Here is a 144,179-nt window from a genome sequence, read left to right on the forward strand (position 1 = left end):
ACATCCTGCTTAGAATGCGATCAAGTAATTGAGAAAGTACAAGATCAATGAAACTGATATACTTACTACTTTCAATATTATTTCATAAATTATAATTAACACCACAAGATTGCACAATAGTTACATAAAGCATCCTTATGTGTACGTATATTATTTATGGTTTATGGATTTATAAGCAACAGTAAATATAAAGTAAGTAATACGGCTTTTGTTTTTTTTTTATCTATATTTTTCAATGATGGCGAAGTTGAAAAAGTTCAAATGTATTTAAATCCTTCCAATATGATATCTGAATATTCCATTAGAGAACATTTCTGTATATTTGATTTTTTATTTTAATAGTTGTGTAATATTTATTATTAAAATATGAATCAATGAGAAATAACTAATAAAAGCCTTGTTAAAAACAAAATGGCGACGATATGTTGTATCTAATATTTATAAACATATGTAACATCAATATATTGTAAGTTTGATTGAAATTGCATTTATTTCAAATATTACTTGTGTGGTTTGGATCCTTTTTGCAGAATTCTATGCAGAAAAATTAAGTATAAATCCTGTTGTTTCGACAAATTCCTTCAAACAAATTCAAATTTCAATCAAGTTTTGCAAAAAGATCCAGCTCAACAAATTTTGCACTTGTAATAAATAATAATAACAAATGTTATTACACTGTGCTGAATATTCGTCACAATGAAACGTTGAACAGTAATTTTGCTTGTGACTGCGAAAACCATTTTGCTTGTGAGGCGAAATTTAGATCAAAACTACTATAATGATTCACAAAGTTGTTAAAATATCGCTTACGTATGTTGGTTTTTTTTTTGTAAGACTGTATCTAATTACAAATTCCGAACCATTTGCAAAACATATTGTAATGGGTGAGCGGAAGCCGCGCCACTGTAACATTGCACGTAGGTTAAAAAATCGATCGATTCCAATAACAACGAATGGGTTCGCAGTTTTGCAGTTTGGCACTGTACTCACTGTTCGGACATGATGATGAGGATGCTCCGACGAAGAGGAGAGCGTCGTCGTTCACATTTTAAGACCGCAGCCGGGAGGAGTGGAGTCGAGAGGGTCGCATTGTTTAGTGGGGATTCGACGATCGATGGAGATTGGAGATTGGAGAGTGCAACTCGGTTCGTAGCTAGGGGGTGAGTATCGGTTTCGAGTGGGGAGTGGTGTGTGTGTTGTGTGGCGAACAGTGTACACTTGTAGCTGTGTGTGTGTGGCGTGCGTGCGCGCGGGGGGGTCACCACCATTGCCACCCCATTACGAAAATCGATAGCAATCGCCCCTCCCTCCCTTCCCTTCTCTCTATTCTGCCGAGGCTTCCTCCGGCAAGTATTGATTCGCGGCGGCCAATCCCGGGGGCGCATTTATCTTATCGATCGCGGCGCGCGCCGCTGCAGCCGCAATCCCAATCGCAATCGCACTCCCACTCCCCACCCGGCAATCTCTTTTACAGCTGAAGCATCTCATGCGCATCGACCTAGCTCGCATTCTTGAGGAGCTCCGGATCGATGATCTACAGAACATTGGTTCGATTTTCCGATCGGGTTGGATGCCGATATTGATTTTTATCAATATCTTCTTATTCGAAGAATCTCTTTCAGCCATCTTGCTCAAAGATCCAAAATATTGTTTTATTTGTTTATCTTATATTATAACCTTTTTCATTTGTTTATTTTTGTAAATTTCCATTTCTTCTTATATTCTATTTTATAACCGTTTTCCAATATTTTAATATTATAGTTTAATTATGCAATGTGCTATTCGGTCTGCGTGACGAGACAGAATGTTAAACGACAGTGTAAGATCGCCAATTTAGTAGTCGGCGGTCATCAGTGTAAGACAGGGAAGGTATGTTGACCGTATCCCGGTCTAACGAAACACGTGTTGTGTAGTTTGAAAGAGGATCGTTTATTTGCGTTCAATTGGTACAATGGTTATTGTATGTACGAAGAGGTTTCTTCGGAGAAGTGATCTGTTTGAACTCCAGAGGCTCACTCTGCCGGTGGAGGTTGCTGCGTTGCTTTATAAACGTTTTGGGTTGAAGTGTGTCGTGTGCACATCTTTTGTTCTTGGTACTCGCGCTGCCCTAGTTATGTTTTATGGGTTCATACGCCTGGACGTAGTTCGTGGTTTTTATGGGTTCAGTGAGTTCTTCCTTTGTTTCCAAGACACGTGTATAGAAACACGTGTCGACCTTTTGACGAGGCGAGTGTGTGCCATGCGTTAATGACTTTCCTGGATATGTGTCGCAGTGACCTGATGAGATCATTTCAGTTGTACTATATGCCTACAACAGCAAACGCAAATATCGGAAGGCAAAGATCGAAAATCGAATGATCTTAAGTCGAAAGATCGAAAAAAATTGGTGCATGGTAAACGGTACATACTCACTTAATTTGCGCGAGCAGGATACAACAGGAACAAGATGAACAGGCTTTTTCTCCCGTATTAATGTGCGCGCGCAGAATACGGGAGGAAAAGCATGTTCCTCTTGTTCCTGTTGTATCCTGCTTGCGAAAATTAAGTGAGTATGTACCGTTTACTATGCACCATTTTTTTTTGATCTTTCGACTTAAGATCTTTGCCTTCCGATTTGCGTTTTCTGTCGTTTAAAATTCTGTCTCGTCACGAAGACTCATGTGCTGTTTTGTCATGTTATAGATTTTATTCTTTTCTTTTTCATTTATTTATCTTTTTCATTTTTAATTATCTTTGTAAAAATCTGTAATTGGACTCGGATGTTATATATATTATATATTTAATCTTTGTTTTTATACATGTCTAAAACTTGTTGTCTGTTGATTTTTCAATAAATAAAATAAATAAAAAAATATTGGTTAAAGAAGGTGTCAAACTATTTGAGTGCTGACGTATTTTCTGTTGAAAGCTCGCCACGCTGAAAATTTCCAATTAGAATTATTTAGCAATCCAATAGAAAGCAGGTATAAAAATTGGTTCGGTGATTAGGTACTAGTCAAATGTGAACCGGTCACAGGACAACCGGTCGCTCTAGATCGGTCACACGTGATCACCCTTAACACTAAAATTGGTCACATCCGAAAATTAGCTAGATATGAAAGCCGTATAACAAAAGTCTCGAATTGATTTTGAAGCTCCATTTGAAAAAATGCTTGCTAACCCCCACAATACACACCATTGATTACAACTCGATATTTTTTTCGGTTAGCGGATTATTGCACAAATTGCGATCGCGCGCACGACAATCGTAGCGACAAAAATCGCTAATACGGAATATCTGGCACTCAAGTTCTCGATGCGTGAGTTGCTTTCAATTGATGGAGTTTTTGGGTGCCAGATGTTCCGTGATCGAGATTTTAGTGACGTGCGCGACATTGCTTTTTGCGTATGTAATAGTCGCTGAACCGCTTTTTTAGATTCAAACACTAAATTATTTTGAAGAGAATTGTTTTTATTTTTATTTTCATATTGGGTCATAGCGACATTAAATTTCGTCGATGACCAAAAAAAAAAAACAGAAGAATAATAAATGTGTTAAATAACAATATAATACAATGAGGAAAATAAAACAATAGAAAATTCTCAATCTCGACACTTACTGTTGACAAAAAAAATATATGCACTGCTAATATGTTGAGGTTTAGTAGCAATTGATACAGGCTAGTTTGTGAGAATTTCGATCCTGACTCTGATTGACAGGAACTCTTCTATGTACATTGAGACAATGAAACAAACTTTGTTGTTTCTTTACATTGTCGAAAAGCTCAGAGATATGTTATAATAATAGAAGTGGCTTTAGGCGTTATATTGTTGTCAAGTGACGATTGTCCACAGACAATCCTAAATAATTATAGCATCAGTCGTATATGATGCTTGTTGGTCGACGTATGTCGACCAACAAGCATCATATACGTTAAAAATTGCACGATGCATTAAAAAACACACAATAAACAACATGGGATACATTTTTATAAGTAAATTGATCATTTAAGTAACATATTAATTAACATCGTATATGAAAGCATCTTGGCGACATACGCGTACAATATTGCGTAGTTATGGAAACGGTACGCGTGTATTAAAACAAGAAATGTATTCCAAAGGGCGCTTCTATTATTATTACATTTCTCTGATCCAGCTACAAAATTCGCTGTAATAGTGCCAAATTATTGAAAAATTGTCCCAAAGCATAGGTTACCGCCAAATTATAGTTTTTACAAGGTTTATTATTTCACGAAGGAATATATAACTAGTTTTATTGCGCAAATTTTAAATATATAATAACTGTACAAAATCTTATTGATGAAAACTTAAGTTTGATTGGAAAAGAGTTCATTTAAAAGTTAATGTATTTATATAGTTTAAAACATTTTGCCAATCGATCGAGTGAAGTAAAGGTGGGCCTTAATTTTTATTTTTATTTATTTTTTTACATATATACCAGGAAGGCCTTACAGGTAAACCCCAATGCGCCTTCCTGACCAATTACAAATTACAATTACAATGCAGCATTTTTTTTATATAAGTCATTGAATTACGCGACACTGAAAAACTCGCAAATCAATGAGACATCTATAAAATTGTACACAAACTTATTTATTGCACATTAATCAATCACAAATTGATTTATTAATATTAATAAATCATAATAAGCACATTAATCAATCACAAATTTATTTCACATTAATCAATCACAAATTGGTGACGCATTGTATAGGAGGGATTTTAGCCAATTTTTTCCGGGAACCGTTTCAACGATGAAATCAGAGAAAATTGGCAAACTCTGATAGGAAACGATCAACCTGAAGTTACAAATCCAGGTCTGACCAATAGCATACTCTGAAAAATTCATTTTTCACTCGAGGCCCAGCCCAAGGATCGAACCCGGCGCCTGTCGACGCTAAGCAGAAGCTTAACGACCGAGCTATGCTGCTGGCTAATGTAGTTTATGAATGTAGCGATCTTTGCATTTTATATTCATGATGAAGTTTTTATTACATATGTACATACGAGTATATTGCGCCATATTGAAGATTTTATTTTTAAGTTAATTAGTGTGAATCTTAGAAATAGTAATTGATAAGTAATTTTCCATCAAATGTGAGAAGATAAGTCCTCTGAATGTATTCGGGCTTCGCGAAAAACCTGGATTATTTGGACGGGTGACAACCCTATCATTATCCAATTGGTGCCAGCTCACTGGCGTAGTTAGAAATTTTGGACTTAAAAGTCGACACAGACCCGTTCGTTTTCCTTAAATCAAATTCATTAAATATATTATAAAATATGAAACTTTTTTCTATTATAAAATGTGTTATTTTGGAACTTTTTCATTTTGTTTATCATTTGTTCATTTATGAATTAGATCCTTAGGTTACTTTACACTTATGAGTAAGCAATGATATGTAGAAGCCAATAAAAAATTACCCTTGCCAAATATGTACATACCTATATATCGATGCGGTGCAAACGATCGAAAAGCGCCAGACAGACTGAACCACAGATTAACGACACGTGTACCTTATGCGTGCGCACTGCTCGCACTTACACTAAGCGAAATCTACCCGAAGTCCCGACATGCCTACCCTATGTGCTGTGCTTCTGATACTTTAGTTCCGAATTTTTCCTTAACAAATTATTGTTACGTACGCCGCGGATTGAGCGAATTGCACTTAGACCAACGGATATCTGTTATCGGATTAACTAGGTGCATGCACTTACTTCCAAAGATTATATCTGGACTCTAAGTGCATTTAGGCTAAACAATGACCGTTATTAGTTATTTCTCAGAATCGGTACGGGGATACCCAATGTGGTGGAAATACATATCCGAATACGTGACTATACAACAGGTAAACAGATTAGGCGTCCTGAGAGATCTACCTTTTATAAGGCGGTACGTAGGCGATATCATGTCATTCTGGACTGAGCACTGACAGTGCGTATATCTCCTGAATCATCAATAAATGCTGTGAAACGACTGTTGGCCTTTTACTTGGATCCTCCACCCACCCCTACGTAACATTATTAAAAACTCGCCAGAAAGATCCAACTCAATTTTAATAATTACCATTTTAATAATTGCATCTGTGCACATCGAAAGGTTACTCGCCATCTGATGAGCAATTTTTCATTCGTGAAGTCGAGAATTGTGTTTAAAGCATCCATCCAGTTAATCTGTGGTTCAATCTGTCTGGCGCTTTTCGATCGTTTGTAACAAACCCCTATATATACGCCACTGGATTCGATAAGTATCGATCTGTTTAGATTTCTATATAAGCATTTTGTTAGATGTTTGCGCATGATCAGGGTTGCCACACATTAAATGTCTTCAATTGGTTGAAAAAAAGATTAATAACAATATTTATCATATATTATATATTGAGTTTAAATTATTACTTTATCTATGTACATATGTATGTAGTAACAATAGATGAAGTTTTTTTTTTTTTTTTTCAAATTGAAAAGCAAGTCAATTTTTTTCTAAATTATTATAGGTATGTATAAGATATTCTATTTTTTTTGTTGTTTTTTTATTTATTAAATAATTAATATTTGTTTATTTTACTCATTTGGATTATCAAGTTCAAATAATCACACAATGCTTAAGGTCTGACCGCACTATGCGTCTGCGACACGAACGGCAGCGTGCGGCCAAATATTGTTTGTATGAAATTGTATGAGTTATAACTAGAGGTAGGATAGCCAAGTTGTAAATCCTTTGTAAAAAAGGTTCGGCAAACCTTTAACAATGCATTTACAACATTTGAACAATAAACGACACCTTGGCTAACGTACCTCTAGTTATAACTCACTACGCGTCACGCGACAGAGTTGCCTTTTGTATCAACTTTGCCGTGTTGTGTCGTGCTGCAGCAGTCGACGGCCGTATAGTGCGGTCAGACCTTAATGATTACACTGAGCAACAAAAAAATCACGTTTTTGAGTTACCAAAGCGGAGACTAACCAATCTTTACTAAGTTTGACCCACTGAATTCGAATATGATAATGATTTTTGTCGGTTAGTGATCGTTTGTGAGATATGAGCGTTTAAAAAAATGCGCGATTTTTACAGTTTTTTGGCTTTTGCAGTCTCTAACTCAAAACTTCGTATTGTTGTGCTCAAAGTGAGTATTGGAATCAATAGTCGGATGTTTTTTCTATTTATTGTTATTTTTTATTGATTTAAAATACTTAGCCAGCAGCATAGCTCGGTCGTTAAGCTTCTGCTTAGCGTCGAGAGGCACCGGGTTCGATCCCATGAGCTGACCTCGATTGAAAAGCGTTATTCTGAGTATATCTGTAGTGCTGCTGGTCAGACCTGGATATTTGTGACTCCAGGTCGATCGTTTCCTATCAGAGTTTGCCAATTTTCTCTGATTTCATTGTTGACGCGGTTCCCGGTAAAATTGGCTAAATATCCTTCCTACCTACTATGTCACCACTATTTGAGATTGATTAATGTGCAATAAAATTTATGTACAATACATAGATGTCTCGTTAATTTGCGAGTTTTTCAGTGTCTCGTAATTCAGCGACTTGCATAATAAAATAAAATAAAATGTTACAATGATTGTAATTGGCCAGGAAGGCGCATTGGGGTTACCTGTAAGGCCTTACTGGTATATATGTAAAAAATAAATAAATAAATACATTATAATTAATTGTCTGGTACCTCTCCTTATAGGTGTCCTCTTTTTTTTTAAGTTTTTGAATTCGATTATCTCCCAAACCGCTAATCGAATCGGACTGAATATTTTTTACATGTAATAGGAATGATAAATTTTATACCCCAATATTTTTTCCCAAGCCGGGAGTAGTACTTTTACTCTAGATAATCGAGGTTTTTCAATTTTTTTCTCAGAAATCCTTTGGTTTCTTGAACTGAAATTTCGTATCTACTAGTTTAAGCTTAATACCAAGTTATTTTTTATTTTATATACGGCCGCAAGGTCCATTGAACAATAATAATATAGAACATACATAATAATAACATATAAATATAAAATTAATTATGTATAAAATTTGGTAAGCATCCGTCAACCGGAAATGGCAGTTTACTCTTGTTCGATATTTTTAGCAATAAATTCAATTGCAAAGTTTGGAAAAATGCTGGCGGAGAACTATGCAGCTTGAGAATTGGTAGGTATAAAAATAAACACGGCAAATATTTCAATTGTATTTTATTTTCCATATAATTGATATTGAAAAATATATCAAAAGAAAAATTTACACACTAAAACAAAATAATAACATATAAATATAAAACGTGCAATATAAAAAAAACGTTAAGTACACATGAAAAATCATGAGAATGTTTTCCGTATTGATTAATAATATTACAATATACCTCGCTAATTATAGTTAAATTTTCAATTCATCAACTAAACCATACAAATACCTGATTACAAAACTTTTGAAATGAGTCTACGTTTACAGATTTATTAATATTTAATATTTTTAAATTTAATTTTAAACGAAACGCTATTTCATACCACGAGATACTTAACTATAATATATAATATAATATTATGAAAGCACAATGTATTACAAAAGGAACTTGTGCCGAACGAGATTCAAATATAAAGATACACAATCGAACTCAGTTAGACTAAGCATATAAATATTCTCACGATGATTCTACGATACAAACTAATCATCTACAATCATTTTGAACGCTCTGAAGTGTACTCAGCCCATCGGCTATGCTAAAAAATTCAAACAAAAACAACTAAAAGAAATAGTCGTGATTTATTAAGCTTTAATTCGAATCAGAACATTCAGTATATTCTCGATCATTGAGAGAATGTATAAAAGGAATACTTTATTTTAATTTTACATTTCAATTACAAATATATTCATAGCACCCATAAAACGTGATCGTCGTAAAACATGCATTCCATGAAATTGATGTTGAAATTTTAATCCCGAGCAAATACAATTAAATAAAAAAGCTTAACCTAAACAAACCGATTGCCATCGAGTTTGATCAATTATGCAAGTTTAAAAATATACATATTGTATCACACAATTTAATAATATAATAGTTGCCGGAGTTTATATTATCAAACATTAATTCTAAATACACAAATCAACACGCTATTTCATATTTTGCAATTTAAACAAATAAAAAGCTAGCGCTAACAATAAGAATCGAGTAAAATTCGTAGTATTACGACTGTAAAATCAGAAAATTGAGTAAATTCAGTCAGTCGAATAAAAAGTAAATAAAAAAGATTCGACATTGTCTTTTTGACGCTCGTCTTTTGCATTCAAACACATTTGGAATGGAAAACATTTAGAATAATGGACAGTTTAGAATGAAACGTCTGATTTTTTATTTATTTTTAAATCTGCGTATGGAAGACTTTGTAGGCATCTTTAAGTTTGATCGTTGCAAAGAATAAATATAAATAATTACAGTGCCGTGCTTAAGACAATCACTGTAGTCATGCAAAAAGTTTAAGTCTAATGGCAGTGAAGTGGTCTGAAAGTTAAAAAAAAAGAATCATTCAACCATAAAAATCAGTCGTGATAATATAATAAGTCCATGAGTACATTAACATGAGATCTGGGAAAAGTAGTTATCTATACTAAAAACAATCTATACTTTAATGAATTATATATACATGTTTTGTAATGACATAGTCCATTTGTCCTGATGTTAGCCCTTTGCCCGCGGCAATAAATATAGCGAACAAGCCCTGTACGCGGCGGCACCTTTTTCGCAAATTTGGCAATCGAGTTTTCGGCCTTAAATACAGATTTTAATATTTACTCAAGTAACCAGATATGTTAATTAACACATAAAGTATTATTTTAAATAATAAAATACATAATATATCTCGAAGTTTAGGCTTAATTGTCAAATAATCATTCTTCATACGATTGAGATGTTCGTCGCCATTGTTCAATAGACGTGACGTCACATAAACGAGGTTTCAGTATGGTTCCACAAAAAACTAATTTTGACTGGTATATATTAATTTTAAGCAAATTGAATAGATGGCATTCAACTCTCAGTAATATATTCAACCAATTTTGAACCTTAAAACAGTTGAAATAGGCGCATATAAGGCTCAAAATCCCGTGCAAAGTTCAGAAATTCTATGGAAGACAGCCGCGCTACAGACTTGTCGCGCAAAGCTTCCATAAAAGACGGCCGCGGGCAAACGGTTAAGTATAGTATATTTTGATTGAAGATGTATATGAGAATAAAATTATAGTTCAATTGTACATATAAAGGTTTATATAAAACAATTTATATATGTAATATTTAATTCATAAACCAGAGGCATTCGATTGGTTGATTAATACGAGAGAAATTTGAGCTGATCCCGATTGGAGGGACGGATCTGCTAATACATATATGTAGATCACATTTTTAGATTTTTATATATAAAAATAAATATGTAACCGTAGTTTGTGTAAGTTACAAAAACCGATGTGATTTTTTTTAAGGGCTCGATTAAAATTCACCGTCGAATTTTGACTTTAATACGAAAAGATTATTTTATGTACGTAATCGATAAATAGAAAAAAGCACAATACAAATTTTCTTTTTTAATTCAACAGCATTATATTAATATTTAGAAAGTTTTTTTATTTTATTTTAAATATGTAATGTAAAATTTTTAATATCATTTCATTTCTGATATACACACTTATAAGCGAATATAAACATCATACTTTAACAATCTTAGGCATCTAATTTCAATATAAAATTGTTATCTACTATAAAAATGAACCACAGGTATTTTTTTATACATTGTATATTGGAGTACACATACAAGGCAATGAATTATTTTTAATATTTGGATTTTTAGCCGTTTTCATCCGTCGAAATTGTTTAATTAAATTTCACAAAACAAAAAAAAAACCCCCGATACCCAAAGAGTATATTTAAAATTTTTAATAACGCTTATAAATCAATTTTAAAAAACGAAAATTTGTGTACAAGAAATTTTCATCAGATGAACGAAAACAGCCCTAGGCGTGTCACATACAAATAATTGTAAAATGGACAAATTATACATACATACGATCTATCATAGCAGTCATTTGCAATTTACTAAACATTTGATTCAAATAAATTTTAATAAAAAGTCAGTCGTATCAAAATTTGTGCATAGTCATTGTGAAGATTGAGGAATCAGAAACATGAAGAAATCACCAAATACGGTAAATCTTTCAAGTACTCTGTGATATTTTTTTAAACATACGAGAGACGTTCTACACAACACTGGATACTTACATATAATTAGGGATTGCAATTTACCTCCAAATTTCATTAACCGGTAAACGGTAAATAATTTCTCTGATTACCGCTACTAAACTTACTTTTTTATAAAAACGTTAACCTAAATTGAACCATAAATAATTAAAAATAAATTTCAGGTGAATAATGTCATATAAATACATTCGTAATAATTAACCGCTTAGCTGCCCAAAGCGCCTTAAGGCGCAAACAGCCGTATCTATTATACGCTCAGCGCGTCAAAGCGGTTAATAATCATAATTGAAACAACCGTCTGATCGCATTTACGACTTGGTTGATCTGTGTTGCCACTCTCAAGCATGCATCAGTGATGCTACAAGAATACTGTCAAACTGACAGAAGGCTCGCTCTATTCGCTATAAGTCATTACAATGAGTTATTATTACTATGTTACCACTGTACAAAACTTCAAAATAAAACAATAAAAGAGAAATATGATGAGTTTTACTGCCATTCATACCCCCTCCGCTCAAAATTTTATTCATTTTGGACATTTAATACTGAAAATAAACAAATTCCAAACAACAATTCGCCATTCGCATCGATTTTTAATACAATAATATGTCTGTATATGTATTTAATTCACGATTTAATTTAATTCTGACCAAGTTTATCAGTAAATCGGCAATGCAATCCCTACTTATATAATGGTTCGGTGATTACTGGTCACAAAGTCACTAAAATCTCTATAACGGAACATCTGGCAGCCGAAAAGTCCATCATACTAACGATAACTATCATAGTAACGAGAACTTGAGTGCCAAATATTGTGTATTCGCGATTTTCATGGCAAAAATTGTCTTTGTGACCACCCCAATGTGACGAATAGTCCAATTACCTTATATAATACACATCATTGTAAGTGGAAATGAAATTCACATAATGTTAAAAATTTTGTGCCCATAGTTCACTTACGATAAATTCAGAATCAGATTTAAAGTTCCAGCAGCGGAGATGAGATTTCTCAATGTAATTGCGAAGTGAAAATGTTTATGCAACACTAGAAAATGATTCACTAACCCTTTATATTGAGAAATATGACTTAAGTTGGAAAGGCTAATGTGTGGCCTATGGCTGAGAAAGGGTATGTTACGACTGATTGTGAGAAGGGGTAGAGATGTAACGGTTAGTCGCAGTTGGACCTATGCTCCGCACGAATCATCTTAATAAACAACATGACTGAAAATGCACATGTTTGGTCTTCACCTCAACCGCCACATCCCAACCGTGGTCCTGAACAGCGTCACCTGTTAGGATTCTCTACCACATATATAGTACCCAAAAATGAAAGATTGGCCCAAAAGGTATCGGGAGAAACAGTTGAGTTTAGTCTGTAAAAGATTGAGAACAGGTTCCAGTAGTGGATTCTAAGCATATGTTTAAATACGAGTTATATATCTTCAGTATAATGAGCAAACGTCTCTCGTACGTATATGGTAGTAATGTTTCAATCGATGGATATAGAATCAATTGACAGTGAGTTAGAATATTTCGACGCGTTTGAACAACGTTACTAAATATAATCGACTTTGGATATTGTCGCGAGAAATCATAAGGAACTTATCGATTAAAACAAGTCTCTATAGAGTGTGAGATTCATTTCAACTTATATTTAGTGCGAGCGTTGCATTCCAACGCTCACTGAGAAGACAAGGACACTTTCTTTTGATCGTTGACATTGGAGACGGGGCCGTCGAGGCCCTTTGCCGGCTCGATGATGTGCTTTTGCAACATTTCCGCTTTCTCCGACTTGGCCTGGTCGCATATCTTATCGTGGTAGCCGTCCACAAAGGGTATATCTTTATTATCGAAGTGTAAACTGTCGGAAAGTATCGACGCGTCCCGATGTTGATAATTAGAATACGGCGCACGATCGTTCAGCGACAGCGAGCTGAACGAGTCTGCGGGATTGTCCGAGTGCTGTTTCAGATCGGAGCACGCGGTGATGTGATTCAATTCGATTTTACTGTCGTTCGGCGATTGATTATTGTCTTGCGAGTTTATTTTCTGTTTAGAATTGTATCTCGACGGTGTTTGGTGGTTGACGCTTTGCTTTTGCTTGTCGTATTTATGCGGAGTGTGCTCTTTGGGTTCGGAGTTTTTCTCCGATTCTTTGCTCGTCAAGTTTTCTTTCGATTCCTGGTTGGTGTTGGCCGTCGAGGGTTGCGACGTTGAATTGTCCACGTTGTTCGCATACTCCGTCTTTAGTATATTATTATGGTCCGTTCTAGATTGGTTAGTGTTAAGGGTATTGTTGACGTTTTCGCACAATACTTGTGCATCGTTGATGTAATTATTGTCTGATGTCACAGGAGGTATCGGTACGTTTCTAGACGCTTCGTTCACGTGATTGTTGTCGGTGGGGGGTTTCTGTTCGTGCTCTGGACCGTCTATGTGGTATATTTTGTGTGTAACGTCCGGGTTATGCTCTAGGTTCTTTAGCTTTTCCTTTTCCCTGTGAGCTTGTACGGCGTGCCACACGTCTTTCAACTCACCAGCTAAGTCGCGATCCTTTAAAATGGTCGGCTTTTTAGTTAGGAACAGTCCCGGGTTCATCGCTTCCACAAAGTCACACAGAAGACTCACCAGAGCGTCACGTTCCTAAAAAATAACATTAAAATTGTGACAGGATACAAATTACAATTTATAATATTAATCTAAATATATTATACATGTGAATAAAAAATGTGTCGCAAAGTCGAGATCTGGATAAATTGTTTTCTCATATTCGAAAACAGTGCATGGTGCATAGTACAGAGCGTGTACGGGTGGACTGATTGTGTACAACATATTTTGTAACCATAGATGAGACACTTGCCCTAAGACATGCCCATTTGATTTCATTAAAAAATATAATTAGTGTATATTACACAAAAGAGGTGATCAAATAGAACATGCATTTATGGATATACACCAAGAAAATATGTCTTGGTTATATTGATAAATAAAAAAAAAAAGAACAATAATCATTTATCTTTCCAAAGAAAATTTTAACTACCTAATAACAAACCAAAGAAAATGTGTACGTGTTTAATGAAAAAAAAAATGACAAATTGTGAATTTTGAAAAGCAGACAAAATATTTATACTCAATAATGCATAAACGTAATATGTAAAATAAGTGGTTTCAAAATGATCCCGTACACAATGAAGAATTAATAAGAAGATTATTGTGGTGTGTAATAAAAATCATTGTTATATTCGAATTCAATGGCTCAAATTTAATAAAGATTGAATAGTCAACGAGGTGGTCGCCAACGTCCGGATGCAGACCAGGTATTAGGAAGAAGAAGAAAAGTCTTTGCTCTGATACTTAATTTTTTTGCTCAGTGTAATTAAAAAAATAATGAATCTTCAAGTAGAATATACAAATATTTCATCTTGATAATGATCAATAGTCGTTTTAAAAGATGAGTGATCTCACTCAGATCAACAAAAGTATTTCAAGAAAGAGTAAGCAACTTATCAATTCCTGTATTTACAATAATAATAGAATACATTTCACTGAACGTATTCATAATTTACAATACATACGTATATGTTATGATAATATTGCATTAGGCCCGAATGAAGTATTGGTATGAATAATTGAATCCTGTATACCTGAGGATTAGTAGCGTTTTTTCCGTTAATTTTCAATATCTCAGGATTCACCATGACCGCAAAAACGATCAAAGGAGGCCTGTTACAATTTGGCGTACATCCATGTGAAATCTGAAATGTATATTAATTAACCACCGATTATAATCCTTCTATTACGATTTAAATATACTATATAAAAAGTGCAAAATGAAAATACCTGCATTCCCCCGTAGAGAGGAATGAGATCAGCGCATTGTTTAGTGTTGGCGATCTGCTTCCAGCTCATAACGTTGATGTACAACTTCTCCAAGGTGCCCCTGATGGAATCCTGGATGCACATGTGCGGCTGGGGCGGATTCTTGAACGGTTTATATCCGCGGGGCCCGCGCATGCTCTGAGGCGGCCGGTGCACCGACTCCGGATTGTACGACCCTTCCATGTTGAACTACTGGAAACGTCGAATTATCAAATTATTTTTACGTATATTTATTTATTTATTTAATAGTTTTGGACCATTGTGGCATTACAGGAAGAACCTAATGCGCCACAATGGCCTACATTTGAAAAAGATATAAAAACATGATATAAAAACAAGTAAACTGTAAATAAAGGAAAAAAGTAAAAGCAGAAAACATGGTAAAATAAAATAATAATAAAAAAAAAGTAACAAAAGGAAAATAATACATCATTCAGAGAGAAAAAAAAATAGCAAAAGTGTAAAAATTAAAAATAAAATCCATAAATCCCATTCTTTGTTTACACTGAACAAAATTAAAATAGTATATAAAAATATACAAAGGAGAAAGAAAAAGTAAAATAAAATAAAACAAAATATAAATAAAAATAAAATCACAGCGAGGCCCAAATGGAAGAGAGTAGATTAAGATTCCACTCATTCATCACATTCAAATTAAGAAAGTAATGATGAGCGCAGGTTACCAGATAAATATGTTAAAATAATATCCGATAATCTACGCTCCCCACGGTGGAAAATATCACATTCAGGGACAGCAGCAACGATTTCATTGAGAAGTCGAATAGCTCTTGGAATAGGAGCCATTCGAAAAAGAACTGTGCGAGCAGCAGGTACAACCATCAAATGATGATGTCTACCACGCACATAATTATTAGGGACATAAAGTCCCAACTGTTCCAGCAACAACGGGCATGACGTATTACCACGCAATAGCTGGAGAACGAAACGAATTAACGAGAAGTTTCTCCGAAGTTCAAGGGAATTATACCCAAGCATGCCCAAAAGGAAAGGAGTAGGATAGAGATATGGGTAATACCCATACTCTTTCTTATAAAGAAAACGAAGAAATGCTTTTTGCACTTTTTCTATAATAAGAGAGTAGTTTGCTTCATGCGGATTCCACACAATTTAATTATACTCTAGCTTACTTCTAACAAGCGAGTTGAAAAGCAAGCGAGAAGACAAGGGGTTGGAGAATAATCTAGCATATCTCAAGACAAATCCAAGTCGACGAAAGGAAACGTCAGCGATTGTATATACATATATATGTAGGGTCGGAATTGAACGAAAGGCTGACGTATGGGCTATGACCATTGAAGTATAATGTATAGAATAGTCATTCCTAACAAAAGTATCGCTTAAAAGCGAGCCATCGAAGAGAGAGACGGAAAGTCAGAAGAGAGACAAAAGCGTGAGGAAAAAAAATTCGTGGAAGTGATCGTCCCTTACAACAAGTGGACAAAACAGCTGACATCTCCGGGCACACGGATTTTTTGTGGCAACATTTTTAGGGGCTGAGAGCAATTCTATGCATACTACTTCAATGTAGATAAAGTAATGATAACTGTTTTTCAATGAGTGAGGCTGGTCCGAACATCTAGCACGTGCACATACAGATGTTCGGACTTTGTCGTACTAATACTACCACACAATTTCACTAGTAGAGCCTATTCCAAAGAGATCCTACTGCTACATAGCTTAACAAACAACTGAGCAAAACAGCCGAAATCTCCGTCTGCACGGAGTTTTTGTAGCAACATTTTTGGAAGCTGAGAGCGCTTCTACCCATTCTACTTCAATGGCTATGACTGATTGTGGGGTGAGGGATGAAAGGGACAGAGATGTACGATCGAAAAAGTGCAAAAAGCATTTGTTCGTTTTATCTATAAGAAAGAGTTTTGGTGCTGCCCATATCTCTACCCTACTCCTTTCCTTTTGGGCATGCTTGGGTATAATTCCCTTGAACTTGGGAGAAATTTCACATTAATTCGTTTCGTTCTCCAACTACTGCGAGGTAATACGTCATGCCCGTTGTTGCTGGAACAGTTGGGACTTTATGTCCCTAATAACTATGTATGTGTGTGGTAGACATCATCATTTGATGGTTGTACCTCCTGCTCGCACAGTTATTTTTCGAATGGCTCCTATTCCAAGAGCTATTCGACTTCTCAATGAAATCGTTGCTGCCGTGCCCGAATGCGATATTTTCCAACTAAGTGAGCGTAGATTATCGGATATTATTTTAACATATTTATCTGGTAACGTGCGCTCATCATTATTTTCTTAATTTGAATTTGATGTATGTGTGGAATCTTAATCTACTCTCTTCCATTTGGGCCTCGCTGTGTTTTTATTTTATTTTACTATTTCTTTTTCTTTCTCCTTATGTATATTTTAGGTACTATTTTTTTTTGTTCGTTGTAAAACTAAGAATAGGATTCGAGGATTTTATTTATTTGATTTTTACACCTTTGTTTATTTTTCTTTTGTTTTATTTTTTTTTTATTCATCATGTTTTTCTGCCTTTGCATTTTTGCTTTTTATTTTTTCTTTATCAAATGTAGGCCATTGTGGCGTATTAGGTTCTTCCTGTAATGCCACAATGGTCCAAAACTAACTATAAATAAATAAATAAATGTAACCGCCAGTTAAAGAAATGCCTTCGGCGGCATGAAAAAAAGTTTTGTGTTGTCGAAGGTTGTCTATGAAATTGCGCTTAAGAGTCCCGCACTCCTATGTTTGGTCGGTTTTGCTGTACGGATGCGAAACGTGGACGCTGTTAGTGGCATCTATGAACAGGATAGAGTCCTTTGAAATGTGGTGTTACCGGAGGATGCTAATGATCTCGTGGAAGGAGCATGTAAGAAACGAAACGGTCCTCCAGCTTCTTCATAAAAAGAGAGAGCTTCTTGACACGGTGAAGCGCCGTAAGATGGAATACTTTGCCCACATTATTCGCGGCCCCAAATATCGCCTTCTACAAACAATCATAGAAGGGAAAATAGAAGGCAAACGGTGGCTTGGGAGAAAGAAGCTCTCTTGGCTCCGGAACATCAGGTCATGGATGGGACTCAGTCTCGAAAAGTTATTTCGGCTTGCCCATGATAGGGAAGAATTCGCACGGGCCATAAACGATGTCGGCCCATGGTAGTCGCCTACGTCCGAATACGGATTCGGAATTAGAAGAAGAACCGCCAGTAGCAGTTAGACCTATACTCCGAGCAGTCGGTCGTCAAAACACTGCATGTATCATCATCGTTATAAACAACATGACTGAAAACGCACGTGTTTGGTCTTCACCTCGTCTGCCACATCCTAACCGTGGTCCTAAACAGCGTTATCTGCCAGGATTTAAAACATATATATATATACATATATACCAGGAAGGCCTAACAGGTAAACCCCAATGTGTCTTCCTGGCCAATTACAAACATCGATATACAATTTTGTTTCTTTTTTTAGAATAATTTTAACAAAGCATCATAGAAACATCTATACATAGATACATTTTTGATAAGCTTGTATTTTTAGAGCATTTTTTTCTATATATAAATCGTCAAATTTCGAGATTTATGGACAAATTTGTAGCATTTTAATACGAATCAGCGAAATTCGAGATAGTGGAAACTCGAAACTTGTGAGAAAAGGGTAAAGGTTGCCAATTTGTTGGAACCGTTTCAATGAAAATCATATAACTTATCAAACTGTGATAGGAAACGATCGACCTGGAGTCACATATCCAAGGTCTGGCCAGCGACACCGGGCTAGGGACTGAACTTGTGGACAATCAGTTCTATGATTCTAGCCAATGATCTGTAGAGGGAATAATGCAATTATTATTTTTAAACTATGGTGGCCGCTGACTCATATTTGTACATGTTGGGTGCTTACTCACCGCTGATACATATATGATTCATGTTTGCGCAAATATATTTTTCAGTCTTCTGATATATATTTGTATCACGTTTTCGTTTATGACGAAAACGTGATACAAAATTGTATCATCGTCCACAAACGATTTACGCAATCGTGATACAAAATTGTATCATCAACAAAAAACGATTTACGCAAACTTGATACAAAAATGTATCATCGGACTGATATATGTAGTTCGTGCGGTCGTAAATCATATGTGTACCAGCGGCCACTAATCGTTGTGCACCCAACGTGATACAAATATGAGTCAGCGGCAGCCATCGTGTTAAAGCTATGAACTAAAAATCCCGGAGCATTGCCGAGTACCTTTTGTGCTTCTGATTTTTCTTCTGTTCACTACTGGCTGATAGCAACATATTGATTTATCGTCAATTGGCGTTAATGTATAGTTTTAATCCAAGTGGCCAACAACTGTCGAATTTATTTATTATTTACATATTAGCCACAGTGACATTACAGAATATTCTAACGCTGACCAGCAGCAACCAGTGGGACTTGAACCCGTGACCACTATGTTCGAAATTATATATGCTAACCACTAGTCTATGCTGCTGGTTCATTATATGAGAAATCAGTGGAACAATACATATAATAATCCTTAATAATACAAAAGAAATATTGATTTTTCCCAGACAATTATTACAAAGCGACAGTATGGTGCACTGGTAGAGCTATTGTATACCAATAGAGGGCATAGGTTCAAGTTCAAGCCTAATACGCTGCTGGCGAGATCTTGTAGTTACTAAAAAAAACACAGATCGATCATTTCCTGCTAATATTTTACAATTTTTATAGCTAAATTGGTATCCTCCCCCTAAGTTTCTCGAAAATTCGAGTTATTAGCAATTCGAATTTGTTGAATCTCATAAAATGCTACCTACATAATGCATTTCTCGCAAATTTTCAGTGTATCAAAAATTTTGTTGATTGTCCATAGATGTCTCTATTGTTTTCTACATATATCCTGTTTGAAAATTTTTTAGTACTTTAATACAAAAATAATCTAACCATATGTATCGACTTCAGGTAAATCCTGTCATTACACATATGCTGTTTATATGTGTAATAAAATAAAATAAAACAGATATTGCAATCTGAGAAAATTCAACTTCAATCTTCTTCTTCTCATTAAAAAAAGTAATTTTGGTTATTTTTTTCTTGAAAGGTTTATTTAATAATGACCCAGGCATTGATTGAACAAAACACCGATGATTATACGATTCATCTTCATTTGACAGTCAAAATAGTTTGGGATAAATCAGATTCTTCTGCCTACAATTATTTAATTGTATAGCATTCTATAAAATGATCTAAATGTGTATTACACGTTAGCTATACCTATTGAATGTGTGATCATATAATACAATATGAATTTACCCAAACGTCAGTGTGATATATTTTAAATCCATTGTCTGTATTTAAAAATTGAACTCTTTTATGAAAATCAATTGGTGATTAGATGTAGAGAAGTGTTTGCTTTAGAAATGTGTATTTTAGCGAATGACTAAGGTAAATTGATAGTACGGTGATGAACATCGATTTTGTGCAATTGAAAAGTGAGGTTATGTTGATTTAATGTTGTTTGTAGAGTGAGGGGTTTCTCTGCGCGCTTTGTAGTCGCAGTTTGAGTCGTGTGATGGGGGCTCCACGTGAAGGGGGCGCCGTTGAGGGGGCGGAGGGGTAGAGGGGGAAAGTACCGAGAGGGGAGGGGGCGCAGCCCCAGCCGCCGCCGCCGCGCCCGCGACAACACTACAATCACTGCTGCCAACACACTTTTTTCCCCTCTTGTCAATACATTTTTCTTTTCCAAATAAAACGCGATAATCTCTCATTTTAAAATTCGATTGCTATTGCTAAAATGTATGCTAAGCAGTATACATTTATTTAGAAATAAATAAGTGCGTTTATATATTTATTACAAAAATAATAATCACTTGATAATTTTTGTCAAAAGCTCATATGATTCGTTTTATGGCGGCGCCAGACATGTGTTCAAAGATGTGATCAAATAAGTGTTCATATGTGTGGCACGGGCATTTGATACTATTGTCACATATTTGATCACTTAAGTGCGCTTTGCCGTTCCGTGTCGGTTTTTTAGCGCACATCAAAGGGATAAAAGTTCAAATGTTTGTGTGCCTGCCACACTGCGCGAAGCCCAGTTGCGTTTTTTTTTTTAATTTAATAGGGCTGTACAGCCGAAACCTTAATTTTGTTACCGTTCATTTCTTCGATATATATATTGAGTGTATGTATATATTGAGTGAATGCGACAATATATATCAATATATATGTTGAGTGAATGCGACAGTTGCGCTTCGACCAGATAAAACGTATTTTAAATTGACAAAATCGAGGTTTCGTATTCTCCTATTTTCTCCTTCAAAACTGGACCAATTTTAAAAAAAAATTCATCATCGGTATGAGAAAGATACTTTCTGTGCATCTATCGGCGTATTTTTTTTTAAATCGACCGTTAAATAAGCACGCTGGACTCGTTTCGTGCTCCTATAAAAAATAATTAATCAAAAAAATAAGACGATAGATGCACCCCAATGGTGGATATCCATAGCATATTAAATTTTCTGTAATTTAACATTCTGTCTGAAAAATAATTTCTCTAGTGCCATCATTGAGGAAGGGAGAAGTATAGTACGTTTGTATGGACAAGGCGCTGCTGTCCAGCCCTCTTAACGAGCGTAAAAAATTAAACTTTTTGTAATAGTATTTCAAAGTCTTCAAAAGACATTCTGCAAAAATTACTGAAGTAACGCACTGGTCTAGGTCATCATTTCATCAAGCATTTTTTTCATGGAATTGTGGCGGCTCGCTATACGACATGGTCGAGTTTGGTCACCTTCCTGCGAGTGGGGACCAACTCGATTGTGTTCGAAGTTAGCTACTCACTCTGCCTTCGGCTGTCATAAATAAAACACGTGCATTAACATGCTAGTCGTCTCATTCGTTCATCCCTCATATAATCTCTAAAACAAAAACAGTTTTTAAATAGAAAGATTACAGGGAAAACAATAGCTTAAAATTATTCTATATACGGTGACTTAAATATATATTTCCTGATTTATTTTTGTAAGTGTTGCTAGCCGTTAAAATAAAATAAATAAAATTCACTTACCTTGTTCTATTACGATACATTTCACACATCCATTCACGTCTTCGTTTTGGCTGTTTTTGTTTATTTATTTGCACGTGTAATAAATAATTACACGCGCATACATAATATAAGCAAACTGTGTCGACCAAATCGTCGTCCATGTTTTGTGAAGTCTATTTGAAAACTGTGAGCTTAAAGGAGTGATCAAATCTTTGAACACATATCTGGCAGATACAACAATATGTGACCAAATGTGTGAGCAAAGTCTTCAAAGAAGTGATCGCTTCTTTGAACTAATGTCTGGCACCGGCATTAGAAGACGATCGCAGTTTGATGGCGTTACAAATATTGCAATACTATGAAGTGTGTATGCAATAATATAAAACAATTAATAAATTAATAACAGCCAGCTTCTGCCTAGCACCGAGAGGCGCCGGGTTCGATCCCATGAGCTGACCTCGATTGAAAATAATCTGCAGCTTTGTCGTGTGTTACACGCCATTATAAAAAATCGTTTCTTAAACAGCCAATTGTCGACTGTAAATTAATCTAAATATCACACAATGTGTAGGAATTAAATTATAAATATGCCAAACACGCCCATAAACCAGCAGCATAGCTCCGTCGTTAAGCTTCTGCTTAACACCGAGAGGCACCGGGTTTGATCCCATGAGCTGATCTCGATTGAAAATAATACATCTGTAGTGCTGCTAGTCAGACCTGGATATTTATGACTCCAGGTCGATCGTTTCCTATCAGAGTTTGCCAATTTTCTCTGATTTCATTGTTGAAACGGTTCCCGATTAAAAATTGGCTAAAATCCTTCCTACCTACTATATCACCACTATTTGAGTATGGTTAATGTACAATAAAATTTATGTACAATTCATAGATGTCTCGTTAATTTGTGAGTTTTTCAGTATCTCGTAATTCAGCGACTTGTATAATAAAAATGCTGTATTGTTTGCAATTGACCAGAATTGCATTGGGGTTTACCTGTAAGGCCTTCCTGGTATAAAATGTAATAAAAATAAATAAATTGAGGTGTCTTTAGATCTACTCGAAATCTAATCTCATCCAGGGATGGCTTGTGAAAACAGGTGGGGCACGAAGAGACTAAAAATCCACTCCCCCCCTACATATTAAATTAAATATTTCTCGAAATGAAGAAAAGTGGACTTGTACCACTTTCAAATATAACGGCTCATATGTATATTTTTTTGAGAAATCTCTTTTGTTTTTTTATCATTATATTAAATTCGATTATTTTATTTATTAGGGCATTGGATTATTAAAGAATTATTTACAAGCAGAGCTGTGAGTTTGAGTCGTAAAAAATCAACAGACTCCGACTCCTTTTTATTATTTTCTTTAATTAATCGTATTAGAGTATGCGTCAACTTATAATCCACAAATAAATTAAGATTTAATTATTTATTTACAAAAATCATGAATTTAAATAACATTATAAATAAAATCGTTGAATTCCACGTATTTTGATGTGTTGCGGCCAAAAGCGATTGTTTCCTCCGTCTCGTACTTTTTTTTATTATTTTTATAATATACTAGTGATTTTACCCGACTTTGCCCGGTATTTGTAATATAATATAAGCAGCTTAAACATGGCTAATCTAATAGTAAACATTAATTTGTTTTTTTTATTAAATTTATTTGAATCGAAAAAAATAATATTCAACGATATCGATATCGTCGTTATAGAAAAATTTATTTGTTTTCGATGCTCTCAACTAAACCTAACATACATAGTTACATTAAATCTTACATACAAAGTCTCTTTCGAAATTATATATTAGATACCGTTATTAATATTTACATATACTGATACTGGTAATTAATAGTATTTACATTAAAATCTTAGTTGTAGTCACCAGAAATCGGAAATTTCAATGGTTTTTCTTTATATGTAAACAGTTAAACACCCACTTCATAGCTTTTGAACTGAATGAAAAATTAAACATGACAGACGGAACGTATGCGGAAAGATTCGCAAAAATAAAATAACGTTTTATATAATTTTATTCAATTCAATCAAAACATCATTTACCTTTGACATTTCCTTGAAAAGTCCATCGTATTTTTTTATTATTATTACTAACCTCTTCTTAGTTCAGAAACGATTTTGTCGTGTGACGAAGTTTGGGTTCTTATCCGATCGTTTTCATACTTTGCCATTTTGCTCGGTTTGGTCATCAATATAAGTGGAAATGACGATGGTACAAAAATAATCGTAATACACACGTTTGAAAATATTGCATCTTCATTCACGGTGACGTCTATCGTCCACGCTGTTTTAATCGTTTTTTTCCCTTTTCGCCCCCCCTCTTGCTATTGCAGATTGAGCACTTTGTCATACTCATGATCAAAGTTTACGGAGAGAATTGGTGATTTCTCAATTAGGTTTTTTCGATGCGGTGCAAACGATCGACAAGCGCCAGACAGACTGAACCACAGATTAACTTCACGTGTACCTTATGCGTGCGCACTGCTCGCACTTACACTAAGCGAAATCTACCCGAAGTCCCGACATACCTACCCTGTCGATGCGGTGCAAACGATCGAAAAGCGCCAGACAGACTGAACCACAGATTAACTGTACGTGTACCTTATGCGTGCGCACTGCTCGCACTTACACTAAGCGAAATCTACCCGAAGTCCCGACATACCTACCATGTATACGTTCTGTGCTTCTGATACTTTAGTTCCGAATTTTTCCTTATTAAATTATTAAAAACTCGCCAGAAAGATTCAACTCAATTTTAATAAATACCATTTTAATCATTCCATCTGTGCACATCGAAAGGTTACTCGTCATCTGATGTGCAATCTATCATTCGTGAAGTCGACAATTGCGTTTAAAGCAGTCATCCAGTTAATCTGTGGTTCAATCTGTCTGGCGCTTTTCGATCGTTTGCACCAAACCCTTACCCTGTATACGTTCTGTGCTTCTGATACTTTAGTTCCGAATTTTGCCCTATTAAACTCGCCAGAAAGATCCAACTCAATTTTAATAATTACCATTTTAATAATTGCATCTGTGCACATCGAAAGGTTACTCGTCATCTGATGTGCAATCTATCATTCGTGAAGTCGACAATTGCGTTTAAAGCAGCCATCCAGTTAATCTGTGGTTCAGTCTGTCTGGCGCTTGTCGATCGTTTGCACCAAACCCAGTTTTTTTATGGGTCTACGTGACGAGACAGAATGTTAAATTACAGAAAACACAAATATCGGAATGCAAAGATCGAAAATCGAAAGATCTTAAGTCGAAAGATCAAAAAAATTGTGCATGGTAAACGGTACATACTCACTTAATTTGCGCGAGCAGGATACAACAGGAACAAGAGGAACATGCTTTTCCTCCCGTATTCTGCGCGCGCACATTAATACGGGAGGAAAAGCCTGTTCCTCTTGTTCCCGTTGTATCCTGCTCGCGCAAATTAAGTGAGTATGTATCGTTTAACATGCACCATTTTTTTTTGATCTTTCGACTTAAGATCTTTCGATTTTCGATCTTTGCCTTCCGATATTTGCGTTTTCTGTAATTTAACATTCTGTCTCGTCACGGAGACCGTTTTTTTTATATACATTTATTCATTTCATTCCAAAACTAAGTAATTTCATTTCTAAATTAACTAAGCATATTGAAAAAAGTTATGGAAGTAATCAACATTTGAGGCGTCAACATTTCAGAAAAAAAAATGTGTATCAGGATTTTGGAAAAAAAAAAAATCAACATAAACTCATATTAAATGATATTTCTTCAGATGTTTTCATAGACAGATTGCTAGATTTTTTTCTTAATTAGTCTAATTTGCATTAACCTGACGGAGGCTGAAATTGTTACCTTAAATAGCACACATTTTACACTTGAAGTACCTTATCGCGAGTTGTTTACCATCACAATTCGTTCCAGAAGGCTGCGAACCCCAGTTGAACAGCAAGGCCCACTTTTGTAGAACAACTGACGCCCATAACAAACTAACACAACACACACATTAGTATCGTTCCGTCTGTGGCGAGAGGCGGTTCAGACGCTCGCTGTATCCGACCAGTGGTTTTCAACATGTGCAATCAGTGCTTCGACACTCGTGCATGAGTAAAAATGTAGACGCGAACCGGGAAAATCGGGAAAGCGGCGACGAGTGCCATGTGAAACCAGGAGTGTTGTGCAATCGTTGTCGACGTATGGTACAATTTTTAAGCGTTGGAAAATGTGCACCGGTCGTGTCAGGGGGAGGTAATTTTCACCTGCGGAAAATTCAAGTGTTAAAATGTACGTCGCCACCAAGCTGGCTCTCGTCCTGTGCGTTTTCGCCATTTTCGCGAGTGGATTTTGCGACGAGGCCGGCGGGAAAAGCTCGCGCCATGCCGAGGAAAACTCCAAGGATCCTGCGATCAAAGGCGCCACCGGAAGCGATGGAAAATCAACAATCGCCTCTGATGAAGACGTTGCGAATTCGGCCAAAAATAATACCAAATCTGCTATTGTGACTGGTGAGTTACTTGATACATAATTGTTTGTTTTAAAACTAGTATGCAATGACTATTAGCCTAATGGGCAATGTACTTCGCTCGGGTATTGTGCGAATTTTAGCACATCATGTCTCTTGAGAAGGTTGTATTTTCAATGTTTTTTGTATAATGAAGGCACGACGATTTGGTGAATGCGATGAATTTTAAACTGAGTATATTTCACCATAAAATCTTATCAACTAAAAAATATCTGACAATCCGATATACATGTCTAAATTTATAAACAAATGTATTTTGTGCTGTATTTTTAGTTCACAAACTATTCCCGTGGTTCCTTTTAAATATATGCATACTTGTATATTTAATTTAAACATCATGTCAAAAGTCAAAAGTTATTATTCATACACAATGTACATATGTTTGTTATTAGTATATGTCTTTGATGTGGAAAGTTTGGTTTAATTATATTTAAATATTGTTTATTATCAACATTTTTTTTACATTCAAATTTTGTTGTAACTTTTTAATATGAAGGTTTTCCATTGATTACTTAATATTATACATATGTACTAGTGTTTTTACACGGCTTCGCTCGGTATTTGTAATATAAACCGCTTAAACATGGCCAATCTAATTATAAACATTTTATTACATTTATTTGTTCTTTTACTAAATTGAACAAACCAACATAGATACATTCATACAAAGTCTCTTTTGAAATTATATATTAGGTATACATTAATAAAAATTTGTTATTGAATCTATGCATGTATGTATGTATATTTGCAAACTAAATTCAACTACATCTAGGTTACATTATATTATACATATATATATGTACATACATATATGCATGTTTAATAAAATTTCATGGATTTTAAACAATGTCCTGTGCCATCAACCAATCGATTTATCTCGACAAAAATTTCGAAAAAGTAGGTTTTTTTTACATATGTCTTTTTGGAGAATATTTTTGATTTTTTTACTATTTAAAAAATAAATAAAAACTCAATACGCACTTATTGAAGTTTATTTGGGTCGATTATGATAAGTTTTGACTGATAAACGAGAATTCAAAGTCAGCGTTTCGCTAGAGTGAGTGCTTGTAAGGGGGAAGCGGTATTTTCAGAAAATCCTCATGTTTTCGTGATTATTTTGAAAGCAAAAGTTGTTGAGAGTTTCCTTAATTATATACCTTTAATCTGAAATTAATGTTTTTTTTTATATAACGTTCCCTTGATTCGACGAAAGTTTTCCACTAGATAACAATCCAAAATTCATGTTATTGGCTCCGGCCAAATATGTACATATGTGTATTCATAGAGATATTTTTGCCTACTAAAATAATAAAAAAATCATTAATTGGTTTATAAATTGAATAAGAGTAGATTTATGACTCTGTTTAAATATACATACATACTTTTCAAGGGATTATTATACCCATGTACCTGGGTTATCTATGTATTGAAGTGTAGTTGAAGTGTATCTTCCAGTTGTAATATATTTTGACTGGTTGGAATATACATATGTACATATATTGGTCAACATATATTATAACTGAAAATACAGTTGTAAATCGAGTTGGAAATACTAGTAAAATTAGAAAGTAACATTTTTTTAAACAAATTCTTAGAATTGTCGTAATACGGTACTCATTACTTTTATTCGTAATACCTAGCAAATATTAACGTATTATTGAATTCTATAGCATTCATAAAAACACCAGAGCTGTCAAAACTCAACTTTTATAAACATACAATTGACGCACATTGTTGAGAATGTATTTGTGTTTGTATAAATATGATTTATTAGTTGAATTTTATTCGAATATGAATGACCTAAAACGCCAGTTGGAATATCTTATAAATATTACAACTGAGAATACACCTCGACTGTAACATATTATATTTTGATCAATAGAATACATATATGTACATATGTATACATATAAGTAGCTATTAAAATATTAATTTTATCGAAATGGCTAGAACAGTATTTATCAAAATGAAGGTGGCGCTTACAAACAAGCATCTCAATCTTCGTACGCGGTTGAGATTCGCGAAGAGCTACGTTTGGACAGTATTACTACACGGATGTGATACGTGGAGTCTGAAGACCAAGATGATCAGCCGCATCGAAGCTTTTGATATGTGGGTCTACAGGCGTATGCTGAAGATTCCGTGGACCAAAAAGATATCAAACGAAGCTATCCTCGGCATGATGGGGAGAGGCAGGGAACTTGTTTCTGTCATCAAGCGGAGAAAGATGGAGTACCTCGGACACATGATACGGGGCCCAAAATACGAATTTATCCGTTTGATAACCATGGGAAAAATAGAAGGAAAAAAATGGATTGGCAGGAAAACGTTATCTTGGCTTTGAAACATGCGCATGTGGACCGATATGAGCGCCGAAGAGCTGTTCCGAACCGCTGAAGACCGATGCGGATATCTTTAAATAATCGACGAGATGGTCGCTAACTTCCGGATGCAGACAAGGCATTAAGAAGAAGAAGAAGAAAATATTAAAATTTAATCCATTTTTTTAAATTGACTTTCAATAACATAATATAAAAACTTAGATAATACTAGACCAGTGCTACTCAAACTATGGTCCGCGGCCCAGCACTGGTCCGTGTACCGGCGGTAGCCGGTCCGTGCACAAAGAAGTAAATAAAAAATTAAAGCAATAGCTTATTATAACGTATATATTAATTAATTTGGAAGATAAACTAATTGATCTGACTACAAATGAAGAATTAAAAAAGTGTTTTGGAACCACAACTTCACTTGCGTCCTTTTAGATCAAATTGAAAGCAGAATTCTTCCCAGATATTTAAGAATATGCACTGAAACTCTTTCACCTTTACGAGACTGGTTTCTCAACCATTAGTTTAATAAAAACAAAATATCGTAATAGTGTAAATATTTATGATCCATTACGTGTGGAATTAATTGTCTTCGATAAAACCACGACTGGATAAGTTATCTAATAACAAACAAGCTCATGTCTCATTATTTTTTTTTTCATTTTCATTTTTCATCTTTGTCTAAGTACATATATGATATATACATAGATATTGCACTTCTTTGAATTCAACAAAATAAATTTTACTACTTATATTTAATATTATTTTTATTTGTTATATGAACAAATTTTCACTCATATTCATATATAACTTTTTTATTTAAAAATATGATGCTGGTCCGTGAGAATTACTGAAAAATATATGCTGGTCCGCCAACTGAAAACGTTTGAGTAGCACTGTACTAGACACTATTTATTTGTATTGATATTTGTACAATTTATTCATATTATTATTGGCAAATATATACAATATGAAATAAAGATTTTATTCTATTGTATTTTGAATATATTACAGTGAATCATCATTAGAATCTGTTATACAAAAACTTCTAGAATCTGTTATACAAAAAACAGTCTTTGGAATCTGATTCTGGTTTTTCCGATGTCGCTTTTCACTTTTGACTACGACATTAAATTTTCGTTCACTTTATAACATAGCAAGTGTTCACCGAAAGACCATGTGCTTCCTTTTTGATGTTGCGTTGTGAAAGTTGTCGGATAAAGCGAGTTAAATATTGAACCGGCTATCGAAACGGCATTCATAAATACACACCTCACTTTCACGGGCCTAGGAAGTTAATATTTGAGTTGCTTTTACCACGTAACAACACAAGGTGGACTATTTCAAATGTGACAAATCACCAAATCGACAGTAGTTCCTATTCAAATAACTTAAGGCATTGCATGAAAATCTTCGTTGCAACAGTCATCGTTTTCTATTCGACTTTTACGTGGAGACAATATTTGCATAGAGGCAATTTAAATTGTCGGCGATGATCTGGTGTTATAAAATGATTTTTTTCCGAATGATATTATCATAGCGAACGTTCACCGATGCATGCAACATATATAAATTATATATTCACAGCGAAAATAGCGATCTCGTGATGCATGCGTTCGCTCGGAATACTAAACGTATGAAAAGTTTCTTTTGAACGTTGTAATTATAGCTGTCACGTATCGCGTTGCTTTTGCTAAATGATATTTGCTAAATAAATGTACGTTCATAGCACCTCTTTATTGCTAAAATACACACATCGGATGGGTAGGTACGTATATACTAAGCATAGAAGCTTATAAAAGGCTGTCAGCGAATTCCATAGCCCAAGTATCACCTTGCTCTCTGCCCACCATCTCTTTTGTTTGACTAAGGCACGTTTTAGCAACATACAACCTGTTCACAATTATTTGCATTACGTAACTACAACATCCACAAGTGTTCCAAGGTTTCAACTGTGATTCGGAATAGTCGCTGGTACCTAATCTTGATTATGATTTTTTTTCGATAGAATTTGACTTAACATATGTTAGTTTATGATTGAAACAGTAGACAGCCGATATATCGATTCGTATAAATCATAGATATATGGAATGGAAGGACACGAAATGATTCTCGTTTCGTAGAATTTATTCCATGGATAAATAATAAGATTGACGAAGGACAATATTCACTAATAACACTGTTCGACAAATGACGACTTTTAAAATGTTTCAGAGACGGGATATGACTTTTCTTATAGATCTATGCCCAGTGAACACGAATCTGGTAATAAAAAGTGTTGATTGGCTCGAGATTCGGAGATATATGTGTTTTTTAAATCGCGCGATTTTTCTATATCTTGGTGTTGTTCGGTCGATTTTTCAAAATCTGTTAATTTTCTGTTCAAAATGAATATTGGAATCTACAGTCGGGTATTTTATCTTTCATTTGTAGTACTTTTCAGCTTTCAAATCTCTCTAAGTAGTCGTCCAGTTCAAATAAAAATTCAAAAGTACGTATTTTCACTTGGGATTCTTTCCCACTGTTAATACTATATTATATTGAGTATTTTCTATTGAAACATGTTTATTAGGATAGTTTTCTGGCCACACTATTTTTTGATTTCGTTTAAAAGGGTTAATTGGATGTGTGGTGAATTTTAAACCGGTAAAATTGTGAGGAAAAATTTCGTATTAGTAGAGCACAAATTTGTGTTGTGTGCGCTGCATCATTGCACGCTGTATGTAATGTGCGTCATTGTATACAACGATATAGTGGTCACAAACTTTTTTCAATGTGTTTTTAAATAATTTTGTAATGAAATAATTAGAAGGATTTGAATTTAATAATATATTTATTGAATACGAGTATGCATAGCGTAAAAATAAGTATCAGTACATTTTAAGCACCTGAATAAAAATAAAAATAAACATGGAAAATAAAAACATAATGCTTTCGAAACAAAAATATTTTTTAGATTTTTGTCAATTTTAAAAGTCATATCTCGTCTCGTTTTTTTTTCGTTTTTTTCGTGTCGAACAGTGTAATCTGATGGCAATATAAAAATAGTGGATCCGGTGCATCCGGTCTAAAATCGCCAGACGAATTGAACGACAGATTAACGGACGGCTGCTTTAAATGCAATTCTCATCTTCTCGAATGATAGATTGCACATCAGATGACGGGTAACCTTTCGATGTGCACAGATGCAATTATTAAAATGGTTATTATTAAAATTGAGTTGGATCTTTCAGGCGAGTTTAATAAGGCAAGATTCGATAAGTTCCGAATATTGCATTATTAAACTCGCCAGAAAGATCCAACTCAATTTTAATAATTGCATCTGTGCACATCGAAAGGTTACTCGTCATCTGATGTGCAATCTATCATTCGAGAAAACGAGAATTACGTTTAAAACTGCCGTTCTGTTAATCTGGCAATTTTAGAGCGGATGCACCAAACCCAAAAATAGTACTACAAATTGAAAGCTGCGGTTTTAAGAATCACCGCTCATTGAAGTTTCCCTTTCATATAATTTTACATTATTAAAATGCATTCGTTATTGTTTTAGTATGTAGATATATTACAAACCAATTACCATTCAAATACATAAGTAAGTTTGAAGTACAACGGGAGTGTGTTTATAATGTATGTAAATACATAGACGTCAAAAATGACGGAGACTAAATGTATAAATACATAATTCAGTTGATTAAATGTCACATTTCCTTTCTATCTTTAAGGCTCAACAGTCAGTATTTGTTCTCTGTAATGGTATATAAATAGATAATTACACGTAGTATAATTAATAACACAATCAAACACTTACGATGTATTGTTTAGTTCGAATGAATATAATAATAGTCGTTCGAGAAGGGTATTGTATACACATTTATGTACATACATATATTGGGTTTCTATTGAGGAGGATGAGAGTAAAGTAAATATCGTGATTATATTTCTAAAAGTCAGTCAATTTTGTTTTATTATGATCAACCTGTCTTAACAGGTGTTGCTTGGAAAATTCTAGTGGGAGACGATATTTTTATTATCAAGATTTTTATAAATGTATGAGATCATTAAATGAACCTAAACACTTAATGTTCTTATATATTTCATACAAATGTATACTACAAATTGTTGTTTTATTTTATACATTGTATATATGTATGTATGTACTCGTATATACCAAAAAGGGGTCTACGTGACGAGACAGAATGTTAAATTACAGAAAACACAAAAATCGGAAGGCAAAGATCGAAAATCGAAAGATCTTAAGTCGAAAGATCAAAAGAAAATGGTGCATGGTAAACGGTACATACTCACGTACATACTCACTTAATTTGCGCGAGCAGAATACAACAGGAACAAGAGGAACATGCTTTTCCTCCCGTATTCTGCGCGCGCACATTAATACGGGAGGAAAAGCCTGTTCCTCTTGTTCCTGTTGTATCCTGCTCGCGCAAATTAAGTGAGTATGTACCGTTTACCATGCACCATTTTTTTTTGATCTTTTGACTTAAGATCTTTCGATTTTCGATCTTTGCCTTCCGATATTTGCGTTTTCTGTAATTTAACATTCTGTCTCGTCATGGAGACCGACCAAAAAGACCTAACAGGTAAACCCCAATGCGCCTTCCTGGTCAATTATAAACATCGATAAACAATTTATACAGCAATTTTACAAAGCATCATAGATACATCTATGGATAAATTTGTCAAACATTTATGTGGCCATTTATAAATCAGCAAATTCAAGATGTCGAAACCTCGAATTTTACGAGATATAGGACAAGATTGCCGATTTGTTGGAACTGTTTCAATGAAACCAGATAAATTGGCAACTCTGATAGGAAACAATCGACCAGAAGTCACATATCACAGCGGCACCGGGCTAGGGATTGAACTCGTGAATTATCAGTCAAAAGAATCAAATGCTAACCAATAATTTATAGAGAGAATAATGCAATTATTGACCAATTATTATTTTAAAGTTATGAAGTAAAAATCCCGGAGCATTGCTGAGTACCTTTTGTGCTTCTGATGTTTCTTCTGTTCACTACTAGATGATGGCAAAATATTGAATTATTGTCGATTAGCATTAATGTATAGTTTTAATCCAAATGGCCAACAACTATCGAATTTATTTATTATTTACATTTACATATTAGCCACAGTGACATTGCAGAATATTCTAACGCTGGCCAGCAGCAAGTAGGACTCGAACCCGTGACCACTATGTTCGAAAGTATATATTCTAACCACTAGTCTACGCTGCTGGTTCATTATATGAGGAATCAGTGGAACAATACATATAATAATACTTAATAATACATAGTATAATATAATAACCATTAACAACTATCAAATTTATTTATTTCCATATTAGCCACAGTGACATTACAGAACACTCAAACGCGTCACTGTGACCAAACATATAAGCATAATATTATACAAATACTATATATATATATAAGAAAATTAGCGAGATATCTTTGTTGTGGATAATAAATTTTTGAAATCATATTCAAATAGTGGTGACATATTGGTTTTTGCCAATATGGGAGAACTGCTTCAACAATGAAATCAGATAAATTAGCAAATTCTAATAGGAAACGATCGAATGGAAGTCAAAAGTATCCAAGTCTGACTAGCAGCGTTAAAGATTATACTCAAAATAAATACTTTTCAATCGAGGTCAGCTCACGGGATGAAACCCGAAGACCTTTCGGTGCTTAGTATTAACGGAACCACTGAGCCACGCTGCTGGCTAAAATAATATCTTGTAGGTTTCAATACATTGAAATAACTTATACACCTGATAGGAAACGATCGAATAGAAGTCACAAATATCCAAGTCTGACTAGCAGTATTAACGATTAGCGCAGGATCGAACGAGGTAACCTCTAAGTGCTAAACATAAACGCAACCACCGAGGCATACTGCTGGCTTATATACGTACATACATATTTTATATAAGTAAATTATTAAAAAAACATCAATTGAAATCGCTCTATCTATTGAACGTCGATGTATTATTGCGATACACGTAGGTATTTTGCAAATATTGAAATATTTTCAAGGTCGATTAAAGTGAAATATGTCGTGGGTGTCACAGCAGGCAGAAGATGAAAAAATTCGAAATTGATTGGCACCATTGAAGCTATTATTAAGAAATTAAAAGTGCAAGTGGGCGAACCGTAGCGTAGACGCTTCAGTGCCTCACCGTTAAATTTGAGTACGGTTATGAAATATCTGTGCACCAAAAAACTCATTTACGTTTTCGTCTAATAAAATCAATCCGTCGTCGTTATCGAGAGTGGAAATTTCGCAAGATTTTCCGCCAATTTTCCGAGATAATGACGTTTCGCAACGGCGACGACGATCCGCGCAACCGAAGACACCGATTACTATGATTTCATGTACAAATGAGCAACAACAGTGTACACGTAATAAAAAATATACACACATATACATACAATATAGTATACAATACAGGTTTTACTGATTTTAGAATTTTCATAGGGAAAAATCTTTTCGCTCAAATTTGCGGTATGCGGTTTTTGCGCGTCGAATTTGGCGGTCGTTGGTGGTTTTTAATTTCGATGTGTACAAATAATTTGACGAAATGTGTCGTATGTACGTACAATATGCCAGTTTTTCACAATCGGTGTTTCGCCGTGTTACACTATACATATTTCGTCAATTATTTCATTAACAACGCATTGCATTGTTTTCTCACTATTGAAGGGCACTTACACGTAACCATATCGAGAAATCACATTTAAATCGGTTTAATTGTTATATTTGTGTAGACTTTGTCTTTGATTGGCACTTCTTCTAAAACCTGAAAGATATTGTTACGTACGCCGCGGATTAAGCGAATAGAATCCCAGAGACTATGTGACCGTTCAACGGATATCTGTTATCGGATTAACTAAGTGCATGCACTTACTTCCAAGGATTATATCTGGACTCTAAGTGCATTTAGGCTAAACAATGACCGTTATTAGTTATTTCTCAGAATCGGTACGGGGAGACCCAATGTCGTGGAAATACATATCCGAATACGTGACTATACAACAGGTAAACAGATTAGACGTCCTGAGAGATCTACCCTTTATAAGGTGGTACGTAGGCGATATCATGTCATTCTGGACTGAGCACTGACAGTGCGTGTATCTCCTTAATCATCAATAAATGCTGTGAAACGACTGTTGGCCTTTTACTTGGATCCTCCACCCACCCCTACGCAACAATATTTTTCACGGAATTCGTAATAGTTTTCGTATGTGGTTTCAAAAAATGTAGGAAGAATTAAAATTGGAAAGAAATACGGCAATTATAATGTATCGAATGCATGCAAGAATATCGTATTAAATTGAACTTTCAATCGGAATCTGAAAACAAAGACATTTTAACGTGAATATGCAGTTTGATGAAGCAAAATGCAAACAATTTTTTTATTTTAAAGATTACTTATATATTTATTTATTTAAAGTTCGGACCATTGTGGCCCTTCTCCAATTGGACTTAGATGCGCTGTCAAGTTGGTCTGTCGATAATAAATTATTTTTTAGCATTCAAAAATGCGGTGTTCTCAATGTGGCAAGATCTTCAAATCGCTTGATTTATCCATATCGCCTAAGTGGTGTTGAATTAAAGTTTGTGGATGAATATTGTGATTTGGGGGTCTTGTTCTCGAATAATTTTCAATTTAAACGACACATAGACAATATTTGTTTGCGAGCCACAAAAATGCTGGGATTCTTACTAAGAGTTAGCAAACCTTTCCAGAGTACGTTGGTGCTTAAAATTCTTTATGAATCTTTAGTACGTAGTATTCTAGAATTTTCTTCTATTATATGGAATCCTACCCATATAACTCATTCATTGAAGATTGAGAGAATCCAAAAACGGTTTCTCAGATATCTTTATTTGAAACAGTATGGTTATTATCCTTGGCTATATCCTAGTGCATTCCTATTAGGGGCGTTAGGTTTCAACTCATTGGAGTCTCGTCGGAATATGTTACTGGGAAGGCACTTTTTTAAGCTGTTGAATGGGATAATTCACAATCCTCAGGTTCTAAATGAATTTAGGTTTAATGCACCTAGCAAATTCAGGGACTTGAGATATCGTGATTTGTTTGTTCCTCCTGTGGCTCGCACAAATATGTTGACAACGGCTCCTATATCTAGGGCTATATATCTGCTCAACCGGATTTCTGGTGAAATTGACCTCTTCAATATAAAATATACTAATCTGGTTGAGTGGTTGTTGAGGAATGCCAGTGGTTGATTTTGCCTATTAAATATGAATGATTGTTATTACTTTATCTATGTTTTTTTTTTTTATGATTTTATGATTTTAATGATGTTGTGTCAATATTGTTATTTTTATAAGTTATTATTACTGTTATGATGTTATTTTTACTGAATGACCGGCCACAGTGACGCGTTGGAGATCTCTGTAATGTCACTTTGGCTAATATGTTAAATAAATAAATAAATATATATAGATATGTATTAATTGTGGACGATATATTAACTACACAAAAATAAAATACATATTTATAAAAAATAGAGCAGCAAAAGTTCAAGCAATAATAGAAGTAGTCCCAAAAAATATAATAATAGTTAAAATAACAGAGAATGTCTCGTATCAATATGTATTTATTTGTATGTGTGTACAAGAATCAGCTGTGAATACACAACATTCCCGTGAGACCCAAATAGAAGATCAAAATCCACTCATAAATCACCATCTAATTATAAAAATAATGATGAGCGCAGACTAACAGATAAATAGGTTAAAATAATACCTGATAACCTACCGTCACAGGTGGAAAATATCACATTCAGGCACAGCAGCAATGATTTCATTAAGAAGTCGGATAGTTATTTAAATATGAGCCATCCGATAAAGTACTGTGCGGGCAGGAGGTACATAAGTCTACTATGCACATAATTATTAGAGACAGCTGGCATGATTATTATATTACCACATAGAAGCTGAAGAACAAAACTAATTAATGCGAAGTTTCAATTATGTTAGTGAATGCATAGAAAAAAATAGCGAATCAATATATTATTTTGATTGCAATTCAGGTTAGAATTCGCCAACAATGATGTCTGAATTGTCTGAAGATCAATTCTACTCAAAGTTTTATATTTTCTCTGAAATGGTATGGTGATATAGTAGATATTTTACGTACTACAAATACTGTGGAAGCACTGGAAGTGTATAATTCTATTGAAATATTATATATGAAATGTATCAAACTGCGACGACAGCTTCCAAGAAGAGCTCAACAGGTCAAAATAGACCGAAACCCGAAAAAAAGGATATCAAAGGTTCGCCAAATGCATCAAGAGTGACATCACTTTTGGCACACACCACAGATGCTCAAAACCTTGAACGGGAGGAGATTAAAAAAAACGCACAAATTAAATAACTATCGAACAATAGTAGTAAATTCGACCGTGTTCGAGATTCGCGTGCGATACGAAAATATTGCATTGTTAGTATTATTGTTTTTTTTAATATAACTATAATACATATATTTTTTATTGGCTGTATATCAACGTTTCGGTAGAAATGAAATGCTTCAAGTTTGCCTTGACATGCGGCAACGAAATTACGCTCGTATCTCTCCTCTGTCACTTAACCGTGCGAGTTATGACCTTTCGTACCTATGCGAGAAACAATCGCACAAGTGTTTGGGCGTGAGCGTATTATTTATTGCAGGTTTTCCATGTGTCTCATATGTATATGAAAATTTAATAAATGTAAGTATATTCTCGGTCCAAATTCGAATGATTTGGAACCAGGAAGGCGCTATTGTTTTATGTGCAGTGTGCATATTAAGCATTTTTTGCTGATGTGCAAAGTTCGGAATATGTATGTGGAGTGTGCTGGTAGTATAGTAGTATGTATGTATATGTGACGTAGAACTACGTGAAGGTACATACGTATTGTACAAGTGGAGTTTGCAATAAGAAAATATGCCCTTTAGTATCGCTATTAATCCGAAATTGTCTCTCGTCTAGCAATAATACTTCTATTGATAATAATATTTTTTTATTACAAACGATAGAGATAGTGTAGTGCAATCCTTATCGTCCATATAAATAAAATATAGATAATTTTATTTATTTATTTATTTTATTTTTACATACATATATACAAATATACCAGGAAGGCTTAACAGGTAAACCCCAAATGCGCCTTTCTGGTCCACATCATTATTACATAGATACATGTAAATCTAAACAATATCCGACATCTATGGTCAGATATTACAAACATCGTATTAATACGATAAATAACGATGTATAACTTTCATGTAACAATACGAATTTTATATTCGATAAACAACCACAGAGACATCTATGGTGAGCAATATGGCGAAACCTAAGATATAACAATAACTAAAGGTTCGCAACAGAAAATTGGGAAGGAAACGCCAATTTTACAGGAATCGTTTCAATGAAAATCAGAAAAATTGGCAAATTCTGATAAGAAACGATCGACCTTGACCCATCAAGGTCTGGCCAATAGCGAGACTTAGCGGGAATCGAACTCGTAACATCAAGTACGAGATAATTCAACATTCACCACTAGACCACGCTACTGGTTATAATAGAAATGAGTGATAAAATAAATAAATATAATATAATGATAATATTAAATAATAATAATTATTATTTAATCTATTTAAAGTCAATTTCTGGCGGTCGGTGAAGTAGCAGAAATAACACAATTTGACGATGCAAATACACGACGACGTAGGGAGGCCGCTCTCATCCTGAGAATGGCCTCAAAGCGAGGTACTTACATACGTGCTCTTCTACAACCCCTTGTTACGGTAGCAGTTGTTGTATTGCACCTTTATCCTCTTAATGTTTGTATCCATAGTTCTCCAGAACAAAGGCTGGTACAAAAGGACATAAACAATTATTGTCTCTTTAAAGTCAACTTTATTATCAATTATGTCGTTTATTACGAGGTGCCGTTTAATGATGAAATGAAAAGAAGTTTTATATTAATACAAAATAATTAAATGTCCCGGGATCCCGGGAATCCTGGGAACTATCCATGTCTATTTACTAACTCTTTCATTTTTTTTACATTTCAACATGATGGATGGATACACTTTTTGAGGATCATTGGTGTTAGCATATGTTCATATGTATTAAAGTTTTAAGATCTACATACACGAGTATACATTTATTATCAGAGGGTATTTAAAGGTCAATTTAAAAGGTTCTCTCGATTCAAGACGCTACGTTGGATCTTTATTTCGTAAATTTTGACTCGTTTTTTGTAGTGATTGTTTTGTAGTTTGAATCGGATGAAATTTTATGCTTAAATATGCGTTAGATTTTATTCTGATGTGAAACTTGATGTAAAAAATCTTCAGATTTCATTTCCTCAAATTGTAGACAGAACGATTTGACAGATTTAAAAAAGCGGTTCGAATGAAAATTAATATTTGAGCCGTTATAATTGAAAGTGGCGGAAGTCCAGTTTTCAATTCCAAAAACACTTAATTCTGTTTGACTTAATTCGCAAATTGTTATCACTTATTTAAATTCTCGGAAAAATAGATTGAAGGTATTACAGGCCACCAGTATTTTTAAATATTTTTAAACGCAAAACATTATATTTAATATTTCTCGAAATGAAGAAAAGTGGACGTATGCAACTTTCAAATATAACGGCACATTTATACATAGAATGAAAGATTGGTTCGTTTGATAGAAAAACAAAACAAATTGTTGAATATGAGACGCAAAAAAGCAGCACGAAGAATCTGATGCCATATATTTGGAAAACATAAATTAAAATGCATGCGATGTTTAATATCGACAAAATGTGCACATATAAATTAATACGCATTCAACATTTAACCTTTTGTCGACGAACGTTTCGAGGAATTCTTGAAGTTTTCCGACGCAAAAAAAATACCATCGTTTTGGTCGAATCGTGTCAAAACAATATACAAAAACGACGAGCACAAATAATACAGTTGGTAAGACGTAAAAAAAACACTGCAATTTCTCTTTCGCGAGAGCAAATCGACTCGTGCAATAATTTTTCTTCGAAGAAGATAAATCTATCGTGACGTCTTGAACTTTTTTTTTCCATCACAATAAAAACTGAATCCTAGCTTGGATCCATTGCAATTCTACGATGTTCCCACAAATGGCAAAATGTGAAGATGTGACCTTTTGTTTACGAAAGTGCACATTCACTTCACCATTCCTAGTAAACTAAAAATGCCCAAAGGGTATTTTTAATAATATACACATAGGCCATATATTTTAATTATACCCGCCATTCTCACGCCATTTATTCTACATACACATATTAGCATTATTACGAATTTCATTATTGATTAGTTTGAAAACTGTAACGAGTGCAATAAAGTCACGGCAACAAATCTGTAACAGCGCATAAATCAATTAATTTTAATTGTTCATAGCAATATGTGGTATTTACATATTTTTAAAGGTCATAAATGCTTATTATCGAGTTTCTTATTATTCTTAAAAGCTCGATGGCTTGGCTTGTTGATACAGATGGATGAGATTATTATAAATGAAAGATCAAATCGTGACTTACTTGACACTGCAGTTACTTCATTTTGTTATACGTATTTGATATTTAAACTGAACGTAAAATTGTTCACGTGAACGAAGAAGATTCTTTTGTGTTTATTTAATTTTTATTCGTATGATTAAAATAAAATACCGCCAAACTGATTTATTATACGTTTTATATAATGCTTAGATTTTTTTTTTTTTTTTTTGGTACAAGATCGCTTGAAAATAATTACGTTACTCTACTTGGAATAAGTTATTATATTATTATATACATTTAAATAATACGGATTGTGTTCGTGTATTATGCAAAAAACTGTTAATTTTTTTCGGAATAGCCTTCATGTTTGGCGGAATGGAACGCTTTTAAAAATAATAAAATTATTAATTACAATTCACAGCGTAATAATACACGCCGTCTAGCGGAAACATGCCTAAAATTTACTAACGAGAACTGAAGAGCGGGACGTATATTATATGTACATGTGTACATACGTATATGCGTTTTCTAATTGGTGTTTTTAAATTTAAATATTCACACACGGAGATGATCGGTTATTTTTGTCGGATTCTGGTAGCCACTTTCACTTGTCAGTTGAGAACTTCAACCGGATATTGATGGAAACGTGTGCGCGAGCATCGTATGTCAGCCAGAAAGAAAAATACATGGCATATGGCATATGTACACAAGGAAGGCTTTCATATTAAATTTTTTTTTGTAATTTTTATGTTCCGAGTACTATTTATGTATATTTGCACGGTCAATAGGTCACTGGGCACCACTTTCTAACGATAATTGCACATCTGTAAAGTTTAAATCGACTTTATATTACCAGACTTACAATTTAATTTTTATCCATACTCACAATCTGACCTATGTATGTATGCCAGTATAAATTTTCTATTTTCTACCTATTATTGAAATACATGTCATCCAACTTTCATTGCTTTTGTTATAGTATTAACGTACGAACAATTTTAAAATTTTCTATTCCATTTTATTTGAAGAGAATGGCTATTGATTAATGCGTATCTTATTTTATTTATTGAAAAATCAACAGATAACAAGATGTAGACATGCATAAAAACAAAGAGTAAATATATAATATATATAACATCCGAGTTCAATTACAGATTTTTACAAAGATAAACAAATGAAAAAGATAAATACAAGATAAACAAATGAAAAAGAAAAGAATAAAAGCTATAACATGACTAAATAGCACATTTTAAATTATTACACATTAGTTAAATATTGGAAAAAGGATATAAAATAGAATAGAATATGTAGGGGCGGCTTGTGACATTAAAACACGTGGCTAAAGCTCCCCTTAGTACATATGTATATTGATTTTTTTTAAACAAAATAAAGTTGTTAAAATAAATTATTGACTTCTCTCATTATGTGTATTGAAAAAGCAAAAATGTGATTAATAAAATTGTCATATTGACAATTTGAGCATACCTTGCAAAATACAGTTGAAATGTCTAAAAACATTGACAGTGTCGTGTATTTTTCGAATCGTATATAGAATATATGTACATATAATAGTATTCTACACCAAAGAGAAATTTACGTAGCCAACTAAAAGCGACCTTCTGTATACATAGAAATTGATCTTTTTTTCTGTTTCGACTGACTGTATATGTATACATCCTAGACACGGTACAACTTGCAATGCTAGTGTAGCAGGTAAGCTGAAGCTGGCGACCACGGGACCATGGCAGATAAGCGACTGCCCCGAACTGAATTACGAACCGGCTCTGCTCACCACGTGATGAGCGGGATATATAAAAACTTGTTGACTCTTGACGAGACATCAACAATATACGAAATTTATTTTCCTTTTTGGTTAGGAGAAATGTTTGTGGCGCAATGTCTCGGTTGCCTTTAAAGACGAGCCGCCACTGCTGTCAAATGAGCATATTTGTCAATTTTATATTGAAAACGGCAAACGGAAAATTTCGCACTTGGCGATCTTGTACAATCACGACAATCGTTGCTACGAAAATCACGAATACGGAATATCTGGCACTCGAATTCTCCTTAGCGTGAAAGTTTGCGAGGGTGACATTGTGAAGTACCAGATAGTTCATGTTTGAGATTTTCCTGACGTGTGCAAGATCTCCTTATGCAAAATTTGTCACCAAATCATTGAAAACATACTGTAACGGAGGTGATTGGCGTTTGTCGACAACTGATGTTGCGTTCGCGCCAAAAGTCCTCGACGTATGAAAAAGCTGTATATATTAGCCAATAAGGTCTAGAAACACATCGACCAATGACCTCTCTGTGTCGAGTTTACGCGCTGGGATATAAATATTAGGAGGTTTTGATCCGTGCTTCATTAGGAGCTGGCAGGCTGACGGATCAAGAAAAATAAATTACCTCTACGCCTACTGCTGCGTTTTTCACTCCGATCTCAGAAACTCTTCTACACGTCCACGCTACAATACTAAAGGATTTTGATGAATATGGATGAAACTCCCCTTTTTAGTCCAAAAAAGGCAGTTAAAGAAGGACTTGGGGTAAAGTCATGTAGGTAATTAAATTACGACATAAAGATGAATCAATATTAAAAGAGATTGAAAATAATCAAAATAGTTGATGTTACCTAATATTTGGCTACCATTTTGGTTTCAAAATATACGATCCAGTCCAATCTCTTTTTATTACGATTTTGAAATAGATTTGTACGTGATGAAGAATGAATGCAAAACTTATACGCTTAACATAAGATTTTGCATCAAATTTTGATGTACATACATAATAGTGTTCAAAAGCATGACCAAGGTGATGGACTTAGCGGAAAGAGTTAAAAAAACCTGAAATTTCCGTGTTAATTTGGGGTTTGAGTTATACATGAAAAAATCTGAAATATGGTAGATTTAACATAGAATTTTTAGAATTATATAAGACATAAATTTAATACGAAATGCAAAAGACAATTTATGTATATGAAAACAAGGTGGATCGAATGAACGGTGAAGGAAAATATGTGCAAGATGGGTAGGATTGAAAAATACGATTAGGTCAAGCAGTTGATGGTGAAAGGCCGATAATGATGATGAACGTAATTGATCTAGGTATTGCCTATTTCACGGATGGATGAGTATGCATAGACGTACAAGAGACTATAATTTGCATAGTCAATTAAAAGTATTATTTCTGTGTAATTGACGAGTACGCAGATGACGAGCGATGATTTCTTGCTCGTCTCGTGCAAAAAGAGGACAAGACAAGACAAGACGAGGCACGTGTAGGTGCAGATGTTTAAAATTGATTCCCCATTGTTGTCAGCGTGAGATTGCCGTAATGTGAATAAAAAATAATAACGGAATAATTATCTCGAATCGTTTATACAAGCTTATTGATTACTAGCATCCGCCCTCTAGGCGCTCGTTAACTCCATTGATAATAATAATCCTGAGAAAACGACCAAGGTAAACTTAATTACATTCAATGATGAAAAAAACACACATCTACGCGAAACTGCAATCATTTTATTGTATTAAGCTATTAGTGACGTCTTAAGAGGGCTGGACACCAGCGCCTTGTCCATACAAACGTATTAGACTTCTGCCTTCCTCAATTATGGCACTAGAGAAATTATTTTTTTAATTTACTATGGATATCCATCATTGGGATGCATCTATCGTTTTATTTTTTTGATTATTTATTTTTTATAGGAGCTAGGAGCCGCCAAACATCTATAAAATCGCCTCTTTTTTACACACACGAAAAGAGTCCAGCGTGCTTATTTAACGGTCGATTTAAAAAAAAATACGTGCATAGTTGCACAGAAAATATCTTTCTCATACCGATGATGATTTTTTTTTTTAAATTGGTCCAGTTTTGGAGGAGAAAATAGGAGAATACGAAACCTCGATTTTGTCGATTTAAAATACGTATTATCTTGTCGAAGCGCAACTGTCGCATTCACTTAATATATATATATTGATATATATTGTCGCATTCACTCAATATATATATCGAAGAAAGGAACGGCAACAAAATTAAGGTTTCGGGTGTAAAACCCCCTTTAGGTCTGACCGCACTATACGAGAACCGAGCGATCCGACACTTCACAACAGTGTGCGACAATATTAGCTAAACCGCACTTGAACGACAGATTATGTCAATCATTCGTTCGATACCTCGGAGCAAGATGGACGAAATGGACGCTATTATAGTATTTTTGATATGCGAGGAAGAAGAACAATCGAGAAAACCCAAAAGATTATGGCTACATGCTATTTCAAAGTCACAATATGAAGAAGGAGAATAATTGTCGCAAGGCAACCCCCCAATCAACGACACCTTGCGTCAAAGTTGGTCGAAAAGTCAACTTTGACGCAAGGTGTCGTTCTACGTCATGCGACTGTCGTGGAGTGCGTTATGTCTCATACAATTTCATACAAACAATATTTGGTCGCGTACTGTTGTGAAGCGAAGGATCGTTCGGTTGTCGTATAGTACGGTCAGACCTTTAGGGCCGGGCCGCACCGTGCAACTTTGTCGGCCGACTTGTTGCGCGACTCGAAAAAATGTATGGAAATGTGTGCGACAAACAAGTTGACGAGTGTGGGATGTCCCATCTACCTGCATGCATTGGTCTGGTCACCCTCAACCAAGTTGTTCGCGAGTTGAGTGGTGCGGCCCGGCCCTTAGGGAGAGAATCTTGAGTCGACTTCAAAAATGAGCCAACTTGATTAAAAAAAAACATAAAAAAAACAAAATACAACAAAAGTATTTTTAAAAAGATTGTCTAAAATTATATTCATTGTACAAAAAATAAAATTTAATTACGATGTGTTACAAAAAGTCATTAGAATGCTTCAGTTTGCAAAAACTGAAAAAAATTTACTGTATTAGATTTAATTTTAAAAATTTGCATTTCCTCTCACTTCAATTAATGTATAATGTGTATAAATTATTATTGTGATATAAAGAAACGGAAATGAAACATTAATTTAATAACTATGGGTCGATGAATACGTATTTATGTAATGTAATAAAGAAACAAACCGATAAAGACTGTCGAAAAGCGCATTTTTTCAAATTCAAATTTAAATTGAACGATAAATTAATTATATTTTTTTAAACATGATGGAAAATTTTTAATCTAAATATACTTGTTTTATATCGAAAAATAATAAATGTTAAGTTTGAGTTGAGGTGGGCATTCACAAAGGAAAAATTGGCAGACTAGTCATTTTTTATCTAGTGAATTAACATATAAGGTTTTTGTTAACAAAATAAAAACATATACGTTTGTTGTAAGACACAAAATACTTGTGTATTGTCAGACTCGGGCTTATAAGTTCCATACAAGATTAAAGGGGGGGGGGGGGGGGAGTATGTTGCGACCTCCAAATGTTTTTTTTTATAATATTCACTAGCTGAACCCGGCATGCGTTGCAATGCCAGAATAAGGCATGCAATTCCCGTTTCCGTTTCAAGTAATGGCTGGAGCTCAACTGACGTCTCTTCAACGCAGTGTCATCATAAACCAACTGGTAACGTGGTTACCAACGAACATATTTCCTTGACTACACAATGGCGCTTCAAACTTTCGCGTCGGTAAAATTGTAATTACGATTATTATTAAGATGTTTTTTCATGTTTTTTTTTCACAGTAAGCTTCCCGAATATGCATTCAACAAATCCTGAAAGTTCCATCGTAATCGGTTGAGTGGTTTAGGAGCCTATACGAGACAGACAGACATTCAATTTTAAAATTCAGCTCAAAGGTCCAAAATATGATCTTTCTGTAATTCTTTTCCTGTTTTTACAAGGTTTTTATTAGTTTCACTTCATCAATTGGTCTGAAAATTTTCTACACTCTTCCGATCGCTTTGAAACTTTGCCATTTTGCGAAGTTTGTCCGCCATAGGGATTTCGATTGGGTCTAAGTCTAAGTCGATGGTGAAATATAATCGTAATAAACACGTTTAAGAATAAAAAAAAATTGGAGACTGTGACAGCTAATCCATTTCCAAATAGCCTTGATTTTTTGACTTCCCACCCCGCACTGGTTTTGTCAGATTTTAATTGTTTAAACGCCTATAACTTTATCATTTTCACTCTATATCTTATCAAATTTGCATTATAGGCACTCATTATCTCATATATGTTTTTACTTCACTTCAATAACACTATTCGACAAATGACTAAAACCAAAAATTTTTTTTTGGTTCAGAGACGAGATATGACTTTTCTTATAGATATGCCCAGTGAACACGAATCTGGTTGAATCACGATTAATAACAAAAAGTCTATTGATAACTGGCTTGTCTCGATAAAATGAACGAATTTTTGTTATCAATCCACAATAATAGTCGAAATATGATTTTTCCAAGTGGAATTTTATTTAATTCTCATAAAATTTATTTAATTTTTAATTTTTATTCAATTCTTTAAAATTCATCACACTTCCAATAAACCCTTTTAAACGAAAAAAAAATAGTATGGCCAATAAACATGTTTCAATAGAAAATATTCAATATAAAATAGTATTATCAGTGGGAAAAAATCCCAAGTGGAAATACATACTTTTGACTTTTGATTTAAACTGGACGACTACTTAGAGAGATTTGAAAGCTGAAAAGTAATACAAATGAAAGATAAAATACCTGACTATAGATTCCAATATTCATTTTGAACAGGAAATTGACAGATTTTGAGACATAGACCGAACAACACCAAGATATAGAAAAATAGCGCGATTTAAAAAACACATATATCTCTGAATCTCGAGCCAATCAACATTTTTTATTACCAGATTTGTATTTACTGAGCATAGATCTATAAGAAAAGTCATATAGCGTCTTAGAACCATTTTTCGTGTCGCACAGTGTAATATTGGTTTTTCGTCATTGTCAGATCTGGCTAAGCGAAGCTGACATTCATACATCTTGGTCTGACTGATTGTATGAAATAAGGGACGTGAGGACATTCTTACAATAGTACACAATTATTGTCTTTCCCCCACTATAATTACTATCAATGATGACTCTTTCATTGACTTGAATATTATAAAGAAATATTAAGAGGTCGCAACAACTCGTTTGCAAAAAAATCACCCTACATATGTCCCCCTAAAATGGAAAAATTAAATGATTTTTTTTTAATTATGAATTAATCATGATAATATTCAGATCATTCTATTATTATAAATAGTATATTGAAAAAAAAACTGTATTCCGATGTTTGGATTAGTTTGATCGATAGATATCTATAGCCGCTTGTACACAATGAGCTTTTTATCATTCCAAAACGATGTTCTAAGCCTGATACTACGCAACATTGCGAAAATAGCATTTCGAGAATTATGCAACGTGGCTATTTTCAACCTATTAGTATCGGTGATGGATGTTTCTAACCATCGCATTGTGTACTAACCTATCGATACGCAACACTCACTTAGAATTCCGATCAGAACGGTATGGTATACCGCGATGGCGTCTTTTGAATTTAAATTCGTCCAAATGTCAAATCAGAGAGTGATATTCTTTTTTGCAAACATCTTGCTGAAATTTCGATCAGGCTCGGATTAGAACGAGTCGGCGTTTCAAATATTCCAGTGTCGTAACGCGAACACTCACTTCCTTGTTTACTATTTATTTATACCTACTCGAATGTGATGACACCGCAATGATTCACTATATTAATTAATTAAATGTTACGCTCTATGATATCGCATTACACACAAACAAAAAAAAGTGAAATCTGGCAATGGAATTAATTTTTTTTTAATACCGTGTGCTTTTCCGGCCGTCAGTCTAGCTTAAATAACGTTGTATTTTATGAATATATGTACATACATAGATATTTACAATTTTATAACTATATAATTGTGTATACAATGCTTTATTTGTAGGGAAATGAATCGCGCGTATAATGCTATTATTTACGCCGCACCTACGTAGTATAAATTAGTACGCGATGCGGCACAATAAACTGACGACTTTAATATATGTAATAAATTCATTTAATTAAATTTTTTACTGTTAAAACAATTTTGCAACAAACAATTGCATACTAACTAGTTAGTTATACTGCTAAAATGTTGCACAAAAAATACAATGAGAAAAATACATATATTAGTAAAAAATTTCATACATATTTTTCAAATTTATTAATCATTACATTATGAATTACGTACATCGGAAATTTACATACATTTACTCATACTTCTGAAATTTTACATTCTGTATATTATACGAAACTATACTTTAACTACCCGTGTGATTCTGTTTGAAATTTTTACTATACATATTTACATATGTACATATGTACGTACATATATATATATAGGTAAAAGTGAAAACCCTCGATAGGGCGAATACCGCTAGTTTGGAAGGGAGGCTCGGTCGAATCGCTCCATCCTGTGATTGGCTATTCCTCACGATGCCAATAGTATTGCCGCGCCCTGAATTAACTCGACTTTTACGTGATGAAATACTCAGACATATATAGCTCGTGCAACGAAAGCTGGCACGTACCAATACAAACACGTATATTGTATCCGTGAAGATATGAATAAGATTTTTTGTATCTGTTTTCTAGGACAATCAGTTGGTCCCTTTCATACGCACCCACTTTCCGAGCATGACAGAAACAACAATTATTTTTTGTATTGCTCGGTGATTTTTGCTCAGTGATCAAGTGTGCACTACAAGGTGATTTTTTCCAGTTTCACTGGTCAGTCACCGATCAACCCCCACAAACTGACGTAACGCGTTCTTATATTGTTTGCTAATTGGTTAATTGGAGTTAGTTCATTAGAATTAGTGGATATATGATAATAAAATGCTTTGTAATAAAATTGGATCTGGGAAAACACTAACGGGACAATCTCGCGAAATTGTGTATAATGTTTTCAACTATTTCATGGATTGTGTATTGAATAGTGAAACTGACGAAAGAAATAGTTTTATGAAAAATTTATATGCTTCAACTGCGGAAGCGACTGGTGTTTCTAAAAGAAGTGTTCAGCGAATTGTTTGTGAAGTACGAAATCAATTTGTGGTGGCTAATAAACCGCCAACATCGCAACCTTCAATATCGGAGCCATCAACGACACAACCTATATCCTATAATAAAAAACAATAAACAAAATCATCAAGAGTTTGTACTTGATAAAATCTTGGAAGCTCACAAAATCTTGGAAACATGAAGAAAAATTTATTGAACTGGAACCAAAACTCGATAATTTAACGGACAATTTCATTGAAATTATAAAAGTAGAATATTCTGATAGCGAATATATGGATTCTTCAAGTGATGGAGAATTAAGTGGCGTAGAAGAATTATGATACGACATTGTATAGAAACAGAAGACTATCCAAAACGAGCAAAGAAGTAACGAATTAAAGAAAATCAGAAAAGGTTAGTAAAACTAGAAGTACGTTTAGTAGTAGAGTAGTAAAAGTAAAGTCTTATAATAGAAAAGTTTGAAATTGAAATTCAAAAATAAGATTATAAAATGAACAATGTATTTATTTAGATTAGAAACACTTCCGGTTCGGGTAGACTTTCTGGGTGTAAATGTACTGCGGCATTATCCAAAGATCGCCGCAATATTTTTTTTGTAAGTTTATTTTATTATTATTTATGACAAGTTCTGACTTAGCTACAAAATTCTGAAGCCGACAAACAATTCTATGCAAAATAATGAAAAAATATTTTGATGGTCTAGGCACCCAACAGTAAACAAATTTGAAGTGAGCAAATAAACAACAAAGTGTAGCGCTTTCTTTGCGAATTTATTTTATAATCTTTGTAACGGTCGGGACTTAATACTAGCCGACAAAGAAGAATGTCTATACATAATAATGAAAAGGACTGCATTATTATCAAAATTCGAACACTTTTAAAATCACTTATTTCCTGTTTAATATAATTTATATTTTATATTTTTTTCTCATTTTTTAATTCGTATTAATTTTTGCATACGTACGTTTGTTTTACTTATAATTTAAAAAAATGCTATTTATCATTTTATTCGTGGTACGTATTAAAATATTAAATAAATATGCCACCCAAATTATATCATAGATCTTAAAAACATTACACGATCGGTTGAAATAAAATATATAAATAACAGCCTGTATATGAAAAATGCATTTGTATGAGTACTGTACACGCGCCTTCTGTAGCTAATAGACCTGTACTGCCTGGTTCACATATAATTTCGGACGGTTGGGCAGCGTACGGAAATATTCCACATGCTGCGAATGGAATATACACGCATTCGTTTGTGGTTCAATACAGATGTATCTAAATATGAATCAAAACGGGCACGCGAATTCCGATAAATGTGGTTCACCAGGATAATTTCGTGGATCCAAATGATAGTGATACCACATCAAGATAATCGCTGACGTTTCCTTTCGTCGAATTGGATTTGTCTTGAGATATGCTAGATTATTCTCCAACCCCTTGTCTTCTCGCTTGCTTTTTAACTCGCTTGTTAGAAGTAAGCTAGAGTATAATGCGATTGTGTGGAATCCGCATTAAGCAAACTACTCTCTTATTATAGAAAAAGTGCAAAAAGCATTTCTTCGTATTCTTTATAAGAAAGAGTATGGGTACTACCCATATCTCTATCCTACTCCTTTCCTTTTGGGCATGCTTGGGTATAATTCCCTTGAACTTCGGAGAAACTTCTCGTTAATTCGTTTCGTTCTCCAGCTATTGCGTGGTAATACGTCATGCCCGTTGTTGCTGGAACAGTTGGGACTTTATGTCCCTAATAATTATGTGCGTGGTAGACATCATCATTTGATGGTTGTACCTGCTGCTTGCACAGTTCTTTTTCGAATGGCTCCTATTCCAAGAGCTATTCGACTTCTCAATGAAATCGTTGCTGCTGTCCCTGAATGTGCTATTTTCCACCTTGGGGAGCGTAGATTATCGGATATTATTTTAACATATTTATCTGGTAACCTGCGCTCATCATTACTTTCTTAATTTGAATGTGATGAATGAGTGGAATCTTTATCTACTCTCTTCCATTTGGGCTTCACTGTGATTTTATTTTTATTTATATTTTGTTTTATTTTATTTTACTTTTTCTTTCTCCTTTGTATATACTATTTTAATTTTGTTCAGTGTAAACAAAGAATGGGATTTATGGATTTTATTTTTAATTTTTACACTTTTGTTATTTTTTTTCTCTCTGAATGATGTATTATTTTCCTTTTGTTACTTTTTTTATTATTTTATTTTACCATGTTTTCTGCTTTTACTTTTTTTCTTTATTTACAGTCTACTTGTTTTTATATCTTTTTCAAATGTAGGCCATTGTGGCGCATTAGGTTCTTCCTGTAATGCCACAATGGTCCAAAACTATTAAATAAATAAATAGTGAAATACATACGCAAAATGTGGAAAATATGTGGATGCGTGTGAAAAGAAAGATAAAGCGTCAATTTGGCACAATTTGTGGCCGTTTTGATTGCTAAATCACTTGAGCCAACCGATATTTTTTATTACCAGATTCGTGTTCATTGGGCATATATTTATAAGAAAAGTCATATCTCGTTTTTGAACCAAAAAAAAGTAGTCATTTGTCGAACAGTGTATTTGGGCCACTTTCGGCAATACCGGTATCAATACTATCGGTATTGCAATACCTACATATATGTTTTCATATACCTATACAAAAAAACATGAAGACACATTTGCCAGTTGATTGTTCCGTATATTGTATGAAAATTTTGACCGCTCGTCATTTTCCGAGTCCGGTCGACGACCGGAAGTCGAATACAGTTACCGGATGGGTGCAGTCGATTCGTCGGGAAATGGGTCAAGTCTATGTAGAACCGGTTTCGCCGACGTCAACCCACCCATTGGCTACCCATACATATATACGTTTAAAATGCACAAGTCTCACGAGATGATAATTTACGCAGCACGGTGAATTGACGAATCGTGCAAAACCAAAGCGTTTCAATTAGCGTTTATTTGTATATGTATGTGCGAATTTTGATTTTCTCCGACTTTCACTGTTCGAAGAAAAGAAAATGGATGCAACCATCGCGGCGGTTATGAAATTTCTTTTATTAAAACGAGCCGAACCGCAAATCGAAATCCCGAAAGGTGGAAGTCTCTCCGAGCGTGGAATATTTTATCGTTTTGATGTTCGCTCGTGGTGAAACTTTTCCATAAGAAAGTACATTATTACGTTTCACTTTGAAGCGTATTTATTTCCTTTTAGCATAATAAATGTTAAATCGTCAAAAAGCTTTGAAAATTTCTTGCCGTAATTGGTCAAATTGCAATTGCATATTACATTCGAAAATGTTTGCGAGTTTTGATATTGACGAAAGTAATTACACACGACAACCTCAAAAGTACATTTAAAATCTACGCATTTCGTAAATCAAATAAGGAAAATGTGTGTCCAAATTTGTCTTAATTTTATTTGATGTTTATAATGTGAAAAATATAAATACCATATATTTTATCACGTGTACATATGTATATTTGCTTTAACAAGACATTATCCATTAAATATTATTTGATGAACAAAAATATAAATAAAGTGTGTCATTTTAAAATATATAAATGCCTTATTTGTCATTGTGAAAAACTCATACAATCTTTGTTTAAAATACATGTAGTAAAGAGGGCTGGACAGCAGCGCCTTGTCCATACATACGTACTATACTTCTATGGACAAATTTGCAGAATTTATACAAATCAGCAAAATTCCAGATGTTCAAAAACTCGACATGGGTAAGGTTGCCAATTTGTTGGTACCGTTTCAATGAAAATCAGACAAATTAGCAAACTCTGATAGAAAACGATCAACCTGGAGTCACATATCCAAGGTTTGGCCAGTAGCAACCGGTGGGATTGAACCCGTGACCACTTTGTTCGAAAGCATTATTTCCTAACTGCTGCTGCTGCTGGTATATCAAATATGAGGTCTTATATTTGAGTCCAATTTTCAGATTCAAAAACACTATTTCAGTTTTACTCGATTCAGAAATTTTTTTCACTACTTTTAATTCGACATGTCCAGAATCTCCGAAAAGAAGAATGAACTAATAACAAACCAACAGTATTTTTAAATATTTTAAAACAAAAAACATTATATTTAATGTTTTGGAGATATGTATTTGAAATGAAGTAAAGTGGACTTGCGTCACTTGCAAATATTTATTTAACATTTTGGTTCATTGTGGCATTACAGGAAGAATCTAATGCAGCACAATGGCTTACATAATAAAATAAAATAAGAGGGAGAAAACAAAAAATAAAAAAATTAATAACAAAAAGCAAAAGCGAAAAATTAAGATATAAAAGATTACAAAAACAAAAAAAAGAAAAGTAAAATAATATACAGCATATATGTAACACGGGTCTACGTGATGAGACAGAATGTTAAATTACAGAAAACACAAATATCGGAAGGCAAAGATCGAAAATCGAAAGATCTTAAGTCGAAAGATATACAAAACATCCCTGCGAGGCCCAAATGGAAGAGAGTGGATTAAGATTCCACACATACATCACATTCAAATTAAGAAAATAATGATGAGCGTAGGTTACCAGATAAATATGTTAAAATAATATCAGATAATCTACGCTCACTTACATAGGTGGAAAATATCGCATTTAGGCACGGCAGCAACGATTTCATTAAGAAGTCGAATAGCTCTTGGAATAGGAGGCATTCGAAAAAGAACTGTACAAGCAGGAGGTATATACAACCATCAAATGATGATGTCTACCACGCACATAGTTATTAGGGACATAAAGTCCCAACTGTTCAAGCAACAGCAGGCATGACGTATTACCACGCAGTAGCTGGAGAACGAAATGAATTAATGAGAAGTTTCTCCGAAGTTCAAGGGAATTATTTCCAAGCATGCCCAAAAGGAAAGGAGTGGGGTAGAGATATGGGTAATTTGAGTATAAGAGAGTAATTTGCTTCATGCGGATTCCACACAATCGCAATATACTCAAGCTTACTTCTAACAAGCGAGACGACAAGGGGTTGGAGAATAACCGAGCATATCTCAAGACATATCCGATTTGACGAAAGGAAACGTCAGCGACTGTCTTGATGTGGTTGTGAAAGGTGAATTGAGGATCAAATATACGGGCTCATATGTAGTTCTAAGCGACAACTAAAATTGACGTTCAAAATCACTATTTAATATTCAATATAACATAATTTAATCAATTTTCCAATATTGTCATATCATTTGAATTTATAAAAATTGGTTAATTTTTCTTGCAACACTACTGGTACAACATCGAGTCTACATATTGTATATGTAAATCACTCATTTTATATTAAAAAACATGGAAAAGCCTTGTAAAAATACGTGACATTTATTGAAGTCATTCTTGGCTTGAGTTTGAAATGTAAAAATTTCCGAAATTATCAATATTTTGAATTGTTGTAATGAAATTTCACATTAAAGTGCAGACGTCAAAACTATGACTTTCAACTTTGTTCTCATTGCATAACTTATTAATTTATATTATTACATGCGTTACGTCAAAATGAGACGTCATTATTTTTACAAAAATGTTACATTCGGCATTTCAAATCCGTCATTTAATCATGATATAATGATCAGGTGGGTTCAAATTACGAACTTTCCATTCATATCACGAGCCGGGTATAACCACACGTTCACGTGCACAAACATTTTCACCGTATAAGCAAAAGTTTCGTGTGTTGACTTATGTCTATAATGTGAATACCGTTCGACGTGGTTCAATGACATCCAACAAAATTGTTGACGAACGTCACATTATTGCATTGCATATAATCACGGACTCTAAATACAATTAGCTTCTGTCAGTTTAATAGTAAGAGCGATACTTTCAGTCTCATATTATATTTTATCACGTTTAAGTACCTTCAAGTACCGTAAAAATCAAAATGGTTAAAGATAGCATGATAATTATACTATTTCGAATACCGTTAATGTCGTTGAATTAAATATATTGTGTAGATTGTGTGACCAATTAGATCCGAGTGTTATAAATGTAATATATTCAATTTTAATTGGTCAGTATTATACCGTGAGTGATATATCATTTTTAGCATTTTTTTCATAAGGTTTGAAACTGTGAATTTTAATTGAATTAGTTGCTAAATGTGTACTCGTTTTAAAAGTGACTTTCTATTTGGAAAATCTTTGCGAAATTCCGAGGAAATTATATCCGGTCGGAAATAAATAAATAATCATATTTTTTATATAATTATATGGGCATTTTTATATTACGTGTAATTTAAAAGTATTAGTCAAGCAAAACTTTGGTTAATATTAAATAGCTGAATACATATATGAGACGTTATATTAGAAAGTGGCGGTAGTCCAATTTTCAGTTCCAAAAACACTATTTTTTTTTTACTTAATTCATAATCGATTCTTTAAATTCAATTAAATTAAATTCGATATGTTCAGAATCTTGTTAATCAGAATAAACGTATTACAGGCCACCAGTATTTTTAAATATTATTAAACACAAAACATTATATTTAATGTTTTGAGAAATATTTCTCGAAATGAAGCGAACTTATACCACTATCAAATATAGCGGCTCATATTTATGTATAATATTATACATATTTAAGTACGATAAATAGCAAAAGTTTCATAATTAATTAATTTTAGAAAATTATTATTGATTTATGTATTTATATGTATATAAAAATATGTTTAACTAACTAATAAAATTTGAATATCATTTAAATTTGGACATTATACGATTTTAAAGGATATTAAAAACTTTCCTTTTTAACATTTCAAAAAACTATATCCATGTGAAAAATATGTAGTAAAAATTGTACGTTTACACATTTCGAAGGTAACAGACTTATTAAATATTTGCTCTTTAAGTTGTACAGTGAAGTTGCATTAGGAAAGTTTTTTCAGTGGTTTCCTGTTTTGCCTTGTGGATTGAAAATAATGAAAATGGTAATAGATTTTGATTTCAGAAGGTAGGATGGATTTTTGATGATGCTATGAAATCAGCCCAGAAATTATGGTGTCAAAACAAATTTCCAAATTCTAATATACGATATAGATTTTCGAAACATACTGAAAATCATGAACAAAATAGAATAAATAATTCGGTTTCGGTCAAATACAAAATAAACACATTTATTTAAATTCTCTCTGTGCAATGTATCACTTATTTAACATCTACAAATTTTGTCAAAACCTGATTAATTTGATTTACAGTCTTCACTTTGTAAAATACATAAAAAAAGAAGGTCCGCTTTAAAACGCTCATATACAAAGAAAATTTTCAAGTTGACCCAACTTATGTCAAATTATGCTCCACAATGAAATGCGGAACGGAACTGCAAGTGTGACCTTTCAATCCAACCGGTCAACGGGATTAGCCGATTCGGCATCCGACCGGTTTTCACTCCGGTTTCGCTTTTGTTGGCAATTCGTAGACCGTTGACTCGGTCTTCCGCGAACCGGTTGCACCACTTTCTTCTCGTTTGATATTCGCGACATTTCGCCGGACACGATGACCCCTTACCCACCAACCTGATAAATACTTTTCAACACTATGAACAATATTTACAGTGACTTTGAGATTGTTGTTTCAATCGAATTCATAAAAAAATTGTACCTTCTACATATACATATGTACGAGTATCTCAAGGTTAATATTAATCTTATTAAAGAGACGTACGAAATTAGGATGGAGTGCATTTGGAGGAATAAATGCCGCATTCAAATCTAAAATGGCAAAAGAAAAAGATCTTCGATCAATGTGTCTTACCAGTGATAGGGTTGTCAGATTTCATGCAAGTCAAACCGGGACACCCCCCCCCAAAATCAGATCTTTAAATTTTTTATAGATATATTTTCAATCGAAGTGATAATATTTAGAATATCTATAATTGATTTTTTTCCCTTTTATTTTTAATATATGTAAATGAAAAGTGCTACAATTACAATGAAGAAACCAAAGATAGACTTCACTGAGAGGATTAGTGAAAAAATCTTTTGTGTTTTTTCTTCAGCTAAAAAAAGCTTTTAACGTTTCAGTTCTGTTGCAAGCTACAGTGATAGCCACCAATTGTAGAATGTGAGAATAGATTTTTATATTCAATATTAGCAAAATCACAGAAATCTTTTAGTATTTCTGTTCTGATGGTGTCTATTACGCGTCTGCGTGTGATGAATCATTCTGAGTGTGAGAAAATTATCGATTCAAGATATAAATTGATTGATGCCTGATACACATTTTTTGTCTCCCTTCTACACATAGTTTTCCAGAAAGTATAACACAGAGACAAATAGTTCATTGTTGCATATTGCTGCAGTTTTTACCAGACTGTCTGGTCCAGACATCGACATTTTGTTTATATTTTATGTTAATTTTGAGTTAAAACTTTTGAAAGAATTTAAAAAGCAGTAAACCGGGACATTTGGGCGTCCCGAGAGGTTTGTTCGGGACACCGGGACACGAGACTTAAAACTGGTGACAATCCTGATTAATCGGACGCCTGACAACCTTAACCAGTGATGACGTATGAATGTGAAACTTGAACATTGAATACCGCATAAAGTCCAGAGCAATCAAAGAAGTATGAAACTCTGTATGATTGGCATAACGAGAAGAGATAGAAAACGGAATACGCCGGCTAGAAATATGATAAAGGGGGTTGTTATGATGATGAGAGTAAAGATATGGAAATGCTATAGGTCGGTCACGTAACTACATAGAAGAACGGACGATAGATGGACGAAAGGAGTGCTCGAATGGTATCTAAAATAATTTGAAACGGGGCATTAAAGACCCTAGGATAATATATATATATATATATATATATATATATGGATGAAAGTTGCATAGCATAATGCATATACATACATATATAAGAACAAAAACGAATGGAAGCGTATTGGAGAAGTCATCTAGCTTTGAATGATGATAAATCGTGTTTTTTGAGGTATTTCCTTAACAACGATATAATCGAAACGAGTCAAGTTTAGATCAACGTAACTACCTAAATTCATTTGATATATTATGTACAAGCTAAAAACAACCACTTAAGTTTTGATTATTCTGAACAATAAATTGTACGAGTTATCTTAATATTATATAACAAAAGTTCATAAAAAGATTTTCACACCTAATCATGTCGTAAAGGTTCTTTTTGAAGCACTTTGCTTAAATTATTAGAAGGACAAGGTTCATTGAACTAGAGAGACTAGGCTAGTCCCCTGATATTCTGATTTGTGCCTATCAAACATTATTCTGAACATTTCTTTTTCATTAAAAAGACACATATTTATACATAACTTAAGTACAAATATGTACATATGTCAAGGGACTCGAAATGAGCACACAAAGCACACGAAATGATTCCCTCAGAACAAACCAGTGCGGAAACAAATAACGAGGCCTTGAAATGTTACATTCTCGATGGATTGTTCGACAAATCATTCAGAAGATTAAGTTTGGAAGACAAAAAATATGTTATTAAGAAAGTTAGTCTACTTGGAATATTTTTGTTAGAACAAAAATGAAAAATTATACTCATCACTTCAAGACAGATTATTATAATTCAAAAATTGAAATTATATTATTTTTAACAATACTTAGTCCCCTGTTTTAAAAGTCACGGCAAACGCCACTGGTACATACATATATGTATTATTAAGATAATATTTCATTGAATCTACAAATTCATTATAATTGATTGATTTCACTTGACGAAGAAAAACAAGCCAAAAAATTATGACCAATAAGAATCACGCATTTAGAGTTTGCTCACTGCAAAGTTAGTTGAAATTGAAAGTGCAAGTATGTATATACATATGTATGCATGTATGTAGCTAGTTTAGAATGTTCAAGAGTAAGAATAACATATACATATGTACATACAACATATGTACATAGTATTCTGTATAGTTTTCCAATGACTGACAATGTGTAGGGACGAAGAGGCTTCCTAAAGAAAGGAAGTTGTTCTGTTTTTGAATTATATTAGGCCTGTCAAAAATAATCACATTTTATAGCCACATTTCTCAATCATATGTATAGAAAAAGACGATCTAATAAGAGTCGACAGTAGACAGCATTCAGTTAGTTCGTCTGATTATGTACGAAAAACTATACAATGCTTACTTGCGGAAACGTATAGGAAACGCTGGCTTCACGATAATAACAAACAAATAATACAGCGTGGAGAATTCAAAAATATCAAAATACGCACGTATGTATGTACATACATACATATATAATAAATACAAAAAAAATTACCCAAGAATTTTACAAGGTAATGATGATCGTTAGATATTAATTGAAATTCGTGCCGTAAACTTTTAATTAGACAATTTTCGCATAATGTCTGGTCCGATGCGCGGTTTGTTTTTGTTTTTGTTTTCGTCCGATTACATTGTGCTCGGTTGATCGATTTCGGAATCGGGTCAAGTTTTTCGAGATGCACCTTTCACGGTAGTTAATCACACGAAGAAAACACTGTGAAGTGTACCGTTACGCTTCATCGCTGTCGAAGTGTTTCATACGCCGTAAACGAATTTAACGCTTGATTTATTCCCATATCATTATAAAAGCGTATAATAAAACCCATATATATGTGCATCTACAATATAATAATCATATATAAAAAATAAAAAAAATGGCGTAACATGCGATGCTTAAGCGTTAACACAACCACCATTGAAAGAAAACATTGATACATCAGCTTCTGATTGTCATATTTTATTTTCAATCGAACATGTACACTCGCGACGAGTGTACTAATACAGATGCAATACAATGATATGTACAATTAATGCAAGCATTTCATACAATGCGGATTCATACAAACATCATCCACAGTGACATCTATGGAGAAATTTTTGAATACGTTGAATAATTTGATATTTGCAGATTATATCGAGAGATTTAACAGGTATTTGGTTCACATAGGAATATAAATCGCGCCGTGATATGATTCAACAGTTGGCTCACTTCGTAAGCAGATATGATTTAATCTCGTGTGACATTTAAATCGATGAACATAAGCGTGAAAATCAAGTATGTAGAGGTCATTAGAATTTCTGATAGTTGTGACACTATTCTCGACTTATTGTTTGTTTATAATAATTATTGCTAATTAAAATGGCTTATTATATTATTTATTTACTTTACATATACGGCCGCAAGGACCATTCAACAATAATATTATAAATAGAACAATAAAACAACAACAAAAAAACACAATATTAATATGGGTTTGGTGCATCCGCTCTAAAATCGCCAGATAAACGAACGACAGATTAACAGAACGGCAGCTTTAAACGTAATTCTCGTTTTCTCGAATGATAGATTGCACATCAGATGACGAGTAACCTTTCGATGTGCACAGATGCAATTATTAAAATGGTAATTATTAAAATTGAGTTGGATCTTTCTGGCGAGTTTAATAAGGCAAGATTCGATAAGTTCCGAATCTTGCCTTATTAGACTCGCCAGAAAGATCCAACTCAATTTTAATAATTGCATCTGTGCACATCGAAAGGTTACTCGTCATCTGATGTGCAACCTATCATTCGAGAAGACGAGAATTGCATGTAAAGCAGCCGTCCGTTAATCTATCGTTCAATTTGTCTGGCGATTTTAGAGCGGATGCACCGCATCCCAATTTACAGGAACCGTTTCAATTATAATCAGAAAAATTGGAAAACTCTGATAGGAAACGATCGATCTGGGGTCATAAACCAAGGTCTGACCAACAGCTACTACTAGTGGAAATCGAACCGTGACCACTCTGCTTGAAAACATAATATGCTAATCACTAGTTCACGCTGCTGGTTGATGTGTATTATTTTAAGTTCAAGTGTATTTGTATAACATCATGAATTTAGAAACATGTAATTACATGTTTCTAAATTCTAAATAAGTACAGGATATATTATATTATAATTATGCACGGTTAAAGTCACGTATGACGACTGCTATTTCTATAGTGAATACTCAAAAGACTTGAACAATAATAGCAAATCGTTGGTGCCGGTACGAGTCCAAACCGAGACGATGAGTGGCTTAGAACGTGATACAATGCAAAGAGGAGGAGGTGACCATCGTTGTCAATGGACAGGTGGGACAAACGAACCCACAGGTTTGATATTTGATTTAACGACACGCCTAGGTAAAAACCAGAAACGGTACAGTCGAAACGAAACGTGCGCATTTTGCTAATAGAGATCGGGTATTGTTCTTAACACGAAGAAAATGACGCGACTTCCTTAAGAAGGGATTCACTTGTGTATATTAAAAGAAACACTTCGATACGATCATTTACAGAACTTCATACATTTTTTGCATCTTTATTTAGTTTGACTTCTTCTTCTTGTTAATGCCTTGTCCGCATCCGGACGTTGGCGACCACCTCGTCGATTATTTGAAGATATCCGCATCGGTCTTCAGCGGCTCGGAACAACTCTTCGGCGTTCATATCGGTCCACATGGGCATGTTTCGAAGCCAAGATAACTTTTTCCTGCCAATCCATTTTTTTCCTTCTATTTTCCCCAAGGTTATCAAACGGAGAAATTCTTATTTTGGACCCCGTATCATGTGTCCGAGGTACTCCATCTTTCTCCGCTTGATGACAGAAACAAGTTCCTTGCCTCTCCCCATCATGCTGAGGACAGCTTCGTTTGATATCTTTTTGGTTCACGGAATCTTCAGCATACGCCTATAGACCCACATCTCAAAAGCTTCGATGTGGCTAATCATCTTGGTCTTCAGAGTCCACGTCTCACATCCGTGTAGTAATACTGTCCAGACGTAGCTCTTCGCGAATCTCAACCGCGTATGAAGATTGAGATCCTTGTTTGTAAGCGCCGCCTTCATTTTGTCTAACAGTTTGACTAACTGAATTCAAATATGACAATGATTTTTGTTGGCGTGCTCTCGTTTAACCCTCCCTCACCGAAGTGGGGTATGCAAGTGCCCCAAATGTTTACGTTTTTCGTAATAACTATGTGGATTTCTCAGTTACATATACACCCTACATTTCTTGTATTCTTAGAATGAACTACAAAAAATTTATTTTAATAGATTTTGTATGATTTAGAAAAGGGGTACATCGTAAAAAAATACATTTATAAGTTCCAAAGTATGATTTAAAGGCGGTGGCGATAAGTCATGTTTTTGACTGTTGGCTGCATATTCTTGTTGATCGATGAATCAATGCGAGAGAAAGAGACGGCTATATTTTCGTCAGCTATTGTTTTCGTCGCTTTTGGCGCGTGGCTATTGAGTCATGCAGTCGCCTGTTGGCCTTACCTATGTGCATTTGCGTGTTGATGCTTGTCATTATTTTTTAATACAAAAATTGTCAAAAACATGCTATAGGACTAAAACTTTTTTGTGTTGATGTATAAAATGATTAATAATTAAAATAAGATACATATTGAACCCATTTGTATTGAGAAAAGCTGTATTTTGATTAAAAAATACTGGGATCTTACTCGACCCCGGTTTGGGACACTCGTTCGATCTCAATGCTCCGTCCTTCAAAGGTTAAGAAATGAGCGTTTAAAAACAATGGGCGATTTTTACAGATTTTTTTACTTTTGCAGTCTTTAATTCAAAATCTAATATTGCTGTGCCAAAAGTGAGTATTGGAATCAATAGTCAGAAATTTTCTTCTATTGATTGTGATTTTTATTCCTTCAAAATACTTATAAATAATTATTTAGCGAATTTTAAAAGTCAAAAATATACTTTTTTTCTTATAATTTTTTTCCCGTAATATTATGAGCTTATTTTGCTAGTTTTTCAGTTTAGCACGTTAATAAGGATTGGTTGCTTATGTCAATATTTTTATTTTATCGAAACATAATAATTCGGGTGTTAAATTATTTTAAATTGAGTAAAAAATGCTGTTATATGGGATAATTGCAAGAGAGAGTTGAAGAATGGAGGGCGCATCATTCCATCTCTCTCGCTCAAAGATGAGCGCCCTAGAGTATTTCATATTGAAATTCAAAATCTTTTCCCGCTCGAATTGAGAAAAAAATAATGAGATTGAAAACCAACCCTGATAAACGTGGTTAATTGAAAAATGAGGAAAATTAGCTCATAACATTCCGGAAAAAAATACATTTTTGACTTTTAAAATTCGTTGGATACTTATTTATACATATTTTAAAATAATAAAAATCACAATCAATAGAAAAAATATTTGATTATTGATTCCAATACTCACTTTTGGCACAGCAATACTAGATTTTGGATTTAAGTCTGCAATAGCCAAAAATCGGTAAAAATTGCACATTTTATTAAACGAGAGCAAGCCAACAAAAAATACTGTCATATTTAAATTCAGTGGGTCAAACTTAGTAAAGATTGATTAGTCTCCACTCCGGTAAGAACATAAAAGACGTGATATTCTAGCGCTAATATAAACTCTCAAAAATATACGTACATTGCGAAATAATAAATAAATGAAATTTCGACTGCATTATAAATATATTATTTCGATTGCTACATAAAATATATCTTTATTTTTTATAACTGGTGAATACGAAATGGTTTTGCAATGTGTTAAAGGAGGCTGCGCCATTCTGTACCTTCTCCATACAATAATTCATAAATACAGGTAAACTTGAGGTATGTAGAAATTATTCGAATTGGTATCGAGCACTGAAACGATACATTTAGACGTATGTTACGCCTTAAAAAAATACACACATAGTATACGTAACATGTCGTAATAGCGATATTTCGTTATGGAACGTGATCCAAAGTGGAGATTGCTTTGTATTATATTTTCACGTGGATGCGTTTACTCTGTGAGACGTTCACTTTAATTGCTAATATCGGACACTAAGCCTTTACAGAGTTGGAATTTTGGAGACATTTTTATTGCCATTCTCACACACAATCGCATTGTCAAATATGGAGTGAAAGTAAATGCAGCTTCCACTATTATTCTTATTCTTATTATTGAGAGACGTGAAAGTATGCATGATGGTCGTTTTCGTCTGTGACAATAATGTGACAGATGTTGAACGAAATCTCGAATCTACATACATATATATGTACGGCTCGACACTGTACGGATGTAGTTCTGCCTGATGGAATCAACCCACATTGAAAATTTTGCAATAAATAGCGAAGTTGTAAGATTTAGCGACATTAGCCACAAACGACAACAATATGTAATTTCAGCTTACATATATTAATCATATCGAAACATATCAACAGGGGAGGGGGTACGCGAGAGGCTGTCTAGGAATATGTGTAAAAAATCATTTACAAATATAAAAATAAACATTTTTGACATTCCCACCCAAACATCATTATTTAATTTCGTTTCTTTTCCCAAAAATTTTAATTTTCATTCAATGGTATATTGAACAAGTTTGATACCGTCTATTGAATGCACACGACGTAAGGCAGAGGTGACCACGCGGGCTATTTTGTTCTTGAATCTTTATTTTCGACTAATAAAAGACTTCACAATGAAAACTTTGCTGCCGGAATGTGATACATATTTTACACCTCAGTGATCGTAAGTTATCGGAGATTATTTTAACATATTTGTCTGGTAGCCTGCGCTCATCATTATTTTCATTATTGAATGTGAGTATGAGTGAAATTTTGATCTCTTTTCCATTTGGGCATCATAGGGATGTTTTCGTATTTGCGACTGGTTCTTATACATATGTATATTGGTGCTGGCTAGAGGTGCAAGATATACCCTATTTTGTATCTTATTATTTGATATTTTTACTCTATCTGCTATTATTATAATGCAACTAGTGTTGTACCCGATGACATGTCATCGCATGGGTGTTGGCATATTAAGTTATTGAATAAATAAAAATAAAAGTAATGTGTCGGTCATGTGTTCGATCCGCACGCGGTCGAATTTTTTTCAAATACTTTTTAAATATATTTAATTTAATATTTATATTTAATTGTTTAATATGAAAAAAAAATGGTAAAAATTATGTATCTACCTACCTACACATAAACGATATAAAATACCGATTGAAAAATGAATGAATTAATTAAATAAATTTTTAATAGATGGCGGTAAATTCTCAGAGATTTAGCGCCGTCTATTTGCCTAGGGGAAACATTGGTATCTAACAGTATTCATAGAAGTTTTTTCTTTGTATACGTTTTGGCAGTGGTTTAACTGCGACGTACACATGCACATACATACATATGTCGAATCGAAACGACCATTATAGTACGGCGAGCGTTATCTCAGACAGACATACAGAATAGCGATATTATATATATGATTGTTTTTTTATGATTATGTATAAATTTATTTTATTTTATTTTTATTTTATTTTTTATTTCTACATACATATTTTCACATAAATATATACAAATATACCAGGAAGGCTTAACAGGTAAACCCCAAATGCGCCTTCCTGGTCCACATAATTATTACATAGATACGTGTAAATCTAAATATCTGACATCTATGGTCAGTATACATATATTACAAACATCGTATTAATACGATAAATAACGATGAATAACTTTCATGTAACAATACGAATTTTATATTCGATAAACATCCACAGAGACATCTATGGTGAGCAATATAGCGAAACCTAAGATATAACAATAACTAAAGGTTCGCAACAGAAAATTGGGAAGGAAACGCCAATTTTACAGGAATCGTTTCAATGAAAATCAGAAAAATTGGCAAATTCTGATAAGAAACGATCGACCTCGACAAACCAAGGTCTGGCCAACGGGGAGACTTAGCGGGAATCGAACTCGTAACATCAAGTACGAAATAATTCAACATTCCCCACTAGACCACGCTGCTGGTTATGTATTTTTGTCTGGGTATATATGTCTATATTTTTGTTTTTGTCATCTCTCTGTATTTTTTCGACCGTTGCGGCGCACTAGGGACTCCTGTAATGCTACAATGGTCCAAACATAAATAAATAAATAATAATTGTAGAAATCGATGTGAAAAATGTATTGAAAAATGGTTTCAATGTCGTATCGAAATACTTCAATTAAATAGACATTTTTAAAAATTAATCTCAACCATTCTTTTCCATCCATTGTAGTAAGTAGAACTAACCATTGAAAAAATGTTTTTTAAAAACTAACCTCTTCTATATATTGTTTATAAAATTAAGACAATATATAAAATACCTAATTAAGAAATCACCAATTATTTCCGTAAACTTTGATCATGAGTATGGCAAAGTACTCAATCTGCCATAGCAAGAGGGGGGCGAAAAGGGAAAAAACGATCAGAACAGTGTGGACAAATGGGACAGTATGGACGATAGACGTCACCGTGAACGAAGATGCAGTATTTTCAAACGTGTCTATTACGATTATTTTTCACCGTGATAATGGCGGACGTCATTTCCACTTATTTTTATGACCAAACCGAGCAAAATGGCAAAGTTTGAAAACGGTCGAATAAAAACCCAAACTTTGACAGACGACAAAATCGATATCAACTAAGAAGAGGTTAGTAATAATAACACTGTTCGACACGAAAAATGGTTCAGAGACGAGATATGACTTTTCTTATAGATCTATGCCCAGTAAATACGAATCTGGTAATAAAAAATGTTGATTGGCTCGAGATTCAGAGATATATGTGTTTTTTAAATCGCGCGATTTTTCTATATCTTGGTGTTGTTCGGTCGATATCTCAAAATCTGTCAATTTTCTGTTCAAAATGAATATTGGAATCTATAGTCGGGTTTATCTTCCATTTGTAGTACTTTTCAGCTTTCAAATCTCTCTAAGTAGTTATCCAGTTCAAATCAAAAGTCAAAAGTACGTATTTTCACTTAGGATTTTTTACCACTGTTAATACTATATTATATTGAGTAGTTTTTATTGAAACATGTTTATTAAGATAGTGTTCTAGCTACACTATTTTTTTTTTTCGTTTAAAAGGGTTAATTGGATGTGTGCTGAATTTTAAATCTGTAAATTTACGAGCAAAAAATTCGTATTAGTAGAGTTCTTAGTTATTGGTCACGTCACGATCGCCCAAAAGATAATTTTTGCGATGAAAACCGCGAATACGGAATATTTGGCACCCGAGCTCTCGTTAGTATAATAGTTCTTATTAGTATGATGGAATTTTCGGCTGCCAGATGATCCGTTACAGAGATTCTGGTAACTTTTGGGCAAGCGCTTTGTAACCAATAATCACCGAACCCGAAAAAATATTCAATTTTGTATCGGAAAGTACGTATAACTCGGCTTCTTTCGTCATCTGATGTCGGACTCGTAGCGATGCAGTAGTGCGAAAAAACCCGCCTATGATTGTTTATATCTATGATTTGCTTACGCATTGTCGTATCAGTTGTGAAAGGCGAGCGACCTGTTGCAAAAACAGTTTTTCCAGCCAGCTCGTGTTTGTGTATGCAAAGAAAACGAAACAATTGTGTGGGTGCAGTAACACTGCATAATTGATCAGGTGTAGTGCATCGGTGCGTGAACTCATCGTACTACATATGTTGTATGTGCTAACGCCTTGCTCAAATTGAATAAATCTATTGTGTAGCCTCCACTCGACTTTATCACCGATAATATAACTGGGCGATTCTGTATCGATATGCTCGATGTACATATAAATAGACCTGTGAACTTTTTGAATGGTCAAAACGCATACATCATTAAAGAAAAACGTTATGTCATATTCAAATGTGATTATGTGTCATTTTTAAATTTTGATTTTGACAAATTAATAAACGTTGCATGTATCCGGACAAATGAAATGTACATAATAACTTTCTAATAAGAGTGTTTAGTTTTTTTTTACATTTGACACACATTGTTGATGCGTAGATTCACTTTTACTTTTAGAAAAATTGTGAGTTTTTAATTTTTTTACGTCAATGATGAAATGGGTTGAGCAGAATTTTAAAATTCGTTAGGTAAAAAAGTGCAATAAAAACATTTTACATGGTTTTCAAATTTTTTCAAAAAAAAATTATACTTTTTCAAAGTACTACATAGCAGAGCCATGTATGTAGTCGGTTAAAAATGTATAGACTTTTTTTATGATTCAACTCCGACTCCGACTTGAACTATGTATGTATGTAAGATAGACTTTTCTTGCAAACGTATACAATTATTAGTATTAAAAGCGATTTTCAAAATCTAAGAAATTGAGGGAATTAAAAAAATCACTAATAATTGATATGTAACCTAATTTATTGAATTATTGGTAATGAAATAAAAAGTAAGTACATTCATAGTATATGTATGTATAAATTTCATATACATTCATAAATATGTACATATGTATATGCAAATCAATATAAAAAAGTAAAAATGAGACTAAAAAATAAAAGATGGATAAAACAATCGGTTTTGGCATACATCAAAATTTATGCAAGTCAACGATTTTATATATAATATAGTTTAAATTCACAATTTTTATAAATAAATTATTAAATTTCAATTTAAAAGTGGATTTAATTTAATGAAATTGGAGACTAGTATACCATACCATACCATAATACCTACTATTAATGTAAAAAAAAGGAGTCAGAGTTGTTTGATTTTTCACGACTCCACATGACTCTCTTTTCGTGACGGAGTTGGTTGACTTTTCACGACTCCACACTCTGAATAAAAAAAAATCATACAAGGCCTTCAAATTCGTAGAATTATTGCATTGTAAATCATAGTGACATTATATGTACATAGATATACTCCAGGATGACCCTATGGCTTAATATAATACTAATAAGTACACTTGAATAAAATACAATAAGTAGAAAGAAAATAAACAAAACATTGTATCGTCAGAATTCCGGACCGATTTTGTAGGGAATAACGAATTTGTGGGGAATTCCGGGTCTGTTTTGACTACTACATGTCCCAACACTCGGCTACCTGCTTTTAAACACATTTCCATATCTGATTGAACTCTATCTAAACCAGATAAGCATATTTTAAGTTAATAGCAGCAATTTGGTTGAGCAGCTACATAGATGCCTTTGCGACCGATGATGCAACTATTAAGTTGAGCAGCTACATAGATGCCTTTGCAACGGATGATGCAACTATTAAGTTGGTACGTGCCACAGGAGAAGAGAACAAACTGCGGCATCTTTTGTACCTGGATTGGCTGGGAGCATTGAAACTCAATTTTGCAAGAATTTGAAGATTGCTCGCCAAACCAACCAGCAGTTTGTAGAAATGTTTTAATGTAGAAATGTACATTTGTATGTATGTATGTACATATGTATGTGCACCCAGTATTAGGATAGAGCCAAGGATAGCGACCATAAATTGTCATACGGGTATATTATATCTGAGAAACCTCCTATGCACTCTCTCAATTTTCAAATATGACATTATTGCATTAGTTAATCGCCGATTATATGAAACGAATTACGCAATTATATATACATACATACATAATTCGATATACCTACGTCAAAATCTACATATTTGTATGTATAAAAACCGGTAACCAAATTAAAAAGTTCGGTTTTGTACATGATTTTTGATGGGTTATGAAGACCACTTTTTTAAATAGATACTTCATATGAACAACAATTGAGTTCATATGATTGTAATATCAATAGTTATAAATTATAGACCTAAATAAGTCTGAAAAACCTTTCCATCGGAAAACGAAACTGTCTGGCTGTATTATATAATCTCTCATATCTACAATTTCATCTACGAATTTACATTATATATTCAGATTACGATTGCTCAACATTTAACATGAAAATTTTCCGGTTTTTCCACACGAGCGTTCGATTATTCAATACCTGGAAAAATTCAATTGAAATTTTACTTCGAAACACAGTACATATTTGCTCTACAATTTCGCAACTACCCAGCAAACTGATATAGAATAGCTCGGATATCATTATCTATCAGCCGTACCGATTTGAAATGACTATATTTTTGTCTGATGCAACGATCTACAAATTTTCACCGCCATATTTTTCCTCGCCAACACTTTAGTGATGGTTTTCCACGACTGTGTCATTAGCAACAACGCACACATGTCGATGTCGAATAGCGATTGTTCACGTACCGAGAGTGGGCTTCTACACACATACCTACACCATCAATACACGGCAAAAGAGAAAGTCTCGGATATTACGAGCTCGCTCTCGGTATATCCAAACCCGGGTCCGATTATACAGTCACATCTTCGACTCCTTTGTGCGTTCGAATGCTCGCCAAAGTCAATAGAGAGCGTGCCCCGTCAGATTTGGAGTAAAATCTTCCGAGTATGGAAGTAAGTGTGTGCTCGGCCTTCGTCATATTCGTCGTGGTGAATGAGATACTTACACACTACATGTGTACATGAAAAATGTGAAACTTTACATGAAAGGTGCCAGAGTACAGCCTTGCGGCGTCACGGTGTGCTAACAAGAAGATCAGGGTTCGAATTCATCATGAGTTGATTTTTTATTTGTTGATACAATTTGTTTAGCACTTAATTAACACCGTAACGATTTCCTACACGTCGTTAATGCTTTCAATCTAAATTATTGATTTTCCATGTCAATTTTACGGCACTTAGTAAAGATATTTTTGCTTGAAATATCTGAAGTTGTGTGTGGATACTAGGGTTTCTGACCCGGGTCAGCCCGGGACAAACATTCCCGGGAATTCACGGAATTTTTGTTGTCCCGTGTCCCGGGAATTCTTATCTCGAATCCCGGGAATTGGATTTAAAAAAATCTTGAAAATATACAAAATTTTCAAGACTGCACGAAGGGAAATAATAAATCAAATACAAAAAGAATCGTTAAATATTCTCAACTTCGACTGAAACTGAAAGAGTTTTTTCCATTGCTGGAAATTTTTATACCAAATCTAGAAATAGGCTTTCGGATTCTCATTTAAATATTTTAGTATTCTTAAGAAGCTACTTTAAATAAATTTACTTTTATAATTAAACTTTTTCCAGTTAATAGATATATGTACATAATATGTACTGTTTACTTTTTTTATATTTTGTAAATAGATATTTTTTTTTTATTAATAAAAAATGTTTTTTTACACGTGTCCCGGTATCCCGGGAACCCCGGGAACGATCCCAGGTTCCGTCCCGTGTCCCGGGAATTGAAATAGTCCGGGAATACAGAGACCCTAGTGGATACATCATCTAAGAAGTTCGATATGGGATAATCTGTAGATACTTTTGGTTAAGTATTTTATCTTTTTGTATCAGATTTACCCCTACAAGCTATTTTTTATTTATTTAACGTTTTCAAATTAATGTATACAGTGTACTCTCGATTATCCGTGCTTAAAATAAATTCAATTTTAAGCAGAAAGGAGCATGGATGGATGGAAAGATCTTTGAAGATTGGTCCAAGGCTAAATGGGTTTCTGAAGTGAGAGATTTGTCACTTAAAGCAATATTGTTAATAGATAATGTTTATTCTCATCCAAATGAAACTATAATATGTATGTATATTAAAAAAATAAATAGTCTTATGATAGCTGAATTTTTATGAAGTTACAAGCTGAATTTTACAAGTCTAATTCAACCCATGTGGAACAATGTGTCATATCATCAATGAAATGGCTTTACCGTGCTGGTATTATGAACTATTTCTTAGGAAGATGATGACTCCGGCAATTTCTGAAAAAAAAAATAATACATTGGATGCTATACACGAAATAGCAAAATCTTGGTCCAAAGTAAATTCAATAATACTGTTTCGATCATGGAAATAGATTTATCGGATTGTGAAGAGATCGAGGCTAGCGATATATATGTACATATATACATGCATACATATGTATGTATCAAAAAAATTAACCACTAAATTTTTTAAACTAAATATCTGTACTGTCTATATTCCTCCTGGTAATTCTCACCAAACTCTATTAGTTACCCATTTAAATAAAGTATCTGATCTAATAACCAATTATCCAGAGGATCGATTCATTTTACTCGGTGATTACAATCTTCCCACTATTGATTGGACAAAATACGACTCAAATCTGCATCTATTTCCTTCCAATTGTATTAATTTTTCTTCCCTTTCCTTTACTCAATTCTTATCTTATAATAAACTTTATCAATACAATTATTTGTCAAATACTAATAATCGTATTCTTGACCTAGCTATTAGTAGTTTCCCCTTATATATTTCTCGTGCTGACTCTACGCTAATCCATGAAGATTCTCATCATTTATCCTTTTGCATCTCAATAATTTACAACAAATCTTCACCCTTGAATTATAATTATAATAAAACTTTCCTCTTTAGAAAAGCTGACTATGCTACAATTATTCCAATTTTAAGCGATATCAATTGGAATTCACTTTTGTCCAATTTAAATATTGATTTAGCTTGTAAAAAATTTTACGATACCTTACAAAATATTATTGAATGCCACGTCCCTTTTACTCTTAAATCTAAACGTACCAAATATCCCCCTTGGTTTACATCGTCTCTTATTAAAATAATAAAAGAAAAAAACAAATTCCATAAAAAATTTAAAATTTATTCAAATCCCTTAGATTATCAAAGTTTTTCACTATTAAGAGCTCGAATTAAAAAATATTCTTTAATCTGCTTTAGAAATTATATTTCTCTTATTCAAAATAATATTAAAACTAATCCCAAATCATTTTGGTCATATATAAATTCAAAAAAAAATACCTCCTCTTCATATCCTTCCGTAATGTATTATGGAAATAAGTCGGCTTCACATGGTTCTGAAATCTGTACCATTTTTGCTGACTATTTTGACTCCACTTTCAATAGTGATTCTACCATTAACCTTTCTATCTCTAATACAGATACTTCTTCTTGTAACTTATCTACTTTTCATTTTGACTTATCTACTGTACTCAGTCACATCAACTCTCTCAATGTTAATCTTGGTGCGGGTTGTGATGGTTTGCCTTCTTTTTTCCTTGTTAAATGTGCTGTCCCATTATCTCTTCCCATAACAATCCTTTTCAATCTTTCTATGTCGAACGGTAAATTTCCTGACTATTGGAAATTATCTTACATCACCCCTATTTTTAAAAAAGGTGATAAGAATCTTATTGAGAATTACCGTCCTATATCTAAACTATCTGTCATTAGTAAAATCTTTGAAAAAATTATCTATAATTTCCTTTTCTCCAATTTCAAAAACTACATTATACCTGAACAACATGGTTTTTTTAAGGGGAGATCGGTAGAGACTAACCTGCTTAATTTCACTAGTACTCTCACATCTTATATGGACAAACGAATCCAAATAGACGTCGTTTGTACGGATTTCTCTAAAGCTTTTGATAAAATCAATCACAACCTTTTACTCAATAAACTTTGGTCCCTCGGAATCCGAGGAAATTTATTTCGTTGGATCTCTTCGTATATACTAAATCGTCACCAAATCATAATTCTCAATGGTTTTAGATCATCACTTAGACATATTCCTTCCGGTGTCCCACAAGGGTCGCATTTAGGTCCCTTATTCTTTTTACTCTATATTAATGATATCTCATACATCTTCAAACATTCCTTTATACTTCTTTACGCTGATGATTTAAAAATTTACAAACCTATATACACCATAGACGATTGTCATAAGATACAAGAAGATCTAGATAGATTCTCTATATATTGTTTAAATAATGATCTTTTTATTAATCTAGAAAAATGCTCTATTTTAAATTTCACTAGAAATAAGTCAATTATTACTAATCAATATCAATTAAATCATTCAATCCTTAACACGTCATCTTCTATTAAGGATCTTGGTGTAATACTCAATGATAAACTAGATTTCTCTGAACATATTTCTTTTATTACCAACAAAGCATTTAAATCTCTTGGATTCCTACTCCGCTCAACAAAACCCTTTAATGATCCTTACGTACTAAAATTACTTTATTTTTCCTTTGTAAGGTCTCACCTTGAATTTGCCTCAATTATCTGGTCACCTTTTTATTTATCCCATATTAATTGTATTGAGAAAGTTCAACTTAAATTTATTAAATCCTTACGCTACCTTTTTCCTACCTATACCCATTCTACTGTTTCCGACATTTTAAAAATCCTTTCTTTTAACAATCTTTCTGTCAGGCGACGACATTCTGATGCTATATTCTTCTTTAAGCTCATAAATGGTTTCCTTGATTGTTCTGATTTACTGAATAAGGTTAATTTCAGAATCCCAGTTCGATACCCTAGACGCGTTGCACTCTTTTCACTTGATCCTTTCAATACTAATTCCCAAAAATATTTTTATCTGCAGCGCGTTTATCGTATGTTTAACGGAGAGCTGAATGAGGTTGATCTGTTTGGTATTTCCCTACATCAATTCAGGTCTAACATCAAGAGAATCTTGACCGATTGATTCATTTTTTCTTCTATTCTATTTTTCCAATATTTCCATTATTTTTATATTTTAGTTTAGTTATGTAATGTGCTATTTAATCATATTATAGCTTTCATTCCTTTCCATTTCATTTGTTTATTTTGTATTTACCTTTTTCATTTGTTTTTTATATTTGTAAATTTCAATTTCTTCTTATATTCTATCTTATAACCTTTTCCAATTATTTTAATACTATAGTTTAATTATGCAATGTACTACATATTTTGTCATGCCTTTATTCTTTACTTTTTAATTTGTTTTCCTTATATTTATCTTTTTCATTTTTGTAAAAATCTATTATTGGACTCGGGTGTTACATATATTATTTATTTACTTTTTGTGTTTTTTATACCTATCTCTGTACATCCTGTCTGTTGATTTTTCAATTAATAAAATAAATAAAATAAAATAAAAAAAACCTCTTTATGTTCAATGACAACACTCATCTTAGAGGTCACTCTCTCAAACTCCTAAAAGAAAAATCGAACAAATTGATTAGAGATTCCTTCTTTTCAAACAGATTGGAAGTTAAGGATTGGAATTGTCTAACCAACAATATAGTAATTTCTGAAAACGTTAGTATAAAACAAGCTAGATGTCTTAAAAAAATTTTTATAATTCTTCTTTACCTACATATATCTTCATTTCTTTCTATATTTTCGTTTTCTTTTAGTTATCATTTAACTGTTCTATTTTGTTATCTCTTTGTATTTTATTTTTATTGTTTACTTTTTCATCTTTTAATATAATTTATTTGTTACCTTATATGTTTTTTTTCTCATTACATTTATATATACTACATATGTAAAGGCAAACCCTTTGGATCTGTCGGCTTTACCGCCTCTCTAGATAAGTTAAATAAATAAATAAATATTACGTAAATCGGTCTAAATTCAATTATGCTTGTAATAAATATTTCCAACGAATTTTATAATTGCATAGTTAAAATATTATATAAATGTCAATATTTCATTCATACGAGTTCGACACTATGTATGTATGTATATTGATATTCTTAAATGATTGCAGTAGATTGTAGAACATTGACATTGAAACTGACGTAATATTATCAATTATTCATATGTATTATACAACGTATTTAAACATTTTATACTTTATTATAAATATATCTACATACATATTAGGAATTTTCATATGAAATTTCTTTACATAAATTATATTATGAATATTCAGTCGATGCATATTATGTATGTATGTATATAAACTCCATAAACCACTCACGCAATTGACTTTTTGAATACAATTTTGGGAAATTCCATTTTTGGTAAGCCTTGTAACAGTTGAAAAACACCCATTCTGCATATTCATACGTGATCAATTAAAATTTTAATCGTTCCAGAATAAAACAGTAAATGCCAATTATATAAGACAAAGCATGACGAGTATTATATAAATGAACCGCATCGTGAAAATTTAATACCGCATTGTTAATTAGTTAACTTGACCCATAATGATCGAATAACAACAATACTCCAAAAATAACTTCATTGTACGTACTTTTAGCGCCATATTGTGCGTGTGAAACACTCACACATTGTTCGCGAGCAAAAAATGAATTTTCGACAAAATAACAACAGTTTTCCTTTTCAACCGAACGCGAAAAGCATTGAACGAGCATAATAATAAATATAACCCATGGCCGTCGTTTTTAACTTAATTACATTAAATATAACGTACAATATCTGTCCGAATTTCTATTATGATTTATGCTCGCGTGCAGTTTCATCGCATGCGACAAAAACTCGAAGCGATTATTTAACCTCGATACGTTCGACCTGCACTTTTAAAACTGCGATGCGGGTTCAAATCTATGCACAATGACGAGCAGCAGGCTTTTGAGGTTTTTCCTTCAGATTTTAGGATTGTTTTGGAATTGGTCATGCATCAGTCACAGTTTTGTGTGAGCATCCGATTAGTGCCGTGTTTGCTCAACCTCATATCCGTTTCCTCTCGAGTGCGGAAAGAGAAACGAATTTGCTCGATGGCTTCAATGTGCACGTCAATTCAATAAATAATGTTTCGTTTTATTTATGGTTTGACTGGTAAATATACAAAAAAAAAATCCCTCTTGCAACCTTGCACGTCAAATATAACTCTATTTTCAGTAATTGTATGACTGAAGACTTCATTTAAGCGTACGTGACTAGCGTTAAATTGTGTTTTTTTTATGTTACATACACATTATTATTATTTGATAAGCACGATTCTATTACTTTTGTATATGCATAATGATAAAAAGTCAATCAATGATTGAAAAAACAAGACGGCGTGATTTTATTAAAATTAAATTTCCTTGTATCGTGTTCTAACCGCGCGTTAAGGTCTTCAACGAAAAATGTTTTGGTATTTCATTTTTGGATTTAGTACTTATTAAAAAACACACAGCAATTAATATTATTTAATATTTTCTAACAATTTTAAGTACCAAGTCTCGCCCAGGAGATATAATTGAAATGTTTCAATCCTCTTTTAATAAAATTACATAGTCAAGTTGCTAAAATAAAAAAAAGCTGTGGAAATACAGTTATAAAAAGTCAATCTTTCATATGTATATAGAAAAAAATATACAAATACTTAAATTAAACTAAAAAAACAAAGCAGAATCTTCATAATTTTGTGCTGCATCTGGATTTTGTATGTATGTATGTACATATTTACCTATACCTACATATGTACATCAGGGTACATCGAAAATAAAATGAAATACCTCCAGTTGAAAAAAATGTTCTGTATCATGGGGCATCTGTAAATAATAATATAAAAATTCTAAAAAATATATTTGTACCGCCGCCAGCCTATTCAAGTTTGTGAAAATCTTAAGATGCATCGATTTTCAAAGGTTTTTTTTAAATTTAAGTTCCTCGTTAGTAGTTTATTTTTACTTTATCTATGTACGTAGTAACAATAGATGAAGTTTTGTGATCATGCGAAAATTCGAAGTCGAGATTTTTTTCAATTAACCTCATCATATAAATGGAATAATTTTACAATGGGATGTTTCTTCACATTGCAAAGGTAAGAAAAAAATATAAAGAACACACAATGTGTAGAAATTAAATTATAAATATGCCAAACACGTCCATAAGCCAGCAGCATAGCTCGATCGTTAAGCTTCTGCTTAACACCGAGAGGCGCCGGGGTTCGATCCCATGAGCTGACCTCGATTGAAAAGAATGCATCTGTAGTGCTGCATGCAAACTTGGATATTTGTGACTCCAGGTCGATCGTTTCCTATCAGAGTTTTCCAATTTTCTCTGATTTAATTTTTGAAACGGTCCCCGATTAAAATTGGCTAAAATCCTTCCTACCTACAACGTCACCACTATTTGAGTATGATTAATGTACAATAAAATGTCTCGTTAATTTGCGAGATTTTCAGTGTCTCGTAATTGAACGACTTGTAATAAAAATGCTGCATTGTTTGTAATTGGCCAGTAAAGGCGCATTGGGGTTTACCTGTAAGGCCTTCCTGGTATAAAATGTAATAAAATAAATAAATAAATAAATTGAGGTGTCTTCAGATCTAATCTAAATCTAATCTCATCCAGGGTTGGCTTGTGACTTTAAAAACAGGTGGGGCACGAAGAGGCTAAAAAGCCACCTACATATTAAATTAAATATTTCTCGAAATGAAGAAAAGTGGACTTGTACCACTTTCAAATATAACAGCGCATATACATTTTGTTTGAGCAATGTGGCGCAATAAGATTTCCTGTAACGCCACAATGGGATTTACCTGTAAGGCCTTCCTGGTATATATGTAAAAAAAAAAAAAGATTTCGAAACTAAGAATTACATATTTAGGGTTTGGTGCATCCGCTCTAAAATCGCCAGATTAACAGAACGGCAGCTTTAAACATAATTCTCGTTTTCTCGAATGATAGATTGCATATCAGATGACGAGTAACCTTTCAATGTGCACAGATGCAATTATTAAAATTGAGTTGGATCTTTCTGGCGAGTCTAATAAGGCAAAATTCGGAACTTATCGAATCTTGCCTTATTAAACTCGCCTGAAAGATCCAACACAAATTTTAATAATCACCATTTTAATAATTGCATCTGTGCACATGGAAAGGTTATCCGTCATCTTATGTGCAATCTATCATTCGAGAAGACGAGAATTGTATTTAAAGCAGCCGTCCGTTAATCTGTCGTTCAATTTGTCTGGCGATTTTAGAGCGGATGCACCGCATCCACATATTTTATGTTATAATTCAGGAAAGTTTACACCAAGCACGTGTAATTTATTCTTCGTTACCAAGGCTTCCAGTAATGCCACTGTTCACGTATTAAACATACAATTAATACAAATTATATATTAATTTACCGAATCGAAGAAGGTCGCATTATCGACCTATGTACCAGTAACTCACGCAACCGTGTAATATTACAAGAAACAACAAAAATTTCAACCTTGTACGTACAAAAACATTACACGGTGAATCTACGTTATTTCAATGTGCACGTTATACTACCTATTTATATAACGTATACATAAATGGCTAATAACTAAACCACGACACCACTTTGAGACGTCGAACGAACGCTCCGAGATATTATATTATGAACACAACAAAAAAGGAGCTTTGTGTAAACAGAGCGATGTTTCTCAACCTTGAGGCGATCCATAAGCAGAATGCCCATCTACATCCGTCATCTCACAAATAGTGGGAACCGTGAGGAAAAACTACGAACAATAATGACCCACTCATTATTTAACATTAAGCACACGGTGGGCCCGAAACGCTATTTAGGATGCACGTATTATATAACACAATACGTGTATTAAGACTAAGTAGATTTTCCGGATTTTGACCAAATACAACGCGTTCTCTCTATATACATATGTACATATACCTAAGACTGTTAAAAATCAATCTTAAACTCACGATCTGCTAGTTTCAGACATTGCAAAATAGTATGCGGTATTGCATTTACGAAAAACTTCTCGATTCATGACCAATTAATTCGGCCTGCGAAGGAGTCGTGACGATGCGAAAACGGCAACCGTTTGAAATTTTGATCGAATCGTCATATTTTTTTTCGTTTACGCAACATTTTTGCGGACCCGATAATTGCGGTGACCAATAGTTCCTGTTTGACAGGGATTAATCGTTTTAGATCTGTGTGTGACTTTTATTAGACGGAAAATACGCCACGAAACGTTGCACGATTTTATATTAAGATATAATTTTAAATATCAATTTTATATAAGATGAAAAAATATTTCGAAAGGATATAATACTAATAATTGTATTGAGGTAACAAAAACACCACATTAGATTATATAATACGGCAAGCAAAAAATTGCCGCAAAGTATGTGTCAGCAGGGTGAATGTTTCAATGAATGACTAAATTATTTTTTTATTTAAGAATACTTGGGAAAGACCATATATAGGCGAAGCATAGTCGATGAACCCAAAGTGTTTACAATTAAGAGGGCTTGACACCAGCGCCTTGTCCATACAAACGTATTAGACTTCTCCTTTCCTCAATTATGGCACTAGAGAAATTATTTTTTAATATGCTATAGATATCCACCATTGGGTTGCATCTATCGTTTTATTTTTTTGATTAGTTATTTTTTATAGGAGTTAGGAGCCACCAAACATCAATAAAATCGCCTCTTTTTTACACCCACGAAAAGAGTCCATCGTGCTTATTTAACGGTCGATGTAAAAAAAAATACGCGCATAGTTGCACAGAAAATATCTTTCTCATACCGATGATGAATTTTTTTTAAAAATTGGTCCAGTTTCGGAGGAGAAAATAAGAGAATACGAAACCTCGATTTTGTCAATTTAAAATACGTTTTATCTGGTCGAAGCGCAACTGTCGCATTCATTCAATATATATATTGATACATATTGTCGCATTCACTCAATATATATATCGAAGAAAGGAACGGCAACAAAATTGAGGTTTCGGGTGTACAGCCCTCTTAATACATAAAGATACAAGAATACAAATATTAAATAAGATTAAAAAAAATCAAATACAAAGACAACCGAAAAGAAATATAAAGAACTCGAATTACTTAAAATAAACAATTAAAAAAATACAAAAGATGAACTACATATAAAAAGAGAGAACTACCTATACAAAAACCTATTTATTTTAAGGAAATCATCGAGTTTATTTATTAAAAGTTTTAAATTACTAGAAGTTACTTATTCATTGGATGGACTATACCAAATTTAAGCCGCTCTTATTGAAAGAAGAATTCTCTAACTATTTTGAATTAAATATCTTTTTTGGAGTTTAAGAGTATGAACTCTCAGATGAGTGTTATTGTTAAGCGTAAGCGGAGGTTCATCAACAATTGTAATGGTTATTTATAATTTTACATATGTACATATGTACTTCAATTAGATCAATCGTCTCTAAAATGGGAAGATTCAATTTTTACAAGGCTATTCTATGTTTCACTTCGCAAATGATTCATTTCAATCCCTAATCATACGAAAGTGATTTAATTTCGGAAGGAACTCTTCGTTAGACCTTTTCTAAACACATTCTATTATACAACTTCCTTTTTCAAATGAAGGTCCCAAATAGTATAAACAAATTCTAGTTTTGGTTTAATATACTAATATACAATTTTGTCCAAAAACTTGGCATTGAGACAATTAAAAACACGTTTGATAACATACAGAAAATAATAACAAATTTGAATGATTAAAAATTGTAATTGATTGATTTTTTTATATTAATTTAATTTTAATCTCAATAGAGAAAGACCTGGGTATTTAATTTCAATATATATCTTACTCACGATGTACATATGTAAGTATAATATATAGCAACAGTGATCGGAATCAAGTAAGCGTTTCAAAGTACGTACATATATTATGATTCAAGTCAATTTTATCTATAATTCTCGATTTCTCATTGTAAAAATCTCGCCACCATACCGATAAGCAGACAAATCATCGACTGACTCAAGGCGACCACACCCACATTTGCAATTGCATGTGCACATGCGAAAATCAGTCGTGCGCAAAGGATCGGCATTCAACGCTATCTTTCTGCTCGCTGGCGAAAAACCGTTTTTCCGACGAAGGGTATAATTTGCGGTGTCATCTTTACTGTTATTTACACGACGGCGGCTGTTGTTTTTCTATTTGGTTAGGTATATCATTTACGTGTCTCTATTTGAGAATCCCTGACATATTCAACGGTTTACCTTTCGCCAATGTTGCAACCTGCTGCCACAACCTGCCAATGTTTGACCCGTTGACTGGTGTGTCTCAACGCGAGACCATCTTTCGTTAGTGCAAAACAAATGGCAAAATAGATCGAATGCCATTTCAACAATACTACATACATACATACCCTACTATGCATACAAACAATGAACTAAATCTTGGGGTTCTAAATATTTCAACTATTTTTATACCATTCGGCGCAATGTCACAATAACGCATGCAATTCCCGTTCTCGTTCCCATTGTCATATTGGGGTGACCTGTAAAGACACTGTGGTATACTTGAATATTAAAATAAATAAATAAATTTGTCGGAAAAACGCAGGCAGCGAACACATATGAAATTATTGCGTTGCAAAGACACTCATTCCCGTTTTTGGGGTATTTTTTTTTACAGAAACTATCACGGACATGCACACAATAACTCTTGTAAGTTTTATCGCAATCGGTTGAATGGTATAGGAACGCAAACAGACAAACTGATAAACATTGATTTGTATATATGTATATATATATATATATATATATATATATATAGATTTTTTTATTTTTAACATATTAGCCACAGTGACATTACAGAGAGCTCCAACGCGTCACTGTGGCCAGTAATTCAATAATAATAACATGATAACAATAATAATAGCTTATAATAATAACAATACTAACACAACATCATTAAAATCATAAAAAATAACAATCATTCATATTTATAATAGGCAAAATCAACCACTGGCATTCCTCAACAACCACTCAACCAGATTATCATATTTTATATTGAAGAGGTCAATTTCACCAGAAATCCGGTTGAGCAGATATATCGCCCTAAATATAGGAGCCGTTGCCAACATATTTGTGCGAGCCACAGGAGGAACAAACAAATCACGATTCCTCAACTCCCTGAATTTACTCGGTGTATAAAACCTAAATTCATTAAAAACCTGAGGATTGTGTATTATCCCATTCAACAGCTTAAAAAAGTGTCTTCCCAGTAACATATTCCGACGAGACTCCAATGAGTTGAAACCTAACGCCCCTAATAGGAATGCACTAGGATATAGCCAAGGATAATAACCATACTGTTTCATATAAAGATATCTGAAAAACCGTTTTTGGATTCTCTCAATCTTCAATGAATGTGTTATATGGGTAGGATTCCATATAATGGAAGAAAATTCTAGAATGCTACGTTCTAAAGATTCGTAAAGAATTTTAAGCACCAACGCACTCTGGAAAGGTTTACTAACTCGTAAATAATACAAGTAGGTATACATAATTAGGTATTATTAATTATATATACAAGTATACGCCCATTTATTAACATTGAGCATGAAATATGTACATATGTACATATATGGTCAAAAATTCTAAGTATTATACAAATACAAACATTGATTAACATCCACAGAGACATCTAAACAAATTAGCGAAAATCGAGATGCTGAATAACCCGAATTTTTGCAAGAGATAGGACACGGTTGCCGATTTGTAGGAACCGTTTCATTGAAATCAAATAAATTAACAAACTCGGATAGGAAAACTTGGAGTCACATATCCAGTAGCACACACCAGGAATAAAATGTTTTTGGGCGATATTTTTTCACAGTAATCTTCCCGGACATGCATATAAAAAATCCTGAAAGTTCCATCGTAATCGGTTCAGTGGTTTAGGAAACACACAGACAGACACACATTCATTTTTATATATGTACATATATTGTTGACTAATATATAAAAACTTCGATTAAAGCGTGGAGCAATTTCTAAATGGTTATTTTAGGTGGGGTTAATCTTTATACAGCACTGATTTTAAAACGGGGAACGATTGAATAATGTTTTCGTGACTCTATCAAAGTGCATTTTGCGGAAGAGGATTGAAATATTTTCGCGTGACGTTATACAAACATTTTATGTCAAAATGTTGTGTTTAATTGAAATAAAATGAACAAGAATAGCATAATAAGAGCCCGGAATGAGAATGATACGAATCTGAAATGAGATGATCTGAGCTAGATAATGGAAGGCATGTTTCTCAAACTTTGATAAACTTACTTCAACACTTTTATTAAATCTCGGAAATTTTACTCCTTCAAATTATCAAAATAGAAACAGATCTATCGTGAATTCATCTAATCATTTAAAGAAAATAGTCCAACGTCAGTGAATATTTTTATGTAAGTTGATGTCAGATGGATATACATTTAGTAAAAAGTATTTGCATTTTCAATAGAAGAGGCATGATGATTTCTGCATTTCTTTTAGTTCTATTGGTTCAAAAAGCTAACATAGTGTTAGCTTAATTATTTGTATTTTGTAGCTTGTATCTTCTGATTAATAGCACTGAGCGCTAAAAAAATGACCGGAGCAGAATCTGATATATGTATATTTAGTGAGTTTGATCCACTCAATTTGAATATAACAATGATTTTTGTGGTTTTCTTCTCGATTATGAAATACGACTGTTTAAAAAAAATGCGCAATTTTTACACTTCTTTGGCTTTAACAGTCTTTAACTCTAAATCTAATGTTACTGTGCCAAAAGTGAGTATTGGAATCAAATCACGTATTTTTTCTATTGATTTAAATTTTTATTGCTTTAAAATACTTACAATTAATTATTTAGCGAATTTTAAGTCAAAAATTTATCTATTGAGTCGGTTTTATATTTCACTTGGTTTCCAAAATTCGAGTGGTAAATGATTTTCACGAATTTAAATTTAAATATTTCAAATTTCAAGCAATAAAATATCACAATCAATAGAAAAAACATCTGACTATTGATCTCATCACTCACCTTTGACCCAGCAATACTAGATTTTGAATTAAAAACTGCAAAAGCCAAAATTCTGTAAAAATTGCGTATTTTTTTGAACGTTCATCTAATATATATTTTGAAAAAGACTTTGTATGTTTGATTGGTTCGTAAAATCCGCCATCAAACAAATTCAATTAAATTTAATAAAATGTTTACCATTAGATTAGCCATGTTTACGCGGTTTATTTTACAAATACCGAACAAAGCCGGGTAAAAGTAGTATCTCATAAACAAGAGGAAGCCAACAAAAATCATTTTCACATTAGAATTCAGTGGGTCAAATTTAGTAAAGATTCATTAGTCTCCACTCCAGTAAGTAAAAAACTTGATTTCTACTTGTTTCTCAGTATACTTACATAAATAATATCTACATGCATATAATATTCGCTCAGAATCTTGGAAAATTGAACCATTCATACAAAACTGATGCATATCAATCAAAACAATTATCAAGGAGGGTGTTTATAATATCATCAGTGACGTAGCGTGAATTCCTGGTGCCCCCCCGCAAAATTTTTTATGGCGCCCCCCCCCCATATATTTATATTATTTACTTACAGCAAAATAACTTTCCAAATTAATAATTTATACCTTTTTTACGTATCGGTATATGTACCTATATATCGAAGTGCATTAATAGTTTAATCTGGACGACCAACAAGCAGTGCACAATCTAACTAAAGTAACTGATGATGAATTTTCCTTAAAAACTTCCCACCTGGTGACAGCGAAAAATTAATAAATTTTATTGGTTTTGTTTTATTGTTTACACATTGAAAAAATATATACAAGAATAAGAGAGAATTCTCAGCAACTAGGTTGAAAAGTGGCACTGACGTTCAAAAGATGAAAAAAGACGACAGTCTTCTAGCCCTATTGGAATAGATCAATTACACAATGAGGATGAATTCAAAATATGTATAATAATGTATGTACGAACATACATTATTATACATATTTTGTACGTATATAATATCATATATATAAAGACGGTAATCTGTGTGTGTGTGGGTGTGTGTGTGTGTGTGTGTCCTAACTCTCGCCGAACATAATGAACGAATCGATAAAAATCGATTAATTCATTTTTCGACGAGACGACTTTGTCGCGACTCGAACCGATCACCCCAAATAGCCTGAATATGGGTCTAAATTGAGCTAATGGTCTCGGACATCACGCCAAATCCAATTTTTCATTTCGCCTTATTTTTTTAAACATTAATTGAAATATTCCTTCTCGCCATATAAAAATACGTAATTTTAATAATTTCATTTAGCGAGGTTTTGAACCATTTTTTTATGTATTTATTTTCAATTAAATTATAATTATAATTTAAATTATTTATATTTTGACGATATTCGAGAAAAAAAATTGATTTCATTCACCGCGGGCGCCGGGAACCGAACCTCGGACCCTCCGATCCAAACGCAATGGCCCTCACGAGCTCGCGTCGCATGCCATATCTTCGCCCAGAATACGTGTTGTAAATACACATCATATGTATATGCACGTAATTTGTTATGTGTAATAATAATATTCAACGTTACGAGGTTAATGACCGTTTGTGTATAATCGGAAAATATTACATTTTGTTAACGTTAACTTTAAGAATTGAAAATTATTACAAATAAAGAATTGAAAACTATCTATGAGAGTCTACGAAAATAACGGTTCCGGTTCCAGATTTTTTTTTTAGTTTTATACGGGTATATAATAATTTTATACCCATGCGATAATATTTCATCGGGCTATTTACTAGTAATATAATAATGTACGTACCTATTTGTACGTACATTATTATACATATTAATATGTATAATAATGTACGTACAAATAGGTTGAAAAATAAGAGAAGTTTTAAGTTTAAGTTTTTAAACAAATTAAAAAATCAGAGAAAAAGGCGAGCTTCGTGGCGCCCCCCAGGTCTCGGCGCCCCCCAGGTCTCGGCGCCCCCCAGGTCTCGGCGCCCCCCCGCATTGCAGGGTCTGCGGGCGCGGTAGCTACGCCACTGAATATCATTTGATATTGAACCACAATATCGAAATTAAAAATATACATACATATATAGTATTATTAAAAGGAAAAGTAAGTATTTAATATGCAAGTATAACATTTTCCTTGAACTATAACTCGCTTAAGTTTAATGTATGCATCGATTGTATCGAAAACACAAGGATATTACACCTCTTCTATTATGTTGTATGAGCGATCTGTGATGAGCAAAGCTTAGAACTTTTACCGAGATGACTGGTATCATCATTGTCATGGCGAAAACTTCTAGAAACACCGCTTTAGAGAACCGAGCGTTTTTCAGTGTGATTTTTACAATAGTATTCGCCCTAGGTGCGGTACCGCGAGATGTGCAGAGGTCGTGAGAAACACAACAGTTCGACAATAATGGCCGCAGACAATCACCCGAGGGCAACAATAGTCGGATCTCAGATTTTAGAAAGTGTGGCATACCGACGAGGCTATCTAAACTTTAATTTGTATGCCAAAAAAGCAAAACCCAGAATCAATAACAAGTAATAGCAATAAAACAATGCCAAAACCGTCCGAAAGGACAATCGAAGAATTATACGCACCTACGTACGAAACCGTTTCAAAGCATTTCATAAACCTGACGAAAGACACGCTCTGCAGGTGTTGTAATACGATGCTTCAATTACGGACCTTCGATGAGTTGATTTTGTTAATGATTTTAATATTGGTTGCCCAAGTAATGACTAACGTGATACGCCGCATATGTAATCGATTGCTTCTTTACGGTACTAAAAGCTGGGTAATTTGAATTTAATTTTTATTTTTTTCGTGAATTATCTAATCTAAATTGACGTAAGTGTGATACGTGAGTGCTGAAACCATCGAGTGCTTACACAAAATCGTGTTAAACTTGCACAAGTTGTATTGCGTGAGTGTAATAAACAGCATTAAGAAGATACACAATGGTGTGATTAAAAATACTAGTTTCAACTATCGGCAATTTTTTGTCAATTTATATTGTTTTTAGTTGGAACAAAATAGGACAGGTACATCAATTAATACTAAACGACACATTATATTATTACATCTTGCTTAATTGAATACAAAACTCTTTAATGAACGTATCAAATGTATATAAATTACATTTTGAATAATAATTCACATATAATTCAACAATTTTCCGGTGTATTCATAAATTTTCATACACCGGGGCGATTTAACAATTGCAACTATTTATTCCACATCAAAAATTATGCCACTAGTTATAACAAAAATTCAACGTTACCCAGACTTCATAAACTGGGAAACGAATTTAGCCAATTTGATTTTTTTAATATTAGTAAACATATGTAGTTTAAAAAAATTGTTGCATCATAATTTTTCTGATTTATACAAAAGCTAAATGCATTTTATTTTATTGTTTTCATCAATTCAATTAGTTTTAAAACTCATATATTTTCTTTTCTTTTCTTACATATATTAATAGGATGCGGTGCATCCGCTCTAAAATCGCCAGACAAATTGAACGACAGATTAACGGACGGCTGCTTTAAATGAAATTCTCGTCTTCTCGAATGATAGATTGCACATCAGATGACGGATAACATTTCGATGTGCACAGAAGCAATTATTAAAATTGAGTTGGATCTTACTGGCGAGTTTAATAAGGCAAGATTCGATAAGTTCCGAATCGTGCCTTATACAACTCGCCTGAAAGATCCAACTCAATTTTAATAATTACCATTTTAATAATTGCATCTGTGCACATTGAAAGGTTACTCGTCATCTGATGTGCAATCTATCATTCGAGAAAACGAGAAATACGTTTAAAGGCAAGATTCGATAGGTTCCGAATCTTGCCTTATAAAACTCACCAGAAAGATCCAACTCAATTTTAATAATTACCATTTTTATAATTGCATCTGTGCACATCGAAAGGTTACTCGTCATCTGATGTGCAATCTATCATTCGAGAAAACGAGAAATACGTTTAAAGGCAAGATTTGATAGGTTCCGAATCTTGCCTTATTAAACTCGCCAGAAAGATCCAACTCAATTTTAATAATTACCATTTTAATAATTGCATCTGTGCACATCGAAAGGTTACTCGTCATCTGATGTGCAATCTATCATTCGAGAAAACGAGAATTACGTTTAAAGGCAAGATTTGATAAGTTCCGAATCTTGCCTTATTAAACTCGCCAGAAAGATCCAACTCAATTTTAATAATTGCATCTGTGCACATCGAAAGGTTACTCGTCATCTGATGTGCAATTTATCATTCGAGAAAACGAGAATTACGTTTAAAGCTGCCGTTCTGTTAATCTGTCGTTCGTTTATCTGGCGATTTTAGAGCGGATGCACCAAACCCATATTAATATTGTGTTTTTTTGTTGTTGTTTTATTGTTCTATTTATACTATTATTGTTGAATGGTCCTTGCAACCGTATATATAAAGTAAATAAATAATAAATAAATAATATAATGAGCCATTTTAATTAGCAATAATTATTATAAACAAACAATAAGTCGAGAATAGTGTCACAACTATCAGAAATTCTAATGACCTCTACATACTTGATTTTCACGCTTATGTTCATCGATTTAAATGTCACACGAGATTAAATCATATCTGCTTACGAAGTGAGCCAACTGTTGAATCATATCACGGCGCGATTTATATTCCTATGTGAACCAAATACCTGTTAAATCTCTCGATATAATCTGCGACTAATAGATATACAAGTCTCGGCTATATACGGGTTGAAAACGATTTTTCCGTCAGTTGAATTGTTATTTAAATTTTATTCATTATGTCAATTAATCGATAGAACGGTAGGACCGCGCCCTGCATCGGATATATCAAATGGTCCAACAATGAAATAAAACCAGTCGTTTTCACGGTCGTTACGTTCACGTTGTGATTCAATTATTATTTATGTATATATAGGTATGAGCTTATAAATATATTTATGCATGTATATAGACATCGAGCCGAGTATTCAAATCATACCTATTTTATAATGCGAGGCCCTAATCGTTTGTGTTCACTTTCGATTCGAATTTAAATATGCAGCCTTGATTCTTACGCTCCGTTATAATACATATAATACGATTATATGTATGTATGCGTTTTGCTGTTCGTTGAAAGACCGCTTTCCATATGTATTTGGAAAAAATACTACTAAATATATCACGTATACTAATTTTGATTTATATGTATTATTCGTAGGGTTGTATTATTTTATTTTAAATAGCTTATTTTATTTCAATTAATCATGCACACTCGTCTTAACGCATTTCTCCCAAGTGACGAGTGTGATATACAGATTAAGAATTATTAATTAATTTATTTATTTTTTACATATATACCAGGAAGGCCTTACAGGTAAACCCCAATGCACCTTCCTGGCTCAATTTCAAATTACAATTACAATGCAGCATTTTTATTACAAGTCGATGAATTACGAGGCACAGAAAAACTCGCAAATTAACGAGACATCTATGAATTGTGCATAAATTTTATTGTACATTAATCAAATAGTGGTGACATAGTAGGTAGGAAGGATTTTTAGCCAATTTTTAAACGGGAACCGTTTCAACAATGAAATCAGAGAAAATTGTCAAACTCTAATAGGAAACGATCGATCTGGAGTCACAAATATCCAAGTCTGACCAGCAGCATTACAGATGTATTCTTTTCAATCGAGGTCAGCTCATGGGATCGAACCCGGCGCCTCTCGACGCTAAGCAGAAGCTTAACGACCGAGCTATGCTGCTGGCTATTATATTATATATACAGGTCATGTACATGGTCAAACAATATATAGAAGTATTGTAACTATTATACAAGGCAAATACAATCATCGATTACATATTAAAAATCGATCGATGGAGACATCTATGGACAAATTTGCAGAATTTATACAAAACAGCAAAATTTGAGATACTGAAAAACTCGAAATTCAGCGAGAAAATGAGAAAAGGTTGCCAATTTGTTGGAACCGTTTCAAATGAAAATTTGATAAATTTAATTGAAAATAAACTGTGATAGGAAACGATCGACCTGGAGGCACAAATCCAATGTCTAGCCAGCGGCAATCGGTGGGATTGAACCCGTGACCACTTTTTTAGAAAGCATTACATGCATACCACTAGTCTATGCTGCTGGAATGCTGGTAATTTGAATTGAAAATAAACTCTAATAGGTAACGATCGACCTGGAGTCACAAATCCAATGTCTGGCCAGCGGCAATCGGTGGGATTGAACCCGTGACCACATTTTTAGATAGCATTACATGCTTACCACTAGTATATGCTGCTGGAATGCTGGTATTATATTTGAAAATGGCGGAATTTTATTTTTTATTATTTTTGATTGTGGTCAAATTTTCAGTTCCAAAAACACTATTTCAGTTTGACTAAATTCAAAGATTGTTGTCATTATTTTAATTAAATATGTATGTTCAAGATTTGGGAAAATCCAAAGGTATTTTTAAATATTTTCAAACGCAATACATTATATTTAATGTTAGTTTTATAGACATTACATTTAATTTATTTTTCATCATCTTGAATTTGCTGATTAATAAAAATGCAAAAGTTTATCCATTGATGTCTTTATGATGCTCTATAATTTTTTTATCGATGTTTATAATTGACAATATATGTATGTATAAAATAAAGTATGAAATTATTTGTATGAACTTGGATATTTGATATTTTTATTTTCAAATGAAACGCAATGAGTAATAAAATAAGCATTCATTCCTTTTCTACAGATATTAATCAGTTTCTTGCGCAAACACTTTATCTAATTTTTTATACTTAAAACAATTCAAAGTTGCTAATGTGATGTATTTTTTGCATAATAAAATTAAACTACATTGGTTTAAACAGGCCAAAATTTTATCAAAAACAATTCATTCTTTTTTATATGCACCTATAAAAATGGGTTTAATCGTTGAAATCACACCGCATTCAACAAATATATATACTGTAAGTCGATAAATCATTTTTTTTTATTCACATCGACCTATTATTTCAATATTTAAAAACATATAATACAGAAACGATTGTTTTTTTTACTGCGTCTAAACGAAAATAGTGTCATAATAAGTACGTAAATATATTATTATAACAATTCTATTTAAATTGGTTTTTTGGCGTGAAACAATGCCATTCTAAAATTAAACAAAAATGTACATTATAAAGAAGGCTGCGAATAAATTAAAGCTTTCTGTATATCAAAAAAAATTACACCCGAATGTAACCAACCCACAACTTTATCTATGTATTTGAGGAATATCAGAAGTATTAAAAGCAAATTTTGGTAATGAAACACACATACAGGCTATGAAAGCATTTACGATATGAATTGAGCGCAAATGTAGTGAAATTTACACAATAAAATAGTTCAAATTCCTTTCAAAGTTTATTTCATTACTTAAAATCACTATAAGACAAAATATCAATAAAGTAGAAATAATTTAAAAGGTCAAAATAAAATAATGAAATATTGTTTTAAAAAAATTAACACTTCCGGTTTACGAATTCTAGACACAACCTTATCAACTCGAAGTTAGTACATAAAGAATACAAATATAAATTTTCAGTTTGATACGTTCAGTGGCGTGGAAAAAATCGCGTGGTCACATAATTTTTGACTTTTTTGTGTAAGAGGATAAAATGCCACTTTATTAAATTTAATGATTTATTTTTATTTTTATCGCAATTTTTGATTTTTAAATGCTTTTTATTATTACGAAATTATTTTCACAATACATCTTATATCTTTTTTAATAGCTACTGATCTACTGATCATTTTCTTTTTTACAATTTGATTTAATTTGGTTAGTAATCATAGTATTATATTCTTCTAATGTTAATCGACAGCATAATAGGAAAAAGAGCTCAAAAACCTATTTACAATTCTTATAAATGCTCATAATACATCTAATACATAATATTAATTAAAGACACTCTAAAGTCGATGACCTAAAGCAGATTGTGATTAGGTATTTTGTGTATACATATACCTGAAGGGTATTGACATTTTGTTGTAATCACCGAGACTCTTCACAAGTGTGTTAGTATGATTATTAGTGATTCTGTCATAGAATCTACTAGTTAGTTTGTTAGTAATGTCTGTAACAAACGGAATATTATATGTATATGGCATGCAGTATTTTCAAGTTAGTATATATGGGTGTATTATAAATTATTTTTAGGGATTTATCTCATCGATACAAAGATTACACTTGACTTTTTTCGTCAAGACCACTCATATTTAAACGACCAAAATAAAAACAGACGAAGAAAAATCTAAAAAATAAACTGATGTCAAAAGTCGTATGCAATAGTAAATTACTATGAATTCCCAAAAACTCTTGTATACATAATTAGAACACGTAACCCAAAACAATTCATTACAACAATACCCACAATAATTATTGCGCATTCGCAAGCAAATTTTCTAAAAATTTCCATAGAAAGCTTCCGACTTCGCAACGATTAATGTCAGTTTAAATCGATCTGCGAACCTTACGGAGCATTTAATTAATCACCGCACACGCCAGGCTACACAAAATTATACACAGACGAACAATGGACGAAAGTCATCGTCGGTAGAATTATTACATAGAGATTTCCGCAACCTGACGCTATCCAGATCGAAAATTATCACCCGAGACTGGCCGAGATCAGATGCTGATTATTGCGCACGATGCACGTATCGGTCACGGCTCGAACAAGAATGGATCGTTACATTCCAAACTGCAACGTAAACATACATACATTCATATAATAAAAAAACACTAGTGAGAAAATTAAAACAATACCTACCTTATTTTCGAAAGGTTGCTTATCTCAATACGATAATATAATTCCAGTATAATTATTAGTAATATACCTTATCATGATTTGTTTGAAATTTTAGATATGTGCAATGATGGATATTGTATATTTACTTAAAACAAGGGGGCGGCTTGATTTTATTTATTTTTTGCTCGCTTATTTCATTTCGTTAGTTATATTAGTTCATAGAAATCAACTTCCAAATGAGTTTTCTCAACGTAGAGACTTTGCTTAATCGCTTATTGGTTAAAAAAGGGTAATTCGATTCTATCTCAGGACCGTTTTTAAAACCAAATTGACAAACATAATAATCGCTTGTTTAAAAATATATATAGGATAAGTGAGAAAATGAAAACAATGCTAGATTTCCGAAAGCTTGCTTTTCTCAAAATAATAATTAAAGTAAATAATAAAATTATAGTATAATTATTAATAATATCTAATCATTATTTGGTTGAATATTTAGGTATTGAATTTATACTTTCTATATATGTATATATAGAAAGGATATCTTTTGTAAGTTTTTCAATTGAATTTATTAAACATATACCAATAATTCTAAAAATGATTTAAACAATTCGACTATAGATTTAATATAAATTTCAAAATAATGTGGAATATTTACTTGTTTATTATTTGACCCAAGTCAAGTTAATAATTAAAATTGAAGGAATAATATATGCATTTCAAGCTCAGGAATGGAATCAATGGTTTCTTCATGATCCAAACTTATCAATTGATAACACTGAGCAGTAAGAAAATTTAACATTTTTAACTTAACAGAGCGGGGAATCAATCTTTACTAAGTTATACCAATTTAATTTTGATTATGACAATAATTTTTGATTCTTTATGAGATATGAGCGTTTAAAAAAATGCTCAATTTTCACAGATTTTTGGCTTTTGCAGTCTTTAACTCAAAATCGAATATTGCTGTGCCAAAAGTGAGTATTGGAATCAATAGTCAGATACTTTTTTAATTTATTGTGATTTTTATTGCTTTAAAATACTTATAATTAATTATCTAACGAATTTTAAAGTCACAAATATATATTTTCTTACACATTACTTACTTGTTTACTTTCTTTTTGTCAAAGTTTGATTTCCAAATATATATATACATTTATAAATCTGATTGCAGTCTGTCAAAATATATGTATGTGTATATAAATTACATTGTTTCAATTCAAATACCACACACTGTCATAAAAGAAAGGGAAATGAAAGCATCGAATTTGCCATACAACTTTTTTTTAGCGCTAATTACACCATAAATTAGCGTGTGCACGACAAAAAAACTATCTCATAATTATAAAGTAAGATTAAAGAGCTTCGTTTTCATTATATGTAAATTAAAATGAGATTTTTTTGTCCACAGTGCAAATGTTTCATACATGCAATAGTATGTAGGCTTAGAAACGTTCGAATCGATTGCGTCGATTTTATTTTAAGCCGTCATAAAATCCAATAAAAATATTAAATATTTTCATAAGATAACTACACGGTATTGTATGTGACTTACGTCATTGTTTTGTCTTTTTGTAAATAAGTCTTGTGTACCTGCACGGAGCCCAGTCACGAACCTGCGTGCATATTTGTGTGGGCATTCGAAATATTGTGCAGATTTTCACGGTCGTTGATTATACAGTATTCCAATGATCGGTCGATCAAGTCATAAGTTATATGTATCAGCTGCTAAATATAATGGTGTGCAATTCACGATAACGGTCATATCTCTAAATGACAACATGATTGTACGTATTATATTTCCTGTTGTGGTTAAATGTCTGTCCGGTCACCGAGAATATCTTAATATACTATGAAATAAATCTATACACGCTACCTGTATTTCGCGCTTGAACTGTTGAATATAAAGATATGGGTATTGCTCATATCTCTACCCTACTCTTTTCCTTTTGGGCATGCTCGGGTATAATAATAATTCCCTTGAACTTCGAAGAAGCTTCTCATTGATTCGATTTGTTCTCCAGCTTCTAGGTGAAACAGTTGAGACTCTATGTACCTAATAATTAGGTGCGTGGTAGACATCGTCATCTGACGGTTATACCTCCGCCCGCACAGTGCTTAATCGGATGGCTTTTATTCCAAAAGCTATTCGAATTCTTAATGAAATCGTTGCTGCTGCGCCCGAATGTAATATTTTCCACCTCAGCGAGGGTAGATTGTTAGCAAAGATCATCGTTGGAACCATGTTTTTTTACTTTCTTCCTTTGTACAGTAATGGAGTGTTCTATTGTTATTTTAAAGGCACCAAGCTCATCTCCTTACTGACATTATTATTTGAAGGTTGTACCATCTGCTTGTACAATTCTTTATCGGATGGCTCCTATTCCAAGTTTGTTATCTTCTCCTGGGGCACGCACCAACTTTATCAAGCTCCTCAGGCAGATTTCCGTTAAATTGGATTTTTAAAGATTGTTTAGTTTGAGATCGTAAATGTGTTCTGATATTTAATTTAATTTTTTCTATCATTTTTGAAATTATTCTTAATGAAATTTTTGATCCTGTGACTGAATGTGATAATTTCCACCTCAGTGAGTAGATTATCAGAAATTATTATTACTAATTCGTCTTTCATAATTGCATATGATGTACGATTAAATTTTGATCTTATTTCTTATATTTGGGCGTCACGGGAATGTTTTGTATTCACGGCTAATTCTGAACAGATAATTGCTTGTTTTTTATCATTACTATATTCATTTACATCTAATTTACAAGAATCCAATAGATTTTTCTCAAATTTTCCGTATTTTATTTGCCTGTTTACGCTTTGAACAATATTTTTTCCTCATTGTACATATGTAATACCGATCCATACCAAGACTCTATGAATTCACAAACGCATTTTAATACACAAGAATATTTCCTATCTAATGTTTATTCACTTTAAAAATCCATACAAAATATACGAGTACTATAATTACTGCTTGAGTGAGTTACGAGAGATTTTTGGACCCCACAACTTCAAAAACGCAATTTCAGATCAGAGCCAGAATATACGAATTGATAAGAGATCGACCCAATTGCGATTGTTTAGCAACGTGATTAATTAACGTTTCATTGAAAAAGAGCGCGTTGCCACATTTCCCAAAGCATTTTCTTCCGGCCGAAAATTATGATCGGCGGCCATATTTGTTACAATGGCGGCGGAGCGGGAATTTCTTTCACACCTTTGAATTTCGAACCCATTAGCCGTTGTTCCTATTTCTGATGATATAGGTACCCGGCATGCGAGTATCGTATGATATATTTATGCGTGTATTTGTACACAAAGGATGTGAGCATTTCGCAAAACGTCTAACAGACACACTAATTTAACAACACTATCGGCTTGTCTAGCCTCATTTTAACCATATATGTATGTATGCGTACTTATCTTTGGTCGATCGCAGGCTTTAGCCGGAAAATCATGACCGCGGATTGCAATCTTTGAAAAGTGTGTCTAGTGCTTGAAACTATTTTAATTAAAGTTTGTCTGAATGGATAAGAATTTGGCGTGCAATGTCCACACATTCGAGTTGTTCGATACAACGTGATTAATGGTGATTCATTCGAATGAAAATATATATGTATATGATATGTACGGTGTAAATTTATTAAAATACAATAGATGAATAAATAAAATAAAATCGGAATGCTAATGTTCAAATATAAAATCGTGTCTCATCGAATTTTTATATTGAAACAAGCTAAGAAGAGGTATGTAAAAAAGGCTTCCTACGCGCGATAAAACATTGACTAATGTTTTCAGGTCCAAAAGTGGACCCGAAAGTCCATTGACAATTTTATAGTAATTTTGACCCGATTCAATGTTTGCCGTTGATCTTGATATCTAATATTTAATTTGGAAAGAGACTTTGTATATATGTATGTATGAAATTCGTGACGTCATCGAACAAATAATTCGCTTTTTTCCGATTCAAAGGATTCCATGTTCCCGGGGGCGTAGGCGCCGAGGGGAAGCCCTAGGGGGCGGAGCCCTAGGGCTCCGCAAATACGGAACGAAGCCGGGTAATACAGCTAGTATGTTATAAAAGTAAACTCATTTTAATACATTAGCAATAATGAAAGTTAAGACTACATAAGATCAATAAATAACCAACAGCATAGATCAACGGTTAACATGTAATGCTTTCAATTGTGTGGTCACGGATTGTATCCCTGGTGTGTGCTGCTGGATATGTGACTCCAAGATCGCTTTCCTATCCGAGTTTGTCAATTTATCTGATTTCAATGAAACGGTTCCTACAAATCGGCAACCCTGTCCTATCTCTTCCGAAAATACGAGTTATTCAGCATCTCGATTTTCGCTAATTTGTTTAGATGTCTCTGTGGATGTTAATCAATGTTTGTATTTGCCTTGTATAATACTTAAAATGTTTGACCATATATGAACATATGTATAGGTATGTACATATTTCATGTTCAATGTTAATAAATATATATAATTAATAATTCCTAATTATGTATACCTACTTGTATATATCTATATATATAAAAATCTATTTTTGTCTGTTTGTCTGTCACGTATGCGTTCCTATACCATTCAACCGACTGCAATGAAACTTACATGAGTTATTGTGTGCATGTCCGTGATAGTTTCTGTAAAAAAAAATCCCCCAAAAACGGGAACGGAAACGGGAAAAATGGGAATGAGTGGCATTGCATGGCAAATAATTTCAAATCAGTTCACAGCCTACGATGTTAGGGTAAAATAAACAAACAATTGAATAATTGAAAGTGTTCGCCGCCTTCTTATTTTTAGTTAAATCAAGTCAAGTTCGCCGCCTGCGTTTTTTCGACAAATGGGAACGGGAATTGCATGCGTTATTGTGGCATTGCAACGCATGCCAGGTTCAGCTAGTAATTAATTATTCTTAATCTCTATAACACACTCTTTGCGTTGGAGCAATTTATTAGACGAACGCGCATGATTGATTTAATAAAATAAAAATAATAACTATATGTATGTATGTATGCACACACCTAAATATTTATATTAATTTTTTTATTTTAATTTTTTAATTTTTTATATTTATATTAATTTTAGATTTTTTAAATAAAAGAAGGAATTTTAAATATGACTATAAATAAGGTTAAAAAAAATTCTATTACTTTTGATCTTGGTTACGCATACGAAACGTGGATAATTAAGCAAGGAAAAAATAGGAAACAATACCGGATACTTATTTGAATATAAAATTAGATTAATAAATAAAAAAAAATTAATTTAAAAATAAATTATAATATCTAGAAATTTAACTAAAACATTGTGTATACACACACAAATATTGATATTTGAAGATATTTATTATATTGATATTTTATCTTGATTTGATCTAATTTTATTTTAAAATTAATAAATATGCAAATTTTTTAAAAAATAATTTTTTAACAACGATATACAAATTTTAAAATTTTAATTAAGTTTACTTAATCGTGGAATATCAATTATAAGGAAATCTTGTAGTTGATTTTCTTACATATGCAATACTTTTTTTACAGTATTTCATCATTATTTTTTTAAATTCTCATACATTGAATTCCGCGCTTTTTTCTAAATTCCAATTCTCAACATCTCTTCAGCTTTCATTACATTTTTTATGTCTTTATGCAATACATATAGTGTACATAGACTAGAGGCTAGCATATGACGCTTTGGATCAAAGTGGTCACAGGTTCGATCCCACTGGTTGCTGCTGACCATTTCATGGATATGTGACTCCAGGTCAATCGTTTTCTATCAGAGTTTGCAAATTTATCTGATTTATATTGAAACGGTTCCTACAAATTGGCATATCTCTTCTCTCTCGCGAACAATCGAGCTATTCAGCATCTCGATTTTTCAAATTCAAGTTGATCGTATTTGCCTTGTATAATTCTTTCAATGCTCTATATAATGTTTAACCATAGATGTCATGTTTAATGTAAAATATATAATAATTATGTATTTATAATTGATATTTCTTTTTTTGTATAAGACGCGTTTGAAGTTTGCAAATATGAAATCTGGGTGACGTATATGTAGTCTTTAGTTTTATACATAGATGGCGGTAGTAAAATAAAATTATTGGTATTTTTATTCAAAATAATAATTTATATATCTAAATATTATATAAAGAGGTTTGTTTCTAAAAAACTTTTTTTTTATAAGGCTATTTTTATGCACATTTAATGTTGTCGCTTTCCGTGCATACTGAATTCTACGTATATGTATGTAATATCATTGCGTTCAAATTTATAATACGAGTATACATATTATTAATTTCTTTTCTTTTTCCTAGCATTCGGTCTGTGTAAGGTCATACATGTAATTCAATAGAAAAACTATTCAACCGAATGATAAAATGAATTTTATACCGAGTCTTGATTGACTTAGACTATGCATACAAATGAAATGCACTCAATTCAGTTTCCCACACGTTACTTTTGTACAATAAAATTCACGAATTATTTTTAATTCTTACGAAAAAAGGTATATTAGGGTTTTGCCTTATCGTATTGGGCACACGTGGAGCCGTTGTTAATTGGGAAAAATGTTTTGTTTGTGGAACGGCGGCGGCAGAGTTTCGCAAACGCTTTTTAATCAAACGGGCTTCCATTGTTTGCGATTGGCACGCTTTCATTTTATACACACTTATGCATGTATATGTATGTGTATGTATACATATCCATATATATGTATTTGTAACGCGAGAAAAATCGAGAGAAAACGCACAAACCAAGAAACACACTCTCATACTCATTTCACGACTCATTTCTCATCGCACTTTTACACTCGATTGTTGCCGTCACATCTATGCCTATTAATATTGTGTTCTAATTGTCCTCGTTTCCAATCAAATAGAGTAAAATGAGAGCGAGACAGATGCGTTAATGTCGGATAACACTGCTGATTATTTACAGGAAAATCAAAATTTGAGGAAATTATTTTTCGACAATACATACATATACTTGAACACTTTTAAATTTCTACAACAGATTCATATGTATATATGTATAAGAGCTTTTCTGGCAAGTTTTTTTAATGCATGGTTGATTCCATGTATAACGGATTTAACCACGTGGAAAATTCGTATAATTTTCCAAATAATGTAGTTTTTTTGGGAAAGATTTTAATATCCTGTAGTTTTCCGTTTCTCTTTTTGAAACAAAAAATATGTAAAGTCAGAAAGGAATGTGATTTTTTTATTTAAATTTATTATTTATTTATTTTTTACATATATACCAGGAAGGCCTTACAGGTGCAACCCCAATGCACCTTCCTGGCCAATTACAAACATTGCAGCATTTTTTTTTATTATACAAGTCACTGAATTGCGAGACACTGAAAAACTCGCAAATTAACGAGACATCTATGAATTGTATGTACATACATTTTATTGTACATTAATCATATTAAAATAGTGGTGACATAGTAGATAGGAAGGATCTTAGCCAATTTTTAATCGGGGACCGTTTCAATAATGAAATCAGAGAAAATTGGCAAACTCTGATAGGAAACGATCGACCTGGAGTCACAAATATCCAGGTCTGACCAGCAGCACTACAGATATATTCTTTTCAATCGAGGTCAGCTCATGGGATCGAACCCGGCGCCTCTTGACGCTAAGCAGAAGCTTTGCTACTGGCTATGTAGGTAAGAATTTTCGGTGAAGAGTCTCAATAATTTTTGTCAAATAAATCTGGGACACATTGATAGAATACCGTCGATCTCGATTTCATAATCATTTCCCAAAGAATAATCAAATTTGTAGTATGAATTTAAGGCGACGATGAACTGAACAATGTATAACTGTTCCAAGATATTAATCTCTATCATGGTCTTATTTCCAAAAGAATGACTATTAAAGGTCAACTATTATAAAAACTGATCTTGAGAAGCGTTAGAAGTACATATCTTAATTAGAAAGTAATATGTATGTAAATATTTATTAGAACGTAAGAAGAGGAAACTATTATATTTGCTGATAATTTTGGCAATAAATTTAGATAAAAACCATGCAAATATTTAAAAATCATCGAAATAACCGACTTAATTTTTTGAATTTAAAGTGTTTTTACTTTAAATCAGAGCTGTGGGAGTCGGATCAAAATCGACCGACTCCGACTCTGACTTTATTTTATTATGCGTCTCCTATTTGAACGATTTTAGTAAGACGGACTTTTCTTGCCTACGTATAAAATTATTAGTAATAAAATAATAGCGATTTTCAAAATATAAAAAATTAAAGGAATTATAAAAACCACTAAAAATTAACATGTAACCCAATTTATTGAATTATTGGTTTAAATAAAACGTAAGAACAATCATAGTATACGTTTATAAATTTCGTACACAAACAAATCAATTTATTTAAAAAAAAATTATGAGACGGAGGAAGCATTTGTTTTGGCCACAACAAATCAAAATATGTGCACGATTTTATTTATTATATTGTAATATAATTTAATTTAAATTTATGATTTTTATACAGAAATGATTAAATTTCAATTTATTAGTCGACTTACTTCAGTATAATTAGAGACGCACATCGTTATACTATTAATTAAAAAATAATCATCAGAAGGAGTCACATTCGGTTAATTTTTTACGGCTCCAACTCCATGACTTCGACTCCATAGCCCGGCTTTTAATCCAAAAGTGAAAGAAAGTCAAAAAGTCACTACAAATGTAAGATAAAGATGACTGATTTGCATTGAATTCAATGGAACAGCAAATTTCAAAACCAATTCTCACAATTATTTTTTAAAAATATCCACGGCTTTTTCGAATTTGAAAAAAAGTGTCAGTTATACAAGTAGAACAGGTCAAAAGTTACGGACGAGCCAAACATTTCCATCACTTACATTTATTTACCCACGCCGTATATATGTACAATGTATGTTCATATAATAACAGAAGATTCGCCCATAGACTTGGACGCAATGTGCAACTTTTATTTTTAAATGCAAATTCGAGTGTTGGGCAATTATTATGCGTCGACTCTGCAAGTCGTGTGGCGTAGCTCAAAAAGCGCGGCAGAATTTTCGCAACCCTGAAACGTTCAGTTCGCATACCAAAACGAGCCGTTGCGGAATGTAGGGCACTCGAGAGATACAAAACGCTCTCAAAAATTGTTTTACCTGTCGCGAACTCACCTGTCGCAAGCCAAGCAAGCACATACATATGTACATTGACAACGCGTAACGATTACAATATTACTAGACATGTACGAATTGTTACATCACTAAGATTAGGTGTGATTTTTGTAAACATTTCATCATTATAAATGCAATCGGGGTTATCGATTATGAATCATTTGAATTAAACGACATTTTTTTATTGTTATTTCAGGTGCACAGAGACGTCCTATGGGAAATAGCTTACCAAAAAGGGACTCTCAACTGTTATCTCTATTGGCAGCACGAAGAAGACAACTATTAGCAGATCGTGTCGGTACACATCTCGCCACTATAGCTACTTTCGCCAACAAACCCGACAAGTAATATACATATATAACTGTTATAAACCGTGCCCCGAAATAGCTTTGACTATATTTTTCCATTTATACAAATTTTGCATAAAATTTTCAGACACAACATAACGAACGCCCACCTGGAGATACGCGATTCGAACAACACCGTGATAAAAAGAATAATAGTGCCAGACAATAACAAGTCGTCATCGGCGGAAAATCGACCATCGGACGTTAGAGGACACGCTTCCAGACCGTTGCTCAGACCGGAATCTACCATTGCGAAATTGACACCGGAAGCCAGATCCCAAGAGACGAAATCGACGCTAAACGCCAAAGCATTGCAAGAAGCCAAAGTCATAAGAGCTGGAGTATTGAATCAAAGGCGAAAGCCAGCCTCTGAGGTAGTGAGATTCGGACCTGGAACTAGGAAACCTCTCATAGACTTGTCCGTAGTCAGTCACGAGACTTTAGGAATACCAGAAAACAGGACGCCCAATCCAGACAGTGCTTCCGATGAAAAAGACGACGTAGACGTCATTTTAGATCCAGACGAAGAGTTCCAAGTGGACGAATCCAACCATGGAATCTATCTGTACAATTACACAACGAACGCCACGTCTCCTTACAATTCAAACGATACAGTTTCGACACCCATCAGTAGTGTAAATTCATTGAACATTACGCTAACAACGAATCCATCATTAGTAGAATCAACCATGTCTAATGAAACGCTCGCAGAATCCATAGCGAACGTTACAAATACAGAAGGAGTAGCATTGAGTAATAAAACGGAACCAACTACCACTACAAAACCGAGCAAAATAGAACCAAAAGAGAACGAAAACAATACTCTATTCCTTACTGATGAATTGTACAATCATTTCAGACCTTTAGAATCTGAACTTCCAGTCGAAGACATGGCCCCTTTTATATACTTCGGACAGAAGATTACTTTGAGTGCTCCCAAAGATAACGTAACCCAACTTCAGTTTAGTCCCACAAAGCCGACACATTATATTAGAACTGTGGATAAAAAACGAGGAACTTACAGGCCGGTAGTCACTGAAAAGAATGTTAGCGAAGAGAATGAGGAAGAAGTCAATGAAAATATGGACGTTTCCGTGGTGAAGAACGTCATTGAAAAGAACAAAATTAGAAACACCATTAAAATGCAAGCACCATCTAGGCATACAAATCTCGTCAGCGCCTATAGAAAGCAGCAAATTCAAAACAGTACTGCTACGATTAGTTCTACTACTCCCATGACTACTTCGACAAGTACTGTAGCGTCTACGACTTCTGCTGTTTCTACTACGATGACTAGTACCAGTACAACAACAACTACTACTAGTACTACGACTACTACAACTACTACTAGTACGACTACTCCTGCACCAATAATCACAACAGTTCAAAGTGATGTCCAAACTTCAACGGAAAGTCCGAAAATCCAATTGAAGGATGATATCAATACAACGTCTCCTTTTAATTTGAGAAGTGGTAATAGAACTTATTATAATTTTAGAAGAAAGCCGATAAAAGTGGCTCAACTTAACAATGCTACTACCGAGAAAGAAATTTTACCTATTTTAACAACTACCACTCCTCCATCTACTGTTGTTTATACTGCTGTTGTCACTTCAGTGTCTATAACATCGTCAGTGAAGGCTCAAAACAAAACTGAAAACAGAAATGAAACCGAACTCGTAGATCCAAAATTAGTCATCAATGCGACTCGAGTTCAAAATGACAATGCAACGAGCATCGAAGATTTAACGACAGTTGAGAGTGTCAACGCAGCATCTTCACGATTTAATATAACAACGAACGAACTGAATAACGATAGCAGACGAAAAAACGAAACGCTTTTGAATAAGTATAAGAAAAAATCCGATTTGCGTCAAAGAATATCGACTTCTAGACCCAGAGTTAGATTCACGACACACAGCAGACTAACTTCAGATGTTTCTAATCAACCGTCTCCTACTCCTTTCATAATATATTCAAACAAAACATCTCTGAAAGAATTCGACAGATCGACTAGATTGCCACACTTACCACCTAGATACAGATCTTCAACGTCGACAACAGAAAAAACTACGTCTACGACCACAGAAGCAATCGAAACTTCTGACAAAGTTCCAGTCATTGTTTCGACGTCTAATAGTTCTAAACCATGTAACGATTCATTTGGATGTGGTTCTGAAAGCGTCAAAGTTTTCAAAGAAGAAAATCCAGCAACTAAAACATTCAAAGTGAACGACTTCAGCGAAACCATTGCGTCCATCTTCAACAAATCCGACAGCAATAACAGTTACCTATACATTAGCGATACGTTTACTGCCTCTGTAAATACGACAGTTAAACCTGAAATACCTTCAACCGAAATCACAAATATCATCAATAATACACTCAATTTAAACACAACTCTATTCGAAGATAAAGATTTGAAAGAAGTGCTCGAGAGGCGAAACAATGAAGTACTGATCGAAATGGAAAAGAGCAATATGACAACTTACATACTGGCAGGGCTAGGATTTCTACCGTTGACTCTTATTGTGATGTTCGTCTTGAGGCACATCTTCCTGAAGAAGACCAAAGATATCGACACTGATTACGAAGGATACTTTCAAGATAGTGACATAAAGAAGGAATCGCAAATAACAACAGTGGCGAGACCACCAATCCCACCACCATTAAAGAAACCCGACGAAAAATGGGAGTTTCCTAGGAGCAAACTAAGATTACAAACTTTAATAGGACAAGGCAATTTTGGTCAGGTAACTCATCTTCTTTTCACTTTATAGAAATTTAGTTTCCAATTCAGATCCACCAAAATTAGCGTACTTTAACATCCCATGGTACTTTAACTCAGATGGTTGAAAACATTTTTTTTCAACTTTAACCCGTTTTAAATTTAAAATTGATCTATTTAAATTTGTAAATTAGGTTTGGAAAGCTGAAGCTGACGATTTAACTGGTCATGACGGTTTGACACGACTGGTGGCCGTGAAAACGATCAAAGAAACCGCAAGCCAAAAAGAAAAGCAGGAATTGCTGCACGAAATTTGCATAATGCAAAAAATCGGAAACCATCCCAATGTGGTGACGTTACTAGCTTGCTGTACTGAACAGGGTATATAAAAGTGTTCGAGTTTATTCAATATGAAATATAAAATGCATTTATTAAATTATTTTCGACTATTACTTTTCAGAGCCATACTTACTTATTATGGAGTACGTTATGTGCGGAAAATTACTAACTTATTTAAGAGATAGAAGATCTCGTGTGGATAGGTTTCAAATGCCCAGAGGAGGGCTAACTTCAAGGGATCTCACTGTGTTTGCCTACTGCGTCGCTAGAGGAATGGATTATTTAGCAAGCAAAGGGGTAAGATATAAGATTAAGTTTGAGATAATCTGGATGAGGTATCGGCAATCTACATATGACCTGCGGATCACTAAGTGACTCATTTGACAATACCAAGTGACTCATTTGAGTTAACTGGTTAAGAGTACAGTCTTTTTTCGTATAATAAGTACCAAAATGTATATATTTTTAAATATTTTATTTAAAAATATACGTCAGGTCAAAAATTATAATTAAAATTTTATAAAAATATAATTAGCATTGCATTAAGAAAATTTATTTGAACAAGCATCTTCACACGCAACAAATTCAGGATGTAATTAAAAAAGTTATTAAGACCGTAAACAAAATTGTACGCTCTGAATTACTACACTGACGCTTCAAAGCATTTTTGGAAGGAATTGCATTTAAATATGAAGATTTGCTATTACTTGCTGAAATACGATGGTTAAGTCGATGCAAAGTTCTTAATAGATTTCTTGACATACATACATATATATTTCTTAACAAAATCGATAAAGATGATCTCGAACTCAATGATAAACGAAGGTTTTAAGACTTTTGTTCTTAACAGATATAATGAACCATTACATAATATAATGATTTAAACGAACTCCTAGGAAATAGCTACACAATTTTGAAAATGAATCGAAGAGTTTTTGTGTCTTAATAAAATTTATATTATTATTCACGAAATACTTTTAAAACAAAAGTACCCATTGACCAGAAACATCTTCTTAATAGTCACATTTTGGTTGATTTTGACCAGCAGCCAAAAAAGGGTACCGACGCCTGATCTAGATGCCTTTTTATGTAATTTTTAAAGTAAGAAATTTAGAAGCAATACGATCTCTAAAATGTAATTTATTAAAATCAGACAAATCGTTTATATGTATAATATTTCATTATCTTTCAAATACAGAAAAAATCTTTATACTTGAAGATTTTGATTTTTAAATGCTTTTTATTATTACGAAATTATGTTCACAATACATCTTATATCTATTTTGATAGCTACTGATCTACTGATCATTTTCTATTTTACAATTTTAATTTAATTTTGTTAGTAATCATAGTATTATATTATTCTAATGTTAATGTATAGCATAATAGGAAAAAGAGCTCAAAAACCTATTTACAATTCTTATAAATGCTCATAATACATCTCATACATAATATTAATTAAAGACTCTCTAAAGTCGATGACCTAAAGCAGATTGTGTTTAGGTAATCTGTGTGTTATACCTGAAGGGTATAGATAGACATTTAGTTGTAATCACCGAGACTCTTCACAAGTGTGTTAGTATGGTTATTAGTGATTCTGTCATAGAATCTATGTACATCTGTCATAGTATTGAAGAAAGAAATGGTTTTTAGATTGAAACTGAATAAAATATCGAAATTAATTTGTCATGTCTGTACTTTGCTAAGCATTCTATAATTGAATTGGTAAATTTTCTGGCATTTAAGAGCTCTCTTATTTCAATAAAACAATACTTTGTCCACGTAGTATGTATAATATAAAGTAAGAAAATGTGCTAGAAAAAAGTTTCGGCCTAAAGAAATTTATGTATGTATTTATTTTTTAAATTGATATAAAGTTCATTTATTTTGTTTTGAAAGTAAACTTTTATTTGTGCCTTTTTATATGAAAAACATTTGAAAATCGGTCGATAGATGTCAATAAAAAATAAAATAATTATTTTAAATATTTTTTCAGATTGTACACAGAGACTTGGCAGCTCGGAACGTCTTAGTTGATCACAATAAATTGTGTAAAATTGCCGATTTTGGAATGTCGAAAGAAATTTCATCGTCAGACGACAAAGGAGGCAAACCGCAGAGGAATGCCTTACCAGTGAGATGGATGGCACCAGAAGCCCTCTTATACAGTGTTTACAGCCATGAAACCGACGTTTGGGCATACGGAGTTTTGCTGTGGGAGATCGTCACACTAGGCATGCTAAAATTCAACACGGTAACCAACTCTAAACCATGACAATGCTAAAATTATTTAAACATTTTCAGGATCAACTCCGTACGCCACCATGTCTGGCCGTGAAGTCCTTCACATGGTCACAGAGGGCTATCGTCTGGAGAGACCAGCTCATTGCAAACCGCACTTGTACCAGACGATGCACGCCTGCTGGCACTCGGATCCTAGCCAAAGACCACCATTTTCCGAAATCAAGACGCAACTGTCCGAACTTTTGGAAAACGAGCCCACCGAAGGCAACTACGTCGATTTGGAAAGCTTCTATCAAGATTCATCCGTTTATAGTGATCCGTCAGCCATCATAGAGAACGACGGGGGTATATCGATCGAGTATTCAGACGAATTGAGTTCCAAATTGAGAAAAGACGAGATACCGAGGAGGAGTTTCCATATTCCAAACGCGACGAGCCTACAGAGGAACTATTCAAATGGAAATTCGGGATCTAGGAATTCAAAGTTCAGAGGAGAGGCTTTCAACACCGTCCGAGCTGGAAACCACACGACTGTCGGAGGTTTCGGAATAATGGACGGTGGCTTTTCGGGTCGCGATGGCAATTTTTGCGAGAGGAATCCAATGGAGAAGCTATCCGGCGCCAGTTTCCACAGAGAGAGAGACAACAGCATATCCAGAGAGAACGGTCATCCTGGAAACAGCCTGATAAGCAGGAATAGTTTCAACGGAATAAGCAACCAAAATACGTGGAGTGTGCCCGGTGGAAAGCCGTTCTTCACGAAGTCAGGAAGCAGTAGGAGTAAAAGGATATCAGAATTCGAATGTAACATATGATGTGGATTAGGTTTTTGTTGTATCGCGTTTTTGATATCTGTTCTAAGATATTATAATAGATTTATCATTTGCAAAATGTGCACAAAAATGTCATCCGTAGTGAATAATTTTATCTGTTATAATTTGCATACTTGTACATATATAATCGCAAATCTTTGTATGATTGTGTGACGACGTGTGAATTTTGAAGCAAGCTGTACCTAGTACATATAAATCAGTATTTTTATATTTGATTAAAAAAACAGTACGTTAAACAATATGTTGTAAATATATATATTTTCATGTATTCTTAATTTTTCTAGTCTTTCCTAAATTCACTCTAATAATAATATTGTAATTTATTAGTGCGTATATTAATAATTTAATTGATTTGTGATATAAACAACTTACTCATCCAAAATATTGTTATGTTATATCAATATTTTTTCACCTCTCAGCGTTACCGTTTACGTGTGTATAATTTATATAAATGCTTTACATATCAAAAAGAGTATAAAATTATTGTTTTCTTATTAAATTAATGTAAATAAATACATATGTATATTACGATAAATTTATTGAAACATTCCAAAATTAAATCACGAAATTATTTTATTTTATATTTCTGTTAAATAAACAATAGTTTTATGTATAAAAATAGTGTTAAGGTGGTATTATTATTCTGTATGCTTATTATTGTGAGTTTATTAAAAAAAATACTGTTAAATTTAAAATTCCCGTGTTTTTATTATATAATAAAAACCCATCGACGGTAAAAATATCTCGGTATCATAAAATATAGAATTGACCCAAATGTTAAGCTACCTGAATGCATTGAAAAATTGCATAATTCGATAATCAGTATATTGCGTTTTTATTCACAAATACCCATTATACATACATACTGTGATCATCTCGAGTGTTTAATATTGATACCGTGTCCGTTAGCCGATTAACCCAGTTTTCTACTTAACTCTGTGCAGCTGAAAGTATCGTTTCCAGCCACCCACCTACCTACGATTGTCCGTCATCATAATACATATGTAGTCTGCCTTTTTAATGGCATGATGATTTTCAATGATCACATTTCAGAATGACGTGTCGAAAAATTCGTATACTGGTTCAATAACGGTATCTATACATACATACATACATTGAAACCCGACACAATACTATACATTGTATAAATTTATAGTGAATATTAAATCGATAAATGTCTTTTGAAACTGAGGTTTCGATTAATTTCATTGATCAGTGTTTAAAAATGAGGATAGAATCGACTTTCGATTGCTTGTATTGAACTACCTTAACAATTTAATATATTGTATGATACATATCAAAAGCCGTTTTTGATTGAGAGAAAATATCAATTTACAAAGCGATTAGAATTTAAAGGTTAGTATTCATATTAAAATATTTACGAAATACGACTATTTTACTAAATAGCAGATTTTAAATAGTACATAAGGATTTGAGAAACGTACATTTCATATCAAAAGTATTGTTGCGTAGGGGTGGGTGGAGGACCCAAGTAAAAGGCCTTAGTCGTTTCACAGCATTTATTGATGATTAAGGAGATACACGCACTGGCAGTGCTCAGTCCAGAATGACATGATATCGCCTAAGTATCGCCTTATAAGGGATAGATCTCTCAGGACATCTTCGACGCCTAATTTGTTTACCTATTGTTATGATCACGTACGGATATGTCTTCCCACGACGTTCGGTCCCACGGTAAAGGTCAATTCTGAGAAAGGATTAATAACGGTCATTGTTTAGCCTATATGCACTTAGATATAATCCTGGAAGTAAGTGCAAGCACTTAGTTAATCCGTTAACAGATATCCGTTGATCCTAAGTGCAAGCATTTAGTTAATCCGTTAACAGATAATCCTTGAACGGTCACACAGTCTCTGGGATTCTATTCGCTTAATCCGCGGCGTAGGTAACAGTATTCTTAAATATACTAGTGTTTTTACCCGGCATCGCTCGGTATTTTTTAATATAAACCGCTTAAACATGGTCAATGTAATAGTAAACATTTTTTTTATTTATTTGAATTGTTTTATTTTATTTGAATATATTTGAATATTCATTTGTTCGATGACGTCACGGATTTACGAACCAACATTACATATTTTCTTACATACTTACAAAGTCTCTTTCGAAATTATATATTAGATACATACATATATCCTAACCTATTTTAAGGATGAGATACCTGTCGATTGTATCACATCCTTAAAATAATGTTTATAACTGCTATTTTTTTAATACACGAATACATTCACAAACGAATAAAGGAATTATCAAATTTTATGAAATCATATTATACACATATGTATAATACAAAATTATAAATTATGATTAGACAAAAATACTTGAATGATACAAAGTTTTATTTGTCTTATTCATCAAAATACTTTTAAATCAAACAAATAGCAAACAACATAAAAGTATTTGATATTCTAATTAGAATAAAGAGAAAAAATTAAAAATAATTTTAAAAAATCAGTGAAAACATAATGATAAAATATTAAATAATGATTTTAATTTATTAAATAATAATATTAAATTATTAAATACTGATATTACAACATATTAGTGTAAGTATTGCACTGGTGGCCAGGCGGGCTTGTTTTGGGCGTACTTAATTTTTCCAGTATTATCCTATTTTTCCCATTTTTTTTTTCTATAGATGCAATTGACAGGGGTTTACATTATAAAATATAATATGTACGTATTTTAATAAAATAAATAAACAAGTACTATGTATTGTAATAAAACAAATCAATAAAAATGTAAATATTTTCTTGTTTCCTTTTTCTTTTTGTCCAGGAGGTTTATACCTACTTTTGTATTTAGGCTTGCATTTAAATATATGTACATACATATGTACATTTAACGACCTCGGTCCGTCCATCCGTAATAGAGATTATTATTTCCTGTTTTTAACAATCCTTTGAGAGTATTATTTTTAAATACAATGCACATCCTGCTGACAGCCAAATAATGTCTCGCTTAGAGAAAAAAGTATTTAGCTAGCAGTAATTTCATACAAAAATAGTCTCAATGATCGGGCATAGCAGGTATTACAATTAGTATTCATTGCAGTCATATCCTTTCAAAAGATGCGAGGATAATATAAATTTCTTGACTGCTATTCGTCCTTTATTAGTCGAATAAAAAGTTTCACGCCCAAAATAACCACTGCCTTATTTCGCGTGTGTAGAAGCACCACTGGACTGTATTGAAATAAATAGATAGATCAAATCAAACATAAATCCAATCGATATGATTCAATTAGAATAACTAATCTAACTATTTTATTACCGACTAGCTTTATTACCCGGCTTCGCTCGGTATTTGTAATATAAACCGCTTAAACATGACTAATCTAATAGTAAACAATTTATTGAATTTATTTGAATAGTTTTATTTTATAAAAAATTATTTGAATACTCATTTTTTTTTTTTTATTAAATTGACTGTCACGAACAAACAAATATATATAGTAAATCTCTTATAAAAAATTATATGTACACCCCCGGGGTCTGCGCCCCCTAGGGCTCCGCCCTCGGTGTCTGCGCCCCCTGGGCCACGAAGCCCCAGGGTTTCGCCTGCGGTGCCTACGCCCCCGGGAACTTTGAATCCTTTGAATCGGAAAAAAGCGAATTATTTGTTCGATGTCGTCAGAACAATAGACTGTTGACGAAAAATTCGTAGGTACATAAATACATACATACGAATAAACTTTAGTGTTTTATATAGCAGATATATCCAGGGTCTACGAGAGAGGAGGGCGGGAGCCAAGGTAAAGTTCCAGGGGCCCTGACTATTCGAGGGGCCCCGCGTTGGAAATCAGACCTGTTATTTATTAATTTATATATAATTTTAGCTTTTAGCTAATTTACAAAAAAAAAATACATCTCAATAACTTAAATCTAAAATTCTATATTTAACTTATATGTACTGTCCCTTACAGAGGTGTCTCTTTGCTCCTCGCAAGAATGCATCCATGGTCTTAGAAGACCTGATGCACTCAGGGAGGGCGTTATACATGAGTACACCCCTGTGAAAGACACCCCCAGCTGTTTTTCTTTTTCTTACTCCACCTACAACAACTAAATTATTCTTATTTCTAGTGTAATGATTATGAATATCTCTATTTCTTATTCTATAATCTTTAAAATAATCGGATAATAACTCATGATCTAACTTATAAACAAACGATAATGTGCTTAGCTTTAAACTATTACTAATACTCAACCATCCCAATTCATCTAACATATGTACTTCTAATACTTATTAATCTACCAACATTCAAAATACCTCTCATAGCTTTATTTTGTAATTATTGTATTTTCCCTATATCTTGGCCACTAAACAAGCTAAGCACAGTGGCACAATACACTACGTGTGGAAAGACAATTGTATTATAGACTTAAACTTTGCTTTTTTTTACTTTATATGTTATAATCATTCAATTCTAAAATATTTTTTTTTAGTTTGTCATAGGGCCAGAAATTAATTTTTTTAGGGCCCGGGGTCGACCTGTTCTCAGCGGCCCTGTATATCTACATATATCGTCGATATACTGCCAGAAAGTTTCAAGGCAAAAATCTTCGTTTTGAGAAAATCGATTCTTTCGAAAATCAAGAGGTTTGAAGCTCTCTATTTTGTGACCCAAATCATTATTCATTTTTTAACTTAACAAATTCAAAACATCACATTTTTGACTTAGCATTTTTTGCCAGTATACCGACGATCGGTCTCCGTGACGAGCCAGAATGTTAAATTACAGAAAACGCAAATATCGGAAGGCAAAGATCGAAAATCGAAAGATCTTAAGTCGAAAGATCAAAAAAAAAGGGTGCATGGTAAACGGTACATACTCACGTACATACTCACTTAATTTGCGCGAGCAGGGTACAACAGGAACAAGAGGAACAGGCTTTCCCTCCCGTATTCTGCGCGCGCACATTAATACGGGAGGAAAAGCCTGTTCCTCTTGTTCCTGTTGTATCCTGCTCGCGCAAATTAAGTGAGTATGTACCGTTTACCATGCACCATTTTTTTTTTATCTTTCGACTTAATTTCTTTCGATTTTCGATCTTTGCCTTCCGATATTTGTGTTTTCTATAATTTAACATTCTGGCTCGTCACATAGACCCACCGACGATATATATATATATATATATATATATATATATATATATATATATATATATATATCCCATATAAGAAAACTCCATTGTCTTAAATGATTTTCTATGAGTTGTCGACGATTTGACGGAAACTCATGAGTTCTCAGCAACAACAGCAACGAAGCTCATGCAGTCGAAGTTGTTTCTATACAAACAAAAAAAACTACTATATATATATATATATATATATATATATATATATATATATATATATATATATATATATATATATATATATATATATATATATATATATATATATATATATATATATATATAGGATCCGGATGTGAAGGATTCCAAGTGAAACGCGCAGATTAAGTCAGAACTATTTATTGTACACGCTCTTCGGGCTTGTCCTCCAACAAGTGACCATAACAACACGCATCCGGTCTTTCCCAGGCATACCACACACACTCTATCTCGGCTCGTTTAAAAATCAATTCTACATTCGGTCATTCCTGACTGTCATTCGCCCTCGGATGACATTCTTCGTCTTTTATATTTTTACAGCATTTCATCTCACATTCTTTTACATTTCATCTTCTACTCTATACAATGTATCATCTTACATTCTTTTAAAACATTTCCTCTATCATCCTCAACAATGTTTCATCTCACATTCTTTTACATTTCATTTTCCACTCTATACAATGTATCATCTTACATTCTTTTAAAACATTTCCTCTATCATCCTCAACAATGTTTAATCTTCCATTCCATAAAATCATCTTATATTCTCCTAAACATGCTTTCAATTGTCACAATTACAATTTAAATCACAATTACAATCATCATCACAATTACAATCATCATCACAACTACATTTCAATACACTTATACATCAATCATTTCACAATTTACATAACAATTACAATTATAACAAATTAATCGTTACACATTTCACTACAAATCAATTTTTTCATTTCAACACAATTCAATCTTCAATAAAGTTACACATAACAACTAAAGTTACACATAAATCATCACAATTACAATTTAAAATTATGTCAAGCAATACAAAACATTAAAATCAATACCTTTACAATGACAAGTTAAATCTTTACATCGGAAACAATCACATTTTATAACATTACTAGAATTAGCAATAAAACATTAAAATCAATACCTTTACAATGACAGGTTAAATCTTTACACCGGAAACAATCACATTTTAAAACATTACTAGAATTAGCAATAAACATTAAAATCAATACCTTTACTATGACAGGTTAAATCTTTACATCGGAAACAATCACATTTCAAAACATTACTAGAATTAGCAATAAAACATTAAAATCAATACCTTTACAATGACAGGTTAAATCTTTACATCGGAAACAATCACATTTTAAAACATTACTAGAATTAGCAATAAACATTAAAATCAATACCTTTACTATGACAGGTTAAATCTTTACATCGGAAACAATCACATTTCAAAACATTACTAGAATTAGCAATAAAACATTAAAATCAATACCTTTACAATGACAGGTTAAATCTTTACATCGGAAACAATCACATTTTAAAACATTACTAGAATTACATTTCAATACAGTTATCTTATATTCTTCTAAGCATGTAACCAAATTAAAACATGATTCAATATACAAAGCACTTCCCAAAAATACTAGAATAAGCAATAAAACATTACACTTTTCAATCATCAAATTACAAGTAAGGCTTAACTAAAAACCCTCCAGGCATTTCACTTATTCTCTAATTCACAAACGCACACTTCACTTCCATCGGTGCAACTTAAATTCTATCCAATGCCCTCGGCGATTCTCTGTGACTGTCCGAGGAATCTGCCGTCACCCCACAGATATTCTGCTAGTAATTTACCATAAATGAAGTCAACACATATTGGTTCTAGCTCACTGATACATCCAGTAAGTCTTTTCTCAATCCATGGTTCTATTTTCTTTTCCATTGAATTAACATCAATCCGACTACGACCAAGCTTGAAAGTGAATACAGTGTCCTTCGGTGTTGAAATTTTGACTGGGTCTCTTAATCCTTCTTGTGATTTAGCCATATCTTTCTCTTTGTCTTTATGTTTCTCCTCTTCTTTATTCTCATCTTCAGAATTCTTCAAATGACTATAATCCTTAGATCCTTTTCTAAATTGATCATCGGGTGGTTGATCTGTATTTGAAGACGGTATGTCTCCGTAGTCCCAAAGTCTTCCTCTTTGCAAACCATCACCGTCCATACTTCCATCAGCCAGGTTCACACCTCCATCAGCCATGTTCGCATCGTCCTCTTCATCATTGGAAACAATGAGTTTTTGAGCAGACATCTCTCGTGAAGCCCGTTGCTGCAAAGGTCTTTTTCTGTGCAAACCATCACTGTTCACACTTACATCAGCCATGTTTACATCTCCATCAGCCATGTTCGCATCGTCCTCTTCATTATTGGAAACAATGAGTTCTCTTTGAGCAGACATCTCTCGTGAAGCCCGTTGCTGCAAAGGTCTTTTTCTGTGCAAACCATCACTGTTCACACTTACATCGGCCATGTTTACATCTCCATCAGCCATGTTCGCCTCGTCCTCTTGTGTTAGAATACTGACTGGTTCTCTTATTTCTTCTTGTATTGGAATACTGACTGGTTCTCTTATTTCTTCTTGTATTGTCAAGACAGTCTTTGTTTTGGTGCTGTTACATTGAGCTGATATGTGCCCAAACTCGTTACAATTGAAACAACGAGTTCCTCTCGTCTTAAACCTACAGTCGGCTGCTAAATGACCACGTCCACCACAATTGTAGCATCGTGAACTCAGTCTTTCTCGGTTTTCACGGTTTCTCACGGATCCCGTCACCCTGGGTTCGTCGTCTGGTGTTTCACCGGCCCCACTTGAATCGGAGTCAATGGGCCCTGCTTGTGCAAGCATTTCTCGTTCTTCAAAGACGAGCTCTTCGTCATCCCACTGGAACTCTTCTATCAGTTTCTGCTTAAGGATAGTCCATGATGTAATTATCCCTTCTGAATCCAGGAACATTCTCGCTGTTCCTACGCAATATATTCTCCCGTAGACCAGTTGCTCCAGGGGCGTCCAGTGGAAGAACTTCGCAAATTCTTCCATGCGCACAATCCACTGGCTGATTGGCACACCGCCGATCCCCTTAAACCGTGGCGCGTATGTCTCGAATTTGTCTCTGTCAAAATATGGCACTTCGTCTTCTTCTTCCTCTTCATCGTCGTCGTCATCATCTTCGTCTAAGTCCGCGAACCTCTGCATCTCCACGACAGTTAACCGACGTAAAACTGACGCTGACATTGGCGCTATCGTCTTGGATATCATCATCGTCGTGTGGCGTGTTCGCTAACGTGACGTCACCGACGTCACGGGCTTCCGCATTCTCGTCATCGCGCGCGCGTCCTAACCTCAACTGTCAAAACTCCGCGTCGTCGTCTGACCGCTTCTGGCTGTCACTCGAAATGTCTTCAGGCATCCCGGACAAAGCCCCCAAATATAGGATCCGGATGTGAAGGATTCCAAGTGAAACGCGCAGATTAAGTCAGAACTATTTATTGTACACGCTCTTCGGGCTTGTCCTCCAACAAGTGACCATAACAACACGCATCCGGTCTTTCCCAGGCATACCACACACACTCTATCTCGGCTCGTTTAAAAATCAATTCTACATATATATATATATATGCATTTATAGGTATATAAGAAAAAAACACTAATCACATCATATATACATGAAAAAATCAACAAAACCACCATGATAGAAATCCCACCTACATTCATATATGAAAGAAACGTTTCGACTTTGACACAAATTCTCGGTTTTCTCGACGTATTTTCATTGTAGGGTAAGTCGATTAAGCTTTTTCGCGCGAACCGCACAAATATCGCATTCCACACACGATCGAAAATTAATTCGAAACGAATAATTGACGCAACTGTATTGTAATATTTCGGCGTCGGAGGTGTAAAGAATCTCGTGACTCGCGAACGCATTCACCGATTTGAACTTTTCTCTTGCGACCGCAAGTCATCATCATCCGTCCGCTGATGATGGATCGAAAAAGTTCTCCCTCGACGAGGAGAGCTTCGCAAACTTTCAATTGTCAATTGTGAAAGTGCGAGTGAGCGAACACGACTCGAGAGTGCTAAGATGGCCATCTCAACAACAGCGGCATATTGCTAACGCCGCAAATCCATCGTACGAAAGTCGACAAATCATTGCCACCACACACACAACCCCGAGACCGATTTTGACGATCGACGTTGAAAGCGACGTGATGAGCAATTTAAATAACCGAAAAGAAAGCGAAATTAAATATAGATAGTGTGATTAAACTGAAACGCATTATGAATACTGATGGATGCTTTGTAATAGGAAATTAAACTTTCTTTATTATTTCATACGCATCATATTTTATGCGCTGATGACTCCACTTAAACCGGGGTCAATAACATTTTTTTTGTAATTATGTATAACGGTTTGCTGAAGTCAACAGTGCTTAAACAATGTCTATGTACACCTGTTGTGCTCCTTATTATACCTAGTTTGTTTCATGGAAGAAAGCACTTGCAAACATTTGATACAATTCTGCTAAATTCGACAGATTTTAAATGTACTGTTAGTATAATATAATATTATATTCAGTTATAAGTTTTATAAATTAAATGAAAATTATAATATTTAGTTCATATGATATGTGACTTTTAAAACTATTTCAAAATATAATAAATTTTGATATCATCTTAATTTTATTCATTTTCAATACATAAGATTATGTTTTAATGAGATTAGTATTTATTTATTCGTGTATACCGTTACCCTTCTACGTTTGGGTAAGCATGTCATTCAAGTGATTACAGTGGTTCCGAAACTTTTTAAATTATGACGCAAAGTCTAAGTTTACTTAAAATCTAACAATTACGTTAATTATATTAATCTCGACATTAGGCAATATTTTTTCCTTTCAAGCTATAAAGTTTTTATTACAATCTTTTTATTTTAAAATATATATGGATTTAATTTAGGTTTTTTGTACCATTCTTTATTAATTAAATCAGTTTGGTACATTTGTTGGTTTGAGCCTTTTTATTTATTTATTTAATAGCAAATTGCTAATTAAAACATATAACCAAAGTTAAAAAATATTACCAACTAAAATTAATAACTATAATATAATATATCGTACATATACATTTTAACTAATATACTTACATCTTCAACAGAGGTATTCGTTAACACCTTTCAAGAAGGCATTAATTAACCTAATAAACCTCTAATGTTTTCAGGAAGGGCATTATAGAATTTAACACCTCTGTGGAAAACACCTCCTGTAGTTCTTGCTTTCTTTAATCTACCTATAATTAATTTATTCCTATTTCTTATATATGTACATATGTAGATATGTATATATTATTCTACATATATTCTATTATCAATCGCCAGTTATTTCGGATGTATACTGATCTCTTGAGTTTGGTGCATCCGCTCTAAAATCGCCAGATTAACAGAACGGCAGCTTTAAACGTAATTCTAATTTTCTCGAATGATAGATTGCACATCAGATGACGAGTAACCTTTCGATGTGCACAGATGCAATTATTAAAATTGAATTGGATCTTTCTGGCGAGTTTAATAAGGCAAGATTCGGAACATATCGAATCTTGCCTTATACAACTCGCCTGAAAGATCCAACTCAATTTTAATAATTACAATTTTAATAATTGCATCTGTGCACATCGAAAGGTTACCGGTCATCTGATGTGCAATCTATCATTCGAGAAGATGAGAATTGCATTTAAAGCAGCCGTCCGTTAATCTGTCGTTCAATTTGTCTGGCGATTTTAGAGCGGATGCACCGCATCCTGATCTCTTAAGTGGACTGTGAGGTTCTTCTTGAGATTTCTGCCTTAACGGTTTCCATTTTCAAGTTCTTTTTAATTTCTTCGTTTACAACAAACCAGGAGGCGTTTACCAGCATTTTTAAATTTTTGGACAGCAATCATTTTTATGATTTCTAAGTTTGAGATTGATGCAGTACCCCATATTTGTAGTCCATATATCTATATTGGCTTCAGTACTGTATTATATATAGATATGTTGTTTTAATTTATTGACATTTTTAAGCAGTAACCAATTACACAGAATAATTTGCGTAGTTGGATTCCGAGCTGTTTTCTTTTGTTCTACGTGTGTAAATATGTTGTTTCCATCTCAACCTTCGGTCAAAGTGAATCTCTAGATATTTAATCGATTACTTTTGTGAGTTTGTTTTTTATTCAGCTCTACTCCCGGACAAGTTCCTTTTCTTAAAGTAAAGGTCAAATGTGTGGATTTGTTTCCATTGGCTGAATAAATGGTGAATAAGAATTCGCCATTTATTCAGCCATTCTTGCAATTTATTGAGGAATGAATTTGATTGAATATTTTCTTAATTTGCAGATACACCTGGCGTCGCCCAAGTATATACTAATATACTGTTAAGATCAATTAATATGTAAAACAAGTACCACTATAACAACGAATATTCAAAAAATCTGTCTTAATAATGGTTGGTATATAATGTACATATATATATACATAGCTATATAAAAACATTTTAATGTATTTTTTTTTTTATTTGGTAGTATTAGCAGGACTACATATTCTGATTGTCATGTATTACGGATTACATTACGTATCGAACAACCATTTAAAATCATTTTTTCCTAATAAAGGAAAAGTTTCTACGTGATATGTAAGTATTTTTATTTGAATTTACTTTAGTTTCGGTTGGTTTTAAAAATTTTATTTATCAAATTTTTTCCATGAAAGCTTTTACTCAAAACTCTCTACGATTAGTCAAAGTAATTTCAATGACACATTGATTAAACATTTTCCATTGAAAGTTCGATCGATCGATCAATTACAAGGATGACATCCTTTAACGCTCGCCCGAGGCGAAAAGAAGCCGGTGAAAGCCATTCACATTATTCTCGCAGATTCAAGCATGCAAAATAATAAAATAAAAACAGTTATCCATTGGAAGCGGCAGTGAGCAATAAAAAATGTAATGGAAACGGAACGTTTGAGTTCGCTAGATCGGGGTGACGACGACCGACCGACGCGACGCAACGGAATAAATTTGAAAAATTTGCAAATAATCCACAACAATAATAAGCAGAATACGATGTGGTCCATCCCTACCAATCGGAAAATTATTCGAAGCGGCCAAAAGATGATGCGGCCCGAGATGTTCAACAGTCGAGTGCGCGACGCGGCCCGGGTTCGACATACATATTGTACACCGACACCGATATGACGTTCCGTATCACACACGAGCAGAAATCTGCACTCATAAAACTGTCATAACATCAATAGAACCCATGGTACTTATGTTACTTATAGAAAAATAAAAATAAATGAAATACCGCCAAATGTTTACAATAAAACTTCAAATGTAAAATATTTACTTATACTGTAGATGTAACGTAAATGAAAGCTGTAGTATTTTTATAATTTTTTAAGTGTAAATGATAAAAGCGAGTGTGTAAAGTGTCACGCGGAAGTACATGCATACATATAACGAAAACTCGTTTGTGCATAGCTCGTCGGTCTCCGTGCACGTTTTACTGTTACAGATATAAAATACAAAACAAGTTGGCCTGGTATTCCGTTCCGAATACCGTCACAAGGTCTCTGTCAGTGAATCTTCAAAGTTTGTCACCGAAAAAGTAACATACATACATAAGGTCTGAAAGGGGCGCGGGTTTCACGCTGGGCCGCTCGATCATCTCTCTGTCCGAAATGTTTTCGCAAAAGTTCTTCCTCCTATCGGTACTGTTATTGAGTGTCGAATCGTCCTTGTCTCAGAATGCAGAAGATGTGACACCAACGTCACCGTCACCGAACCTTCAAAATCATCGACAGATTGCGGACGAATCGATTCCGACCAAGGACGACAAAATACACAACATCGACCCGAACGTCATCACGAATTCCCATCGACCTCAATACTACGACAGCAAAATCGAAGAGTTCCCTTCGAAGAACAGAGACACCCTCGATAAAATCGACATTGTAGTACCGGACGCGAAGCACGAAGCGATTGAAAACAACGAAAGCTTCGACGAGAGCGTAGACGTTGAAGATAACAGCGCGGACGACGAAGAAGAATACAAACCGACCAATCACTTCAGGAACAAGCAGAACCTGATCAAATCGGTCCTTGTGAAAGTATTCGAAAGGAACGACCAGAAGAGAATGTTCGCTGAAGTTCTGCCAATTCTGAAAATGTTAACCCCGGCCCAGAGGTTGGTGATGTCGTCTTTAGTGACGAGACAAGTGACGGCAGATGCCAGAAATCCTGCATTAACTTTGCCACAGGTTAGTTGTATTCAACTCCGTTTATTTTATCAACTTTCCAATCGAACGTGTATTTAGTACCGTTATTATTAAGTAGCCACGTGCGATATGTATACCATCGATTTCATTTTAAAATTAATCAAACAAATGATACGGTTATTTGGAATTCAGGTTTTTTCACCAGATGTAATGCAGAGCAAGTCGTTCAAGGTTGCGCAGTGAACCGATTTCTTCGGTCAAGAAACTCGCTAATTATCTTTTTCCTCATTTCTTTGGTTTAATTTGCATAATAGCAGTTCACATGATAATTATCTCCGACGTGACTCGGTTGCCGATCTGAAAAACACAATCAATGAACTTTTGTTGTATTTTTTAATGCTGTGATTTAATTCCAATATATTATACATGTATAGATACATATATTATAATATAATGGAATTTATTGAGTAACATTTGGAGTTAAAAGGCGCTAAATTATTCATACGATCAATTGAAACATTTTACATTTCAATTATTTAAAAATGAAAAACTTTTATAAGATCATTAGGTTTTAAATCAACAGATTATACCTAATGTATGCATTGAATATTTTATGAAAATATGATACAAATTAATTAAATTTCTAAAAGCTATTATACATTTAAAATTTGATTGGAAATGAAATCAATTACATTTCTTTTATATTCAATCTACTCACTTAAAAATAATTGTGTAATATTCAGACGTGCCCTACGAACAAATTAGCATAATTGAGATGTTGAAAGTGATTAATTTGAATCAATTAAAATGCAATTCGGATTGTAAAGCTTTTGGAAAATCACTTTGGCCTCATTCTAAAATAGTGTAAATGATGATAAGCTCATGTGATATTGATCTTAACATATTTATGTAGATACATTTTTGTTGTTACAATTACAAACCAATTACATATTTTGTTGTTACAATTTACGTTTTATTATTTTAAGTCACACGTTTTTGTTTGTGGGAAGAGGGTAAATCGAAAATAACGAATTTTGGAATTTGAAAACAGCTTGATTTGGAAAAGACGTTTTGTGTCATGAAGAATCCGTTTATTTATAATATAAAAATCCGGAATTGATAATATAAAAATCCTAAAAAAATATTTGTACTGCCGCAAGCCCATACAAGTTTGTAAATATCGTAAATTTTACCGATTTTTTTCAAAATCGATCAAAAAAAAAAAAAATTAAGTAAATAGAAGACGTTGGATGGAGAGGTGCTAGAAATAGTCAAAAGATTTAAATACCTGGGTACTTGGTTAAATGAGGAGATGGACCCAGATGAAGATTTGAGAATCCGCATCGATATGTCTAGAACAGCGTTTATCAAAATTAAGGCGGCGCTTACAAACAAGTATTTCAATCTTCGTACGCGTTTGAGATTCGCGTAGAGCTACGCCTGGACAGTGTTGCTGCATGGATGTGAAACGTGGACTCTGAAGACCAGGATGATCAGCCGCATCGAAGATTTTTATATTTGGGTCTACAGGCGTATGCTGAAGATCCCATGGAGCAAAAAAGTCACAAATGAAGCTGTCCTCAGCATGATAGGGAGTGGCGGAGAACTCGTTTCTGTCATCAAGCGGAGAAAGATGAAGTACCTTGGACACATGACACGGGGTCCAAAATACGAATTTCTCCGTTTGATAACCATGGGAAAAATAGACGGCAGAAAAGGGATCGGCAGGAAGAAGTTGTTTTGGCTTCGAAACGATATGAGCGCCGAAGAGTTATTCCGAGCAGCTGAAGACCGATGTGAATATCTGAAAATAAGCGACGAGGTGGTTGCCAACGTCCGGATGTGGACAAGGCATTAATAAGAAGAAAATAGAAGACGTGAAAAATGCAATGCGGTGCAAACGATCGAAAAACGCCAGACAGACTGAACCACAGATTAACGACACGTGTACCTGATGCGTGCGCACTGCTCGCACTTACACTATGCAAAATCTACCCGAAGTCCCGAAATACCTACCCTGTATACGTTCTGTGCTTCTGATACTTTGGTTCCGAATTTTTCCTTATTAAATTATTAAAACGTCGCCAGAAAGATCCAACTCAATTTTAATGATTGCATCTGTGCACATCGAAAGGTTACTCGTCATCCGATGTGCAATTTTTCATTCGTGAAGTCGAGAATTGCGTTTAAAGCAGCCATCCAGTTAATCTGTCTGGCGCTTTTCGATCGTTTGCACCAAACCCGAAAAATGATGTGTTAGGAACATTGATAATGGACTAAATGGATAAAGACGTACTAATACTGGCGATTATGGTACGCTATATGAAATTTCAAGTGTTTTTCGTGCTTTAGCAATGCGAAGAAGCATCTCATGTGAGGTTTTAAAATGTAAAATTGTTGTATTGATATGATGAATTAAAAAAAGAAACTGGTAAACGGAACTTGAATTTAAAAAATACCCTCTGAAAATCGGCAAAATTTACAATTTTCACAGTGCAAATACATATATATATATATATATATTTTTTAAATTTTTAAATGACACAGAACGACTTTTCTGAATTGAGCTGTTTCCGAATTCCAAAATTCGCTGTTTTCGATGTACCCCATTGAGACAACCAACCCCATCACGTACATATGTATAACAACCAACCAAGAGCCATACTTACAAATTGCCACATGTGCAATATATTTTTAAAACGATTGATTTGAATAGTTATAATCATTTTATAAATCACATATTTATATACGTAGATAGATATAGATCCAATCTGCAATTTCCAAAATAAAATCTAAATTATTATAAAGAGGTAAAAACACAAAACTAAAAAGTATAACCATCAAGCTTCAATTTTATGCGTTTTATTATATTAAAAAAAATAATGTGTCAAAAAAATTGAAACCTCTTTCCATATTTTAAAATAACTTTAAATAATTAGCAAAAAAAAAACAAATACATATTTCCCTGCAAGATCAAGATTAAAACGTATACATGTCACGCAAATTACGCCAATTAAAAGCGCACAATAAAACGCAAATTAATGCCACCTGAGTTGCAAAAACGATATTAACCTTATTCGGCGACAATCAGCACTTTTGTGCGGTCGATCGCATAATTGAATAGGGTCATATGAAAATGTGCGAAAATCGAACCGGAAACCCGAGATATATGAAAGTGCACAACTCTTAAGTGTGACATTCGGTCGTTTGTTTACCAACAATGGTTTGATGAGACATCGCGAGAGTACACATACATACATACATACATACATATGTGTTATATGTGCCGCGAAATTGAACGTGATCAATGGAATGTTGATTGGTGGGTTTGAAACTCCTGCCCACGAGGAAAATGGGACACGTAAATGGCGTTCTAGAGAGCCATTTATAAGGTTGATTCGATGAAAGTCGATGTGTAAAGCTGGAAGCGATTGTGGGTCACGACGGAGACCCAAGTCTAGAAGTGCTGGTACCCATGGTTCGTCATTACCTCGACCATACTAAGATATTGGTTCGATCGATTTATTGTTTTCTATTGAAGAGTGATTTGATTGGATTTTCACTATGTGTATGAAACGGGTTATTTCGCTTCCAATACTTTTCTCCTTTCCTTCGAAAACTTTGTTATAATTAAACTTTCCTCGGTCATGAGAGTTACTGTTATGATCGTAAATTTATATACATAGTAGGTATTGAATTTGCAGCGTAATTGATATCAGATATTATAATTATATCACGAAGTATCAATATCAATGATGGCCTTGCTCTTTTATGAATAATTTTCAGATAAATTATATTGAGATATTCAATGAAAAATAATATTCTAAAAAAACTGCAGAAAGAAAATTTGAATTGAGAAGAATGGAGACTATACAGCAAAAATATCCATATAGAACAGTTTTAAGATGCTGTCAATATAAATTAGATATACATATTAAGTATATTCATATGGAAAGTGAACGTGGAGTAAATTACATTTTAGTAACAATATTGTATCAATATTTATATATTTATTTAATATTTTATTTAATATTTTCCATCCTATCAATAGTGAGTCGGATTGCTTAAAATTACAATCCGACATTGATATAATATCTGAATGGTGTAATGTAAACCTTATGCATCTCAATATTTCTAAATGCTTCTCAATAGAATAAATTGTAATATCTAGAAATTTTATTAAAACATTGTATATATATATATATATACCTATAAATATTGATATTTGAAGAATATTTGAATACAAAATTAGATTAATTAAATAAAAAAAATAATTTAAGAATAAATTGTAATATCTAGAAATTTTGACACTTTCCAGAAATCGTAACCTAATTGACTTTACTTACAATATTAATAACGTAGATCTTACAGCAAAAAATTGTGCCAGAGACTTAGGTATACTTATAGATTCCAAACTATCATTTAATGAACATATTAATCATATTGTTACTAAATCTTATAAACTATTGGGATTTATTTGCCGAGTTGCGAAGCCCTTTAAGAATCCCCATACTCTGATTCTACTCTATTACAGTTTAGTTCGTAGTAATATGGAGTATGCCTCAATCATATGGTCTCCCTATTACCAAACTCACATTGAGCACTTAGAAACAATCCAGAAGCGTTTTTTGCGCCATTTATCCTATAAGACTTGTCCTATAAAACTGTTACCATCTTATAATGACAGACTTTCTTTTTTCCATATTGCAAGTTTGTCTCAGCGTAGAAGGGTTTCTGATTTGTTAATTTTATATAAGATTGCTAATGGTATTCTTGACACGTCTGTTTTAAGCGAGATTAATTTTAACGTTAATGCCCGATTCACCAGATGCACAAATCTTTTTTATCCACCTATTTGTCAAAGCAACACCTCTTTCAATAGTGCAATCGTTCGTATATGCCGTATTTACGATAGCTTAGATGATTGTCCTGACCTCTTTAGAGACTCTTTTAGTATTTTTAGGACAAAGGTGAAGAAAATAATATGTGGTTGATTTGCTTCTTCACCCTTATAGTCTTTCTTTTTCTTTTTTACTTTATCTGTATCTTTTTCTTTATCTGTTTCTTTTCTTTTTTTTTAAATTTTGATGTTTTTGTAATTTTACTTTTTTATATCACCATGTGGTGCTCACTGTAAATGGAATATTATATTTTTATTTATGTTTATTATTATTTTTTGTCTCATTATACAACTTTCTTTTTATATTTTATTCTGTATGTGTGCCTATTTAAATAAAATAAAATAAAATAAATAAAATAAATAAAATAAATAAAATAAATAAAATAAATAAAATAAATAAAATAAATAAAATAAATAAAATAAATAAAATAAATAAAATAAAAAAATAAATAAAATAAATAAAATAAATAAAATAAATAAAATAAATAAAATAAATAAAATAAATAAAATAAATAAAATAAATAAAATAAATAAAATAAATAAAATAAATAAAATAAATAAAATAAATAAATAAATCAATGTTATATTCTTATATAATCTATTACGTGTGGTTTTAATTAAAATTGCACTATAATTATAAAATAAATGCTTTTAAATATGATATTCGATATTAAATTAAGTTTTTATGATATTGTTTCAATATTTTGGTGAATAGAATTTTTTGATTAAAAGGTTTATACTGATTTTTCTTTTTATTTACGCGTTATGCTAAGTTAATGAAACTTAGCATAACTTTTAAAATATCATAAATTTATTTTTGAGCTAAAACAATATTTTAATGCTATCTTTTGGAACTAAATCTATATTCCAAATCCAACTACACGTAAAAAACAAAGCAAGTAATAAAGTTTAAAATATTTAGTACAACATACAATTTTAATTAAAATATATTCGGAATATTTGCAACAAAGACATATGCCTTATATCGAGTGTGACGCAAAATTTGACGATATTTTTGAAAACATTAAACAAACAGCACACACTCATCTAGAGTGTACAAAATTTGCATATTTTATTACAGTAAAAATAAAGATATTTTCTTAAATTTTCCGTTAAATATACGATCATCGGATATATCTGAATATCATCAGGCTGGGCGTCAAAGAATGAGGACACGCATGAATAAAAAAAAAATGAAATTTAACTATTTGTAACAACAGTTTGAAAGAATCAACAACCGATTGCCGGATTTAATCGTATCCGTATTATACAAAAATGTGTAATTACTCTGCCCACCATCACATGGACATATTTTGATGACGAACCGACGAGATTTTCCTTCTAGCCTCATTTTATTTATAGTTTGCGAATCTATGTTAAAAACGCTTTTACACGCTAATGCGGTTTTGAAAATGTAGGTTTAGAGCTAAAGACTAATGACTCGAGGAAATACATAGAATAAAATAACCATTACCGTTTTGCGCATTCGTAGACGTTTATTTTATCTTGAACATTGTTCGAAATAAAGACATTTTCAAATTAGAAATCATACGCTGTGTACTTAGCTTAACCTTGCCGAGTGATTGTCACATAGCATCACGTTCGGTGAAGATGTTTTTTGTAATTGAATTTCATATGAAAATAACAAATAGGTATATAATACGCGCACACGCTATTAATTGGAAAGCATTCTCGTTGTAAAATGTACCCATGTCTATGTGAAATTGCACGCTCAAGGATGCTGTGACATTTTAGTTTTGAATTAAACGTGAAAATAATGACAAATTGCAAAAAAAACCAGGCTCAACGTCAACGTGTGTGAATTAGGAAAATATTTGCATAATTATAAGAATATGCCTATACGTATTTTGGTTGCAAAATTATAAACCATTGTGCTATAAAATATTCTCACATGGTAAAAGTTATGCGCGTGAATTTAAATGCATTTGAATATTGTGTACATAAAGAAAACTCAACCATTATTAAAAACAATAACAAAAAACGGGTTCACAATGCATTTAGGTCTTAAATTTATTCAGATTATCTAATAATATGAAATAAACAAAGAGCTTGTAAAAATTATCGGGGCCAAAGTAAATTCGTCTGTTCTGTTTATATTTAGAACTATGAACGTTCTCTCTAGCTGAGGGATTTCTTGCGGAAATATAAATATTATACTCGAGTTACTGTTTTACAGATCGAATTCATCATTATCAACATTGTCTTGTAGATTTTATTTGTAAAAATCATCTTAAATAACGTTATTTTGACAAACTTATTATTAGCTTCACTCTGCTAGTTCAGTGACATTCAAAAAATTGTGATCTGATTTTGAACCACTTCCACTCTTCATGCTGCTTTGGTATCTTACTAATGTCTTCAGCATGAAGCTAGAGGAGTTTAATCATTAATGAACTCATTCAATACGCATCTGAATCTTGTGTCAGATCGGAGCGATGACAGCTAGCTATCCAAACACGGCGTTCTACCGCTGGTTCACAACTTACTAAAGAGTTAAACATTTATAACAGTTACTTCTTTCACCTTCATTTACTTTCATCGCATATATTCTTAATAATTCAAGCTTTGAAACATTCTCACATACGTTTTCAATTCACTAATAGATTAAATAAAGTAATATATTGGTGAGCTATTAAAGTATTTAGACTTGAAATATAACCTATACGTAGCTGTTACTTGTCGCAGAGAGTGATGGAGAGAGATATTCTTCAGCGTCCACACTCATTGGAAGACCAATAAATGTCGCGATCCTCAGGAATGAGGATATCGACAAGAATATATTTAGGATCAAGACTCTTTGCTGCCGAGCAATCCTACAGTAACATTAGAATCGTGAAATTACTATATTTACTGCGCATTAAAGAATTAAACATAAAATTTTGGAACTATAAAGCATTAAATAAAATAATTAAATATGGTGAAAAAACCTTTAAAAATCAAGCTTTCTTTCTACTTATGCTAAATAAAAAATAGCATAATAGTACAAAAATGCAATTTGTTAAATGAAATAACAATACAAAAATGTAAATAAAACGTGAATTAGTCTTAGAAGAACTTATTTATATTACCAAATATAAAAGATCGAGGAAAAGGGACATGATTTAAAGGTAGTATAATATGAATGGTTCCCAGAAAGATGCACTAAATTGCATTGATTAGTAGCGCAGGTTTGAAAAGTCATAATTTTCAAAGGCGCTCAAAAAGAACTTACGCAATAGAATTCCACAAAAAAAGATTAGCACCCTCGGATAACTTACAAATACCCCCTGACGCTTTTTTGTGGAATTATATTGCGTTAGTTGTCTGTGAACATCTTTGAAAGTTTGGATATCTCAAGTGCATTTTTCCGGTCACCAATATGAACACCCCATATTTGGTCATATAAAGCAGTGCTACTCAAACTTTTTCAGGTGGCGGACCAGTATTTTTTTATCAGTAATTCTCACGGACCAGCATCATATTTTAAAATAAAAAAGTTATATATGTATGTACACATATGGTTGAAAACTTAAACTTGTAAACAAATAAAATCTAAGTAGTAAAATTTATTTTATTAAATTCAAAGAATTACAATATGTATATACTTAAACAAAGATAAAAAATGAAAATACAAAAAAACACTAATGATACATACATATGAGCTTGTTTGTTATTAGATAACTTATCCAGTCGTGGTTTAATCGAAGACAATGCCACACGCAATGGATCATAAATATTCAAACTTTTACGATGTTTTGTTTTAATTATACTCATGGTTGAGAAACCAGTCTCGCAAAGGTAAGTTGATTCAAATGGTAAAAGAGTTTTCACTGCAAGTTCATAAATATATGGGAATTCTACTTTTAATTTTATCCAAAAGCCTGCAAGTGAAGTTGTGGTTTCAAAACATTTTTTTTTAAATTCTTGATTTGCAGTCAGATCAATTAGTTTATCTTCCAAATTAGGTGATATATCATAATTCCATGGCAAAAATGGATTTCGTATCCATCCATTTCCCTTTCGTGGATCGTCATCCGGTGGAAAATAGAAATCGAATCGCTCTGATAAATTTGTCAAATGACAACTGATTATATCGCGCAAATAATAATATCAGCCAAATTGTGAAACATGTCATACCATCCTTTGGAACGCGAATCTTCCATGTTTTTAGTTTTCGTTTCAACCCATCTATATTGTCTGCCATTGTGAAATAAGATGACATTCTTCCTTGCATGGATAAGTTAAGATCATTCAAAATGCAAAAAATATCTGTCAAATAAGCTAGCTTGGCTATCCAGTCTATATTTTGAAATAGTTCTGACATAAGCTATTGTTTTATTATTTAATTACGTCTTTCTCCGCGGACCGGCTACCACCGGTCCACGGACCAGTAATGGGCCGCGGACCATAGTTTGAGTAGCACTGATATAAAAAATTTCTTCTAAGACTAATTTACATGTTTGTACTGTTATCTTATTGTATATTACGCTAATTTATAGGACATTTTCATATAGTTTTAACAAAATTTATATAATTTATATAACAAAATTTCATATAGTTTTCTTACAACTTTGATGCAATATTGCAAACTGACTATAGGCATAAATCACCAGGCCAATTATTATTTTTCAAAAAGTATAGTTCTCGCTCTACATACATATTTAACGATATAACTACTATCGCCAATTTTTGGATTTATAAAAGTGATATATTGTCGTGTCGCAACTACCATTAATATATACATTTATATCCTCACGAATAGACTTACATAAATACATATAAATATGTATCTACATCAAGTATCACACGAAATTTTATAACATACATTGACATATGAATGTACATATTGAGGCAGATCCGAACCGTTGCGAAATAATCTGTTTACTAATTTCAGGTAAAAGCAATGTTTGGAAACAACGCCAACGTAACGTCAGATCTCATGTTGCCCATCATGTTGGATATTGCCAATATGTTTCGCGATGCCAAAGATCACCATCGAGCCGAACAGTTGAACATGGCACCTCAAGCGCAACTTCTCAGACGATCATTCTCCGATGACGACGAAGCAGAACCGAGAGCCGAGCATTTGAAAACAGTGCCGGAAGCCGCTGAAGCAACACCTCGAGATTTACCCACGGCCAAGAGCATGAAAATCGCAGCCAAGATACCTTCCATAATTAAAAACAGCAACGTGAGAATCGGAAGCAATCTGAAAGTGGTCGTCGGAAACGAAGAAGACGTCGACGATGAAGACGACGACGACGACGATGTCGAAGAAGATGACGGCGCCGAAGTTATAAAGGGCAACGTTACAGTTTCAAAACCTGAACAATTGACCGTGATTTATCCGACGAGCGTGTCGAACCAGACGACAGAAGATTTAGATGCACTCCGGCCGGAAAATTCAACGGAATTATTATCAGAGGACTTACCCGTAGCTGAGAAGTTGAGAGCTTTGAACAGATTCATTGATAGGAATGGTATATTTCATTATATTTCAAAATAAATTGATTCGAATTATAACAAATTACATGATTAACATTTTTTGTTTCTGTTTTAAGGAAATTTGATTTCAATGCAGAGACCGATGTGGAATCAAGAAGCGCTGAAGTTCAATCTGAACAGGAAAAATCTCAACGAGCTTTTGGCTCAGCGAAGAAGAGCACAGTTGCCCAATAGACAAATATTGCTCGAGATGGCCAAACACAAATGCGATTTGTTCACCAACACTCTGTGCTTAGAAAGCATCGATTATCCAGCGTTAGTTTCTATTAAATGTTTAACGTAACACATAATTAGAAATGAAAATTAAAATCAGATCGTTAAAATGCAATAAACCGAAATGTCTCATAACTAAGAGTAACTAGAAAATTTAATTGAAAGAATACAAAAGTACAATAAAATTCAGTGAAAGATTGGATTTCGGTCGTCAAATGAATTTCCTATAATTTAATTTTATTGCGTTGCTCATAAATGTTGCACACAATTAGCTGAATATGAACGAATTATATATTTGAAAAGTACATACATACATAATATCTAGTTACTATATATTGGCTTTCAATATCAATTATATTGCAAATTGTTCAATTAAATCCATTTTATGATGCACAATTTACTAAATGTGTTTTCTAGCTTCGTTTCTATAATTTGAAATAGATTTTTACTAATTATTTATTCAATTTTATATACATACATATTAAAATGAAATTTAAAAGTTTGAAACTATAGCCATTATATAATCTATCCACCAGAATTTCAATATTTACAACACAATTTCAGTGACGCCATAGCAGCAAGCATTCGCAGGAATCAAGGAGCGATGGGAGCTTTGCTTGCAGACTTTCCTGAAATATCAGCAGATACAGCAGTAGACGGAATTTCAGCCAAGCAAGAAAACAGATACACACCTGAACACTACATAAACAGCATCAACAGGTACAATCAGAGACATCTAACCTTAACAGCACTAACGAATAAACCACACAACGAACAATCATACTTCAGATGGCGCTCATTTCAAACTTCAAATTTATGTATAATCCATCGAATAATTTCAGACGAGAAGATGGTCAGATGCCCGGAAGTGCTTCAGGATTCATGTGCCCCAGCACCATCAAATATGCACGTCCGCAGAAAGCAAGAGCTACCTCTGGTCAATGGAAATACATCGTCAATACCGGAGAGCACACACAGACGCTTAGATTAGAAAAGTGTTTGTAAGTTTCCGAAATATTCAAATTCGTAAACGTGTCAAATGATTTTACAGTACTAATAGTATTTATAATACTCATTTACAGACGAGCACGTGAGCCTTGCACTTACTTAACGGACAATTTCAAATCAAAGTGCGTACAAGTGTACAATTACCATCGTTTGCTCACATGGGATCAACAGAACGGTCTACATATGGATATTTTCAAGGTAAAATTCAACGCACTTTTACAAAGCTAGTACATATATGACATACATAATAAGTAAAGGTTCATACAATTTTTATTATCAAATGCTTTCATCCTCAAAATATTTTACAATTAATATACATATTTACATAATGTAATTAAGATGAAAAGTCATGTATACATACATATGTAGATTAATTAGAAATCGAATTAGAAAAATACACACAAAAATTTCAATATGCTTACGTACTATCGATCATTTTTCTTAATTGAATTAATTTAAAATTGCGGTTTTTTAAATCAATTATGTATCTATGAAAAACGTGAATATGCTGGATAATTTGTTTTCGTTTAGAAAAATAACGTCTTGACAGACTTTCGACAGCTCTTTCGATAATTACCCAAAGAGCTTGCATAAAAAATTTAGTCTTCCAACCAATTAATTTCACTGAGCAACAAAAAAAATACTGGATTGGAAACTTATCAATCTTTACTATGATTGACCGATTAAAATCGAATATGACATTTATTTTTGTTGGATTTCTCTCGTTTAAGGCACATGGGCATTTTAAAAAAAAGTATATATTTTTATAGATTTTTGGTTTTTGCAGTCTTTAATTCAAAATCTAGTATTGCTGTGCCAAAAGTGAGTATTGGAATCATTTGACATTGGAAATTTTTTCTATCGACTTTTATTTTTATTGCTTAGAAATTCTTATGTATAAGTTATTATCTAACGAATTTTAAAAGTCAAAAATATGATTTTTTAAACAAATTTTTTCCGTAATATTATTTAAATGATAAATAAATTGATATATTATAAAGATAAATGACAGATTAAAAAAATCCTTACAAACATTATAAATAAATTTGTCATGTGTATAAGGATTGGCGTTTATGTCAATACATTTTTTATCGAAACGTACTAATTTTACACTTAAAAAGAAAATCCCATATTGTAATATAAATTTGTATTATTATATTTAGCAGTAAATCTTATATTATTATAATATAACATTTACTGCTCGAATTAGTAGGTTCAGATAAGATTGAAAACAAATCCTTATAAACGTGGTAATGTGAAAAAAGTATATTTTTGACATTTAAAATTCGCTAGATAATTAATTATACGTATTTCAAAGCAGTAAAAAATCACAATCAATAGAAAAAATAGCCTACTATTGATTCTAATACTTTTGGCACAGTAATACTAGATTTTGAATTTAAGACTACAAGAGCCGAAAATATGTAAAAATTATACATATTTTTAAACGCTCATATCTTTTAAATGAGTCTAAGCCAACAAAAAACATTGTCCTATTCGAATTCAGTGGGTCAAACTCAGTAAAGATTGATTAGTCTCCACTCCGGTAAGTAAAAAACTTGATTATTTGCTGCTCAGTGTAATTAGATAAGTAAGTTTCCGATTGTAAACCTATATACAAGATTCTCAACGTGGAAAATTTACATTTTCTACAATTTTTTACTTATATATTTTCATATTACACTAAATTTAGTGCAGTGTAATCTCAAAAACATCAAGATTAAAACTGAGAAATTAAAAAAAAATATACGTTACATTTCAGGTACCAACTTGTTGCTCCTGTCACATCGAAGGCTACAGCGTGGCTTTTCCACCACACATGAACAAACCATCGGAAACTCCCGCAGAACATTTCCCAGGAGAAGACCTTTCACACGACGCTGAAGTGAATCCATTCGAAGAGGTCCAATCATCGATACGTCATTCGACCCACACGAACTTCCCCATACCTTCACCACTAGACAACTACGCAACGTTGGGAGAGAACCACAACCTGATTCCAGGCTCGTCGCTTCACAATCCGACATTTTCAGAAGACAGTCCGATGTTTCACGACCTGAAACACTACCCAGTCCCGAACCAGTTCGAGTCAATCAACAACAACTTCCACACAGACATATTTCAACACCAAATAACAAACGTGAGGAACATTAAAAAGCCTCCACGCATTCCCACCAACACAGTCGGCCTACCCAGTTTCCTAGAGCCGCCTTCGAAGCCGATACTTCCGACACACAACCCCTTCAAATCGCCAGACTCCCCAACTAAACACAAGCCCTTCAACAATCTACACTTCAAACGAGGCGCTCAGAACGGTCAAAACGCTAAACGACCCAGCAGACGACCGATTCGGAAGAAGAATTCTAACGTAGCAGAAGATCAGCTCATAGCTGGGACTGGATCTCACGAAACGCCAAGTATCATCAACATTAACTCGTTCGAAGACATCAACCAATCCGCCGATAAATATGAAAGACCACCACTTAGATCGACCCCCATGCCTCATAGAGCCACAACACCTAAAACTGGACAGTCCTCGTCGAAGATTACGATTAAGAACGTGGCTGCCACGGCGACCGAAAGGTATCGTCCCAAATTTAAGACCACAACTGAAAGACCGACGACGCTTCCACCTCACAGGAGAGTGAATTATAACTATCATCCGATCATCGATTTCTTCGAAGAAACATCTAATAAAGAAGCGGCTGCCGATAGAAGGATGGATTCTGACACCGTTTATCTATCGGCAGAAGACGATTGGCGACCCATGGCAAATCCCATAGCTATGCCATTGAATTCAGATCCTAAATCAAACAATTCGGGATGATTTATATTGTATATTGAATTTATATATAGATTGATAAAGCAGTACAACGCCAATTATTTATATGTAAATCTAAGAAGAATCGTTATTTATACATAATACGGCAATGTTGATAAATTTAGAATTGATTCCTTTTCGGAATTGTTAGTCATATATAGCAGCGATCTTGCCCGACTATGATACTTGCCCAAAAAGTGAACTATTTATTAATTTATTAAATGACTTTGTAAATATGATTAGATTGAATTATTACTATTTATATGTGTGTACATTGTATGATGTTGTATGTGTGTATTTTTTATTGTAATTTATTTTTTTAATAGATATTTAATAAAATTTAAAAATATCTACCTCTTTCAATGTGACACAATTTGACTGCAATTCTATTATATGTGTATATATTCGTAAAAAAATAATAACGATTATTTTGTGCAATATCAAGATAAAAGAATAGTAGAGCAATAGCAAACTGGCGACTATTTGTTATTAGATTCGATTGCGTTATACACAAATTACATTCAAAAGTGATTTCGATCTAATACCCTATCTGATTCAATGTATAATGGTAATTCATTATATTATAATATAAACCAATTCATATAAAACGTATTGCATTCGAATTTAAATACTGATGTAAAATTGCCAGTAATAATTGCAGTGAATTTTCAAATTTATGAACTGGTATTTAATTTTTCTTTCACAACTTTTAACCAACATTAATATTCTGATATATCACATGTACATATTTATGATGGGCAAGCAAAAGTTGCACATTTCAATCAGTTCAAGTGTTAAGAATTCGAAATCATTACAGCTTTCTACAATATTGATCTAATTGATAATATCCAATAAAACTAAATAAACTCAAAATATTCTAATTTAACTTTTATGAACTTTGAAAACGATGATTGTTCGAGTGTGAGCTTTAGTGGAGTTTTCGTACAGTCTCGAGAACACGTTGTTGAGTAAGAGGCAACTAATATAATTGTGGTAAACGTTGTAGGACTGTGTAACTGTCATGTAACGAATCGAACAGTGCCGTAATATCGATTCTGTCACATTCTCTTTAAAAGAAAGTGTGACAGAATCGTAACAATCTCCACGGGAAAGAAGAAAAAATGTTCTTAACATTTGCGGCCATGCAAATTGTCGATTTTATAGAAGCTGCGGTCGCTTTTCCGCAATCAAATTTCACAAAAACTAGCAATGAAAATTTTAATCAAATTTACTTTCCGATGCACGGCAAAAAGTGTGTGGTTCAAATATTTATCATTCGCATAAAAAATATAGCGATGAAAAAGCGCCAATCAGAATCTATTTGACGATGTACATACTTTTAAACACAACTTGTAATATATTTTCGATTTTATTTTTAACATACATATGTTATTTCAATTTTTAATATATTAATGTATTTATATGGGCGATAAAAATTACACTATTATCTGTATCATCTGGATTGATAAATATTATTATTATAATATGTAACGAATTCTGTGAATATGTGTGTGTATGTACGGAGAAAGCTTTTTATACGAGGAAAACTATAAGAATATCAAAAAAATTATATACCTACATATATAGGTATATCAGTCAGCAGTATGGCTCGGTGGTTGCGTTTATGTTTAGCACTGAGAGGTTACCAGCTTCGATCTCGTGCAAATCTTTAATACTGCTGGTCAGATTTGGATATTTGTGATTCCAAGTCGATCGTTTCTTATCAGAGTTTGCCAATTTATCTGATTTTATTGTTGAAACGGATCCTCCATCAAATTGGCAAAAATCATCCTATCCGCTGTCACAAATATCTGAATTTGATTTATGTACAATATGTAAAAAAATATGTACAAGTCTAAATCCATAGATGTCTCTATGTATTAATTAATCAATTCATTAATTGTTAATTTTGTGTTCTTCAGCCTCTCGAGATACAGTGATTTATTTAATAAAAATGCTGCAATGGTTGTAATTAATTGTCTAGAAAGGTGCATTGCAGTAAAATAAAATAAACATACATATATACATACACAGCCTAGTGCTTTTTCTCCCGTATTAATGTGCGCGCGCAGAATACGGGAGGAAAAGCATGTTCCTCTTGTTCCTGTTGTATCCTGCTCGCGCAAATTAAGTGAGTATGTACCGTTTACCATGCACCTTTTTTTTTGATCTTTCGACTTAAGATCTTTCGATTTTCGATCTTTGCCTTCCGATATTTGCGTTTTCTGTCATTTCACATTCTGTCTCGTCACGTAGACCCGTACAGGCACATGTCATATATATACATATGTACAGACACATGTGATACAGACACATATATATATATATATATATATATATATATATATATATATATATATATATATATATATATATATATATATATATATATATATATATATATACATTCATAAAAATATATACATATGTATATACATATATAAACTAATGTCAGTGCGAAAAAAAGATCTCAACATTTTGAGTGATATATGTATCTAATATATAATTTCGAAAGAGACTTTGTAACTACATACATATGTACGTAAAGTTTGTTGGGAATATCGGAAACAAACCAAAATTTCTATGACGACGATATTGATATCGCTTAATATTATTTTTTTTCCATTCAAATACATTTAATAAAAAAACAAATTAATGTTTACTATTAGATTAGCCACGTTTAAGTGGTTTATATTACAAATACCGAGCGAAGTCGGGTAACACCACTAGTAATCAATAAAGATACCTGATTTAATTTGTATGCTAATTAGAAAGTTTCTCAGTTTATTCAGAGAACAGCTCGAACACTACTAATCTTTTCATACTGAAAATTCGTATTTGTTAATAAAATACTTATCGTTGTCGTAAAATTTTTTCAAAACTTTTAATCAATCGAAAGCAAGTGTCAAATTAAAAATACACATGTATAATATTATATATTGCCTTTAAACCTATGTACATAGGACATAATGTTTCAAAGTAAGAGGAGAACGTGTGCGCGCGCCTTCACAATAGCAACAGATTTAAATTTAAATTTGGCCAGAACGTTACCAAAAAGCAATTGGACATTAAATTGAAATATCGTTCCACGCTGACCGATTGCCATAGCCACAATAGACGAACCGATTCGTACCAAATCATGTCTAAAAAAGAGATATAAGCCATCAACGATTCCGGAACACAGTTCAGTCGCGAAACGGTCAGTGCACCGCGAGGTATATCATACCAAACGAAACCCGAATAATTACGTAAAAATATAACATTAAAAACCGACCACTATATCCAGTGACGAAAACCATACGTGTTAAATAGAAAAAAAATTGTGATAACTGAAAATTCAGTGCATATTAAAGAACGTATAAAATTCAGTGAACATATTATGTAAAAAAATATTGTGAAAACATTAAAAATGCATAGTTTAGTTTGGGTCGTATCGATGCTCATCGGCTATGTCTCTACCGACATATACGACGGATGGAAACCTATCAATCCTCCCTTTTTGGAACATTCAAAGGGATTCGATTACCAAGGACCAGTTTTCAGCTATAGCCCTCAGGCTTTTGCATCTGAAAGTAACATCAGAAATCAGGCGATCTATGCCAATCCCTTCGGGAAAACTTTCGCATCTAAACCGCAGTTTAACCGACCGTTAAGTAATAATAATTTTAAATCGACCATTAGATACACTAAACCGACATACGCTCCGAAATATAAACGATTTAATAATCAATACGCAACACCTCAAATTTATACTAAAAGCTCAACGACTCCATACAACGCTTTTCAACCGTATAAAAATGTCAACGTTAATTTGTATGGGTATTACGATGATCCTGGACATCTCAGATTGAAGCAAAACGTTGACGAAAATGAAAAACGTCTTAAATTTAAAGAAAACCCACCGGAATTACACGAGCCTTCTACGCACGAAGAGCAAACTTCAGACGAAGAGACACAGACTAAATTTAGGAAAAACGAACAAAATGAAAATTACACACCGGAGTTTGAACCTTACAGGCCATTGAAATTACCCAATTACTACGAAGCACCTTATCAACAGCCGTTAAATTACGACAAAATCAATTCAAAATTGAAATATCCCATAAAAAATACAGAAAATGTCAAATATCATCCCCAAGCTTACGTTCCGCTTAAGAATCAAATAAACGCTCTGAAAATAAACCAAGGAAAAACTTTTTCAACCGAAAAGAACGACTATCCCGAAAACAGACCGGTGCAAGACGACGACGAAGAGCCCGAAGGACGAGACACATTCGACAAACAAAAATCAAATTTCGATCATCAACAAGCGACTTTTCACGGCAATTTCGATGACTTTACAAGACAACATCATCCGAGTGCCCCTCAAACGACCCACTACGATAGACCATCCGAAGAAACTCACTCCGACCCCACCAACGAAGCTGACTTCATTCCGATCAAGATGTACGCTCAAGTCCGTCACACGGAAACTGTGAAACATCTACCTAGAGAAGCTGCTTTGGAAGAAGCTGTGACTTACGACGATGTATTAAATGCACCCAGATTGCGAGAATCCATCAAAACTTCAAAAGCACAAACGGTCTACACAGAAGAAGGGTACGAAGACAATGCGTACGACCACGCTGGACATTTGAAACATGCTTCGAACCACGAAGGACAGGCTGGATATCTCAAGGATAAGCATTCGGCGGCTGGAAAGTACAAAGATCAAGGGGGACACAAGTACGAAGACGGCGGTAGGACATTGCGAGGGGAAGACAATGTAAAATCTAAAAAATGGCTCCTAGACGAAGGCGATACGGAAGATTTTAATAATCATCACAGTTACAGTGAAAAAGAAGGGGACAACGAGTCAAAGGGAAGTACTCAAACCGATCTCGTCGAGGCTGGATCTGAGAAAAAGGGCATCAAAAAGTCGACATATCCCAAGAAGCAGTTACTTAAAACTATGGGTAAAGTGAGCAAGTTCATCATGACGGCGGATACTGAACAAACCATGGTCAAAGATACAAACGATGGAGTCGAAATAAACACGAAAAGCAAACACGTAAGCATGAACGATGCGCCAAACAATGAATCGGATAAGCCCAAATATATCCGATTGAGACCCAATTATTACTGGATGAGGAAAAATATAGCTGCAAATCAAACCAACTCTACGAAAGCACAAGAATCGAATGCTCCCCTGAAAAATGAAGCCAACACAAACTTCAAAGAAAAACTTTTAGCTACGTACAAGAGAACTAAAAGAGAAAACAATTTCATTTCGCCTTTCATCGACTTTGAAAAGGTGTTTTTGTCCGACGCTGAAATACTCAAAATATCTCAAGAAAAATTACCAAAACCGGCACCAGATTTGCGTCACATAAAGTATCCGTATTACAACGCCAAATTGAAAGGTGTGTCGAGAGATTCGCCTCTACGGTACGCTGAAAATTTAGCAAACGTTCCGTTCAAAACTGCGGGCGGTTCTGAATTCTACGATTCGCGATCGTCCATCATATGCTCTGAAGTCGAATCAGACGTGGATCCCATACCGGATAGAATCAAGAACAAAACGCCGGAATCAGAATCGGAAGACGGAGAAGAAGAAACGAACGAAAACGATCGGCAAAAGAGGCACTTGAAAATCAGAGTGCTCAAGCGGAAAAAACGCGACAATTTCGATCAAAACGCACAACAGCCCAGATTACGCGGTCTGGGGGATAAGATCGATTGCTTCAAAGAGAAATATTTCGGAGACGATCCT

The 144,179-nt window shown here is 33.3% G+C and overlaps 5 protein-coding genes across 8 annotated transcripts in view; 2 read left to right on the forward strand and 3 right to left on the reverse strand.

Moving 5' to 3' along the window:
• LOC143916593 (uncharacterized) overlaps positions 1-1,438 on the reverse strand; it is a 7,531-nt gene extending 6,093 nt beyond the window's left edge. Inside the window, exon 1 of the mRNA XM_077437777.1 lies at positions 991-1,438. The gene's annotated coding sequence lies outside the window, so the exon portion shown is untranslated. The remainder of the gene's footprint in view (positions 1-990) is intronic.
• A 9,176-nt stretch (positions 1,439-10,614) lies between these two features.
• LOC143914039 (uncharacterized) lies at positions 10,615-20,811 on the reverse strand. 3 transcript variants are annotated; one of them, XM_077434225.1, is made up of 5 exons: positions 20,749-20,811; positions 17,758-18,456; positions 15,077-15,307; positions 14,881-14,991; positions 10,615-13,879 (listed from the first exon to the last, which is right to left on the reverse strand). In XM_077434225.1, the coding sequence occupies exons 3-5, from the start codon at positions 15,296-15,298 to the stop codon at positions 12,917-12,919; spliced, it is 1,296 nt and encodes a 431-aa protein (XP_077290351.1). In that variant the 5' UTR covers positions 15,299-15,307; positions 17,758-18,456; positions 20,749-20,811; the 3' UTR covers positions 10,615-12,916. The 3 variants fall into 3 exon arrangements, with proteins under 3 accessions (XP_077290351.1, XP_077290288.1, XP_077290425.1); XM_077434162.1 differs by lacking the exon at positions 17,758-18,456; XM_077434299.1 differs by lacking the exon at positions 17,758-18,456 and having other exon boundaries at positions 15,077-15,304; positions 20,749-20,805.
• A 5,361-nt stretch (positions 20,812-26,172) lies between these two features.
• Positions 26,173-111,197, forward strand: LOC143914588 (uncharacterized). The gene is made up of 7 exons (XM_077434857.1): positions 26,173-26,678; positions 104,212-104,359; positions 104,451-107,115; positions 107,285-107,471; positions 107,551-107,726; positions 109,426-109,663; positions 109,734-111,197. Exons 1-7 carry the CDS (start codon positions 26,456-26,458, stop codon positions 110,486-110,488), a joined length of 4,392 nt encoding a protein of 1,463 aa, XP_077290983.1. The 5' UTR covers positions 26,173-26,455; the 3' UTR covers positions 110,489-111,197.
• Positions 111,198-115,992: 4,795 nt separating this feature from the next.
• LOC143913090 (uncharacterized) lies at positions 115,993-119,255 on the reverse strand. Of its 2 annotated transcripts, none has more exons than XM_077432689.1 (2): positions 116,342-119,255; positions 115,993-116,298 (listed from the first exon to the last, which is right to left on the reverse strand). In XM_077432689.1, exon 1 carries the CDS (start codon positions 118,985-118,987, stop codon positions 117,443-117,445), a length of 1,545 nt encoding a protein of 514 aa, XP_077288815.1. In that variant the 5' UTR covers positions 118,988-119,255; the 3' UTR covers positions 115,993-116,298; positions 116,342-117,442. The 2 variants fall into 2 exon arrangements, with proteins under 2 accessions (XP_077288815.1, XP_077288824.1); XM_077432698.1 differs by having other exon boundaries at positions 115,994-116,225; positions 116,320-119,249.
• A 14,525-nt stretch (positions 119,256-133,780) lies between these two features.
• Positions 133,781-134,816, forward strand: LOC143918068 (uncharacterized). The gene is made up of 2 exons (XM_077439743.1): positions 133,781-134,360; positions 134,442-134,816. The coding sequence occupies exons 1-2, from the start codon at positions 133,784-133,786 to the stop codon at positions 134,666-134,668; spliced, it is 804 nt and encodes a 267-aa protein (XP_077295869.1). The 5' UTR covers positions 133,781-133,783; the 3' UTR covers positions 134,669-134,816.
• Positions 134,817-144,179: the final 9,363 nt, after the last annotated feature.

The sequence above is a fragment of the Arctopsyche grandis genome, chromosome 1, assembly GCF_051622035.1.
Source record: "Arctopsyche grandis isolate Sample6627 chromosome 1, ASM5162203v2, whole genome shotgun sequence".
NCBI lineage: Eukaryota > Metazoa > Arthropoda > Insecta > Trichoptera > Hydropsychidae > Arctopsyche > Arctopsyche grandis.

Bases quoted from the DNA above. Each gene is read 5' to 3' on its own strand.
- LOC143914039 (XM_077434162.1), bottom strand. From the start codon at position 15,298: ATGGAAGGGTCGTACAATCCGGAGTCGGTGCACCGGCCGCCTCAGAGC. The intron at 14,992-15,076 runs GTATTTTCATTT...TATACATTTCAG, and splicing joins CTCTCTACGGGGGAATGCAG to ATTTCACATGGATGTACGCC. The intron at 13,880-14,880 runs GTATACAGGATT...GTTATTTTTTAG, and splicing joins AAAACGCTACTAATCCTCAG to GAACGTGACGCTCTGGTGAG.
- LOC143914588 (XM_077434857.1), top strand. From the start codon at position 26,456: ATGTACGTCGCCACCAAGCTGGCTCTCGTCCTGTGCGTTTTCGCCATT. The intron at 107,116-107,284 runs GTAACTCATCTT...TTTGTAAATTAG, and splicing joins GACAAGGCAATTTTGGTCAG to GTTTGGAAAGCTGAAGCTGA. The intron at 107,472-107,550 runs GTATATAAAAGT...ATTACTTTTCAG, and splicing joins AGCTTGCTGTACTGAACAGG to AGCCATACTTACTTATTATG.
- LOC143913090 (XM_077432689.1), bottom strand. From the start codon at position 118,987: ATGATGATATCCAAGACGATAGCGCCAATGTCAGCGTCAGTTTTACGT.
- LOC143918068 (XM_077439743.1), top strand. From the start codon at position 133,784: ATGTTTGGAAACAACGCCAACGTAACGTCAGATCTCATGTTGCCCATC. The intron at 134,361-134,441 runs GTATATTTCATT...TTCTGTTTTAAG, and splicing joins CAGATTCATTGATAGGAATG to GAAATTTGATTTCAATGCAG.